This window comes from Hevea brasiliensis, chromosome 8, assembly GCF_030052815.1.
Source record: "Hevea brasiliensis isolate MT/VB/25A 57/8 chromosome 8, ASM3005281v1, whole genome shotgun sequence".
In the NCBI taxonomy this organism is placed as follows: domain Eukaryota; kingdom Viridiplantae; phylum Streptophyta; class Magnoliopsida; order Malpighiales; family Euphorbiaceae; genus Hevea; species Hevea brasiliensis.
In genome coordinates this window covers 42,426,128-42,570,306 of record NC_079500.1, presented here as the reverse complement: position 1 = coordinate 42,570,306, position 144,179 = coordinate 42,426,128, and the positions used below count along the sequence as shown (strand labels likewise).

The following is a 144,179-nucleotide window of genomic DNA, read 5'->3' as shown; positions in this document are numbered from 1 at the left end:
ACGTTTCTTTTTAAACCCATCCACCAGTAATGCTCCTTTAGCCCTCTATACATTTTTGTACCACCAAGGTGCATAGCAAAAGGAGACTCATATGCTTCCTTCAAAATGATTTGCCTCAAATCAACTTCATTAGGAACACATATTCTGCCCTGGTGTAGCAGTAAACCATCATCTCTGATTGAGAACTCTGGTTTCTTGCCCTGCCGAACTTCTTCCAACAGCTTCTGATACTTTTCATCATTCTGAGCAGCCATTCTAATCTGATCAATCAACACTGGCTGTACATGCCATGCAACTGCTATCTGCTCCTCATCATTAATATCTAAACTGGCATGTAATGATCTCAACTCATGTACTAAAGACAAAAGAGTAACCCGTAGACTTGCCATAGTCTTGCGACTTAGGGCGTCAACCACAACATTAACTTTCCCTAGCTGATAGTATATCAGACAATCATATTCTTTTATCAATTCTAACCATCTCCTCTGTCTCAAGTTCAACTCTTTCTGGGTGCCCAAATACTTCAAACTCTTATGATCTGTGTAGATGTAGCATTTCTCCCCATACAAATAATGTCTCCAGATCTTAAGAGCAAACACAATTGCTGCAAGCTCCAAATCATATGTTGGATAATTCCTCTCATGCGGTTTCAGCTGGCGTGATGCATAGGCAATGACATTTCGATCTTGCATCAACACACAACCTAACCCATTATGAGAAGCATCGCTGTAAACTGTATATTCTTTACCCGATGTAGGTAAAGTTAGGAATGGAGCCTCAGTCAAACATCTTTTCAATTCATCAAAACTTTGTTGGCATTTGTCCGTCCACTGAAATTTCACATCCTTTCTAAGCAACTTGGTCAATGGAGATGCCAACATGGAGAATCCCTTCACAAATCGACAGTAGTATCCGGCTAAACCCAGAAAACTGCGAATCTCTGTGACATTTCTGGGTGGCTTCCAATTAAGGACAGCTTCAATCTTGCTAGGATCTACCTTAATACCCTCTGCGGATACTATGTGCCCCAAAAAGGATATCTCCTTCAGCCAAAATTCACATTTTGACAATTTGGCGTATAGCTGTTTCTCCCTCAAAATCTGCAGTACAATCCGCAGATGTCTATCATGCTCTTCTACATTCCTCGAATAGACCAATATATCATCGATAAATACCACAACAAACTGGTCGAGGTATGGTCTGAAGATAGTGTTCATCAGATCCATAAAAGCAGCCGGAGCATTAGTTAACCCGAATGGCATGACCAAGAACTCATAATGGCCATAACGGGTTCTGAAGGCAGTTTTTGAAATACTCTACTCTTGTACTTTCAGCTAATAATAACCTGATCTCAGGTCAATTTTGGAGAATACAGCTGCACCCCTTAACTGATCAAACAAGTCATCAATGCGGGGTAATGGATATCTGTTCTTTATTGTCACCTTATTCAACTGTCGATAGTCAATACACAAACGGAGAGTGCCATCTTTCTTCTTTACAAACAACACTGGCACTCCCCAAGGTGACACACTAGGGCGGATAAAGCCCTTGTTAAGCAATTCTTGCAATTGCACTTTCAATTCTTTTAGTTCTGCTGGTGCCATTCTGTATGGTGTTATAGAGATTGGGTCCACACCAGGCATAACATCAATTTCAAACTGCACTTCTCTTTTTGGAGGTAATCCTGGCAATTCTTTAGGAAATACATCCGGAAAGTCACATACAGTAGGAATGTCCCTTAGTGCTGGACTCCCCACTTGGGTGTCTATCACATGTGCCAAGTACGCCTCACACCCTTTTCTAATCATTTTTCTGGCCAGTGCAGCTGAAATGATGTTTGAAGGCAATAACTGCCTCTCCCCATGTATTACTACATCACCATACTAAGGGAGACCAAAAGTGACATCTTGATCTGATCAATCGTAGCATGATGCCTGGCTAACCAATCCATGCCCAAGATAATGTCATAATCTCTGAAGGGCATTTCAATTAAATCAGACAAAAAAGTGTGTCCTTGGATCACCAAAGGACAGTCCCTATATAGCCTATTTACCCTGACCTCCTGGCCTAATGGACTAGTTACTAGCACATCATAATCCATTGGTACACACTGAATAGCAGTAGAACACATCACACTAGCCCTAACATATGAATGTGTGGAGCCAGGATCAAATAACACATACACATCTTGGTCAAGGATGGAGAAAATACCAGCTACAACATCTGATGTTTCAGCCTCTTCCCTTTGACACATGGTATACACTCTAACTGGTGCGCCACTGGATCTTTGGTGGTTAACGGTGCTCGACTTCGGGGTGTTACGGGACCCTACTCTGCCTCTACCTCTAGCAACTGATGGTGACCCTCTAGGTGCAGAGACTTGGGTTGATCCTTCAGATGTGGCAGAAGATCTAGACCGGCGCAGACTATTGCAATCCTTAGCTAAATGTCCGCTTCCTCCACAGTTTAAAACATGCACCAGTGGCCTTGAAACAAACCCCTCAATGAGTTTTACCACAAGTTTCGCACTGCCGTACTGATAGAGCTCCTCTGGATGCTGGTTGGGTCTGCTGACCAGACCGGAGTGGTCTTTGGCCAGAAAATCTGCCTCTGCCAGATTTACGGGAGCTAGATCCCCCAAACTGTTTCCTCTTGCCAGAACCACTTTCAGATGCTTGTCCAGTAGTCTTTTCAGCCTTCTCTTGAGGACCCTTCTTTACTGCCCCTTCGGATTCTATCCTTTCTAATTCCAAAGCTTGTGAGATCAATTCAGCAAAATTCTGATGTCTGAAACCCACAACTTGCATTCTCAGACTCTGCCTTAGCCCGGACTCAAACCTCTTGCATCTGTCTCTGGGGGTGGAGACTAAGCTTCCAGCATAGTGGCTTAACCTTGAGAAATCTCTCTCATATTCTGCTACAGTTCGGTTCCCTTGTTTCAAACTCAAGAATTCTTGTAACTTCATGTCCACATATGCATCAGAAACCCATTTCTGTCTGAATTCCCTCAGGAAGTCTGCCCATGTCAGCACAAGTGGCTCAACCAGGCTGTGGGGGATGGTCTTCCTGTAACACCCTCCCGGTAGCAACTCTGTACATTCTACTGTTCTGGTGACCAGTGTCGGTCCGGACAGCTAGAACGTTCGAAAAAATATTTAAACTAAAGTGAGGAACCATAATTAACTTAAATATTAATAAGAAAAATTTAGGAAAAATTTTAGAAATAAAATACAACCAAGTTAAATGAGCCGGTGCCCAAGCGATGGGTAACCCAGAGGGAAGTTGCGGTTCTCGCAACTAGGAGCCCTAGACCCGAGGAAAAATTCATAAAATAATTTTTGGGACTCCAGAGAAGGGTCATTGAGGTTCCTATGGCATTAGAATGCCAAGAAAATATTTAGGAAAATTTTTCAATCAGTACAGACAATTTTGACCCGTTAAGCCGAACGGAGGGCATTTTGGTCATTTCGCCTTCAGAGACGATTTTTGGCCGACTTGTCCAGTTGAGTAAATAATTATTATGACATAAAATGTGAATAAATATTGCTAAAAATTAAATTGAAAATAAGTAGAGAAGAAAAGAATAGAAAATGAGAAAAAAAGGCATTTATGACATCATTATGATGTCATTTGAAGTTCCCTCCAATCACAATTAAACAACCAACTAATTAACTAATAAAAAGAGGAAATTCATGCCCTAGACCCAACCTCCATTAAAACCTCAAGCAAGCTCCATTTCTCTCTTTTTTTCACCATAAATCTTCCTACTCTATTCACTAAAAACTTATCTATACCTCTTGGGAAGTGTTTGGCAGCCTAGAAAAGGAAAGAAAGTGAAGATTAAACTTGGAAAATTCTGCCCTACAAGAGGTTAGTGCCTATTTATATTTATACTTCTTTTATTCCATATTAAGGACTTAAAATAAGTAAGGAATTGTGAATTAAATGAATGAAATTTATGTTTATGTACTCCTTGAATTTTGGCAGCCCTAAGGAAGGGATAAGAGTGATTGTTTTGATGGACTTAGAGTAGACTAAAGATGATGTTTAAGGTATATATACACATGTATAATGAATTGGTGTGCTAACTAGGGTAATTGGTGTAAACCGTGAATTTGAGCTAGGGTTTGGGAGTGAAAATTGGACTTGGCTTATGAAATTGTTAAAGTACATTCTAATGGTCAATTAGTGACCATTTGGGGTAAGTTGACCATAATTTGGAGTGAGCTATAGCATGGCAAACTGAAATGGGTAGGCTGCCTAGTGACAACAGCAGGGAGGCTGTGAGTCCAGCCTGTTTGGACTGCCATATCTTTGGCTGTGTATGTTCAATTGGTGTTTAGCCAATTGGACATGAAACTAGACTTATAATTGCACAATTTTGCTGAAGAAATAATGCTCAAAAGACCAAAGCAAGTGGACCAAAAGTTGGCCCCAATCCGGATACCCTGCAAGCAAATTCTGCAGAATGACCAAATGAATAGTACTGTTCATTTGGCCATAACTCACTGTAGAATGGTCCATTTGACCTGAAATTTTTACAGCAACAAGATGAGATATAGAAAAACAACTTTCATGAAGAAACCTACCCCAAATTATGACCAAAACCTATTCAACAAGGCAGTGGCAGTCACTGTTCATTGTACTGTAGATTTGGTAGATTCTGCAGATTGGAAATCCGGCCAGCTGTGGTTTTTGGACCATATCTGGAGCTACAAAACTCCAAATGGAGTGATTCAAAAAAAGAAATTCAACTAGACAAAATAAGGAACAACTTTCATGTTTACCATTTCCTCAAATTTCCAATGTAACGGTCCCTAATGGAACAGTAAACTTATGGTACAAAAACTGAAAATTCTGCCCCTTAGTGCTAAGCTTGGAAATGGATTTGGTGATTAATTCCAACAAGTTTTAAATGCAAAATGTGGTACATTGGGAGTGTTAAAACCAATGCACCTATTTTCTATCCAAAAGTCAACATTTTTGTTGACTAATGAAGTGAATAGTGACACCAAAACTTGAAATTCACAAATTGAAGAATTTTAAAGTATCAAATGCCCTAGTATACCTAACAAGATTGGTTTGGATAGTTTGGCATGCCAATAGGGTTCAGTTAGCAGTACTGCACATGGCATTATGCCATTCTGTGATTTTATGGCTTTAGCCATTTTGATATTGTGTTGGGACTTAGCCTTGTGCCTATTGTTATTTACAGCTTGTTAGCTGTTCTGATGCACACCGTGAGATACATATGTGACCGATGGTGTGACGGCCCGAGGTACTTGATACCCAGTGCCAGTTTACCCGTTTATCCAGTCTAGTCGTCCAGTATAGGTTACTTGGGCAACTAAATGAATGAAAATGGACAAAGTTAAAGAAATAAATAAATATAACAAATGCAAAACAAATAAGACATATACATTCAATACATATTTATTTTCTGCTATTTTCTTTTATTTTATTATTGCACCACTAAGCATCATTGCTTAGCGCGTTGCTTTTGCCACGCGTAGGTTCCGGAGATACTGATCGTGAGCCCAGTAGACCGCAGACTGGGTGAGTCCATCCTGCAGCTCTGCATAGTGTCCGTGTCAGCTCACCTTCTACAGTGCATTGGTAGGACACTAGATTTCATTTTGGTATTTTGTAACTAACTTTTATTTTCTCATATGTAATTGAACTTATGTATTGTATTTTGATGTTTATGTAAATAATGAGAATTGTGTTTGTGAATGGAAAACATGATTATCACATGAGATGAATGATTGAGAAATGAAATTGAAAAATATTGAGATTGTGATATTGGAGTTTGAGATGATTGAATATGATTATTAGAAGTGTTTTTCACAGGTTCCGAAGAACTGTTTTCTCCATTTTTAGCCGGTACTTTGCCGGATTTTCTTTAAAAATTTTCGAAACCTCAAATAAATTATAATGTTAAATAAATGACTTAAATGAATTATATTTCACAAGTTATATTTAAAAATTATGATTAAAAATTAATTAAGGTAAAATAGAGTGTGCCGGTACATCGTGTGACATTGCTTACTCGGATATACTGTACACGGGTAAGGGGTGTCACACTTCCACCATCCATATGCATCCCCTTGGAGAAGAGATACTGCATACTCAAACTTCATCTCTTCCGTGCATTGCAGCTTTCTAAAAACCCGTTCCATTCTTTCCAACCACTGTTCTACTTCCAGTGGATCCACAGTGCCTTTAAACTCAGTGGCCCCAAATTTCATCAACTTTTCATCTTTGAGGCAGTGTGGTTGTGCTCTACAGTCTTGGCATCTGAGCTTGGGGTAGCACATTACCCACCATTTGCTGAAAGAAGGCAGCCATCTGCTGCATAAATTGAGCAGGAAACTGCGGTCTTTGGGCGAGAGCCGGAGTGGTGACCCACTCACGTTACGAGTCTTTGGGGCTTCCCCTTGAACCTCAGCCTCAACAGATTGTTCTTCGGAATGATCTCCTCCTTCCATTCCATTTTCTCAAATTTTCTACTTCCTGTGATCAAACACAAGGAGCTTGACCTCCGTTAGTGCATATTCATGATGTAAATATGTCATATGTATCAATTAAAGACACTTGAGCAGTTGTGCTTGTCAATAAAATATTCATAAACATAGTCAAAATTTATTGAAAAAAATATGCTCTGATACCACTAAAACATGTCACACCTTACCCCTCCGTAAGGCATAACATGATCCCGTAGAATACTTAATGAACTACCGAACTTCACCGACCGATAACTCATTAAGTACCCTACAAGAGATTTTAAAACGATTTTCTTACATTTTGGAAGTGGTGAGCATTTTAGTGAGAATTAAAAAGTCATTTATTCAAACTTAAATACTAGTAAAAATTTTGTCCATTTTAAATTTTGCTGCAATTTTTATAAAAATTTTAACAGAGTTCTGTTTGAAAACTAGAGTAAACAGTTCTTCAATTACCTAAAAAAAACACTTCCAAAAATATTTCACAACTCCCAACCTTCAATAACTCAACCAACTCAGTTCAACACACTTCAAAATAATTTCACAATACAAAACAAGATTTCTCATCTCAAAATATTTAATATCTCCATTCACAAGCATAAAATAAGAAATTCATAAGCACCAATATTAAATTTACAGAAGAAAATCCAAAAAATATTATTACAATTTATTTACAACTGCTCAACTACATTGATACATACAACATTTCCATATTTACATCAAAATTATCTACAAGGGTATAAAATAATACCCGTACAAAAGCTTGATGTGATCTTCAACTCAGTAGCAGCTCACTCTGCTGCTTTTTCCTTGCTCTTATCTGCGACAGCAAAATAAGCCATCGTTGAGTATAAAAATACTCAGTGGTGCACAATAAAAATTTAAAATGCCATAAATAAATCATTCATTGCCAAAAATACTTTAAATATTTCTCAATCACATTTCACAAATATCCAAGTTCATAATAACACCATTTTGTCAAATAATCTATTAAACACAGTTTAGTCAAACAATTTCATAAACACAGTGTTGCCAAAGTCATACACAACTTAAGCCATGACACAAACTTTCCAATCAATGCCGTGTTGTACACCACGACAAAGCAATCTCAACCCCATTAATCGAAACCAATGAGGGAGGTGGCTAGCTAGCTAATGAGTACTCATCCGATCTACAACCTCAACTGGCAAGCCAGAGAGGGAGGAAAATAAACGATCTCAACCCCATAAATGGAGGAGGAATAATAAGTAACTGTCATGCTAAGTGTGAATCAAAAATCCATTTCAAACATTTCATTCAAATATTGCATATAAAAATCAAATCAATTTCCAAAGTTACAATTTGATCACAAAGTGGCAACACAAAAGTTCATAAATTCATAATGCGTATTAAATCAATTTTTCAATGATAAAATGCTTAAATAGGGTTTATTGTGCACAAACCTCAAGCGAGTCGTCCCTTAGCCTCGACTCGGTTCCTCGGGTTCCTTCCCGATATTCTTTTCAACTGAACACACAATTTTATAATGTTTCAGTAGTAGAACTTAACATAAATCCAAAATAAATTTAGCTTCACAACTACCTAGCTCTAACGTGCTAAATTCGACGTTCTTTAAATTTTGTGTTTCGGATTACTATTCACTGCACTATTCAAGTCAAATTATTGACTTTTTAAGGCTTAATAGGTATGGGAACTCTAACTTCACCCACATACCACATTTTGGTCATTAAACTTGTTGGTTTTGGTCATTTTCTCAAAGCTTAGGTCATTTTGGCAAAATTGCCAATTTTCGATTTTGGTGCTCCGAAGTTGCACTGTTCCATTGGTCAATCTACTGTTGGAATTTGGCAAAACTTCCTTCATAGAAAATGTTCCTTATTGTCTTTAGTGTATTCTCATTTTTAGATCACCCCAATCGAAGTTTTTTAGCTCAAGTTATAGCCAAAATACAGTTACTGTTCACTTGCACTGTTCATACTGCAACTATGGTTCTGGCAGGTTTTTGATCCAATTTTGTTCAGTAATTTGATCAAGTTAAGTTCATAATTTGGGCTAACTTTCTTCATATGAAATTTTCTACTATGTCTTAGGTTTCCATCGGTTTAAGAATCACCTAAATCCGAGTTTTCTAGAGAAATTTATAGCCATTCAAACATTACTGCTCAAATGGCAATTCTGCAGAGTTGCAGGTTTAATAACTCAACTTTGTTCAATAATTTGACTAGGTTAATGGCATAATTTGGGGTGGTGTTCTTCATGAAAGTTTTAGGTCTATATCTCATCTAATCACTGGTAAAATTTCAGGTCAATTTGACCTGTCTAGCTCGAGTTATGACCAAATGAACAGTTACTGTTCATTTGGTCAGTTTGTGCTGTGGCAGCCTGCTCTCATTTCACTTTGGTCAATTGGTTCACTAAGTTTTGGTCAGTTTTTTGCCATGGTTCCTTAATGAAAATTGTGCTATTTTATGTCTATTTTCATCTCCAATTGGTGGCATATCAATTGGGCTTGTAAAATTCCCGTTTTGGTCCTTCAAAGTAGGTTTGGTCATGCTGCCAGCAGCATGACCAATTGACCTACGAATTTGTCTTCCATTCTAACACTTCCCATACATTTCCTTTGGTCATTATTGACCATTTTTCAGTTCACAATTGGTCAAAGATATCAATTATGCATTTCTCCAAAATTTAGTTCAGAAACCCTAACTCATTTAATCACAATTGGTGCATTTCCATCTTAACACCATACTAATGTAAGTTTATTAACATCTTTAATTCCCTTTAAACACATCAACCCATACCAATCATACTCCCATCAACCAGCCCAAAATTTTAGTTTAGTCCTTCTCCCATGATTTTATTTCATTTCATAATTTCTAAGCTCATTTCATTCATCACACATGCATTTAAATGGAAGAATAAGGAGTTTAACATACTAACCTCAATTTAAAGCTTCAAATCTCTCTCTTAGCCCTTCTTTCTTCTTGTAGTCTTCTTCCCAAGTTACATTATCAAGCTCTAATGAAGTTTTTATGAGGGTTATTAAGGTTGGGTAAGGAGAAATTAAGCTTAGTGTAAGCTTAAGGGAAGGATTTTCATGGAGGAAGTGTGGGAAGAAAGTGGGCGGCACCAAGGAAGAAGAAAATAAGGTTTTTCTTTTTTTTTTTTGTTTTCTTTTCTTTAATCTTATCCCTTTTAGAAGACCAAAAATTCCAAATTAATAAATAACTTAATTAATTTCTTAGTGACATCATTCATGATGTCATCACCTTTGACTTTTCCATCTTCTTCTTTTTCTTTTTTTTTTCTATTTTTCTATTAGTTTTTTAATTTAATTCTCGATTCTGAAATTTTCTTTTCTCCAATTTTATTTGACAGTTAGGTCAGGAGTCAGCTCTCGGGGTCAATTGACCAAATTGCCCCTCGCCGGTTCTTCCCGGTTTGCAAATAATTTCATATTTCTTTCGGCTCCTTGACCTAATTATTTGACTGGCTTAACAGTTCTTTTTCGTGATTTTCTCTTTTCCACTGTGTTCATAAGGGTCCTAAGGACCGCAGCGTCACATTTTACAGTTCGAAATTTGAGTTTAAAATGACTTCGCAGTCGTTCCCGAGGAGGTCACCCATCTCCATGACTCTCGGCTCGTTTAACTTCTTATGTTCTGTTTTTCTTATTTATACTTAACCAATTGGAAATCACTAATTATTAGTGTTTATGGTTTCTCTAGTTGTCTTAAGTATGGTTCTAATCCCCTTAATTGTCCGGACCGACACCGATCACCGAAACAGTGAAATATACCAGGCTATACAAATAGGGGTGTTACAGCAGGACTTTTTAAGGCTAAGCCACTATGTGGGAAGCTTAGTCTCCACTCCCAGAGACAGATGTAAGAGGTTTGAGGCTGGGTTAAGGCCTAGCTTAAGAATGCAAGTTGTGGGATTCAGATATCAGAATTTTTCTGAGTTGATTTCACAGGCCTTAGAACTAGAAAGGATAGAATTAGACGGGGCAGTGAAGAAGGGTGCACCAGAGAAAGAGAAGACTAAAAAGACTACTGGACAAGCACCTGAAAGTGGTTCAGGGAAGAGAAAATAGTCTGGACGATCTAGCTCTCGCAGATCTGGTAGAGGCAGATTCTCTGGCCAAAGACCACCCCGGTCTGGTCAGTAGACCCAGCAAGCACCCCGAGGAGCTCTATCAGTACGGCAGTGTGAAACTTGTGGTTGAACACACAGTGGGGTTTGTTTCAAGGCCACAGGTGCATGTTTTAACTATGGAGGGAGCAGACATTTCGCCAAGGATTGTACTAGTCCACGCCGATATGGACCTTCTGCTATATCTGAGGGATCAGTGCAAGTCTCTGCACCTAGAGGGTCACAACCAGCTGATAGAGGTAGAGGCAGAGGTAGGGGTCCTGGTAACACTCCTAGAAGTCAAAGTACTGTTAACCAACCAGTACCCAGTAGCGCACCAGTCAGAGTGTATACAATGCATCAGAGGGAGGAGGCTAAAATATCAGACGTAGTAGCTGGTATTTTCTCCATCCTTGACCAAGATGTACATGTGTTGTTTGATCATGGCTACACACATTCATATGTCAGTGCTAGTGTGATGTGTTCTACTGCTATTCAGTGTGTACCAATGGACTATGATGTGCTAGTAACTAATCCATTAGGCCAAGAGGTCAGGGTAAATAGACTATATAGGGATTGTCCTCTGGTGATCCAAGGACACACTTTTCTGTCTAATTTGATTGAAATGCCCTTCAGAGATTATGGCATTATCTTGGGCATGGATTGGTTAGCCAAGCATCATGCAATGATTGACTGTAGACTTAAGACAGTCACTTTTGGTCTCCCACAATATGGTGATGTAGTAATACATGGGAAGAGGCGGTTATTATCATCAAACATTATTTCAGCTGCACTGGACAGAAAAATGATTAGGAAGGGGTGTGAGGCGTACTTGGCACATGTGATAGACACCCAAATGGGTAGTCCAGCATTAAGGGACATCCCTACGATATGTGAATTAAGGGACATCCCTACGATATGTGACTTTCCAGATGTATTTCCTGATGAATTTTCAGGATTACCTCCAGAAAGAGAAGTGCAGTTTGAGATTGATGTTATGCCTGGTGTGGACCCAATCTCCATAACACCATACAGAATGGCATCCACAGAACTAAAAGAATTGAAAGTGTAGTTGCAAGAGCTGCTTGACAAGGGCTTTATCCACCCTAGTGTGTCACCTTGGGGAGCGCCAGTGTTATTTGTAAAGAAGAATGATAGCACTCTCCGGCTATGCATTGACTATCAGCAGTTGAATAAGGTGACAATAAAGAACAGATACCCATTGCTCCGCATTGATGACTTGTTTGATCAGTTGAGGGGTGCAGCTGTGTTCTCCAAAATTGACCTGAGATCAGGTTATTATCAGCTGAAAGTACAAGAGCAAAGTATTTCTAAAACTGCCTTTAGAACCCGCTATGGCCATTATGAGTTCTTGGTCATGCCATTCGGGTTAACTAATGCTCCGGCTGCTTTTATGGATCTGATGAACACTATCTTTAGACCATACCTCGACCAATTTATTGTGGTATTCATAGATGATATATTAGTTTACTCGAGGACTGCAGAAGAGCATGATAGACATCTGCAGATTGTACTGCACACTTTGAGGGAGAAATAACTATACGCCAAATTATTAAAGTGTGAATTTTGGCTGAAAGAAATATTCTTAGGGAATGTAGTATTGGCAGAGGGTATTAAGGTGGATCCTAGCAAGATAGAAGTTGTCCTTAATTGGAAGCCACCCAGAAATATCATAGAGATTCATAGTTTTCTGGGTTTAGCTGGATATTACCATAGATTTGTGAAGGGATTCTCCATGTTGGCATCTCCATTGACCAAGCTGCTTAGGAAAGATGTGAAATTTCAGTGGACGGATAAATGCCAGCAGAGTTTTGATGAATTGAAGAGGTGTTTGACTGAGGTTCCAGTCCTGACTTTACCTACACCGGGTAAAGAATATAAAGTTTACAGTGATACTTCTCACAATGGGTTAGGCTGTGTACTGATGCAAGATCGAAATGTCATTGCCTATGCATCACGCCAGCTAAAACCGCATGAGAGGAACTATCCGACACATGACTTAGAGCTTGCAGGTATTATGTTTGCTCTTAAGATCTGGAGACACTATTTGTATGGGAAAAAGTGTTACATCTATACAGATCATAAGAGTTTGAAGTATTTAGGCACTCAGAAGGAGTTGAAGTTGAGACAGAGGAGATGGTTAGAGTTGTTAAAAGACTATGATTGTCTGATAGACTATCAGCTAGGGAAAGCTAATGTTGTGGCTGACGCCTTAAGTCACAAAACTATGGCAAGTCTATGGGTTACTCCTTTGTCTATGGTACATGAGTTGAGATCATTACATGCCAGCTTAGAGATTAATGATGAGGGGCAGATAGTAGTTGCATGGCATGTATAGCCAGTGTTGATTGATTAGATCAAAAGGGCTGCTCAGAATGATCAGAAGTATCAGAGGCTATTGGAAGAAGTCCAATAGGGCAAGAAACCAGAATTCTCAATAAGAGATGATGGTTTATTGCTACACCAGGGCAGAATGTGTGTTCCTAATGATGTTGATTTGAGGCAGATCATTTTGAAGGAAGCACATGAGTCTCCTTTTGCCATGCACCCTGGTGGTACAAAAATATATAGAGGGCTAAAGGAGCATTACTGGTCGATGGGTATGAAAAGAGATGTGGCCAAATTTGTTTCCAAATGCCTAACTTGTTAGTAAGTAAAGGTAGAGTACCAAGTACCCGCTGGGTTGTTACATCCACTATTAGTACCAGAATGGAAATGGGAGAGAATAATAATAGATTTTGTGATGGAACTTCCAAGGACACAGAAGAGTCATGATACAGTATGGGTCATTATTGACAGACTGACCAAGTCTGCTCATTTTCTGCCAGTTCAGATGGACTACAGTTTATAAAGATTGGCCAAGTTATACATTGATGAGATTGTGAGACTACATGGAGTGCCAGTATCCATCGTATCAGACAGAGATCCTAAGTTTACTTCTAGATTCTGGGGTAGTCTTCAAAGAGCCCTAGGAACTAGATTGAACTTCAGTACGGCATTCCACCCACAATCAGAGAGGGTAATTCAGATCTTGGAGGACATGCTACGGGCTTGTGTGATTGAGTTTGAGGGCAGTTGGGACACGCACTTGCCTTTGATTGAGTTTGCTTATAACAACAGCTACCAATCAAGCATTGGGATGCCTCCATATGAAGCTTTGTATGGCAGAAAATGCAGAACTCCCCTGTGTTGGGATGAAATAGGTGAAAGAAAGATGATTGGGCCAGAAATTATTCAGCAAACTGAAGAGAAAATCAGATTAATCAGAGACCGACTCAAGGCCGCATCAAACCATCAGAAGTCCTATATTGATCTGAAGAGGCGAGATATTGAGTATGCAGTGGGTGAGAAAGTATTCCTCAAGGTTTTCCCTTGGAAGAAAATTATGAGATTCGGCAGAAAGGGGAAACTGAGTCCTTGCTTCATTGGGCCATATGAGATTCTGGAAAGAGTGGGTCCTTTGGCATATCGGTTGGCACTACCTCTAGAGTTGGAGAAGATACATAATGTCTTTCATGCATCCGTGTTGAGGAGGTATCGATCAGACCCATCTCATGTACTAACGGTAGAAGAAATTGAAGTGAATCCAGACCTTACATATGAATAAGAACCCATAGAGATTCTGGCTTATGAGGTGAAGCAGCTACGGAATAAGCAGATCCCGTTAGTGAAAGTATTGTGGAACCATCATTCGGGCCAAGAGGCTACTTGGGAACGAGCGGAAGACATGAGGAGACAGCACCCACAGCTGTTCAGAGATTGATACCAGGTAAAATTTCAAGACGAAATTTATTTTAAGGGGAGGAGAATTGTAACACCCCTACTTGCAGAGCCTGGTATATTTTACTATTCTGGTGACTGGTGTCAATCCGAATAATTTAGGGGATTAGAACCACACTTAAGACAACTAGATAAGCCCTAAACACAAATAATTAGAAATTGACAATTGGTTAAGTATAAATAAAAAAAAAACAAAACACAAGAAGTTAAATGAGCCGAGAGTCACAGCGATGGGTAACCTTCTCGGGAAGGACTGCGAAGTCGATTTAAACTCAAATTTCGAACCGTAAAATGTGACGCCGCAGTCCTTAGGACTATTGCAAACACAGTGGAAAAGAGAAAATCATGAAAAAGAACTGTTAAGCCAGTCAAATAATTAAGTCAGAGATTCGAAAGAAATATTGAATTATTTGCAAACCGGGTCGAACTGGCGAAGGGCAATTTGGTCAATTGACCCCGAGAGCTGACTCCTAACCTAACTGTCAAATAAAATCAAAGAAAAGAAAATTTCGAAATCGAGAATTAAATTAAAGAACTAATGGAAAAATAAATAAAAAAAAAGAGAAAGAAAAAGGTGAAAGGTGAATGACATCATGCATGACCTCATGCATGATGCAATAACTATTATAATTAATAAATTTATTCAAATTAAATTGTAGTCTTCCATAAGGATTAATTCATAAAAGAAAAGAAAAAAAAAAGACAAAAAGTGTTATCTTCCACAAGTTGCCGTCTCCCATCTCTCATCTCTCCCTCTCCATAAAACCACCATTGAAGCTCATTCTTGAGCTTGAAAACTTCAAGATCCCACCATAGAAAATAGCCTTGACAAAGTTAAAAAGTGTTTGGGGAAATAGAAAACAAGGTCCAAGAAGAAAGAAAGAAGAAAAGAAGAGGTTTGAAGAGGAAAAATTTTCTGCACTAAGGTTAGTAAATTAAACTTAACTTTCTAGTTGAATTAATGGTAATTATAGCATGAAGAACTTAGAAATATGATTAAAATGAAATAAAAACAAGTGTGGATGACTAGAAGTAAATTCGGTCAGCTAGATTTTGCTATGGATATGCTTGTGTTTTGATTGAATTCAATATGTTAGGAAGCTTAATTGAATGTGGAAGTGATGTTGGTATGCTTAGAATTGATTAAATGTAATAAATATGTGTATTAGGGTTTTGGCACCTAGGGTTTCGAAGACAAAAATGTGATAATTTGTTAAATGGTGTGGTTGACCTTGTTTGAGGTGAGAAATGGTCATTTGTGACCAATTGTTGTATGTTGGAAGTGTTAGAACCAATTGGAAATTCGGACTGGTTATGGGTAGTATGCAGGCAGCATGACCAAGGTCCCTTTCAGGGACCAAAATTGAAATTTTACCAACCCAATTGGTGTGAGGCCAACTGGGAATGAAACTAGACACAAAATGACACATTTTTCATTTAGGAATCATGCCCAAAAAGTGACCAAAACCTAGTGAACAAATTGACCAAATCCAAATTAGGCAATCTGACCTATACAAAAATGACCAAATGAACAGTATTTGTTCATTTGGCCATAACTTGGGCTAGGTAGGTTTAAATATCCTGACATTTTACCAGTGGAAAGCTAAGATATAGACCTAAAACTTTCATGAAGAATATAAATCCAAATTATGCCCTTAACCAAGTCATTTGGCTACCCAAAATTGGTGACCTAAAACTGCTAGAACTAGTTTGGTGCCCAGAGATCTGGGTTAAGTCCAATCCGTTAGCCATGATTCAAATGGCTATAACTTGAGCTATAAAACTCTAATTGGAGTGGTTCAAAAAGGAGAATAAAGGTAAGACAATAAGTAACAAATTCTATAAAGAAAACTTAGCCAAATTCTAACAGCAAAATGACCAATGGAACAATGCAACATAAGACACCAAAACTAAAAATTTGCAATTTCGCCTCAAAGACCTAAGTTTTAAGAAAACAACCAAAACCAACAAAATTGGTGACCAAAATGTGGTATGTGAGTATAATTGGAGTTCCCATACCTTTTAAGCATAAGAAAGTCAATATTTTGACTTGAATAGTATCATGAATAGTAACCTCAACATGAAAATTTGCAAGAATATAAGTTTAAACATATTGGAATTAGTTATTGGAATTGTTATGAAGTAAAGATACTAAGACATTATAAATTTTGTATTTCAGCTAAAAAAACTTGGAAGGTCTGAGAGACTGAGTCAAGGCTTAGAGGCGACTCACGTCAGGTTTGTGCACAATAAACCTTATTTGAGCATTTTGTAATTGAAAAATTGATTTGGTATGATTTATGAAAATTTGGTGTTAATCATGAATTGTGTTGCCACTTTGTGAATGAAACTATGACTTTGGAAATTTATCGGATTTCTCATTAATTATTTGAATAAAATGTTTGAAATAGATTTTTTATTCACACTTAGCATGGCAGTGCCTTTAATTCCTCCTCCATTTATGGGGTGAGATCGATTACTTTTCCTCCCTCTCTGGTTTACCAGTTGAGGTTATAGATCGGATGAGTACTCATTTGCTAGCTAACCACCTCCCTCATTAATTTCGATTAGTGGGGTTGCAGATTGCTTTGTTGTGGTGTACAACATGGCATTGATCAGAAATTTTGTGTCATGGCTTAAGTTGTGTATGAATTGGCAACACTATATTTATTAAATGGTTTGACCAAAATTCTGCTATAATGAGTTTTGATAATTTGTGAAATGTAATTGTGAAATATTTAAATTGTGATTTATCAATGAATGTTTTATGTACTGCATTTCAAATCTTTATTGTGCACCACTGAGTATTTTTATACTCAGCGATAGCTTATTTTGCTATCGCAGATAGGAGCAAGGAAAAAGCAGCAGAGTGAACTACTGAACTGAAAAAGTCTTTGTTGATTTTGTATGCGTATTATTTTATATCCAATGTAATTTAGTTTGATGTAAATAAATATTGTTCATATGTATTAATGTAAAGTTGAGCAATTGTATTTATAAATTGTAATAATATTATTTTTGGATTTTATGTCTGTAAATTAAACTTGTAAATGTAAATTAGCTTTATTGAATGCAATGTTGATGGAATTATTTTGAAATGGTTTGATTTGAGAATTTTGAGTTGAATTGAGACTATTAGGAGGTTGGGAGTTGTGGAAAATTTATTGAAAGTATTTTTTTTTTTAGGTATTTAAAGAACTATTTTCTCAAAATACAGACGACACTCTGCCGAAATTTTTAAAAAAATTGCAGAAAAATAAAATGGGACAAAAATTTTAAGTAGTTTTAAAACTTCGAATAAATGATTTTAATTCCTACCAAAGTGCTTACCACTTCCAAAATGTAAGAAAATAGTTTTAAAATCCCTTGTAGGATACTTAATGAGTTATCGGTAGGTGAAGTTTGGTAGTTCAATAGGTATTCTACGGGATCATATCATGCCTTACAAAGGGGTGAGGTGTGACACGTAGCTATAGCAATGGGTGACCTAACGGGAAGCGACTGTAAAGACAGTTGCTTACCCTAGACCCATGGAGAAATCCTGTGAAATAATTTTTGGGACTCCAGTGAATAGTTATTGAGCTTTAGATGACAAAAGAATGCCAAGAAAATGTTAAGAAAATTTTCTAAATCGGTACAGAGAATTTTACTCAACAAGTTAAACGAAGGGCATTTTGGTCATTTCACCTTCAGAGGTGATTTTTGACCAACTTGTCCATTTAAGTAAGTGAGATTTATGATGGAAAATATGAATAAATATTGATAAAAATTTAATTAAATATGAGTAGAGAAAAGAAGAGAATAAAATGAAATTTAATTGGATTTATTACATAAGCATGACATAAGATGATGGAATTAAAAACTTATTAGCCAATCACAATTAAACAAGCTTCACTATAAAAAGCCAAAAATGAGATTAATGAATTAAAAGTCCACCATCTTCTTCTTCTTCTTATGAAGGCTGAACCCCTCTCTCTCTACAATTCCTCCATAGCCGACTCTTCTAAGCTCCAATTTCCCTCGAAAACTCACCATATTTTCCTTAGTCATCTTCATTAAAACTTGCTATTTAACCTTGATTAAGAGCTTGGGAACAAAAAGGAAGGAGAAAACTTAAAGTTTTGGAAGTTGGGATTTGCTCACTAAGAAATTAGTGCCAATTTCCTTATCTCTCTCTTTATATTATATGTTAGAATCATGTATTAAATGATAAATTGTAGAAATTTAACAAAAATATGCATGTTAGGGTACCCCTTGATTTTTGGCAGCCATGGTAGAGAGAAGAGTTACGGTGTTTAATTCAATTTAAACTAAAATTCTAGTTTAATTATGAGAATAAATATGAAGTATGAAGTGAATTACATGTGTTATGTGCAATTGGGAAATTTTGGTTAGGTTTTTGAACCCAAAAATTGGGGTTTTGTGGAATTGATAATGAAATTATGTTCTAATGGTCAATTAGCAACTATTGATAAAGTTTGACAATAAAATGAAGTTTATTGTGGCATTGGATGGTGAATTAGTGTGCTGCCCCTTTTGTGCCAGAAATCCTAAACTTAAGTCTAGTGTGTTTGGGCAGCAATAACTTGACTTGTGTAGCTTCAATTAGTACAAGGCTAATTAGAGGTAAAACTTGGGATATAATGTCACATTTTTTATGGAGAGAACCTACCCAGAAAATCAACTTAAGTTGACCTAAAATTTGCTTAAATTCAGGTAACCAAAATTCTGGACTTGGAAAATGACTAAATAAATAGTGTTTGTTCAAATGGCCATAACTTTGTATAGAGAGGTCCAAATGACCGGATTTTTAAACCCATGGAAATCTTAGACAATGTAGAACAACTTTCATGAAGAACAGAAACCAAAATTCGGACCATAACCAATTCAAATTGCTAGCCAAATTTAGGACATCAAAATTGCCAGAACCAATTTTGCCCAGAAAATCTGGGAATATACCAATCCAGCCAGTTATGGTAAAAATGCCATAACTTGAGCTACAAAACTCCAAATGGAGTGAATCAAAAAGGAAATTAAAGAAGACACATTGAGGAACAACTTTAATGAAGAAAGTTTAGCTAAATTCTCACTGTAGATTGGTCCAATGGAACAGTAAACCTAAGTGACCAAATCTGAAACTTTGAAATAACTTCTAATGAGCTTTGAATTGAAACTGGCAACCAATGCCGACAAATGTAAAACCCAAAATGTGGTATTTTAGTGCAATTAGAATTTGCTTACCTATTAATTATGAAAAAGTCAATATTTTTACATGAATAGTAAGGTGAATAGTAACCACCAATCCTCAAATGCAAAGAATTAAACAATTAACTTTGTAATATGTCATAGTATGCCTAGTATGATTGGTTTGGATACGTTGGTATGCCAATAGGGTTTCGATAGCAGTACTGCATATGGTTTCATGCCATTTCATGATTTATGGCATATAGTGCCATTTTACAATATTATGGCTTTTGGCTATTTTGATACACTTGATATACTTGGCCTTGTGGCCGATGATAATTATAGCTTATTAGCTGTTCTGAAGCACACCTGGCAGATACTTTGTGACCGATGGTGTGATGGCCCAAGATACTTGGTACCCAGTGCCAGTTTAGCTGTTTATTCAGTCCAGTCACTAGTATAGGTTACTTGAGCAACCAAATAAGTCGTAATATCTTATAATCGAATAATGAACACAAAAAGTACTAAAATTAATAATATTATGAATAATTATAAAAAATTAGTTTGCATAAAATAATATCATAATTTTTGTATATTTAATTATTTTAGTTTATTTTTATTTTATATTGGCACCACTAAGCTGTATTGCTTAGCATGTCACTTTTTGCCACATGTAGGTACTGGAGACACAGAGCGAGAACCCAGCAGACCTCAGACTGGGTGAGGGTCAGATTTGCATTGTGTACAGTGTCACTACATCTGCAGTGCATTTTGGTAGGACGCACTGAACTTATTAGTAGTTTTTATATTTTGTAATTAGGTATTCATTTTGTATTGTAAATGATGAACTTTTGTAATTATTACAATTTATGTAAAAAAAATGTAAATGAATATTTTGTTTATATATGAGTAGTAGTTTATTTATTCATGATAAATGAAAATTTGTGAGATTGTGACTTTGATATGAAGTACTGGAATAAAATATGATGAATAATTTTCATTATTTGAGATTATATTGTTGAAAATTTTAACAGGTGGAAATTGATAAATTACTAATAAATTAGGAGAAACTCCGTCGGTTTCTCCGATAAATAAATTAGACTTAATTTGATAAAAATTAAATGCAATTATTAGGAAATGTTATAAGATAAATTAAGGCGCTCCGGTACCGGGTGTGGCATGCCTCGCTTGACTACACTATAAACGGGTAAGGAGTGTCACATTTGGAATGTGAGATTTTATAAGAATTTAATTCATTTGATTTCCTTTTTATTAATTCTCATATTTGAAATGAAAGAATTTAATTCCTTTTAACACAAAAAAATTTTCATTTTAAACCCCCATTTGGAAATTGTAAGCATAATCTATGGCATCGTCTTAAGGTGCATAATTACATGATTTGTTAGCTTGATTTATGGCTTCATATTAGGCTCATAATGGTAATATTATATGTCTGATTATGGTAGAATATTATTGTACATATTTTCCTATCTTTTCTTCATCTCATTGTATAAATAGTCGATCTAATTGTATAGATTTAACAAGTGAAAATATAGCAACTCTTTTCTACTAATGTGGTATCAGAGCACATTGTCAATATCTACTCTATCTGAATTTTGCCCCTATTTTTTCCTTTCTTCTGCTTTTTTTTTTCTATGCTACTTGAAATCAATATTTCTAAATCAAACCTACTCCATTAAACCCGTCTTCCCAACACGTGTAAATTTTGACATCTTTTTTTTTTTTTTTTTTTTACCAAAGTTTTTTCTACAATGGACAAATATGATATTGCAAAGCCAATTACAACTATTTTGACTAGCCCCAATCATAATCTCTGAGTTCAAGGAATGAAAAATTTTCTTATTGGTCGTAAACTCTTGCAAATTGTTACTGGTGATATCACAAAACCTAGTAAGGAACTAGATGAAACTGATTCCAAATTTGCTAATCATCTTGAAGATTGGGATAGTGAAAATCACTAGATCACTTGGATTTGTAATACCTTTGTTCCATCCATTCATATTCAGTTTGTTGATTATGAAACTGCTAAGGAGGTAAGAGATTTCTTAGCTAACTGGTACCGCACTATCAGACTTGCTCACTATTATTAATTATGGACTATTCTTCATCATCTCAAGCAAGAATTCGAACAATCTATGACTGATTTTCTTGCTTAAGTTCATCTGATTTGGAATCAACTATTACAGGCCCAAATCAGTGAAGATCATCTCCTTCTCATTCAAATTCTTATGGCTCTTCACCTTGAATATGAAGCTGTTCGAGCATTCTTACTCTATCGAGCTCCCTTTCCTACAATGGATAATGTTGTTCAGGAAATTATCGTTAAAGAAACCCGTCTTAACCTTAACAAAACTTCACACTTTGAAGCTACTTTTCTACAACTCATTTCTGAAAAACCTAGAAGTCAACTTTATAAGAATTGTAATCAAACTGGTCATGCCTTTTTTAATTACTCTACTATGAAATGCAGATATTGTCATGGTATAGGTCATATTCTTAAAAATTGTCCTACTTGACCTCCATGACCACAGGGTGATTCTTCTAAATCTAAGTTTGTCTAAAAAACTGGACATTTCTCTATTATTGTCGCTAATACTAAGGGTTCTATTTCCATCACAATAAGTGATATGGAGGCTCTTCTCAAACAGATTATCTCTTCCAATTCATCTTGCTCCCCTGTCATGCACTACAAAAAAACAATCAGTTTTGCAACTGATTTTTGTAACCGACTAAAATCGATTGCTATAAGTAACCAATTTTATAACTAATTGTGATTTTAGCTTTTTTTTTTCGTAAAATAGTTAATTTTTAAAAATTTTGCAAACGATTCAAGAATCGTTTGCTAATTCATATTAGAAAAAATCTTAAATATATGATTAGTAACTATTTTTAAAATCGATTGTTATTAATAATCCATTAAGAAATCGGTTGCTAAAATCTATTACAAAATCAGTTGCCAACAACAACCGATTTAAGGAATCAGTTGTTAAATTAAAGAATTATTTTAATTGACTCTAAAGTTAGCAACCGATTTACAATTAGTTGTAAAAGTCGATTGCTATTAGCAATCAATTGCAACTAATTCCTTATTGGTTGTTAATAACAATTGATTTTTGCAACCAATCGTATATTAGTTTCCAAATTTTCTCCTCCAAAAATTCTCGCTCAATTTTTTATTTTTTTTATATGCAATTAATTTGCGAATCGGTTGTTAAAAGCAATCAATTTTTTGCCTAAAAAATTTTCTCTCAAATTTTTGTTTTGTTTTTTTGATTTTCAACCGATTTGCAAATCGATTGCTATTAGCAACCTATTTTTGTAACTGATTAAAATTTGATTTTTTTCCCCCAAAAAATTCTGGCTCATTTTTTTTTTAATTTTGATTTGCAACTAATTTGCGAATCAGTTGCTAATAGTAATATATTTTTGTAACCGATTGCAAATTGATTATAAAATTTTCTTCCTAAAAATTTTTACCTTATTTTTAAAAGAAATTAGCAACCATTACTCATTTTCTTTCTCTCTTTCTTTTTTTTTTTTTTATTTTCTTTGTCATCATTTTCATTCTCATCTATTTTATTCATCATTTTTTTATTCTAATCTATTTTCTTTCTTATCTATTTTCTTTACTATTTTTTGTCATTATTTTTTTCTTCATGTTTTGTATTAGTTTTTAGTAATTTTTTTTATAATATATATACGTGTATATATATATGGTAATTTGTTTTAGTAATTTATCTTATAAATATCTTGTTACATTTAATTTTATTAATTTTTTAGTAATAGTTATTATTAGTAATTTTTTTATAATATTTTTTTATTAATTTTTTAGTACTAATCTTTCTTTAGTAATTTATTATTTTAGTAATTTTTTGAAAATTTTATTTATTTGATTTTTTTATTTGTTATTTGGAATTTTATTTTTTTAATAATTTTTTTAAATTAACAATCAACTTTTTGGTTTCTAAATTAGTTGTAAATAGCAAACGATTTACATAATGGTTGTAAAATTATAAAATTAAAGACACTAAATTTTTTGCAACTGTTTATATTTCAGTTACTATTTAACAATTGATTTCGATTGCTATTAGCAAAAAAAAATTATTTTTTTAAATTTAATTAATTTAACAACTGATTTGGTTATCGGTTGCTATTTGTAACCAGTCTCATTGCAACTAACTGAATCAATTGCTAATCGAAGCAACCCAAATTTAATGGATTAGTAGAGTTAGGTCGGTTGCTAATCCAATTTATTTTGTTATGTCTGTCACCTTAGTTAACTCTTCTTGGCTTTTTAATTCTTCATGTTGTAACCATATGACTACTTATTCTAAAATTTTATCCCTTAAAACTACTGTCACCTCCTTGCCACCTATTGATACTGCTAATGGTACTAAAATGAACATTATCCACATTGGTTATCACACCTTACCCTTCTGTAAGGCATAACATGATCCCGTAAAATACCTAATGAACTATCGAACTTCACCTACCGATAACTCATTAAGTACCCTACAAAGGGATTTTAAAACATTTTTCTTACTTTTTGGAAGTGGTGAGCATTTTCTTACATTTAATAAAAGTTTAAAAACTAGTTCAAATTTTTGTCCATTTTATTTTTACTCAAATTTTGGAAAAATTTCGGCAGAGTGTCGTTTGTATTTTAAGAAAACAGTTCTTCAAAAAAACCTGTAAAAATACTTCCAATAATTCTTTTTCATCAAACTCACTACTACTTCAACACAACTCAACATCATTTCTCAAACTCCAAAATTCAAATCAATAATTCACAACTCAATTGTCATCAAAATAGTACTCAATATTTCTATTCATTTTTCATTAAAGTAAAAATAAATTACATTTATCAACCACTTTACATTAGCAAATCCAAAATAATATTATTACAAATTTTATACAATTGCTCATGACCAATTTATACGTGTACAAACATTTATATACATCAAAATAAATATTACAATTAGGGTATAAAATATATCCGAAAGAACTTCAGGGGTGTAGCTCCAATATCCTCAGCAGCTCACTCTGCTGGTCCTCTAGTCTTTATATCTACGACAGCAATAACAGTCATCGCTGAATACTATGACTCAGTGGTGTACAATATACTAAAATAATATTTATGCATAATTCGAATCACATTTATTCAAATACAGTACTGAAATGAAAGACAGATGCAAAACATAATTTATAAACTTTTCGTCCAAACAATTTCATTTAGAAAGTCTCAAAATAATTTCATAAAAACACACAGTTATATCATGCCATTCGAAACATATTCATTTTAATAGCTGGAGGCTTATGACAAATTACAAGGCTAGCTAGCTCAAATATATGGGTACCCATTCAAATTTCTTCTTCTACTGGCACACACCTCAACACTTTAGCCAGAGAAGGAATCAAAATTCAAAACTAATTTGTCCCACTAGTCATACAAGTGAGACATTCAAATATATGGTCATGACACTGTGGTTTCAAAACTATCTTATCAATTTATCAAACATTTACTACCATTTCAAACATATACAAGTAAACTTTAAACAATTTAAGTCAAAAGCATAATAAACATTTCAATACAATTAAGTCACAATTTAATATCACAATTCATTCAAAACAAGTTGCAGAAGAAAATTTACAGAAATTTCTATGTTGTGCACAAACCTTATGCGAGTCGCCTCTTGGCCTTGACTTGATGCCTCGGGTTCTTTCTTAGTATTCTTTTCAACTGAAACACATCATTTTATAGTGTTTCAGTATCACAATTTATCATAAATCCAAGAATAAATCCAAATCTATTTATATCTAACTTTAATATGCTAAACTTGATGTTCATTAAAATTTACACTTTGGGGTTATTATTCATGACACTATTTAAGTCAATTTGTTGACTTTCTAATGCTTAATAGGTATGAGAATTCTAATTTCACCCACATACCACATTTTAGTTATCTAATTTGTTTGTTATGGTTGTTTCCTCAAATCTTAAGTCTGTTAGGCACAAATTTCAAAATTTCAGTTTTGGTGTCCTATTTTTCACTGTTCTATTGGTCATGTTGCTGCGGTAATTTGGCTAAGTTTTCTTCATAGCAGTTGTTTCTTATTGTCTTAACTTTATTTCCCTTTTTGAATCACTCCATTTGGAGTTTTGTAGCCCTAGTTATGGCCATTTGAACATGGCTGGCCGGATTTAATGTTACCCAAAATTCTGGGCAAATTCTAGATTTTGGCAATTTTTGTGAGTTGACTGCAGATGGATTTTCAAACAGGTTATGGTCAAAATTTGAGTTTATTTTCTTCATGAAAGTTGTAGGGCTATGTCTCAGCTTTCTATCGATATAAAATTCAGGTCATTTGGACCTTCCTAGACCAAGTTATGGTCATTTACGTAACTACTGTTCATTTGGTCATTTTTGTACAGGTCAATTTGCCAATTCTGGATTTGGCCTAATTGTTCACTAAGTTATGGTCACTTTCTGGGCATGATTCCTAAATGAAAAATGTGTCATTTTGTGTCTAGTTTCATTCTCAATTGGACTCACACTAATTGGGTTAGTAAATTTTCAATTTTGGTCCCTGAAAGGGACCTAGGTCAAGCTGCCTACAGGCAGCTTGACCTTCACCATTCTGAATTTAAACTTGTTTTCAATAATTCATACACACCACAAATGATCACAATTGACCATTTCTCAACTCAAATAAGGTCAATAACATCATTTGGCTAATTTTCAAATTTTTCTTCAAATTTTCACATGTTCAAAACCCTAGCTACACACAAAGTTTTATCTAATGCATTTCAAAGTGTACATTCATGATCTACACACCTAATTCACCTCAAATAACCATTCAAAACCATCAAATCATTCATATTAAACCCTAACCCTAGCTAGAAGAATTTCATGTTTGGTCCTTCAACAATTGTTTTTGTTTGATTTTACACAATTTCTAAGTTAATTAAACTAGAATATAATCATTTAACTACAAATTTTCGAGTTTAGATTACTAACCTTGTGTGAAGCTTTTCTATCCTTTTAATTCTTAAAATTTTCTTCCCTTTCTTATGCCCAATCTCTTGTCTAAGCTTGATTATCAAAGTTTTGTTGAGAGAGCTATGAATTTTAGAGTGAGAATTTAAGGTTTGTAAGAGCTTTTAGGTTCATCAATGGTGGAAAGAAAATAAATAAAAGGGAGAGAGGAAAGTGACGAGAAACAATGGAGAAGATAAACTTTTAAATTTTATTTTTATCCTTTGTTTGGCTTAGTCAAAGAAATAAATTAAATGGTAATTTATTCATGAGGTCATGCTCATGTCATGGGGTGATGTCATTAATCTTATTTTCTTTTCTTTTCTTTTTTCTTTCTTTTTCCTCACTTTTTTAATTTAATTTTATATTTCAAAATATTTTTTTTCTCCGATTTTATTGGACAGTTAGGTCAGAAGTCAGCTCTAGAGGTGAATTGACTAAATTGACCGTTGCTGATTCAATCCGATTTGCAAGTTATTCAATATTTCTTCCGGATCCTTGACTTTATTATTTAAACTGCTTAACAACTCTTTTTCATGATTTTCTCTTTTTTACTATGTTCGCAGTAGTCTTAAGGACTGCGGCATCACATTTTACGGTTCGAAATTTGAGTTTAGATTGACCTCGCATTCATTCCCGAGAAGGTCACTCATCGCTGTGACTCCCAGCTCATTTAACTTCTTGTGTTCTGTTTTGCTTCTTTATACTTAACTATTTGGCAATTACTAATTATTTGCTTTCAGGGCTTATCTAGGTGTTTTAGATGTTGTTCTACTTTTCTTACTTGTTCGGACCGACATCGATCACTGAAACAGTGAAATATGCCAGACTATGCAAATAGGTATTACAATTCTTCCCCTTTTAAAATAAATTTTGTCTCGAAATTTTACCTGGTATCAATCTCTGAACAGCTGTGAGTGCTGTCTCCTCATGTCCTCCTCTTGTTCCCAAGTAGTCTCCTGGCCCGAATGATAGTTCCACATCACTTTCACTAATGGTATTTGCTTGTTCCGTAGCTGCTTCACCTCATAAGCCAGAATCTCTATGGGTTCTTTCTCATATGTGAGGTCTGGATTCACTTCAATTTCTTCCACTGGTAGTACATGAGATGGGTCAGATCTATACCTCCTCAATATCGATACATGGAAGACGTTATGTATCTTCTCCAACTTTGGAGGTAGTGCCAAATGATATGCCAAAGGACTCACTCTCTCCAGAACCTCATATGGCCCAATGAAACGAGGACTTAGTTTTCCCTTTCTGCCGAATCTCATAATTCTCTTCCAAGGGGAAACCTTGAGGAATACTTTGTCACCTACTGCATATTCAATATCCCTTCTCTTCATATCAATATAGGACTTTTGATGGTCTGATACAGTCTTAAGTCGATCTCTAATCAATATGATTTTCTCTTCAGTTTGCTGAATAATTTCTGGCCCAATCACCTTTCTTTCGCCTATTTCATCCCAACACAATGGGGTTCTACATTTTCTACCATACAAAGCTTCATATGGAGGCATCCCAATGCTTGATTGGTAGCTGTTGTTATAAGCAAACTCAATCAAAGGCAAGTGTGTGTCCCAACTGTCCTCAAACTCAATCACACAAGCCCGTAGCATGTCCTCACTCTCTCGGACTGGCCATCTATCTGTGGGTAGAATGTCGTGCTAAAGTTCAATCTAGTTCCTAGGGCTTCCTGAAGACTACCCCAGAATCTAGAAGTGAACCTAGGATCTCTGTCAGATACGATGGATACTGGCACTTCATGCAGTCTTACTATCTCATCAATGTACAACTTGGCCAATCTTTCTAAACTGTAGTCCATCTGGACTGGCAGAAAATGAGCAGACTTGGTCAGTCTGTCAACTATAACCCATACTGCATCATGACTCTTCTGTGTCCTCGGAAGTCCCATCACAAAATCCATAGTTATTCTCTCCCATTTCCATTCTGGTACTAGTAGTGGATGTAACAAACCGGCTGGTACTTATGCTCTGCCTTTACTTACTGACAAGTTAGGCATTTGGAAACAAATTCTGCTACATTTCTTTTCACACCCATCCACCAGTAGTGCTCTTTCAGCCCTCTATACATTTTTATGCCACAAGGGTGCATAGCAAAAGGAGACTCATGTGCTTCCTTTAAAATGATTTGCCTCAAATCAACATCATTAGGAACGCACATTCTGCCCCGGTGAAGTAGTAGGCCGTCATCTCTCACTGAGAATTCAGATTTCTTGCCTTGTCTGACTTCTTCTAACAGCTTCTGATACTTCTGATCATTCTGTGTAGCCATCCTGATCTGATCAATCAACACTGGCTGTACATGCCATGCAACTGCTGTATGCCCCTCATCATTAATTTCTAAGCTGGCACGTAATACTCTCAACTCATGTACCATAGATAAAGGAGTAACCCGTAGACTTGCCATAGTCTTATGACTTAAGGCGTCAGCCACCACATTAGCTTTCCTTGGCTGATAGTCTATCAGACAATCATAGTCTTTTATCAACTCTAGCCATATCCTCTGTCTCAAATTTATCTCCTTCTGAGTGCCCAGATACTTCAAACTCTTATGATCTGTGTAGATGTAACATTTCTCCCCATACAAATAGTGTTTTCAGATCTTAAGAGCAAATACAATAGCTGCAAGCTCCAAGTCATGTGTCGAATAGTTCCTCTCATGCGGTTTTAACTGGCATGATACATAGGCAATGACATTCCGTTCTTGCATCAGTACACAGCTTAACCCATTGTGAGAAGCATCACTGTAAACAATATACTCTTTACCCGGGGTAGGTAAAGTAAGGATTGGAGCCTCAGTCAAACATCTTTTCAACTCATCAAAACTCTATTGGCATTTTATTTGTCCACTGAAATTTTACATCCTTTCGAAGTAGCTTAGTCAATGGAGATGCCAACATGGAGAATCCCTTCACAAATCGATGGTAGTATCCAGCTAAACCTAGAAAACTGTGAATCTCCGTGATATTTCTGGGTGGCCTCCAATTAAGGACAACTTCTATCTTACTTGGATCTACCTTGATGCCCTCTACCGATACTACATGCCCTAAGAAGGATATTTCCTTAAGCCAAAATTCACACTTCGACAATTTGGTGTATAGTTGTTTCTCCCTCAAAGTCTGCAATACAATCCGCAGATTTTTATCATGCTCTTCTGCACTCCTCGAGTAGACCAATATATCATCTATGAATACCATAATAAACTGGTTGAGGTATGGTCTGAAGATAGTGTTCATCAGATCCATAAAAGCAACTAGAGCATTAGTTAACCCAAATGGCATGACTAAGAACTCATAATGGCCATAGCGGGTTCTAAAGGCAGTTTTAAAAATATTCTGCTCTTATACTTTCAGCTGATAATAATCAGACCTCAAGTCAATTTTAGAGAACATAGCTACACCCCTCAACTGATCAAAAAAGTCATCAATGCGGAGCAAAGGGTATCTGTTCTTTATTATCACCTTATTCAACTACCGATAGTCAATACATAAATGGAGAGTGCCATCCTTCTTCTTAATAAACAACACTGGCACTCCCCAAGGTGACACATTAGGGAGGATAAAGCCCTTATCAAGCAGCTCTTGCAACTGCACTTTCAACTCTTTCAATTCTTCTGGTGCCATTCTGTATGGTGTTATGGAGATTGGGTCCACACCAGGCATAACATCAATCTCAAACTGCACTTCTATTTCTGGAGGTATTCATGGCAATTCATCAGGAAACACATCCGGAAAGTCACATACTGTAGGGATGTCCGTTAGTCCTGGACTCCCCACTTAGGTGCTTATCACATGTGCCAAGTATGCTTTACACCCCTTTCTGATCATCCTTCTGACTAGTGCAGCCGAAATAATGTTTGATGGCAGTAACTGCCTCTCCCCATGTATTACCACGTCACCGTACAGAGGGAAACCAAAAGTGACTGTGTTTACTCTACAGTCAATCATGGCGTGATACTTGGCTAACCAATCCATGTCCAAGATAATATCATAATCTCTGAAGGGCATTTCAATCAAATCTGATAGAAAAGTGTGTCCTTGGATCACCAAAGGACAATCTCTATAGACTCTGTTGACCCGGACCTCTTGTCCTAACGGACTAGTTACTAGCACTTCAAAATCCATTTTGGCACACGGAACTGCAAGGAAACTAACTATGCTAGCACTAACATATGAGTGGGTTGAACTCGGATTAAACAGTACAAATACATCTTGATCAGAGATAGAGAATATACTGACTACAACATCGAAAGTCTCAGCCTCTTCCCGCTGTCTCATAGTATAAACCGTGGCTGGAGTAATCCCTTGTGCAGACTGGCTAACGGTACCGTAACTGCCAGAAGCATTACCTCTACCTCTGCCTCTTCCTCTACTAACCGATTGTGAACCTCTAATAGCAGGACTCTGAACAGATCCTTCTGCAGTAGTAGGAGCTGGACTAAATCTAGGGGCACTGGTGTAGTCCTTAGCAATATGGCCTTTGGCTCCACAGTTTAAGCAAGCTCCTGTTGCCCAATAACATTCTTCCTCATGAATCTTGTCATATGTCTCACAGGGGTGGGGAGGATATGAACCCCTGGTCGACTGCTAACCAGATCTAAGGGGTCTCTGTCCAGAAAATTTGCCCCTTCCAAACCTTTCACCTCTACATCTGCTTGGTCCCTCAAATTTCTTTTTCTTTCCAGATGTACCACTGGGACTTTGCTCTACTGACTTTTTCCCTTTATCTTTCTCTGATTTTTCAGTCTTTTCAGCTTTCTCTTTCACTGGTGTCGCTTCTAATTCAATTCTTTCTAACTCAAGTGTCTGAGAGATGAGCTCAGAGAAGTTGCTATGTCTGAATCCCACTACTTGCATCCTCAAACTAGGCTTCAAACCAGTCTCAAATCTCTTGCACCCTTCTTTACTGGTAGACATGAGACTCTCAGCATAGTGGCTTAAGCGGGAGAACTCCCTCTCATACTCTGCCACTGATCTGTTGCTTTATTTCAAGCTCAGAAATTCTTGCAGTTTTTGATCCACATATGCATCTGGGACATATTTCTATCTGAACTCTCTGATGAAGTCATCCCAGGTTAATATTGGAGGTTCTGCCAAGCTGTGGGGGATGGTCTTTCACCACTCATACGCATCCCCTTGCAACAGAGACACTGAATAATCGAATTTTAGTTCGTCTGGGCAGTGCAGTTTCTTGAATACTTGATCCATCCTCTCTAACCACTACTCTGCCTCTAAAGGGTCCACTGTATCCTGAAACTCTGTCACCCCATATTTCAACAGTTTGTCATATTGTCTGATTGGAGCTTAAGGTTGCACCACAGAAGTCTGGGGTGCAGCTTGAGTAGGCATACCCTCAGCCATCTGTTGGAACATTGCAGCCATCTGCTGGGCGAATTGTACAGGAAACTGCGGCATTTGTGGGGCTGGTGCTACTAACCCGCTGACATTTCACAAAGCTGGGCTTCCCTTTGGGCCTTAGCCTTTATCGACTGCTCAACTGAGCGATCCCTTTCTTCCATTTCAACTTGGAGTTAAGATATCTCCTGAACAAATAACACAAGGAGATTCCCTCCGTTAGTTCATATTTATGATGTAATGCACTGTATGTAACAAATAAGGACATTGAGTAGTTGTACTTATAAAAAAAAAAGACACAAATTTGCAAGTTAAAACATACTTCAAAAAAAGTTACTCTGATACCACTAAAACATATCACACCTTACCCCTCTGTAAGACATAACATGATCCCGTAGAATAGCTAATAAACTATCGAACTTCACCTACCGATAACTTATTAAATACCCTACAAGGGATTTTAAAACATTTTTCTTACTTTTTGGAAGTGGTGAGCATTTTCTTACATTCAATAAAAGTTTAAAAACTAGTTCAAATTTTTGTCCATTTTATTTTTACGCAAATTTGAAAAAATTTCGGTAGAGTGCTGTCTGTATTTTAAGAAAACAGTTCTTCAAAAACCTATAAAAATACTTCCAATAATTCTTTTTTTATCAAATCACTACTACTTCAACATAACTCAACATCATTTCTCAAACTCCAAAATTCAAATCAATAATTCACAACTCAATTGTCATCAAAATAGTACTCAATATTTCCATTCATTTTTCATTAAAGTAAAAACAAATTACATTTATCAACCATTTTACATTAGCAAATCAAAAATAATATTATTACAAACTTTATACAACTGTTCATGATCAGTTTATACATGTACATACATTTACATACATCAAAATAAATATCACAATCAGGGTATAAAATATACCCGAAAGAACTTCAGGGGTGTAGCTCCAATATCCTTAGTAGCTCACTCTACTGGTCCTCTAGTCTTTATATCTGTGACAACAATAACAGACATCGCTGAGTACTATGACTCAGTGGTGCACAACATACTAAAATAATATTTATGTATAATTCAAATCACATTTATTCAAATACAGTAATGAAAATGAAAGACAGATGCAAAACATGATTTATAAACTTTTCGTCCAAACAATTTCATTTAGAAAGTCTCAAAACAATTTCATAAAAACACACAATTATATCATATTATTCAAAACATATTCATCTTAATAGCCAGAGGCTTATGAGAAATTACAAGACTAGTTAGCTCAAATATATGGGTACCCATTCAAATTTCTTCTTCTACTGGCACACACCTCAACACTTCAGCCAGAGAATGAATCAAAATTCAAAACTAATTTGTCCCACTAGTCATGCTAGTGAGACATTTAAATATATGATCATGACACTGTGGTTTCAAAACTATCTTATCAATTTATCAAACATTTACTACCATTTCAAACATATACAAGTAAACTTTCAACAATTTAAATCAAAAGCATAATAAACATTTCAATATAATTAAGTCACAATTTAATATCACAATTCATTCAAAACAATTTGTAGAAGAAAATTTATAGAAATTTCTATGTTGTGCACAAACCTTATGCGAGTCGCCTCTTGGCCTTGACTCGATGCCTCGGGTTCTTTCCCGATATTCTTTTCAACTGAAACACACCATTTTACAGTGTTTCAGTATCAAAATTTATCATAAATCCAAATCTATTTATATCTAACTTTAATATACTAAACTTGAAGTTCATTAAAATTTACACTTCGGGGTTACTATTCATGATACTATTCAAGTCAATTTGTTGACTTTCTAATACTTAATAGGTATGGAAATTCTAATTTCACCCACATACCACATTTTAGTTACCTAATTTGATGGTTTTGGTTGTTTCCTCAAATCTTAAGTCTTTTAGGCACAAATTTCAAAATTTCAATTTTGATGTCCTGTATTGTACTGTTCCATTGGTTATGTTTCTTTGGTAATTTAGCTAAGTTTTCTTCATAGAAGTTGTTTCTTATTGTCTTAAATTTATTTCCCTTTTTGAATCACTCCATTTGGAGTTTTGTAGCCCTAGTTATGGCCATTTGAATATGGCTGGCCAGATTTAGTGTTACCCAGAATTTTGGGCAAATTCTGGATTTTGACAATTTTTGTGGGTTGATTGCAGGTGGATTTTCAAATAGGTTATAGTCAAAATTTGGGTTTATTTTCTTTATGAAAGTTGTAGGGCTATTTCTTAGCTTTCTATCGATATAAAATTTAGGTCATTTGGACCTTCCTAGACCAAGTTATGGTCATTTACGTAACTATTGTTCATTTGGTCATTTTTGTACAGGTCAGTTTGCCAATTCTGGATTTGGCCTAATTGTTCACTAAGTTATGGTAACTTTCTGGGCATGATTCCTAAATTAAAAATGTGCCATTTTGTGTCTAGTTTCTTTCCCAATTAGCTTCACACTAATTGGGTTAGTAAATTTTGAGTTTTGGTCCCTGAAAAGGACCTAGGTCAAGCTGCCTACAGATTGACCTTCGCCAATCCGAATTTAAACTTGTTTCCAACAATTCATAAGCACCACAAATGGTCACAATTGACCATTTCTCAACTCAAATAAGGTCAATAACATCATTTGGCTAGTTCTCAAATTTTTCTTCAATTTTTCACATATTCAAAACCCTAGCTACACACAAAGTTCAATCTAATGCATTTCAAAGTGTACATTCATGATCTATACACCTAATTCACCTCAAATAATCATTCAAAACCATCAAACTCATTCTTATCAAACCCTAACCCTAGATGGATGAATTTCATGTTTGGTCCCTCAACAATTGTTTTTGTTTGATTTTACACAATTTCTATGTTAATTAAACTAGAACATAATCATTTAACTACAAATTTTCAAGTTTAGATTACTAACCTTGTGTGAAGCTTTTCTATCCTTTTAATTCTTTAAATTTTCTTCTCTTATTTGTGCCCAATCTCTTGTCCAAGCTTGATTATCAAAGTTTTGTTGAGAGAGCTATGAATTTTAGGGTGAGAATTTAAGGTTTGTAAGAGCTTTTAGGTTCATCAATGGTGGAAAGAAAATAAAAAAAAGGGAGAGAGGAAAGTGACGGGAAACAATGGAGAAGATAAACTTTTAAATTTTGTTTTTATCCTTTGTTTGACTTATTCAAATAAATAAATTAAATAATAATTTATTTATGAGGTTATGCTCATGTCATGGGGTGATGTCATTAATCTTATTTTCTTTTCTTTTCTTTTTCCTTTCTTTTTCCTCACTTCTTTAATTATTTTTATATTTCAAAATTTTTTTCTCTGATTTTATTGGACAGTTAGGTCAGGAGTCAGCTCTAGGGGTGAATTGACCAAATTGCCCATCGCTAGTTCAATCCAGTTTGCAAGTTATTCGATATTTCTTTCGGATCCTTGACCTAATTATTTAACCTGCTTAACAACTCTTTTTCGTGATTTTCTCTTTTTCACTGTGTTCGCAATAGTCCTAAGGACCACAGCGTTACATTTTAAAATTCGAAATTTGAGTTTAGATCGACTCGCATGATCATTCCTAGAAGGTCACCCATCATTGTGACTCTACTCATTTAACTTATTGTGTTCTATTTTTCTTCTTTATACTTAACTATTTGGCAATTACTAATTATTTGCGTTCAGGGCTTATCTAGGTGTCTCAGATGTGATTCTACTTCTCTTACTTGTACAGACGGATACGGGTCACCGGAACAGTGAAATATACCAGGCTATGCAAATAGAGGTGTTACATTGGTCATATATCTACCTCATATCTTAGCCTTCTTAATACCTACTATATCTCTAATTTGATTTTAAACCTTATATCTATCAGACAACTATGTGATAGTGGGCTAAATGTTGTTTTTTTTTTTTTTTTTCTCCCTTTAATTGACAGGTGTAGGATTTGCAGACGGGGGCAGATCCTTAGGAAGGGGCACAGAATGGGGAGATTATTTGAGCTCTCCTCTCTCCATGTTCTTAAAAAATTTGTGTCTAAAACTACAACCACTACTTCTTCTACTTATCAGTGACATCTTTGTCTTGGTCATGCTTCCACTAGTAAACTTCATTATCTAGTTTCTCGTGGTTTGTTAGGAAACACTACATTTCAGCTTTTGGTTGTTTGCATTATCAACTTGGAAAATAACTAGCTTTGTCATTTAATAATAGTGATTCCATATCAAACACTCCTTTTGGGCTTATTCACTTTGATGTTTGGGTCTTTCCCCTATTCCTTTTGTTAATAGTTACAAATATTTTGTTTTTATTTATTGATGAATATTCTCGTTTCATTTGGATTTATTTTTAAAAAATCGTTTTGAGTTACCATAAATTTATATTAAGTTTGCTACCATGATAAAAATTCAATTCTCTCACACCATCAAAATCTTTCAAATTGATAATGCTATGGAATATCAAGATTCTTCTTTACTTTAATTTCTTGGTCAACAGGGTACTATCATTCAAAGTTCTTGTCCCCACACTTCTCAGTAAAATGAACGAGCAGAGCGTAAGCATTGTCACATCCTTGACTTTATTCATGCTCTCCTTCTTTCTACCACTTATCTTGAAAAATTCTAGGGGTGAAGAAGCTCTCATTGCTATCTATGCAATTAATTTTCTTCCTATGTTAGTGCTTCATATATCTCCTTTTGAATAGTTATTTGTTAAGACACCAAATTATTCAGTTTTAAGCCCTTTGGATGTGCTTGCTTTGTTCTTTTACAATCTTAAGAACATACCAAATTGGAATCTCATGCTTGGTTATGTTGATTTTTGGGTTATGAGATAGAACATAAAGGGTATCGATGTTGGAATCCTATCTCTAAAAGATTGCGTATTTCTCGTCGTGTTATTTTTGGGAAAACACCATGTTTTCTTGCATATCTAAATTTCACCATTTAGTTAGTACTTCATCTCCGTTCTTTATTGATCTTACTATTGAATTATTTCCTAGTTTTGATCTAGGTACTTCCAATGATCTCAATGATAATTCTTCCACCTCTGCTTCCACTTCTACTGAAACTACATTAATCACTGCTCATGCACTTGCACCTACATCTGACACCACCACCATCCGTCGTTCCATTCAGGTAAGAGAAACTCCCTATCACCTTGCTGATTGCCATTGTTATTTTGCTATTTTAACCCAACATGAGCCTCACTTTTATTGTGAGGCAAGTACTAACCCTCTTTGGCAGTAAACTATGGCTGAAGAACTTCAGGCATTAGATAAAACTCACACATGGGATTTAGTTGATCTTCCTTCTGGTGAGACTCTTATCAGATGCAAATGGGTCTATAAAATTAAAACTCGTTCTGATGATTGTATTGAGTGCTACAAAGTTGGTTTGGTCTCTAAAGGTTACAATAAAGAGTATGGTTATTAACTGGCATGGGTGTCACTCATTCAAGACCCACAATCCTTCACTGTGACAACAAAAGTGCTATATAGATTACCATAATGATGTATTCCATAAGCGCACAAACACATTGAGAATGATTGTCATTTTATTTGTCATCATGTTACTCATGGCACCTTCGATTGCTTTTAGTTACTTTTGCATATCAAATCACAGATATCTTTACTAAGTCTAGGGGGAGGTGTGGTGATGTTAGCATAATTTGTGGCATCTTGTTAGGGTCATTATTGCAAGATTTGTTGGCCTGATTTATTGCATCATATTAGGGTCATAATAGTAAGATTATGAGCCTAATTATGGTAGAATATTATTGTATATATTTTCCTTTCTTGTCTCTATTTCATTGTATAAATAGCTGATCTAATTGTACGGATTTAACAAGTAAAAATACAACTCTTTTTTGCTAATAGCAATTATGATTTTGTAATAATTCAATTCAATAGATTTTTTTTAATAAACTCATATTTGTAGTGAAAGAATTTTATTCTTTCAAATAATTTATTCTAAAGAAACATTGAAAGAATAGAGATTAAGTATGATTTTGTAAGAATTCAATTAAATTAATTTTTTTTTGGCAAATGATTTTTTCCAAAAGAAGTTATATTCTAATCCAGTGGCAGAGTGAAAGAGGATAAAGTGAGTTTTGACCCTCCAGATACAAAAATTTTAAACAAATATAATAAATTTTAAATTTAAATAATATGAATTTTAGGATTGAAATTTGAAAATTGATAGTTAAATAATTTAAAAGGATCGGGAGAAAAGAGAAAAACAAAATAGAGAGAAAATAAAAAAGACGCTGTAACCATGACAAATAAAAAAAAAGGATTTAAAATTGATTTGGTCATATTCAAAAATGACATTTTTTTAAACAATAAATTGTAATTAAATAATTCGATTTTCTTTTTCATTTTGTGCGATTTATATATGATCGTGTCAAGAAAAAAAATAATTTTTTTATGTGTCACATTTATATTTTAAATGATAAAAATGATATTAGAATATTTATCAATTAAATACTACCAGTGTATTAAAGCATGATGCTAAATATCACCAAAAATATTTCACGCCCGTTATAACAAATATACAAAATTATAAGGTACTTTTATGTATTTTTCCTAAAAAAACTATGGCTTTAAATTGGCTTTTATGTATTTTTCTTAAAAAAATTATGGCTTTAAATTTGCTTAGTAGATAAAAAAAAATTCAAACTTTTAGGGTATTTAATATTGTAGTTAAAGTTTTAAACTGTGTGTATTATAATATAATCTTAATTAGCTATTTAAATTGTAATAAAAGGGGTTAAATTGAATTTAAGAAAGCTAATGGTAAATTATAATATAGTCTTTAAAATTTTATTTTATTAACAAAATAGTTCACTAATTTAAAATTTATATTTAAATATTTTTTATTTATTTCACAAAATATAAAATATATTTTATATTTATTATCAAATGAAATTTTATAATAAAAATTATTTTTCTTGATTAAAATATATTTTAATATAATAAACAATTTAAAAATTACATAATAATAAAATAATCATAAAATAGTTACATTATACATTTTTTTAATTGCAATTACGTAAAGTAATCATATTATAATAACTTAATTATTAATGCATATTGAGTATGGTCCATACAATTAATAATCAAAATTGTCTACAATTTTGTAAATAAAAATAGCAATTAATTTTTATAAAATCATATTAATTTTCCATTAATTTAAAGATTAATCTACTTGACAATAACGATGATTGGAGAAAAATTTGTGTAATTACTTTGCATAATTAATAATTGAAAAAAAATATAATTTAAATTAATGAACTTTATTATTATATAAAAAATTGTTGTTTCATTACAATGTAATTACTTTACACAATTGCAATTGAAAAAGCTTTTACAGTGTGAATATTTTATTATTATGTAATTTTTAAATTATCTATTATATTAAAATATATTTTGATCAATAAAAATAATTGTTAGTATAAAATTTCAATTAAAAATAAATACAAAAATTATTTTCTATTATACATATATTTTATATAATAAATAAAAAATTTTAAATATAAAACTTAAATCAATGAACCGTTTTACTAATTAAATAAAACTTTAAAGATTATATTACAATTTATTGTTAGCTAGCTCAAATTTAACTTAATTCCTCTATGCTATGTTTGAATCGGAAGAAAATAAGAAAAAAAGGAAAATTATAAAGGAAAACAAAAATATTTTCTTTTTTCTTTTGTTTGGGAACGAAGAAAAATTAGGAGGAATGAAAAATAAGGGTAGAAAATAATAAATGAGTGTTACTGCTTATTTTTTTTTTCATTTTAGAGAAAAAGTGGATGGAATATAAATAAAATTATTTTTTTATCTCTATAATTATTTATTTCAATTTCAAATAAAAAGGACAAAATAGGTATTTTATTATTTAAAAAATTATTTTTCTTATTTTCCTTTTTAATATCCAAACAAAAAGATAAATTAACTTTTACATTATTTTTATTTTTCTTCCTTATTTTTACTTTTTTATTTTCTTTCCTTCCTACTAAACTTCTCAAACATAGCCTTAAGTATAATCGTGACAACTAACTATGATTTCATTATAATATGCATAATTAAAAATTTAGTTATAATCGTGACTATTTTAAAAGTTAAAATTTTTTTTTCTAATAAGCCTTTTAAATTCAATTGAAAATTGATATGCTTAATATATGGCCTTGATGGAGAGAACACGGATATTTCAGTGAGGACGCCAGTAATATAAAATACCTCTATTGTATGGACCCCAAATTCAATAATACTAAGAAGTGGCAATCAAACCTCCGATAATATAAAAACACCAACTAGAAATAACGCTCTGCGTCACTTCACACGCTGCTCTCCCTCTCTATCTTTCTCTCTCCAACCTCTGATTTGATCAGTCGGTTTTCTTTTTCGATTTTCATCGAAATGCATTCCAATCATTTGCTTCTCGAGGAGCCTATAAGGATGGCTTCAATTCTGGAGCCATCAAAACCAGTAAGTATGTACTATAAGTTGTAGATACCAGAAAGGGTTTTGCTTACTGTGTTAATTTGATTTTCTCCGCATTTTTTTAAAGTTGAGTTGATTTTGTGTTTGGTTGCTGAGAAATTGCGGGAAAGTATAAGATATCTGGAGAGAAAATCTGAATTTTTAAGTATCTATTGTGCCAGTGTTTGTTGGAGTAAAGTTGACTTTTTCATATCTCTTGCAGAATCGAAGTTTCATTTTCTTGATGGTCTTTCTTTCATACTTTCCCCTTTTGCTTAGTGATTTGTTTGCTTCCCGAGAAAATGTTAGGATTATGCATTTTCGACATTTTGGATTCTGAAAGGTTGACTACTTGTCAGCAGAGCTTACTATAACTAATTGGCTTACTTGATTATTTCTTTTCGTTCATTAAAAAAAAAAAAAAGATTTGCATCTTGTCAGAGTTCTTAGATTTTGAAATAGGGGTTCTATAATAGCGCAATATGTAAGTGATGGATTTTTCTTGCGGGTCTGGACATGCAAGACAAGAAAGAGAAGCGGATGGAGCCAACCTCTCCGATGCTTCTTCTGTAATTATGCTCATAGTCAAGATAATCCCCTTGTTTGGAATGAATTGATTTCTTTTTAGTTAATTTTCATGTTTGAGTGAAATTCAACTCTTTTTAACTTGAAAAATTTTTATTTTAAAATAAATAGAAAGTAAGAATGATTTTGTGAGAATTCAATTGATTTTTTTTTTGGTACATTTATGCCAAAGGATGCCAATAATGAGTTTATATGTTCTGATTTTTGGTTGACTGTATTTTGTAGACTTTTTTTCCTGCGATGACAAAGATTGTTGGGACACTTGGTCCAAAATCACGGACTGTTGAGATCATTTCTAGTTGTCTAAGCTCCGGGATGTCTGGTATTTTCCACATCATATTTCAGTTTGAAATATCTTTTCTCCAAAATGGAAAAAAAATTCTTCTCTCTTTCTTTTTGTTTTTTTTTTTTTTTTTTTTTTTGTCTTTTCTTTATTTTTGAAATTTTTAGTGAGATATGAAAATTGAATCCCTCATTCTACTAGACAATTTGTCGGTGGAGAAAATGCAAATTTTGGATCACACAAATGAACAAATTTAAATAGTTCAAACATTCTTCTAGTTTATCTTTGGTCATGATATCAGGTAGATATCATGCGCCTATTTTCAGAAAATATAAAAAATAAATGAAGTCCAGAATACATTTTTGGACGTATATACATCTGAAATGCTTTTAGGTTTATTCTTCATTTTTCTTGTCTAGTGGCACGGTTTGACTTTTCATGGGGTGATGCTGAATATCATCAAGAGACATTGGAAAATCTGAAAGCTGCAATCAAGAGCACCAAGAAGCTCTGTGCGGTGAGCTTGTCCCTATTCCATTTGCTATATATCACATGTTGAAATTGTTCCTGCTTTTTGACACGAGGTATAAATATAAAGACACTAATATGGTTAATTAGGATATGATAATATCTGTGCAATGTTCTTTAAGTATGATTGATAATAATTTATCAACTGCACTATCCCAAATTTTATGTTTTAGTTTGAATGTAAGTCATGGTGGTGATTATATTCCTTTTACATGCTATAAATGCTCTATGACTGTGCTTGGCACATCCACGAGTACTAAAGAAGCGTGAAATGCATCTTTATGATTTAATAATTTTTTTAAATAATAATTTGTATCTATCTTGGAAAATATTCAAAAGGTTATGGAATTTGACAAAAATTAGTTCCCTTGGCCGTCACTGTATAGCTCTATTGTATTATTGTTTGCAATTTACTTTAGCAGGATATGAGCTTTTCATCCTTTCCCTAGCTAGGCTTGCGTTTCTACTTAATTATCTTATACATTCTCCTGTTTTTATTTTTATTTATTTATTTATTTACCAGGTCATGCTAGATACAGTGGGTCCAGAGTTGCAAGTTGTCAATACAACAGAGCATCCAATTTCCCTTCAGGCTGATACCTCTGTTGTCCTAACACCTGATCAAGGCAAAGAAGCCACTTCAAATCTGCTACCAATAAATTTTACTGGCCTGTCAAAGGTATTGTATTTATACATGCCGTGTAGATTCATTTTGTTTCATTGATTATGTTTGTCTTCGTTTTCAAAAGATTTCAGCATTTTATATGTGCCTTTTAATGTGGTTTTGTGGCAGGGGTTGTTGATAAACAAACAACTCCATAGTTCTGGGTGAGTTACTGTTTATATGAATTGCTGCATCAATAGATGACTTCACATATTTTCAAAGAAATTATCTTTTACCAAAATCATGAAGAATTTTATTTGTGCTGTTGGACTTGGGATTGCATTGATTTATGAGCTACGTGACTAGTTTCCTAGACTGGATTAAAACCATTGTAATGTTTTTCTCACCTTTTATTTTGTATCTTCTTTATTATGGACTTGAATTACTTGGATATTATTGGATTTGATGAGAACTGGTGATTGGTTCAATGCTTTAAGAAGTATTTTTCACATAAATTAGGAAAATAAAAAAGAAAATTATAAGCCTCTTTAACATATTTAAACCTTTAAAGTATTTATTTTTTATGTTTTTTATATTTTTATGGGGCTCTTTTATTTTGACTTTTTTGCTTTTGTGTCTTTCTTATTAGATTTTTATATCAATTTAGATGTTCTTACCAATATTTAGTTAGCAGACCAATTTCTAACTCTTTTTTTTTCTTCATATAGTTTATTTCCCCTGTTCTATTTTCTATTCCTTGCTGTCTTCACTTCTAGCTCTAAGTTATATTATACAAATTGTAAATTAAATATATATGTTTATTTTTGATAGTTAATGTGATGGTTGTAAGCTATGACTTCTTTTTATCCTCCATTGCCATAACTGGAGTTCAATATGGTTTTTGCAGGCAGTGAAGCAGGGAGATACTATTTTTATTGGTCAATACCTGTTTACAGGAAGTGAAACTACTTCTGTGTGGCTAGAGGTAGGGCAATAAATTTGTTTGCTTGAGTTCATCTCCTAATCAAATGCTCAAGTTAAGGCATGTCAAGTCATCTACATAGATGAATGTGTCACTTCTTCAGAACAAGAAAATAGTTATTTGACTTTCTAGTTGCCTGACCATTTCAAGTAAATTTGTTCTTTCATAAGCAAGCCAACAAATCCATGCTTGAAAAATAAACATTTTCTAATTTTCAATTCATATGCATTTTTGACAATATGATGTATGCTTAAATGTATTTCATGAAATTTCAATTTGATGTTGTAGGTCATTGAAGTAAATGGTGAGGACGTGGTTTGTTTGATAAAGAATTCTGCTACCTTGGGTGGGCCATTGTACACTTTACATGTTTCTCAAATTCGTATTGAGCTTCCTACCCTCACTGATAAAGATAAGGAGGTAAGTGTTTCTGCTTAGTTAGATTTTATCTTATTTTATTTTTTGTGGTTGGTATTATCAGTAGTCTGTCTTTGTTTGTATTTCCTATCAATCACTGCTTTCCCCTTTTTTATGTTTTACTTCTGGGCTGGGGAAGAGACAGAAATTTCTCAAATATTACCAAGGGCTTGTTTTATGGTCGTTATAAAGTAATTCTCAAATTTCTCAATGTAGAAAGGGATGATTCTCCTTAATTTCAATTAATTTGTATATGGGTATATATATACAATTGATTCCTATAATTGTGTTCTACTAATTAAGAAGAAGTCATAAATAAGAAATTCTAAATAGGAATACAGAATACAGAATATACAGAGAAATAATATAGTGATTGACTTTCTATAACACTCTCCCTCAAGTTGGAGCATAGATGTTAATCATGCCCAACTTGTTACAAATGTAGTCAATCCTAGCTCCATTCAGAGCTTTTGTGAAAATATCTCCTAATTGCTCTTCAGTTTTGATGTGTCCTATTGAGATGATCTGTTGTTAAATCTTTTCACGAACAAAGTGACAATCAATCTCAATATGTTTGGTCTGCTCATGAAACACTAGATTAGAAGCAACATGTAGAGCAACTTGATTATCACACCACAATTTCGCAGGTAGGGAGGTCTTAAAACCTATCTCATATAGTAATTGAAGTATCCACATTACCTCACATACTGATTGTGCCATGACTCTGTATTCTGATTCAGCACTAGATCGATAAACTACACTCTGCTTCTTGCTTCTCCAAGACACCAAATTTCCTTCAAAAAAAACGCAATATCCAGTAGTTGACCTCCTATCAACCTTAGATCCAGCTCAGTCGGCATCTGAAAAACATTTAAAATTCAAATGCCCATGATTACCATATAACAAACCTCTTCCTGGAGCGCCCTTCAGATAACACAAGATTTATCCCAAGGCTTCCTAATGAGCAGCAGTTGGGGGAGACATAAACTGACTTACCACACTAATGGCATAAGCAATGTCAGGACGAGTGACTGTAAGGTAGTTCAAATTTCCTACCAATCTCCTGTATCTCTCTTGATCTTCAAATAACTCACTATCCCCTGCTAACAGTTGTAAATTTGGAGTCATTGGTGCACTGCAAGGCTTAGCACCTAATTTTTTTGTCTCTGTCAATAGATCGAGGACATATTTTTTTTGAGACAAGAAAATACCCTTCTTACCTCTCATAACTTCAATACCCAAGAAATACTTTAACAATCTCAAGTCTTTGGTCTGAAACTGGGTTTGGAGGAAGGTTTTAAGAGATGAAATACTTGCAGAGTCACTCCCAGTGATGACAAAGTCATCCACATAGACTACCGGGAGAATTAGACCAGCCTCAGATTGCCTATAAAATACTGAGTGATCACACTTACTCTTTTGCATACTAAATTCCTGTACTGCTTCACTAAATCTCCCAAACCAGGCCCTAAGACTTTGTTTCAAGCCATAAAGAGACTTCCAAAGCCTACAAATTTTACCCAACTCCCCCTGAGCAACAAATCTAGGTGGTTGCTCCATATACACCTCCTCCTGAAGATCACCATGAAGGAAAGCATTCTTGATATCCAATTGGTGTAGGGGCCAATCATATGTAGCTGCTAAAGAGATAAACAAGCGAACAGAAGTAAGTTTTAGCTACAGGAGAAAAAGTGTCAGAGTAATCAACCCCATATGTCTGAGCATATCCTTTTGCCACAAGACGTGCTTTTAACCTAGCCACAGAATCATCAGGATTTATCTTTACTGTAAATACTCATTTGCAACCAATAGCTTTCTTACTAGTGGATAAAGGCAACAGTTCCCATGTACCATAAGCATCTAAAGCCTCCATTTTCTCTTTCATAGCAGCACACCAGCCAGGATGAGACAGTGTCTCACCAACAGTATTAGGGATAGGAATAGAGTCTAAAGAAGTAATAAAATACCGAAAACAAGAAGACAATTGATTGTAAGAAACAAAAGAAGAGATAGGGTAAGTGCATGAACGCTTACTTTTACGAAGAGCAATGGGTAAGTCTAGGTCAAAATCATGATCAGTATGAGGTACAGGATCTCCCAACGAAGTAGCTGGTGGAGGATCTGGGTCAGGAATCTCCAATCTCCTGGAATAACATGAACAACGGGAGGTCGAGTAGGTCTAGAGACAGAAGGAACAGGCTGTGGGAAATGACTAGACATTGGTTGGACAGTATATATTAAGAGATTATCCTCCTGCCCCTGACTCGCATACACAAATGATTGAGGAAAGAATGAAGTGGACTCAAAAAATGTGACATCTGCAGAAACAAGATAACGATTAAGAGTAGGAGAGAAACAGCGGTACCATTTTTGGAGTCGGGAGTACCCAAGGAAGACACATTTGAGAGACTTCGGATTCAATTTAGTAACCTGTGGACGAAGGTACAACAAAAAATACGGGGTTCAACAGGGAACAAAGATTTTGTAGGAAGCAAAGCAGTATAAGGAAATCCCCATTAAGGACAGAAGACAGCATACGATTGATAAAAAAACATGCCATAGAAACTGTATCCGTCCAAAAGTGTTTAGGAACTTTCATATGAAAAAGAAGAGTACGCGTTACCTCAATAAGATGCCGATTTTTTCTTTCGGCCACGCCATTTTGGGATGGGGTATCAACACAGAAAGACTGATGAAGAGTGCCATTTTATGTCATATAAGACTGAAATTGTGCTGAAAAATATTTTTTGGTATTGTCACTTCTTAAAATGCGCCCAGAAATATTAAATTGAGTTTTGATTTCATTACAAAAGCCACAAAAGATAGAAAATAACTCGGAACGATTTTTCATTAAATATAACCATGTAACACGAGAGTGATAATCAACAAAAGTAACAAAATAACGAAATTCAGTTTTAGAAGTAACAGAACAATGACCCCAAACATTAGAATGAGCTAACTCAAAAGGGGATGAAGCCCGTTTATTGACTCTTGACATAAAAGGCAGACGATGATGTTTCGTAAACTGGTACGACTCACATTCCAGTACTGATAAAGATTGAAACTGAGGACATAGCTTCTTCACGGTTGTAGAAAGAGATGATTCTCCTTAATATCAATTAATCTGTACATGGGTATATATATACAATTGATTCCTATAATTGTGTTCTACTAATTAGGAAGAAATCCTAAATAAGAATTCCTAAATAGGAATACAGAATACAAAATATACAGAGAAATAATATAATGATTGACTTTCCATAACACTCCCCCTCAAGTTGGAGCATAGATGTTAATTATGCCCAACTTGTTACAAATGTAGTCAACCCTAGCTCCATTCAGAGCTTTTGTGAAAATATCTCCTAATTGCTCTCCAGTTTTGATATATCCTGTTGAGATGATCTGTTGTTGAATCTTTTCACGAATAAAGTGACAATCAATCTCAATATGTTTGGTCCGCTCATGAAATACCAGATTAGAAGCAATATGGAGAGCAGCTTGATTATCACACCATAATTTCGCAGGCAGGGGGTCTTAAAACCTGTCTCATCTAGTAATTGAAGTATCCACATTACCTCACATACTGATTGTGCCATGGCTCTATATTCAGATTCAGCACTAGATCGAGAAACTATACTCTGCTTCTTGCTTCTCCAAGACACCAAATTTCCTCCAACAAAAACGCAATATCCAGTAGTTGATCTCCTGTCAACCTTAGATCCAGCCCAGTCGGTATCTGAAAAACATTCAACATTCAAATGCCCATGATTACCATATAACAAATATAACAAACCTCTTCCTGGAGCTCCCTTTAGATAACACAAGATTTGTCCTAAGGCTTCCCAATGAGCAATAGTTGGGGAAGACATAAACTGACTTACCACACTAATGGCATAAGCAATGTCAGGACGAGTGACTGTAAGGTAGTTCAAATTTCCTACCAATCTCCTGTATCTCTCTGGATCTTCAAACAACTCACTATCCTCGCAATGCTTGTAAATTTGGAGTCATTGGTGCACTACAAGGCTTAGCACCTAATTTTCCTGTTTCTGTCAATAGATCGAGGACATATTTTCTTTGAGATAAGAAAATACCCTTCTTACTTTTCATAACTTCAATACCCAAGAAATACTTTAATAATCCCAAGTCTTTGGTCTGAAACTGGGTTTGGAGGAAGGTTTTAAGAGATGAAATACCTACAGAGTCACTCCCAGTGATGATAATGTCATCCACATAGACTACCAGGAGAATTAAACCAGCCTCAGATTGTCTATAAAATACTGAGTGATCACACTTACTCTTTTGCATACCAAATTCCTGTACTGCCTCACTGAATCTCCCAAACCAGGCCCTAGGACTTTGTTTCAAGCCATAAAGAGACTTCCGAAACCTACAAACTTTATCCAACTCCCCCTGAGCAACAAACCCAGGTGGTTGCTCCATATACACCTCCTCATGAAGATCACCATGAAGGAAAGCATTCTTGATATCCAATTGGTGCAGGGGCCAATCATATGTAGCTGCTAAAGAGATAAACAAGCGAATAGAAGTAAGTTTAGCTACAGGAGAAAAAGTGTCAGAATAATCAATCCCATATGTCTGAGCATATCCTTTTGCTACAAGACGTGCTTTTAACCGAGCCACAGAACTATCAGGATTTACCTTTACTGTAAATACCCATTTGCAACCAATAGCTTTCTTACCAGTAGGCAAAGGCAACAGTTCCCATGTACCATTAGCATCTAAAGCCTCCATTTCCTCTTTCATAGCAACACACCGGCCCGGGATGAGACAAAGGCCTCACTAACGATGTTAGGAATAGGAACAGAGTCTAAAGAAGTAACAAAACACCGAGAACAAGAAGACAATTGATTATAAGAAACAAAAGAAGAGATAGGGTAAGTACATGAACGTTTACCTTTACGAAGAGCAATGGGTAAGTCTAGATCAGAATCATGATCAGTATGAGGTACAGGATCTCCCAACGAAGTAGCTGGTGGAGGATCTGAGTCAGGAATCTCCAATCTCCTGGAATAAACATGAACAACAGGAGGTCGAGTAGGTCTAGAGACAGAAGAAACAGGCTGTGAGAGAGGACTAGACATTGGTTGGACAGTATATATTAAGAGATCATCCTCCTCCCCCTGACTCTCATACACAGATGATTGAGGAAAAAATGGAGTGGACTCAAAAAATGTGACATCTGCAGAAACAAGATAACGATTAAGAGTAGGAGAGAAACAACGGTACCCTTTTTGGATCCGGGAGTACCCAAGGAAGACACATTTGAGAGACTTTGGATCCAATTTAGTAACTTGCGGACGAACATCACGCACAAAACAGATACAACAAAAAATACGGGGTTCAACAGGGAACAAAGATTTTGTAGGGAACAAAGCAGTATAAGGAATATCCCCATTAAGGACAGAAGACGGCATACGATTGATCAAAAAACATGCCGTAGAAACAGCATCCGCTCAAAAATATTTAGAAACTTTCATCTGAAAAAGAAGAGCACGAGTTACCTCAAGAAGATGTCAATTTTTTTTTTGGCTACGCCATTTTGGGATGGGGTATCCACACAGGAAGACTGATGAAGAATGCCATTTTGTGTCATATAAGACTGAAATTGTGCTGAAAAGTATTCTTTGGCATTGTCACTTCTTAATATGTGCACAGAAGTATTAAATTGAGTTTTGATTTCATTACAAAAGGCACAAAAGATAGAAAATAACTCAGAACGATTCTTCATTAAATATAATCAGGTAACACGAGAGTAATCATCAACAAAAGTAACAAAATAACGAAATCCAGTTTTAGATGTAACAGAACAAGGACCCCAAACATCAGAATGAACTAACTCAAAAGGAGATGAAGCCCGTTTATTGACTCTAGACAAAGAAGGCAAACGATGATGTTTTGCAAACTGACACGACTCACATTCTAGTACTGATAAAGACTGAAACTGAGGACACAACTTCTTCATGGTAGACAAAGAAGGATGACCCAATCTACAATGAGCTTCAATAGGTGTTAAGGTACTGGAGCAAACAAGCGACCGCGGTACATGATTTTCCAGAATGTAGAGACCACCTGACTCACGTCCTCTACCAATAATCTGCTTCGTCGTAAGATCCTGAAATAAACAGTCGGGAAAAAGGAAAGCAGAACAATTTAAGGTACGAGTAAGTTTACTAACAGAAAGTAGATTAAAAAGAGAAATTTGGTAGACACAAAACAGATGACAAAGAAATTGACGAAGTCGGATTCGCAGTTTCAGAACCCATGACACAAGAAGTAGAACCATCACTAAAGTAATGAGAGGAAGTGAGATTAGACAAAAGCGGATAGAAGACTAGAATTACTGTCATGTGATGCATGCACCAAAATCAATAACCCATTTGGATGAGGAAGACACAAGGCATGTAGTGGATTTACTCGACTCGTGATCGCGATGTGAGGCTGGTAGGCTTTAGAGATGCCTGGGAAAACTGTGCTAAATCCTCTGCAGAGACCGACACAGTTTTCTCAAAGGACGATACTGGTGAATCATCTGCTGTCATATTTGCCATCTGTGATCGCTGATTTTTTCTTTGAAGTTGAGGACAATTATATTTTGGATGGCCTGGCTCATGGCAATAATAACAAATGACTCCTCTTGAGTCCTGATTAGAACTAGCCTCTCCATTACGCTGATTATACATTTGCTGTAATTCCTCCTCTACTTCCTCTTCTATTACCTGTTGTCCATTTGGATTACGGCTAATAAGAGCACTCTTGGCGTGTGACAATTGGGTACTCTGCATGCGAAGGACCCGTGTGAACGTTTCATGCAAAGAGGAAATCTCGTAATCGAGAGAACACGAGATTTAGCGATCTCATACTCAAGGAAGGCACGCAAGAAAACTCATAACGACTAGTTGCTCCGTTGGGCTCTTGAACTTTCACATCGTAACTAAAAGGCAACAATACAATAAGTTCCTTATATACCGTTTAAAATCCATAAAATAAGCCGTGAGAGACTTATTCTCTTTCTCGTACGGTAGAATGCCTTACAAACATCATAAATACGGAGATATTCCCTTTACGAATCTGAAAATCTAAGTAATCCATCAATTCCTTAACAAATTCACGGTGATTAATTAAACTAATTACCTCACCGTGAATCGAAGTTCAAGTCAAAAACAACCGAGCATCCTCCCTTAGCCAAGTTTGTTGTGTATCATCAGTAGGTGGATCTTTAGTAAGGTGATCATCCTTATCAATGCTACGCAAATAGACCCTAACAGTCTTACTCCACTCCAAGTAATTCGAACCATTAAGTTTGTGTTCCGTGATCTTAGTAATCACCGGAATCACATCAGAAATAACATTCTTGTCTGCTATTTGTTGAGATAGAAAACTAACCGAAACGATAATCCAAAGTGCTTACAGTAGCAAAATAACCCAAAATCACAAACCAAGCAAATACCAAAATAGGATCTGAGAGCCAAACCTCAGAAGTCCTTTAATGGTGTACTGGATCAGGCAACAGCACACAATGGTGGAATAAGGGGATTGAGGCAACGCTGGCGATGTTGATCGGAGTCGAAAAGGCCAGTCGGCGGCCAAGGTCTCTCCTGAGCTGGGTGGTGAGAACAAATAGTCACCCTAGATAGATGACCTGCTCTGATATCATGTAGAAAGAGATGATTCTCTTTAATATCAATTAATCTGTACATGGGTATATATATACAATTGATTCCTATAATTGTGTTCTACTAATTAGGAAGAAATCCTAAATAAGAAATCTTAAATAGGAATACAGAATACAAAATATACAGAGAAATAATATAATGATTGATTTTCTATAACAACAGTAGACAAAGAAAGATGGCCCAAGCTACAATGAGCTTCAAGAGGTGTTAAGGTATTGGAGCAAACAAGCGACTGCGGTATATGATTTTCCAGAATGTAGTGACCATCTGACTCACGTCCTCTACCAATAATCTGCTTTGTCGTAAGATCCTGAAACAAACACTGGTAAGGAAAAAAGGAAATAGAACAATTTAAGGTATGAGTAAGTTTACTAACAAAAAGTAGTTAAAAGAGAATTTTGATAGACACAAAACAGATGACAAAGGAATTGACGAAGTCGGGTTCGCAGTTCCAGAACCCATGACACAAGAAGTAGAACCATAAGCTAAAGTAACAGCAGAGAAAGTGAGATTAGACTGAAAAGCAGATAGAAGACTAGAATTACCTGTCATGTGATCTGTCGCACCAGAATCAATAACCCATTTGGATGAGGAAGACACAAGGCATGTAGTGGATTTACCTGACTTAGCGATTGCAGTGACAGGGGAACTGGTAGGCTTTAGAGATGCTTGATACTGGGAAAAATGTGCAAAATCCTTTGCAGATACCAAAACAGTTTTCTCAGAGGGAGATATTGTAGAATCCTCTGTTGCCATATTTGCCATCTGTGATCGCTGATTTTTCCTTTGAAGTTGCGGACAATTATATTTTGTATGGCTAAACTCATGGCAATAATAACAAATGACTCCTCTTGAGTCATGATTTGAAGTAGCCTCCCTATTATGCTGATTACTTCTGTTGCCTGTAATTCCTCCTTTACTTCCTCTTCTATTACTCTGTTGTCCTTTTGGATTACGGCTAATAAGAGCACTACTGGCAGGCTGTGAAGATTGAGTACTCTCTGTACGAAAGACCTGTCTGAACGTTTCATGCAAAAAGAAAATCTCAGAACTAGAGAGAATATGAGATTTAGCAGTCTCATACTCTGAAGGAAGGCTTGCAAGAAAAATCATAACAGCCAGTTACTCCTGTTGGGCCTGCTGAACTTTCACATCAGGACTAAAAGGCAACAATACATAAAGTTTCTCATATACCCGTTTAAAATCCATAAAATAAGCCTTGAGAGACTTATCCTCTTTCTCAACACGGTAGAATGCCTTACAAACATCATAAATACAGGAGATATTCCCTTTACCAGAATACAGAAAATCTAAGTAATTCATCAATTCCTTAACAAATTCACAGTGATTAATTAAACTAATTACCTCACTGTAAATCGAGTTTCGAAGCTGCAAAAATAACCGAGCATCCTCCCTTAGCCAAGTTTTCCATGTATCATCAGTAGGTGGGTCTTTAGTAAGGTGATCATCCTTATCAATGCTACGCAAATAGACCCTAACAGTCTTACTCCACTCTAGGTAATTCAAACCATTAAGTTTGCTTTCCGTGATCTTAGTCATCACCGGAATTATATCAGAAATAACATTCTTATTGTCTGCCATTTGTTGATACAAAGAAAACTAACCAAAACGCTAATCCAAAGTGCTTACACCTCAAAATAACCCAAAATCACAAATCAAGCAAATACCGAAATAGGATTTGAGAGCCAAACCTCAGAAGTCCTTTAATGGTGTACTGGATCAGGCAACAACACATAGTGGTGGAATGAGGGGGTTGAGGTGACATCGACGATGCTGATCGAAGTCGAAACGGCCGGTGGACGCGCCTCCACGCGTCGGCAAGTGAAGAAACGGCGAGAACCTAAGTTGGGAGCGTGAGCCTCACGCGCTTGGATTCCGGTGACCGGATCAGAGGGGAAGGCCGGTCGGCGGCTAAGGTCTCTCTTGAGCTAGGTGGTGAGAACAAATAGTCACCCTAGATAGATGACCTAGGGTAACAGTGGGTTTCAGTCCAGAAACAGACGGAAAAGAAATTCCAGATTTAGATTCCTTAATGAACCTACTCTAATACTGTAGAAAGAGATGTTTCTCATTGATTTCAATTAATCTGTACATGGGTATTTATATACAATTGATTCCTATAATTGTGTTATACTAATTAGGAAGAAATCCTAAATAAGAAATCCTAAATAGGAATACAGAATACAGAATATACACAGAAATAATATAATTATTGACTTTCCATAACACTCCCCCTCAAGTTGGAGCATAGATGTTAATCATGCCCAACTTGTTACAAATGTAGTCAATCCTAGCTCCATTCAGAGCTTTTGTGAAAATATCTCCTAACTGCTCTCCAGTTTTGATATGTCCTGTTGAGATGATTTGTTGTTGAATCTTTTCACGAACAAAGTGACAATCAATCTCAATATGTTTGGTCCGCTCATGAAATACCGGATTAGAAGCAATATGGAGAGCAGCTTGATTATCACACCACAATTTCGCAGGTTGGGGGGTCTTAAAACTGTCTCATCTAGTAATTGAAATATCCACATTACCTCACATCGATTGTGCCATGGCTCTGTATTCGGATTCAGCACTAGATCGAGAAACTACACTTTGCTTCTTGCTTTTCCAAGACACCAAATTTCCTCCAACAAAAACGCAATATCCAGTAGTTGACCTCCTATCAACCTTAGATCCAGCCAGATCGGCATCGAAAAACATTCAACATTCAAATGCCCATGATTACCATATAACAAACCTCTTCCCGAGCTCCCTTCAGATAGCACAAGATTTGTCCCAAGGCTTCCCAATGAGCAACGGTTGGGAAGACATAAACCGACTTACCACACTAACGGCATAAGCAATGTCGGGCAGTGTGATGAAGGTAGTTCAATTTTCCTACCAATCTCTGTATCTCTGGATCTTCAAACAACTCACTATCCCGCTATGATTTGTAAATTTGGAGTCATTGGTGCACTACAAGGCTTAGCACCTAATTTTCTGTCTCTGTCAATAGATCTATTACATAATTTCTTAGAGACAAGTAAATACCTTTCTTAACTCTTATAACTTCAATACCCTAAATATACTTTAATAATCCCAAGTCTTTGGTCCAAACTGGTTTGGAGGAAGGTTTTAAGAGATGAAATACTGCAGAGTCACTCCCGGTGATGATAATGTCATCCACATAGACTACTGTGAGAATTAGACCACCTCAGTTGCTTATAAAATACCGAGTGATCACACTTACTCTTTTGCATACCAAATTCTGTCTTGTTTCACCGAATCTCCCAAACCAGGCCCTAGGACTTTGTTTCAAGCCATAAAGAGACTTCAAGCCTACAAACTTTACCCAACTCCCCGAGCAACAAACCGGTGGTTGCTCCATATACACCTCCTCCCGAAGATCACCATGAAGGAAAGCATTCTTGATATCCAATTGGTGCAGGGCCAATCATATGTAGTGCTAAAGAGATAAACAAGCGATGTAGTAAGTTTAGCTACAGGAGAAAAAGTGTCGAGTAATCAACCCCATATGTCCGAGCATATCCTTTTGCTACAAGGCGTGCTTTTAACCTAGCCACAGAACCATCGAGATTTACCTTTCAGAATACCCATTTGCAACCAATAGCTTTCTTACCGGTGGGCAAAGGCAGCTCCCATGTACCATTAGCATCTAAAGCCTCCATTTCTTCTTTCATAGCAAGACACCAGCCCGGGATGAGACAAAGGCCTCACCAACGATATTAGGGATAGGAACAGTCTAAAGAAGTAACAAAACACCCAGAACAAGAAGACAATTGATTATAAGAAACAAAAGAAGAGAGAGGGTAAGTACAAGAACGTTTACCTTTCGAAGAGCAATGGGTAAATCTAGATCGTAATCATGATCGGTATGAGGTACAGGATCTCCCAACGAAGTAGGCGGTGGAGGATCTGAGTCGGTAATCTCAATCTCTGGAATAAACATGAACAACGGGAGGCCGAGTAGGTCTAGAGACGTAAGAAGCAGTGTGAGAGAGGACTAGACATTGATTGGGCAAGATATATTAAGAGATCGTCCTCCTCCCTCCGACTCTCATACACAGATAATTGAGGAAAAAATGGAGTGGACTAAAAAAATGTGACATCTGCAAAAACAAGATAACGATTTAGAGTAGGAGAGAAACAGCGGTACCCTTTTTGCAGTCAGGAGTATCTAAGGAAGACACATTTGAGAGACTTTGGATCCAATTTAGTAACATATAGACGAGCATCACGCACAAAACAAGTACAACAAAAAATACGGGGTTCAACAGAAACAAAGATTTTGTAGGAACAAAGCGGTATAAGGAATATCCCCATTAAGGATGTAAGACGGCATACGATTGATCAAAAACATGCGTAGAAAGCGCATCCGCCCAAAAGTGTTTAGGAACTTTCATCCGAAAAGAAGAGCACGAGTTACCTCAAGAAGATGCCGATTTTTCTTTCGCCACGCCATTTTGGGATGGGGTATCCACACAGAAGACTGATGAAGAATGCCATTTTGTGTCATGTAAGATGAAATTGTCTTTGAAAAATATTCTTTAGCATTGTCACTTCTTAATATGCGCATGAAATATTAAATTGAGTTTTGATTTCATTACAAAAGGCACAAAAGATAGAAAACAACTCGTAACGATTTTTCATTAAATATAACCAAGTAACACGAGTAATCATCAACAAAAGTAACAAAATAACGAAATCCAGTTTTAGAAGTATGAACAAGGACCCCAAACATCGAATGAACTAACTCAAAAGGGGATGAAGCCGTTTATTGACTCTAGACACGTAAGGCAAACGATGATATTTTGCAAACCGACACGACTCACATTCTAGTACTTGATAAAGATCAAATCGAGGACACAACTTCTTCATGGTAGACAAAGAAGGATGACCCAATCTACAATGAGCTTCAAGAGGTGTTACGATGCTGGAGCAAACAAGCGACCGCGTACATGATTTTCGAATGTAGAGACCACGACTCACGTCCTCTACCAATAATCTGCCGTCGTAAGATCCTCAAACAAACACCGATCGGAAAAAAGGAAATAGAACAATTTAAGGTACGAGTAAGTTTACTAACGAAAGTAGATTAAAAGAGAAATTTGGTAGACACAAAGCAGATGACAAAGAAATTGACGGTCGGATTCGCAGATTCAGAACCCATGACACAAGAAGTAGAACCATCACTAAAGTAATGAGGAAGTGGGATTAGACTGAAAGCGGATAGAAGACTAGAATTACTCGTCATGTGATCTCATTGCACTAATCAATAACCCATTTGGATGAGGAAGACACAAGGCATGTAGTGGATTTACTCGACTCGTGATCGCGATGATAGGGAACTGGTAGGCTTTAGAGATGCTCGATCTTTGGGAAAGCGTGTAAAATCTTCTGCAGATACCAAAAGCAGTTTTCTCGGAGGAAGATACCGTAGAATCCTCTGCTGCCATATTTGCCATCTGTGATCGCGATTTTTCCTCTGAAGTTGCGGACAATTATATTTTGTATGGCTGTGCTCATGACAATAATAACAAATGACTCCTCTTGAGTCTGATTAGAACTAGCCTCTCCATTACGCTGATTACTACATTGCTGTAATTCCTCCTCTACTTCCTCTTCTATTACCTTGTTGTCCATTTGGATTACGGCTAATAAGAGCACTCTTGGCAGTGTGAAGATTGGGTACTCTGCAGAAGGACCCGTGTGAATGTTTCATGCAAAGAGGAAATCTCGAATCGAAAGAATCGAGATTTAGCGATCTCATACTCAAGGAAGGCACAAGAAAACTCATAACGACCAGTTGCTCCGTTGGGCTCATTGAACTTTCACATCAGAACTAAAAGGCAACAATACATTAAGTTACTCATATAAACTTTTAAAATCCATAAAATAAGACTTGAGAGACTTATTCTCTTTCTAATCAAGGTAGAATGCCTTACAAACATCATAAATACGGGAGATATTCCCTTTACCAGAATACAGAAAATCTAAGTAATCCATCAATTCTTTAACAAATTCACAGTGATTAATTAAACTAATTACCTCACTGTGAATCGAGTTCCGAAGCTGCAAAAACAACCGAGCGTCCTCCCTTAGCCAAGTTTGTTGTGTATCATCGATGAGTGGATCTTTAGTAAGGTGATCATCCTTATCAATGCTACGCAAATAGACCCTACGATCTTACTCCACTCCAGGTAATTTGAACCATTAAGTTTGTGTTCCGTGATCTTAGTCATCATCGGAATCACATCAGAAATAACATTCTTATTGTCTGCCATTTGTTGAGACAAAGAAACTAACCAAAACGCTAATCCAAAGTGCTGACAGCAACAAAATAATCCAAAATCACAAATCAAGTAAATACCGAAATAGGATCTGAGAGCCAAACCTCAGAAGTCCTTTAATGGTGTACTGGATCAGGCAACAGCACACAGTGGTGGAATGAGGGGATTGAGGCGACGCTGGCAATGTTGATCGGAATCGAAACGGCCGGTCGGCGGCCAAGGTCTCTCCTGAGCTGGGTGGTGAGAACAAATAGTCACCCTAGATGGCCTGCTCTGATACCATGTAGAAAGAGATGTTTCTCATTGATTTCAATTAATCTGTACATGGGTATTTATATACAATTGATTCCTATAATTGTGTTATACTAATTAGGAAGAAATCCTAAATAAGAAATCCTAAATAGGAATACAGAATACAGAATATACACAGAAATAATATAATGATTGACTTTCCATAACAAATACCATGTAGAAAAGGATGATTGTCCTTAATTCCAATTAATCTGTACATAGGTATATATATACAATTGATTCCTATAATTGTGTTCTACTAATTAGGAAAAAATCCTAAATAAGAAATCCTAAATAGAAATACAGAATACAGAATATACAGAAAAATAATATAGTGATTGACTTTCCATAAAACTCAACATGCAGAAATATAAGGATGGACAGGATAAGGAATGCATGCATTCATAGAAAGGAGGAAGAGACATCTATTGAGGAATTGAGAGATCAAATACCAGCAAATGCACCAGTACAGAAGTTTGAGCACATTGAAGTTACATGAGAAAGATAAAGTGAGGAGTAGGAAGATGTGTGGTTAAGTAGAAAGAAACGATTTAGTGGCTATAGATCTTTTTGAAGATGTAGCCCTAAACTGAGTGGAATGGGGGGAAATAGATCCATATGGCTGACCCTAAATAGTTTGGGATTAAGGCTTTATTTAATAATATATAAGTGTTTTTTATGGGTTATTTAATGTCAGGTTGCTTTTGATAGATTGATAATCAACTTGAAAAATTCAGTTATGATTTTTCTTTCTCTATATTTTTATTACTTTTATTGTGGTTCTGCATTTTATTCTCCTTGACTTAATGTTATCAATCATGAGATTAAAGCCTATTGTTAGGTAGAAAAAATGTGTCAATTTTAAGAATCAATATTTTCCTTTGTAGTTACTGAGGAACATAATCATTTTCCTGGCTTCTTTGTCAGTTTTGGCTTGGGGCTTTAAAAGAGCTTCTCCACTTTTATTCATGATATTTTCTTCTTCAGTTTTATTTTATTATGTTTTTCAGGTTTTCTTCTTGTATTAATGGCAAATGGAATATCAATAGTTTAATTAATTGATTTCTCTTCAGTAAAAATTTATTCTTTTGTCTGAAAAAATTGTGGCATTATTTAGTAATAATTAATTTGAAATATTCTTCTGATTTAATCAATAGTTTGTGAACCAGGTTCATTCTTTAGAACTTGGTAATATATTTTGACTCCAAAATTGTTTGTTGGCAACTATAATTTTGGCAGGATATCCCCTTCCTGAGAACTATGTGCTTACTGTTGTCTTAAAGTGTTTTCATGATATTTCATCTGTCACTTTCAGGTCATAAGTACATGGGGAGTTCGGAACAATATAGACTTCCTCTCATTGTCTTATACTCGGCATGCAGAAGATATTCGCCATGTAAGGATTTTCCCGTGGGCAGGGTTATATATTTTTTTTAGATACTCCTTTTCTTTTAATTTTTTTTTTTTGTCTTTTCTCTTTCATATCAGTTTCTAGCTTTAATAAGTATTTTCTTCTTAATTTCCTTCATAAATTCAATAATGGTAGCTCTTTCTACTGCACAGGCCCGAGAGTTTCTTTCTAAACTTGGGGATCTCCATCAAACTCAAATTTTTGCAAAAATTGAAAATATAGAGGTGAATCATAAATTTGAGCTTTGCCATGCTGTTCTAATTTCATTCTGAATTCCTGTTTTCCATTTTGTATTATTTTGTATGGTTGTAGGGATTAACTCATTTTGATGAAATCCTACAAGAAGCAGATGGTATCATCCTTTCTCGTGGAAATTTGGGCATAGATCTCCCACCAGAGAAGGTGAAATTTTTAAGTTCATTACATATTCAAGTTATTATACTCATCAGCACTGAGATAGAAAGATTACATACCAACAGAACAGAGATTATGTGGGGCATAATGTGTTAGGAAACATTAATTCTCAAAAAAATGAGCAGAAATTTAAACCCAAATCAACTTTAATTAATGTTATGGAATGGTGGAATTTTAAAATTTTTATTGTTTAGCAAATTACCTCTAATTAATTTGGAGAATTTGCTAACCATCAGGCTGGGTTGTAGCAAACTACCGGCCGTCCAGGTGTCCGGCCTCTGATAATATCGACATGGACTGGTTGTGAGGAAATTCTTCAAGATACTCTTAGAGAATTTGAGAATATGAGTGCTAGCTCTTAAAAGGAATCTCTTCTCTTAAATGAGAATGGAAGACAAGCTTCCTTTTATAGGGAGCAACTTTCCATAATTATAAATTTAACATTTAAATTTATTAATTATAAATTGACCCCTATAGGAATTAAAATTCAAATAATTAATTCTTATAATTTTTGAAATTTTAAATTAAGTCCACACTTAATTATTAGGACATTAAGCATGCTAAATAAAATTTATGCTTTAGTCCATAAATCTCTAAAATTATTTTATTTTATTTTATTTTTATCTAGTCTAACTTGATAATCCAATTTAATTCCTCACTTACAGTCTTTATGTGTGTGACCCATTAGGCTCTTAATATGTTGGTAATAAATATAATTAGATAAAATTAACACTTTAATTTTATCATTAATTCATAATTGATTAATTATATTTGTAGATCATTATTGACATCTAGCAATGTGTGATGACCACCCAAATACTAGAACTTGTTAAAGTGGTTTGACTAACCTTTCTGTGATCAATCTGTCAGTGTAATTAATATCCCTTCATCATAATATTTCAGTTTATACATTGATGCATGGAATGTGTCTGTTATGTATAAATCATTTTTGTACTCTCGGTATGATTGATTAATTAAACAAAATTTCAATTTTATTTTACCTTGCTCAAGTTGGTCCATGGATATCACACATGCCCAACTTGCAAACTAAAGTGTGAAAAACTTTGCTGATGAGACCCTTGATGAACACATCAGCTAGTTGCTCTTTTGAAGCTATATACTTAATAGTTAACAAGCCATCTACTACCTTTTCTTTTATGAAGTGTCGATTAATTTCTATGTGTTTGGTTCTATCATGCTGAGCAGGATTGTGGACGATATTAATAGCAGCCTTATTATCACAAAACATGGAGTTATTTGTTTTTGACAACTTTAATTCTTTCATCAACTTTTGTAACCATAGTAGTTCACAAACTCGCTGTGCCATGGCTCTATACTCAGCTTCTGCACTTGATCTAGCAGTTACACTCTGTTTCTTGCTTCTCCAAGTAACAAGATTTCCTCCAACAAATGTTCAATATCTAGAGGTTGACCTTCTGTCATCAAGAGAACTAGCCCAATCTGCATCTGTAAAAACTTCTATATGTAAATGACCATGCATAGAGAAAAGCATACCTTTCCTAAGCGTAGACTTCAGATATTTGTTAATATGCAACACAGCTTCCCAATGAGATATCCGAGGGTCGTGCATATACTAGCTTACTACATAGGCTATATCTGGCCTAGTATGTGAAAGATAAATTAACCTCTCAACCATCCTTTGATATCTCCCCATGTCAACTAACTCACCAACACCAGCTTGTAACTTATGGTTGGTTTCAATAGGAGTATTTACTGGTTTACACCCTAACATGCCAGTTTCTTTTAATAAATCCAGGATGTATTTTCTTTGGGAGATAAAAATCCCTTTATCAGATCTAGCAACTTCAATTCAAGGCTTTCTTAAACCTGTAAACCTTCCCTTTACTCTTAACATCATCAAAACCTGGAGGAATTTTCATATACATTTCTTCTTCTAGACCTCCATGTAAAAAGGCATTGTTAACATCAAACTATTGAAGATCCCACTCAAGATTGGCTGCACAGGATAACAACACTCTGATGGTATTCATCTTTGCAACAGGTGCAAATGTCTCTTCATAATCAACTCCATAGGTCTGTGTATAGCCCTTTGTTAGTAGTCTGGCCTTGTATCTTTCAATTGATCCATCTGCCCTGTGTTTTATTATGAACACCCGTTTATATCCCACTGGTTTCTTTTCTAATGAAGAGTCAACAAGATCCCATGTTCCGTTTTTTTCCAAAGCCTTCATCTCTTTAACCATAGCTGCCTTTCACTTTGGATCAAGGTATGCTTCCTTTCAATCCTTTGGTATAGATACAGAAGAAACAGACAATACAAAGGCTCTATAGGAGGGAGAAAGAGTCGTAGGACACAAATTTAGAAATATGATATTTAGTACAAGATCTAACTCTTTTTCTGATAACAATGAGAATATCAAGATTATTAATAGAATAATTAGAGCCAGAGTCTAAATTATTAAGAATCAAAGAAAACTCACCTTCTTCTGAATGTTCAGGAATTGAATTTAGGACATCAGGTTGATCAGTGGTATCATGCTCAACCCTATCATGCTCAACCCCTGTATCAACATCAACACTCATATCTACCTTCTTTCGTCGAGTATACCTTAGCAAATCCTCTCTATCCAATCTCCATGAGGTTTTTGGTTTGGGTGGTTGTGGTTGGTCTTGGTTAGGAACATCAGTAATAGGTCAAGAAAAAGGTAGGGAAATATCATAAGATACCTCTTCCTTCCTATGCTCCCCCTGAAGAGGTAACTGTGTGGAAAAATAAGATTTAGACTCCCTAAAAGTAACATCTATGCTTACAAAATATTTTCTTGATGGTGGATGATAACACTTATATCCCTTTTTGGTTCCAGAATAACCAACAAACACACATCTAAGAGCTTTAGGCTCTAATTTGCCCACATTATTCTTATGAACAAAACAAACACACCTAAAGATTTTTTGAGGGACAGTATAGGAATTTGTACCCTGTAGAACCTCTAAAGGACTCTTAAAGTTCAATGTCTTCAGGGGCATTCTATTGATTAGATATGTTGCTGACAAGACAGTATCACCCTAATAAGGTTTAGGAACATTCATAGTGAACATAAGAGACCTAGCCACCTCAAGCAAATGTCTATTCTTTCTTTCAGATACCCCATTTTGTTCACTAGTGTTAATACAACTAGTTTGATGTAATATACCAAAAGACTCCATATAGGCACTAAAAGTACTATTAACATATTCTGTCCCATTATCTGTTCTGAAAATTTTAACCTTTGCATCAAATTGAGTACAAATCATTTTATGAAATTGTTGAAAACAAGTAAACACCTCACCTTTTGCTTTCATCAAATATACTCTAGTTAATCTGGTGCAACAATCAATAAATGTAACAAACCATCAACAACTAGATAAAGAAAGAGTTTGGGTAGGTCTCCACACACAAGAATGAATAGTCTCAAAAGAAACTAAGCTTTTATTATTAATTGAAGGATAAGAATGTCTTGTGTGTTTAGCAAGTTCACAAGTATCACAAAAAAGTAATTCAGATTTGCACTTTTTAAACAAAACAGGATATAACCGTTCTAAAACCTGAAAAGAAGGATGTCCTAAACGTCTATGCCATTGAATAATCTCATCATTAGTAGTCATAGAGTGTCCTAGCAAAGCTTGGTTTGGAAACCCACATTTGTCATCTAAAAAATACAGGCTATCTTGCATTCTACTACTGCTAATCGTCCGTCCTGTTTTCAATTCCTGAAAAACACAGTGTGTAGGAAAAAAATTCAATTTTGCAATTAAGGGCTTGAGTAAGAGCACTGACAGACAACAAATTTATAGGAAAACTAGGAAAATGAAGAACTGAAGTAAGGTTAAATGTAGGAGTGCAAGCAACAGAACCTATAGTGGAAATAGTGGTTAAAGATCCGTCCGCTATACGGACTTTTTCTTTTCTTGAGCATGGAAAGTAAGTGTAGAAAGAGATGATTCTCATTGATTTCAATTAATCTGTACATGGGTATATATATACAATTGATTCCTATAATTGTGTTCTACTAATTAGGAAGAAATCCTAAATAAGAAATCCTAAATAGGAATACAGAATACAAAATATACAGAGAAATAATATAGTGATTGACTTTCCATAACATAGTGATTGACTTTCCATAACACTTCCCCTCAAGTTGGAGCATAGATATTAATCATGCCCAACTTGTTACAAATGTAGTCAATCCTAGCTCCATTCAGAGCTTTTGTGAAAATATTTCCTAACTGCTCTCCAGTTTTGATGTGTCCTGTTGAGATGATCTGTTGTTGAATCTTTTCACGAATAAAGTGACAATCAATCTCAATATGTTCGGTCCGCTCATGAAACACCGGATTAGAAGCAATATGAAGAGCAGCTTGATTATCACACCACAATTTCGCAGGCAGGGAGGTCTTAAAACCTGTCTCATCTAGTAATTGAAGTATCCACATTATCTCACATACTGATTGTGCCATGGCTCTGTATTCGGATTTAGCACTAGATCGAGAAACTACACTCTGCTTCTTGCTTCTCCAAGACACCAATTTTTCTCCAATAAAAACGCAATATCCAGTAGTTGACCTCCTGTCAACCTTAGATCCAGCCCAGTCGGCATCTGAAAAACATTCAACATTCAAATGCCCAGCCCAGTCGGCATCTGAAAAACATTCAACATTCAAATGCCCATGATTACCATATAGCAAACCTCTTCCTGGAGCGCCCTTCAGATAACACAAGATTTGTTCCAAGGCTTCCCAATGAGCAACAGTTGGGGAAGACATAAACTGACTTACCACACTAACGGCATAAGCAATGTCAGGACGAGTGACTGTAAGGTAGTTCAATTTTCCTACCAATCTCCCGTATCTCTCTAGATCTTCAAACAACTCACTATCCCCTGCTAATAATTGTAAAGTTGGAGTCATTGGTGCACTACAAGGCTTAGCACCTAATTTTCCTGTCTCTGTCAATAGATCGAGGACATATTTTCTTTGAGACTAGAAAATACCCTTCTTGCTTCTCATAACTTCGATACCCAAGAAATACTTTAACAATCCCAAGTCTTTGGTCTGAAACTGAGTTTGGAGGAAGGTTTTAAGAAATGAAATATCTGCAGAGTCACTCCCAGTGATGACAATGTCATTCACATAGACTACCAAGAGAATTAGACCAGCCTCAGATTGCCTATAAAATACTGAGTGATCACTCTTACTCTTTTGCATACCAAATTCCTGTACTGCTTCACTGAATCTCTCAATCCATGCCCTAGGACTTTGTTTCAAGCCATAAAGAGACTTCCGAAGTCTACAAACTTTACCCAACTCCCCCTGAGCAACAAACCCAGGTGGTTGCTCCATATACACCTCCTCCTGAAGATCACCATGAAGGAAAGCATTCTTGATATCCAATTGATGCAGGGGCCAATCATATTTAGCTGCTAAAGAGATAAACAAGCGAAGAGAAGTAAGTTTAGCTACAGGAGAAAAAGTATCAGAGTAATCAACCCCATATGTCTGAGCATATCCTTTTGCTACAAGGCGTGCTTTTAACCTAGCCACAGAATCATTAGGATTTACCTTAACTGTATATACCCATTTGCAACCAATAGCTTTCTTACCAGTGGGCAAAGGTAATAATTCCCATGTACCATTAGCATCTAAAGCCTCAATTTCCTCTTTCATAGCATCACACCAGCCAGGATGAGATAGTGTCTCATCAACAGTATTAGGGATAGGAACAGAGTCTAAAGAAGTGACAAAACACCGAGAACAAGAAGACAATTGATTATAAGAAACAAAAGAAGAGATAGGGTAAGTACATGAACGTTTACCTTTACGAAGAGCAATGGGTAAGTCTAAATCAGAATCATGATCAGTATGAGGTACAGGATCTCCCAACGAAGTAGCTGGTGGAGGATCTGAGTCAGGAATCTCCAATCTCCTCGAATAAACATGAACAACGGAGGTCGAGTAGGTCTAGAGACAGAAGGAACAGGCTGTGGGAGAGGACTAGACATTGGTTGGACAGTATATATTAAGAGATCATCCTCCTCCCCTTGACTCTCATACACAGATAATGGAGGAAAAAATGGAGTGGACTCAAAAAATGTGACATCTGCAGAAACAAGATAACGATTAAGAGTAGGAGAGAAACAACGGTACCCTTTTTGGAGCAGGGAGTACCCAAGGAAGACACATTTGAGAGATTTTGGACCCAATTTAGTAACCTGTGGACGAATATCACGCACAAAACAGGTACAACAAAAAATATGGGTTTCAATAGGGAACAAAGATTTTGTAGGAAACAAAGTTGTATAAGGAATATCTCTATTAAGGACAGAAGACGGCATACGATTGATCAAAAAACATGCCGTAGAAACTGCATCCGCCCAAAAGTGTTTAGGTACTTTCATCTGAAAAAGAAGAGCACGAGTTACCTCATGAAGATGACGATTTTTCCTTTCGGCTACGCCATTTTGGGATGGGGTATCCACACAGGAAGACTGATGAAGAATGCCATTTTGTGTCATATAAGACTGAAATTGTGCTGAAAAGTATTTTTTGGCATTGTCACTTCTTAATATGCGCACAGAAATATTAAATTGAGTTTTGATTTCTTACAAAGACACAAAAGATAGAAAACAACTCAGAACGATTCTTCATTAAATATAACCAGGTAACACGAGAGTAATCATCAATAAAAGTAACAAAATAATGAAATCCAGTTTTAGATGTAACAGAACAAGGACCCCAAACATCAGAATGAACTAACTCAAAAGGAGATGAAGCCCGTTTATTGACTCTAGACACAGAAGGCAAATGATGATGTTTTGCAAACTGACATGATTCACATTCTAGTACTGATAAAGACTGAAATTGAGGACACAGCTTCTTCATGGTAGACAAAGAAGGATGACCCAATCTACAATGAGCTTCAAGAGGTGTTAAGGTACTGGAGCAAATAAGCGACCGCGGTACATGATTTTCCAGAATGTAGAGACCACCTGACTGGCGTCCTCTACCAATAATCTGCTTCGTCGTAAGATCCTGAAACAAGCACTGGTCAGGAAAAAAGGAAACAGAACAATTTAAGGTACGAGTAAGTTTACTAATAGAAAGTAGATTAAAAGATAATTTGGTAGACACAAAACAGAAGACAAAGAAATTGACGAAGTCGGGTTCGCAGTTCCAGAACCCATGACACAAGAAGTAGAACCATCAGCTAAAGTAACAGTAGAGGAAGTGAGATTAGACTGAAAAGCAGATAGAAGGCTAGAATTACCTGTCATGTGATTGGTCGCACCAGAATCAATAACCCATTTGGATGAAGAAGACACAAGGCATGTAGTGGATTTACCTGACTCAGCGATCGCAGTGACAGGGGAATTGGTAGGCTTTAGAGATGCCTGATACTGGGAAAATTGTGCAAAATCCTCTGCAGATACCAAAATAGTTTTCTTAGAGGAAGATACTGTAGAATTCTCTACTGCCATATTTGACATCTGTGATCGCTGATTTTTTCTCTGAAGTTGTGGACAATTATATTTTGTATGGCCAGGCTCATGGCAATAATAACAAATGACTCATCTTGAGTCTTGATTAGAACTAGCCTCTCCATTACGCTGATTACTTCTGTTGCCTGTAATTCCTCCTCTACTTCCTCTTCTATTACCCTGTTGTCCATTTGGATTACGACTAATAAGAGCACTACTAGCAGGCTGTGAAGATTGAGTACTCTCTGTACGAAGGACCCGTGTGAACGTTTCATGCAAAGAGGAAATCTCAAAACTGGAGAGGATATGAGATTTAGCAGTCTCATATTCTGAAGGAAGGCCTGCAAGAAAACTCATAACAGCCAGTTGCTCCCGTTGGGCCTGCTGAACTTTCACATCAGGACTAAAAGGCAACAATACATTACAAACATCATAAATACGGGAGATATTCCCTTTACCAGAATACAGAAAATCTAAGTAATCCATCAATTCATTAACAAATTCACAGTGATTAATTAAACTAATTACCTCTATGAATTGAGTTCCGAAGCTGCAAAAACAACCGAGCACCTTCCCTTAGCCAAGTTTGTCGTGTATCATCAGTGGGTGGATCTTTAGTAAGGTGATCATCTTTATCAATACTACGCAAATAGACCCTAACAGTCTTACTCCACTCCAGGTAATTCGAACCATTGAGTTTGTGTTTCGTGATTTTAGTCATCACCGGAATCACATCAGAAATAACATTCTTATTGTCTGCCATTTGTTGAGACAAAGAAAACTAACCGAAACGCTAATTCAAAGTGCTTATAGCAGCAAAATAACCCAAAATCACAAATCAAGCAAATACCAAAATAGGATCTGAGAGCCAAACCTCAGAAGTCCTTTAATGGTTATACTGGATCAGGCAACAGCACACAGTGGTGGAATGAGGGGGTTGAGACGACGCCGGCGATGTTGATCAGGGTTGAAACGGCCGGTCCGTGGCCAAGGTCTCTCCTGAGCTGGGTAGTGAGAATAAATAGTCACCCTAGATTGATGACAGGCTCTGATACCATGTAGAAAGAGATGATTCTCATTGATTTCAATTAATCTGTACATGGGTATATATATACAATTGATTCCTATAATTGTGTTATTCTAATTAGGAAGAAATCCTAAATAAGAAATCCTAAATAGGAATACAGAATACAAAATATACAGAGAAATAATATAGTGATTGACTTTCCATAACATAGTGATTGACTTTCCATAACAGTAAGTAAAAAAATTGTTTGAAGAGCATGTCATATGTTTGTTTGCTCCTAAATCTATGACCCAAAAAGATTTTTCAAGATTGGCAAGAAGGGATATACCTGACTTGACAAAGTTAGAGGAAGCAGCAGTGTTTGATTTAGACTCCAGTTGTGACAACAAACGTATCAGGGTCTGAATTTCTGAACTTGAGAAACTCCTATTATCAGAAACGTCTTCAGATGATTCCACTATCTCAGAAACATGTGCTTGAGGTTTGGAAGAACCCATTCTTTTTCCTCCACGCCCTTTAGTTGGACTACCATGTAATTTCCAGCAATGTTCCTTCGTATGTCTCAACTTGCCACAATAATCATAGTGTAAATGATCCTTATCGGATGCTTGTGATTGTTCTTTTGAGGAAGCGGCTGTCAGTCCGGCCTTGTCAACTGGTAAAGAGTAAACCATAGCATTTCTTCGACTTTCCTCTTGCTGTACATAGGAGTAAGTTTGCCTTAAGGAAGGCATGGGCTCCTTACCAAGAACCTGAATCCGTATTTGATCATACTCCATATTTAGTCCAACAAGAAAATCATAAATCCATTATTTCTCAATCAGTTTTTGAAATTTAACATCTGCAGGACATGTAGCTTGAAAATCCTGATAGTAATCTAATTCCTGTCACAAATCAGTCAATTCAGCATAATACTGAGCAATATACATCTCACCTTGTTTCATACCATGTACCTTCTTTCTTAGCTCATAAACTTGTGCATCATTCCTAACTTGAGAATAGGTCTGGGAAACAACATTCCAAATGGTAGCTGCACTATCTAACAGCAGATACTCACGAGCTATATGTGGTTGCAAAGAATTGATGAGCCATGAAATAATAAGAGAATTTTCTGACTCCCACTGACTGTAGGTAGAAGTCGAAGTATCTGGTTTTTTCTTATCTCCGGTAAGATACCCTTGTAGTCCTCTAGCCTGAATGAACAAAAGATAAGACCTTGACCAAGCAAGATAGTTGGTTCCATTCAGCTTCACAGGACTAATTTGCAGTAAGGAATTGTCACTTGCAAAATTAATTTTTGAATCTACTGTTTTTCCATTAGCCATATTTAACAAAGAACAAAGGAAAATACACTGGCAGTGATAAAAAAATTACCCTAACAGTTTAATTCTCACAGAAATAGTACCAAATACAAAATTGACTTAATGATCAAACACAAACTAGCAAGGAGGGATCGGTTGAACAGAGTCGCAGTATAGGGGCGACGTTGTCGGAAGGAGGTTCGGTCAGAAAAAGTCGCCGGAAAGGGGTCCACGTGCCGGCGCGTGTGGGAGAGCTGAAGACAAATAAGGCGCGTGTATTCACGCGCATTGTCGGACGGCGGCAATTCCTCCAAGAAGGTGCCGATTGGCAAGTGGGCTGCTGCTTGAGGGGGGTGGTGACGTCCAACACCCGTCGTAGGCAGTGCTTCAAGTACTGACCTTTATAAAACCCTAGACTCGGTACTGTTCAGAGAAATTTATGCTAAAAAATTGGCTCTTGCTCTGATACCATGTTGAGAACAGTAAGTTTAGAGGAAAAATAATTTTTCTTCTTATATTTTGATCATGTACATGGTTCCCTATTTATATAGGGTGAGTTACAGACACAAAAGGAAACTAAATAAAGACTTAGCTAATTTCAGGGATACTTGGCCACTTACAGGGATTCTAATTACATAAGTTTCCTATAATTACTAATACACCTAATAATTACAAGGATCCTAACAATTCCTATATAAGATGACTTAATATTTCAAGTCAAAGAATCACTTATATGACTGTTACTTGAGTCTTTCCAAGGACAGATAAGGTCAGTTCAGTGAACTTGTCACCACAAGCACCTGCACGTTGGTTCTGGATATCTCATATACCTCAACTTAATGAGAATTGCTGTATCCTTTCATAAAGGAAAGAATGCAACGTGTACTGGTCTCAACAGTTATATCAATGTCCAGTATTGATATAACATTGACCAGAAATATTTTTGGAACAATGCTACAATGCAATCAGAATCTTATAATTAGAACAATATTATAATTTCCACTACTATGTATATAAGTCCCATGAACTTTATCTTTATTAATTAGTATTCATTAAAATTAAATTGAACATTAAAGATAAAGCAACCTTTATTAATAACAAAATATATATACATGTATTAAGTGATCACACTTGCAGCTAACACATAGGCTACAGTGCACATACACTAACATAATGGGCCTTAATGGTGTCGCACACTTTAAGCTGTCACAACACTTCAAACCACAACCACCCCCTCTGCTCTTGGCGTGGAAAACCCCTAAATCTTGGATAATTTTGACTTTTGAATCTAGGTGTTGGTATACATATTAGTTGGATGTGAAGTAATTTTTTGAGGAAAATTTGTATGGATATTCATAATATCAAGAAAGAGAATTAGCATGTCAATTTCATTTTACGTTGATTCTCTCAAAGGATGTTCATGTCCATTTATTTCTAAATGAATATTTTTGCACTTTAAGAAAGTGTTGTTAAAAAAGGGATGATCAACTTCTCAAACGCAACTAGTGTATCTTCATCTGAATCTTACAGGTGTTTCTATTTCAAAAAGCTGCTATTTACAAGTGCAACATGGCAGGAAAGCCTGCTGTGGTAACTCGTGTTGTCGACAGTATGACGGACAATTTGAGACCTACTCGTGCTGAAGCAACTGACGTTGCCAATGCAGTTTTGGATGGTAAATTTCAGTGGTCTCACATTGTAATTCCTTATATAAAGTTTAGTGGATTTCCATTATGTTATGTTATTGTTGACCATGTTATACTATCTTCTGTCATAAGAGAAGATATAGTTGCATACGACCATCTTAATTTTGCATTTCTTTAGTGTCACCCAATAAGTTGCTACTAGTATTGTATATTGTCATGCTTGTACTAATATGACTAGTTATAATTCCTTGGTTTTTTTTCTGTTGCTTCAGGCAGTGATGCAATTCTTCTAGGTGCAGAGACCCTGCGGGGATTGTACCCTGTTGAGACCATTTCTATTGTTGGAAGAATTTGTGCTGAGGTAAGTTTCCTGTTGATTTACTTAGTTATATTTCTTCATTTCCTTCTGTTTTCTCTTGACATGGCAATGTTATCCATGATTGTCTCTATCTCATACATGCACGTACAAAGCTTCGTTCTGAATGTTTTTGGATTTCATATCTTTTTTCACAAATTTATATTTATTTTTTTTAAACTATTGTAAGGCCCATAGTTGTGAAAGGCATGCCTGAGGCATGCTTTAGGTGAGAGGCGTATTGGTGAGGAAGAGATTGCCTTAAACCTGCAAAGGCGGGCGACCTCACCGAGGCCAACTGTCAGTAGAAACCAATTCAGGGGTTACTACCTCTCGAAAGAAGAAGAAAGAATTAGAGAAAGAGAGAAGAGATAGAACAGAGAGAGAGAATCTAGAGAGAAGAAGGGATCAATTTCTCATTAGATACAAAATGAGAATCTACAGATTATAAGTCAGCTTATAACAGATCTATAACTGACTCTCTTAACAGCTCTTACAAACTACAGCAGGTCTAATAAACTACAATAGCTTTGTTATGGAAAGTCAATCACTATGTTATGGAAAGTCAATCACTATATTATTTTTCTGTATATTTTGTATTCTGTATTCCTATTTAGGATTTCTTATTTAGGATTTCTTCCTAATTAGTAGAACACAATTATAGGAATTAATTGTCTATATATACCCATGTACAGATTAATTGAAATCAATAAGAATCATCTCTTTCTACATGGTATCAGAGCAGGTCATCAATCTAGGGTGACTATTTGTTCTCACTACCCAGCTCAGGAGAGACCTTGGTCGCCGACCGGCCGTTTCAACCCCTATCAACATTGCCGGCGTCGTCTCAAGCCCCTCATTCCACCACCGTGTGCTGTTGCCTGATCCAGTATAACCATTAAAGGACTTCTGAGGTTTGGCTCTCAGATCCTATTTCGGTATTTGCTTGATTTGTGATTTTGGGTTATTTTGCTGCTATAAGCACTTTGGATTAGCGTTTCGGTTAGTTTTCTTTGTCTTAACAAATGGCAGACAATAAGAATATTATTTCTGATGTGATTCCGGTGATGACTAAGATCACGGAACACAAACTTAATGGTTCGAATTACCTGGAGTGGAGTAAGACTGTTAGGGTCTATTTGCGTAGCATTGATAAGGATGATCACCTTACTAAAGATCCACCCACTGATGATACACGACAAACTTGGCTAAGGGAGGATGCTCGATTGTTTTTGCAGCTTCGGAACTCGATTCATAGTGAGGTAATTAGTTTAATTAATCACTGTGAATTTGTTAAGGAATTGATGGATTACTTAGATTTTCTGTATTCTGGTAAAGGAAATATCTCCCGTATTTATGATGTTTGTAAGGCATTCTACCGAGAAAGAGGATAAGTCTTTCACGGCTTATTTTATGGATTTTAAACGAGTATACGAGGAACTTAATGTATTGTTGCCTTTTAGTCCCGATGTGAAAGTTCAAAGAGCCCAACGGGAGTAATTGGTCATTATGAGTTTTCTTGGTGCCTTCCTTCGTAGTATGAGATCGCTAAATCTCGATTCTCTCGATCGAGATTTCCTCTTTGCATGAAACGTTCACACGGGTCCTTCAGCAGAGAGTACTCAATCTTCACAACTCACAAGAGTGCTCTTATTAGCCGTAATCCAAATGGACAACAGGTAATAGAAGAGGAAGTAGAGGAGGAATTACAGCAATGTATAATCAGCGTAATGGAGAGGCTAGTTCTAATCAGGACTCAAGAGAAGTCATTTGTTATTATTGCCATGAGCCTGGCCATACAAAATATAATTGTCCGCAACTTCAGAAAAAAAAATCAGCGATCACAAATGACAAATATGGCAGCAGAGAATTCTACAGTATCTTCCTCTGAGAAAACTATTTTGGTATCTGCAGAGGATTTTGCACAATTTTCCCAAAGATCGTGCATCTCTAAAGCTTACCGCCTCACATCGCGATCGCTAAGTCAGGTAAATCTACTACATGCCTTGTGTCTTCTTCATCCAAATGGGTTATTGATTCTCGTGCGATGCATCACATGACGTAATTCTAGTCTTCTATCCGCTTAAGTCTAATCTCACTTCCTCATCATACTTTAGCCGATGGTTCTACTTCTTGTGTCATGGGTTCGAATCGCGAACCCGACTTCACAATTTCTTTGTCTTCTGCTTTGTGTCTACCAAAATTCTCTTTTAATCTACTTTCTGTTAGTAAACTTGCTCGCACCTTAAATTGTTCTGTTTCCTTTTTCCGACCGGTGTTTGTTTCGTGATCTTACGACGGCGCATTATTGGTAGAGGACGCGAGTCAGGTGGTCTCTACATTATGGAAAATCATGTACCGCGGTCGCTTGTTGGCTCCAGTACCTTAACACCTCTTGAAGCTCATTGTAGATTGGGTCATCCTTCTTTGTCTACCATGAAGAAGTCAGGTCCTCAATTTCATCTTTATCGACTAGAATGTGAGTCATGTCGGTTTGCAAAACATCATCGCTTGCCTTCGTGTCTAGAGTCAATAAACGGGCTTCATCTCCTTTTGAGGTAGTTCATTCCGATGTTTGAGGTCCTTGTTCTGCTACATCTAAAACCTGGATTTCGTTATTTTGTTACTTTTGTTGATGATTACTCGTGTTACCGTTATATTTAATGAAAAATCGTTCGAGTTGTTTTCTATCTTTTGTGCCTTTTGTAATGAAATCAAAACTCAATTTAATATTTCATGCGCATATTAAGAAGTGACAATGCCAAAGAATACTTTTCAAAGACAATTTCAGCCTTATATGACACAAAATGGCATTCTTCATCTCTTCCTGTGGATACCCCATCCCAAAATGGCGTGGCGAAAGAAAAATCGTCATCTTGTTGAGGTAACTCGTGCTCTTCTTTTCGATGAAAGTACCTAAACACTTTTGGGCGGATGCGTTTCCATCGCATGTTTTTATCAATCGTATACCGCCTTCTCGCCCTTAATGGGGATATTCCTTATACTACTTTGTTTCCTACAAAATATTTGTTCCCTATTGAACCTCGTATTTTTGTTGTACCTGTTTTATTCATGATGTTCGTCAACAATTTACTAAATTGGATCCAAAATCTCTCTAATGTGTCTTCCTTGGGTACTCCCTTCTCATAAAAGTGTACCGTTGTTTCTCTCATACTCTTAATCGTTATCTTGTTTCGCAGATGTCACATTTTTGAGTCCACTCCATTTTTTCCTCCATCATCCGTGTATGAGAGTCGTGGGAGGAGGATGATCTCTTAATATATCTTGGCCCAACCAATGTCTAGTACTCTCCCACACTGCTCCTTCGTCTTTAGACCTACTCGACCTCCCGTTGTTCATGTTTATTCCAGAGATTGGAGATTCCCGACTCGATCCTCCACCACTACTTTGTTGGGAGATCCTCAGACCTCATCGATCATGATTCTGATCTAGACTTACCCATTGCTCTTCGTAAAGGTAAACGTTCATGTACTTACCCTATCTCTTCTTTTGTTTCTTATAATCAATTGTCTTCTTGTTCTTGGTGTTTTGTTACTTCTTTAGACTCTGTTACTATCCCTAATACTGTTAATGAGGCACTGTCTCATCCTGGCTGGTGTGATGCTATGAAAGAGGAAATGGAGGCTTTAGATGCTAATGGTACATGGGAACTATTGCCTTTACCCACTGGTAAGAAAGCTATTGGTTGTAAATGGGTATATACAGTAAAGGTAAATCCTGATGGTTCTGTAGCTAGGTTAAAAGCACGCCTTGTAGCAAAAGGATATGCTCAGACATATGGGGTTGATTACTCGGATACTTTTTCTCTTGTAGCTAAACTTACTTCTATTCGCTTGTTTATCTCTTTAGCAGCTACATATGATTGGCCCCTGCATCAATTGGATATCAAGAATGCTTTCCTTCATGGTGATCTTCAGGAGGAGGTGTATATGGAGCAACCACCTGGGTTTGTTGCTCAGGGGGAGTTGGGTAAAGTTTGTAGGCTTCGAAAGTCTCTTTATGGCTTGAAACAAAGTCCTAGGGCATGGTTTGGGAGATTCAGTGAAGCAGTACAGGAATTTGGTATGCAAAAGAGTAAGTGTGATCACTCAGTATTTTATAGGCAATCTGAGGCTGGTCTAATTCTCTTGGTAGTCTATGTGGATGACATTGTCATCACTGGGAGTGACTCTGCAGGTATTTCATCTCTTAAAACCTTCCTCCAAACTCGCCTGACCAAAGACTTGGGATTGTTAAAATATTTCTTGGGTATCTTAGTTATGTGAAGTAAGAAGTGTTTTTTCTTTTCTCAAAGAAAATATGTCCTCGATCTATTGACAGACAGAAAATTAGGTGCTAAGCCTTGTAGCGCACCAATGACTCCAACTTTACAAATCATAGCGAGGATAGTGAGTTGTTTGAAGATCCGAGAGATACAGAGATTGGTAGAAAAATTGAACTACCTTACGATCACTGGCCCCGACATTGCTTATGCCGTTAGTGTGGTAAATCGCTTTATGTCTTCCCCAACCGTTGCTCATTGGGAAGCCTTGGAACAAATCTTGTGTTATCCAAGGGCGCCCAGAAGAGGTTTGCTATATGGTAATCATGGGCATTTGAATGTTGAATGTTTTTCAGATGCCGACTGGGCTGGATCTAAGGTTGACAGGAGGTCAACTACTGGATATTGCGTTTTTATTGGAGGAAATTTGGTGTCTCGGAGAAGCAAGAAGCAGAGTGTAGTTTCTCGATCTAGTGCTGAATCCGAATACAGAGCCATGGCACAATCAGTATGTGAGGTAATGTGGATACTTCAATTACTAGATGAGACAGGTTTTAAGATCTCCCTGCCTGTGAAATTGTGGTGTGATAATCAAGCTGCTCTTCATATTGCTTCTAATCCGGTGTTTCATGAGCGAACCAAACATATTGAGATTGATTGTCACTTTATTCGTGAAAAGATTCAACAAAAGATCATCTCAACAGGACACATCAAAACTGGAGAGCAGTTAGGAGATATTTTCACAAAAGCTCTGAATGGAGCTAGGATTGACTACATTTGTAACAAGTTGGGCATGATTAACATCTATGCTCCAACTTGAGGGGGAGTGTTATGGAAAGTCAATCACTATGTTATGGAAAGTCAATCACTATATTATTTTTCTGTATATTTTGTATTCTGTATTCCTATTTAGGATTTCTTATTTAGGATTTCTTCCTAATTAGTAGAACACAATTATAGGAATCAATTGTATATATATACCCATGTACAGATTAATTGAAATCAATAAGAATCATCTCTTTCTACAAGCTTCAATAACTCCCTAACTGCTTCTCTCCAAAGTATTCACTCTTCTTATGTCCAAATCTCTTCCTCCTATATGTCACACCGACCTAAGCATCGCCATGTTCACCAAGGTGCTAGGCGTGCCCCAGTGAGGTCTGCTCCACACCTCCGCCGTGCTGAAAGTGATTGTTAAAAGAGATGTACATGGCTTCTTTCTCTACTAATGCGACTATATACTAAGTTAGAGTAATGGGCTGATTTTAAATATGCTATTGGTTTTTAATGGGCTGATCGTTATCAGTGTTTTTTTTTTTTTATTTTTTTTTTTTTGTTTTCCTGCATGTATTTTTAATTCTATTTTTCATAAATTAAATGTTACATGTAAATGATTTTTTACATTGATTCATATTGAGTTTATAGAATTCAATTTAAATAAGTTTATGTTTAATAAGGTATAGTAAAAATTAAAATTATCATTTCAATATTATATTTGATTAAAAAAGTTAATATAATGCATTTTAATTATAATTTTCACTTTTGTACGTAATATAATTGACATGATGATGGTGCAATAAAATAAAAATAAGTAATAAAATAAATAATATTGTTGGAATTGTTGAGATTCCATTTTAAGGGAAGTGTTATGGAAACTCAATATTTATATTTAGTTATATTCTTAATTAGTAGATTTATTTATTCCTATTTAGGTAGGATTTATATTTCTATTTAATGTAGGACATGGATTCTTGAATAGGTAGGAGTTTTATTCCTAATTAAATAGAGTAATTATAGGAGATTTGTGTATATACATATGTGTGTTTATGTGTGCTGTGTATCACGCAAACATGAATATGGGGAAATGCGGAAATGAATAAATGGCATTTTAAAAAATATAGGAAACAAAAACATGGGGATGCATAAATATAAAAAATGTAGGAATATATTTATAAATAAGTAAATATATATAGGCAGTCCCAACTCTTCATTTGCTTCAACCTACCACATAGAAGGGATTGAACAACTGTACCTTAGTGCTTAGGAATGCAACCTACCCCACAAATCTAGAAAATGGTGTCATTTTGCCTTACTGGGTCCATTCATCATAAAATAAATCCCTTCCCACAATCTACGCCTTGATCTTCCTCAAATTTCGTGCCTTATAAAATTCAAAAAATCTAACGGCTCTTCTTTTGACCAAAACCTTTCACACCGAAACTCCTATATATACCTTAACTCATCACAATTTCTTCTCATACTCGGGCCTTTCCTCTTCCTCCCTCTCTCTTCCCTGTGTGTATGTATTTGCTTCACTGTAGAAGAAAAGGAATTGCAATAGCTCGTTCAAGCTTAGTTCTTGATGCTAATGGCATTGCTAGTTGGGTCCTGAGTGGCACATTTGAAGACATCCTTCCCTGTAAAGTACTTTTGTTTGTGACGCGAGTTCTTCTTTTGTCTTCTTCTTCTTATTTTTATTTAAGAAATGCATTTCCTGTTAGGAAACGTGTTTCCACCTTTCACAATTTTCGGATATGGCCCCAACATGTTTTTTTGTCGTATCTCGCCGTCTCTGTGTCGGAAACGTTTCCAGAACGGAGAAACTTTAGACAATGCCGTTTCCATGCTTCATAGTGTGTGTACCTTTTATTTTATAGAATCAATGAGAATTAAAGTTGTAGCCTTTTCAGTTCTCTCTTTTCTTCCTTTTCTTTCATATTCTTATTCTTAAATCTTAACATGGTATCAAAGCTAAGTTAAAATTTTGGATTTTTTTTTTCTTCAAATCTTGTCCTTGTTCAAGTACCCTTGCTGCCACTTCAAGTCTACCCATCTAGGGTTGTGTCTTTGCCTCATTGCCCCCAAAGGAGTTTGCTTGGCTGCCGACCAGCCTCCAAAGTCCGGTGACCAGCGACTGTGATAGTGGTCCACATGCGCCATATCTGTTTCATGCGTTAGCGAGTGACGGCGCATCTGTCAGATTTTGGACCTTCAGTCACCTCCCACAGCGTCGCCCCTACATCCTCCCATTCTCGTGTGCTATTGGTTGGTTCGGGTTGGTCTCAAGTGCTCCAAGTCTTGGTATCTTCGGTTCTACTCTTCTGCTTTGGGTTTTGCTTTCCTGTTTTGGCAACCCAAGTTTGTTTCAAGGACTTTTGGCATCTATAATTTTTTTTGCTTTTTGGCATTATTTTGCTGAGGATTGGGCAATTCAATTGAGTGATTTTTTGCTTTTTAGGTTGTTGAATGTACTGCTCTCTGCAATTCTCGAGTCAGTGCTTTTGAAGTATTTTTTTTTTTTCTTTTGGTTATTTGTCTGGGTTCTTAGTGCTCTGAGCTATTTTTGGATTTTTTTGGCTCTCTAATTTGGGTGCGTTTGTCAATTTTTTGGCTTTCGAGACTCACGTAAGAGCTGTTTCTTCAATTTTTGGCACTTGGTCATTAATTCCCTTGGTTAATTTGTGTTTATTTCAATATTGTATGATATATTTGTGGGTGTTGGGCCTAGTGACCTGTACTGCAACCCTTTGATTAAGGTTATTGCTGGATTTCTTTCTTCGATTCAGGGAAGTCATTTTGTTTTAAAAAATTGTTGGGTGTATTGCTGATTTTGAATTTGAAGAGGGGACTCAAGCCCCTTTGAGTTACTCCTCATTTTGAAAAACTCCCTTGATGGTTTGTTGAAGTTTGGATAGCTACTGTATTCTAGCCATATGCGCTATTTGGTTAAAGATTTGCCCACTTTTTTGGTGTTTACTCGTTGGTATCGCCTTTAGAGAGGGAAGTGCATTTTTTATTTTTGGCATTCAAGCCTTTGTGTAGGTGTTTATGAATCTGCCTTGTGAGCTGTTTTGAAGAGTTATTGGCTTCAATGAGAATTTCATTAAAGAGAAGTGTTGGAATTGATGAGATTCCATTTTAAGTGGAATTATTATGGAAAGTCCAGTGTTATCAAGGCGAAAGGCGACACTAAGGCAACAAGGGACCTTATGGCCTTCGTCGAGAGGCGAGAGGCGAGGCGAGGCATTTTCAAGGCGAGTCTAAATTATCTAAATTATAGTAAAAATGTGTACTTGTAATATAAAAATTCATACTTTTAACTAGTTTGATATGTACAAAAATGCATATTGAAAAGGAAAAAAAACATTTTTTGCATTATGTTTATATGTAAAATAAAAGAAATTGAAAATTGTGTGTACCTGTATTTCCAGCTTAAGTAAAAGATAAAAGCGAGACTGCAAAATTAAAACTAATAGCATAAGCAATAATATAAATAATAGTAAGAGATGTTAATATAAAAGGAAAAGAAATTGTGCATACCTGCATTTCCTAATAATAATAATAATAAAAGTTGTTAAATCATTAAATAGAACATGCAAATTCTAGAAGTTCAAACATTAATAAATAGAAATAAGTCATAAGTTATAACAATCCAAATACAACAAGTACTCATCATCAAGATTTTCAAAATCTTCATTTTCAATAGCTTCCATCACAAATTCTTGCTCCTCTTCATCATCACCAACAACCTGTGAAGATGATGCAACCCTCATTGAACGAGACCCTCGAAATGATGGAGTTTCAACTGGTGTTGATCTTACAGCTGATCTCGATTCATATTGAGATTCAAAAACTCTAGCTGCTTTACCAACATCACCCTAGGTCAACACATCATCCATGAAAATAAGGGTATCATCATCATCATCATCCCCATCTCTCTTTTCTAGTTCACTAAGCAACCACTCATTACTTTCATCAATATTTGCCAAATCAATTGGCGTAGTGATATCCCCAAGGGTGTATCGGCGTAGTAACACTCTATTGTACTTTACATAAACAAATTTATCCAAGCGTTCTTGAAATAGCCGATTTCTTTTTGTAGAAAGAGATGATTCTCATTCATATCAATTAATCTGTACATGGGTATATATATACAATTGATTCCTATAATTGTGTTCTACTAATTAGGAAAAAATCATAAATAAGAAATCCTAAATAGGAATATAGAATACAGAATACAGAATATACAGAGAAATAATATAGTGATTGACTTTCCATAACATAGTGATTGACTTTCCATAACACTCCCCCTCAAGTTGGAGCATAGATGTTAATCATGCCCAACTTGTTACAAATGTAGTCAATCCTAGCTCTATTCAGAGCTTTTGTGAAAATATCTCCTAACTGCTCTCCAGTTTTGATGTGTCCTGTTGAGATGATCTGTTGTTGAATCTTTTCACGAATAAAGTGACAATCAATCTCAATATGTTTGGTCCGCTCATGAAACACCGGATTAGAAGCAATATGAAGAGCAGCTTGATTATCACACCACAATTTCGCAGGCAGAGAGGTCTTAAAACCGGTCTCATCTAGTAATTGAAGTATCCACATTACCTCACATACTGATTGTGCCATGGCTCTGTATTCGGATTCAGCACTAGATCGAGAAACTACACTCTGCTTTTTGCTTCTCCAAGACACCAAATTTCCTCCAATAAAAACGCAATATCCAGTAGTTGACCTCCTGTCAACCTTAGATCCAGCCCAGTCGGCATCTGAAAAACATTCAACATTCAAATGCCCATGATTGCCATATAGCAAACCTCTTCCTGGAGCACCCTTCAGATAACACAAGATTTGTTCCAAGGCTTCCCAATGAGCAAACGGTTGGGAAGACATAAACTGACTTACCACACTAACGGCATAAGCAATGTCAGGACGAGTGACTGTAAGGTAGTTCAATTTTCCTACCAATCTCCTGTATCTCTCTGGATCTTCAAACAACTCACTATCCCCTGCTAACAGTTGTAAAGTTGGAGTCATTGGTGCGCTACAAGGCTTAGCACCTAATTTTCCTGTCTCTGTCAATAGATCGAGGACATATTTTCTTTGAGACAAGAAAATACCCTTCTTACTTCTTATAACTTCGATACCCAAGAAATACTTTAACAATCCCAAGTCTTTGGTCTGAAACTGAGTTTGGAGGAAGGTTTTAAGAGATGAAATACCTGCAGAATCACTCCCAGTGATGACAATGTCATCCACATAGACTACCAAGAGAATTATGCCACCTCGATTGCCTATAAAATACCGAGTGATCACACTTACTCTTTGCATACCAAATTCTCAGATCGCTTCATGAATCTCCCAAACTATGCCCTAGGACTTTGTTTCAAGCCATAAAGAGACTTCCGAAGCCTACAAACTTTACCCAACTCCCCCTGAGCAACAAACCCAGGTGGTTGCTCCATATACACCTCCTCCTGAAGATCACCATGAAGGAAAGCATTCTTGATATCCAATTGATGCAGGGCCAATCATATGTAGCTAAAGAGATAAACAAGCGAATAGAAGTAAGTTTAGCTACAGGAGAAAAAGTATCAGAGTAATCAACCCCATATGTCTGAGCATATCCTTTTGCTACAAGGCGTGCTTTTAACCTAGCCACAGAACCATTAGGATTTACTTTTATCAGAATACCCATTTGCATCCAATAGCTTTCTTACCAAAGCAAAGGCAATAGTTCCCATGTACCATTAGCATCTAAAGCCTCCATTTCCTCTTTCATAGCATCACACCACCAGATGAGACAAAGGCCTCATTAATGATTAGGGATAGGAACAGAGTCTAAAGAAGTAATAAAACACCGAGAACAAGAAGACAATTGATTATAAGAAACAAAAGAAGAGTAGGGTAAGTACATGAACGTTTACCTTTACGAAGAGCAATGGGTAAGTCTAGATCAGAATTATGATCGTGATGAGGCTGGATCTCCCAACGAAGTAGCTGGTGGAGGATCTGAGTCAGGAATCTCCAATCTCCTGGAATAAACATGAATAACGGGAGGTCGAGTAGGTCTAGAGACAGAAGGAACAGGCTGTGGGAGAGGACTAGACATTGGTTGGACAGTATATATTAAGAGATCATCCTCCTCCCCCTGACTCTCATACACAGATGATGGAGGAAAAAATGGAGTGGACTCAAAAAATGTGATATCTGCAGAAACAAGATAACGATTAAGAGTAGGAGAGAAACAACGATACCCTTTTTGGAGCCGGGAGTACCCAAGGAAGACACATTTGAGAGATTTTGGATCCAATTTAGTAACCTGTGGACGAACATCACGCACAAAACAGGTACAACCAAAAATACGGGGTTCAATAGAGAATAAAGATTTTGTAGGAAACAAAGTAGTATAAGGAATATCCCCATTAAGGACAGAAGACGGCATACGATTGATCAAAAAACATGCCGTAGAAACTGCATCAGCCCAAAAGTGTTTAGGTACTTTCATCTGAAAAAGAAGAGCACGAGTTACCTCAAGAAGATGACGATTTTTTCTTTCGGCCACGCCATTTTGGGATGGGGTATCAGCACAGAAGATCGATGAAGAATGCCATTTTGTGTCATATAAGACTGAAATTGTGCTGAAAAATATTCTTTGGCATTATCACTTCTTAATATGCGCACAGAAATATTAAATTGAGTTTTGATTTCATTACAAAAGGCACAAAAGATAGAAAACAACTCAGAACGATTCTTCATTAAATATAACCAGGTAACACGAGAGTAATCATCAACAAAAGTAACAAAATAACGAAATCCAGTTTTAGATGTAACAGAACAAGGACCCCAAACATCAGAATGAACTAACTCAAAAGGAGATGAAGCCCGTTTATTGACTCTAGACACAGAAGGCAAACGATGATGTTTTGCAAACTGACATGACTCACATTCTAGTCTCGATAAAGATCAAATTGAGGACACAATTTTCTTCATGGTAGACAAAGAAGGATGACCCAATCTACAATGAGCTTCAAGAGGTGTTAAGGTACTGGAGCAAACAAGCGACCGCGGTACATGATTTTCCAGAATGTAGAGACCACCTGACTCGCGTCCTCTACCAATAATCTGCTTCGTCGTAAGATCCTGAAATAAACACTGGTCAGGAAAAAAGGAAACAGAACAATTTAAGGTACGAGTAAGTTTACTAACAGAAAGTAGATTAAAAGAGAATTTTGGTAGATACAAAACAGAAGACAAAGAAATTGACGAAGTCGGGTTGCGATTCAGAACCCATGACACAAGAAGTAGAACCATCACCAAAGTAACAGAGAGGAAGTGAGATTAGATCAAAACAGATAGAAGACTAGAATTACTGTCATGTGATCCATCGCACTGTAATCAATAAACCTTTTGGATGAATTAGACAAAAGGCATGTTGTGGATTTACCTTACTAAGCGATCGCAGTGAAAGGGTAACTTGTATGCTTTAGAGTTTCCTGATACTGGGAAAATTGTGAAAAATCCTCTGCAGATACTAAAATAGTTTTCTCAGAGGAAGATATCAGAGAATTCTCTCACGCCATATTTGCCATCCGTGATCGCTGATTTTTCCTCTGGTTGCGGACAATTATATTTTGTATGGCTGTGCTCATGGCAATAATAACAAATGACTCCTCTTGAGTCCCGATTAGAACTAGCCTCTCCATTACGCTGATTACTTCATTGCTGTAATTCCTCCTCTACTTCCTCTTCTATTACCCCCGTTGTCCATTTGGATTACGGCTAATAAGAGCACTACTGGCAGGCTGTGAAGATTGAGTACTCTCTGTACGAAGGACCCGTGTGAACGTTTCATGCAAAGAGGAAATCTCAGAACTGGAGAGAATCTGAGATTTAGCAGTCTCATACTCTGAAGGAAGACCTGCAAGAAAACTCATAACAGCTAGTTGCTCCCGTTGGGCCTGCTGAACTTTTACATCAGGACTAAAAGGCAACAATACATTAAGTTCCTCATATACCCGTTTAAAATCCATAAAATAAGCCGTGAGAGACTTATCCTCTTTCTCAGCACGGTAGAATGCCTTACAAACATCATAAATACGGTAGATATTCCCTTTACCAGAATACAGAAAATCTAAGTAATCCATCAATTCCTTAACAAATTCACAGTGATTAATTAAACTAATTACCTCACTATGAATCGAGTTCCGAAGCTGTAAAAACAACCGAGCATCCTCCCTTAGCCAAGTTTGTTGTGTATCATCAGTGGGTGGATCTTTAGTAAGGTGATCATCCTTATCAATGCTACGCAAATAGACCCTAACAGTCTTACTCCACTCCAGGTAATTCGAACCATTAAGTTTGTGTTCCGTGATCTTAGTCATCACCGGAATCACATCAGAAATAACATTCTTATTGTCTGCCATTTGTTGAGACAAAGAAAACTAACCGAAACGCTAATCCAAAGTGCTTATAGCAGCAAAATAACCCAAAATAACAAATCAAGCAAATACCGAAATAGGATCTGAGAGCCAAACCTCAGAAGTCCTTTAATGATATACTGGATCAGGTAACAGCACACATTGGTGGAATGATGGGGTTGAAACGGCCGGTCGGCGGCTAAGGTCTCTCCTGAGCTGGGTAGTGAGAGCAAATAGTCACCCTAGATTGATGACCTGCTCTGATACCATGTAGAAAGAGATGATTCTCATTCATATCAATTAATCTGTACATGGGTATATATATACAATTGATTCCTATAATTGTGTTCTACTAATTAGGAAAAAATCATAAATAAGAAATCCTAAATAGGAATACAGAATACAGAATATACAGAGAAATAATATAGTGATTGACTTTCCATAACATAGTGATTGACTTTCCATAACACTTTTCTTACTATGAAGCTGTTATTAATTTTATAATAACAAATAAGTTAAACTTCAAATTGAAAAGATTCAAAATAAAATAACAAAGAATATTAAATATAATAATTATTTTTTTACTTACATACTCAAATACACTCCAATTTCTCTCACAACCACTTGCACTACATGTGAGACTCAGGAACTTTATAGCAAAATATTGTAGGTTTGGAATTGATGAACCATATGTTTTCCACTGTAGAAAGAGATGATTCTCACATATATTTCAATTAATCTGTACATGGGTTTTTATATACAATTGATTCCTATAATTGTGTTATACTAATTAGAAAGAAATCCTAAATAAGAAATCCTAAATAGGAATACAGAATACAGAATATACACAGAAATAATATAATGATTGACTTTCCATAACACTCCCCCTCAAGTTGGAGCATAGATGTTAATCATGCCCAACTTGTTACAAATGTAGTCAATCCTAGCTCCATTCAGAGCTTTTGTGAAAATATCTCCTAACTGCTCTCCAGTTTTGATATGTCCTGTTAAGATGATCTTTTGTTGAATCTTTTCACGAACAAAGTGACAATCAATCTCAATATGTTTGGTCCGCTCATGAAATACCGGATTAGAAGCAATATGGAGAGCAGCTTGATTATCACACCACAATTTCGCAGGCAGGGGGGTCTTAAAACCTGTCTCATCTAGTAATTGAAATATCCACATTACCTCACATACTGATTGTGCCATGGCTCTGTATTCGGATTCAGCACTAGATCGAGAAACTACACTCTGCTTCTTGCTTTTCCAAGACACCAAATTTCCTCCAACAAAACGCAATATCCGAGAGTTGACCTCCTATCAACCTTAGATCCAGCCCAGTCGGCATCTGAAAAACATTCAACATTTAAATGCCCATGATTACCATATAACAAACCTCTTCCTGGAGCTCCCTTCAAATAGCACAAGATTTGTCCCAAGGCTTCCCAATGAGCAACAGTTGGGGAAGACATAAACTGACTTACCACACTAACGGCATAAGCAATGTCAGGACGAGTGACAGTAAGGTAGTTCAATTTTCCTACCAATCTCCTGTATCTCTCTGGATCTTCAAACAACTCACTATCCCCTGCTAACAGTTGTAAATTTGGAGTCATTGGTGCACTACAAGGCTTAGCACCTAATTTTCCTGTCTCTGTCAATAGATCAAGGACATATTTTCTTTGAGACAAGAAAATACCCTTCTTACTTCTCATAACTTCAATACCCAAAAAATACTTTAATAATCCCAAGTCTTTGGTCCAAACTGGGTTTGGAGGAAGGTTTTAAGAGATGAAATACTGCAGAGTCACTCCCGGTGATGATAATGTCATCCACATAGACTACCAGAGAATTAGACCAGCCTCAGTTGCTTATAAAATCGAGTGATCACACTTACTCTTTTGCATACCAAATTCTGCATCGCTTCACTGAATCTCCCAAACCAGGCCCTAGGACTTTGTTTCAAGCCATAAAGAGACTTCCGAAGCCTACAAACTTTACCCAACTCCCCCTGAGCAACAAACCCAGGTGGTTGCTCCATATACACCTCCTCCTGAAGATCACCATGAAGGAAGGCATTCTTGATATCCAATTGGTGCAGGGGCCAATCATATGTAGCTGCTAAAGAGATAAACAAGCGAACAGAAGTAAGTTTAGCTACAGGAGAAAAAGTGTCAGAGTAATCAACCCCATATGTCTGAGCATATCCTTTTGCTACAAGGCGTGCTTTTAATCTAGCCACAGAACCATCATGATTTACCTCATCAGAATACCCATTTGCAACCAATAGCTTTCTTACCAAGTGGCAAAGGCAACAGCTCCCATTTACCATTAGCATCTAAAGCCTCAATTTCCTCTTTCATAGCAAAGACACTAGCCGTGATGAGACAAAGGCCTCACCAACAGTATTAGGGATGGGAATAGAGTCTAAAGAAGTAACAAAACACCGAGAACAAGAAGACAATTGATTATAAGAAACAAAAGAAGAGATAGGGTAAGTACATGAACGTTTACCTTTACGAAGAGCAATGGGTAAGTCTAGATCAGAATCATGATCGCATGAGGTGCGTGATCTCCCAACGAAGTAGCTGGTGGAGGATCCGAGTCGGAATCTCCAATCTCCTGGAATAAACATGAACAACGGGAGGCCGAGTAGGTCTAGAGACGGAAGAAATAGGCTGTGAGAGAGGACTAGACATTGGTTGGACAGTATATATTAAGATATCATCTTCCTCCCCCTGACTCTCATACACAGATGATTGAGAAAAAAATGGAGTGGACTCAAAAAATGTGACATTTGCAGAAACAAGATAACGATTAAGAGTAGGAGAGAAACAACGGTACCCTTTTTGGATCCGGGAGTACCCAAGGAAGACACATTTGAGAGACTTTGGATCCAATTTAGTAACCTGCGGACGAACATCACGTACAAAACAAGTACAACCAAAAAGTAGATTAAAAGAGAAATTTGGTAGACACAAAACAGATGACAAAGAAATTGACGAAGTCGGATTCACAGTTCCAGAACCCATGACACAAGAAGTAGAACCATCAGCTAAAGTAACAGTAGAGGAAGTGGGATTAGACTGAAAAGTAGATAGAAGACTAGAATTACCTGTCATGTGATCTGTTGCACCAGAATCAATAACCCATTTGGATGAGGAAGACACAAGGCATGTAGTGGATTTACCTGACTCAGCGATCGCAGTGATAGGGGAACTGGTAGGCTTTAGAGATGCCTGATACTGGGAAAACTGTGCAAAATCCTCTGCGGATACCAAAACAGTTTTCTCAGAGGAAGATCCTGTAGAATCCTCTGCTGCCATATTTGCCATATGTGATCGCTGATTTTTCCTCTGAAGTTGCGGACAATTATATTTTGTATGGCCAGGCTCATGACAATAATAACAAATGACTCCTCTTGAGTCCTGATTAGAACTAGCCTCTCCATTACGCTGATTACTTCTGTTGCCTGTAATTCCTCCTATACTTCCTCTTCTATTACCCTGTTGTCCATTTGGATTACGGCTAATAAGAGCACTACTGGCAGGCTGTGAAGATTGGGTACTCTCTGTACGAAGGACCCGTGTGAATGTTTCATGCAAAGAGGAAATCTCGAATCGAAAGAATTCGAGATTTAGCGATCTCATACTGAAGGAAGGTCTGCAAGAAAACTCATAACAGCCAGTTGCTCCCGTTGGGCCTGCTGAACTTTCACATCATAACTAAAAGGCAACAATACATTAAGTTCCTCATATACCCGTTTAAAATCCATAAAATAAGCCGTGAGAGACTTATTCTCTTCTCAGACAGTAGAATGCCTTACAAACATCATAAATACGAGATATTCCTTTACGTAATACGTAAAATCTAAGTAATCCATCAATTCCTTAACAAATTCACGTGATTAATTAAACTAATTACCTCACCGTGAATCGAGTTCAAGCCGCAAAACAACCGAGCATCCTCCCTTAGCCAAGTTTGTTGTGTATCATCAATAGGTGGATCTTTAGTAAGGTGATCATCCTTATCAATGCTACGCAAATAGACCCTAACAGTCTTACTCCACTCCAGATAATTCGAACCATTAAGTTTGTGTTCCGTGATCTTAGTCATCATCGGAATCACATCAGAAATAACATTCTTATTGTCTGCCATTTGTTGAGACAAAGAAAACTAACCGAAACGCTTAATCCAAAGTGCCGATAAAGCAACAAAATAATCCAAAATCACAAATCAAGCAAATACCAAATAGGATCCGAGAGCCAAACCTCGTAAGTCCTTTAATGGTGTAATGGATCGTGCAACAAAGACACGGTGGTGGAATGAGGGGATTGAGGCGACTGGCAATGTTGATCGGAGACAAACGCCGGCCATGCCAAGGTCTCTCCCGAAATGGGGTGGTGAGAACAAATAATCACTCTAGATAGATGACCTGCTCTGATACCATGTAGAAAGAGATGATTCTCACATATATTTCAATTAATCTGTACATGGGTATTTATATACAATTGATTCCTATAATTGTGTTATACTAATTAGGAAGAAATCCTAAATAAGAAATCCTAAATAGGAATACAGAATATACACAGAAATAATATAATGATTGACTTTCCATAACATCCACTAAGTAGCTATTAAAATATAGAATCAATGATTGTCAAACTCAAATTCATAATATAATTTAATAAATGAGTTAGATGAAAAATTAATAAGAATATAAATTAATAACCTGGAGATTTTGTTGATCTTCCTCTTAATAGCAGAAGGATAACTAAACGTCCTTGTAGCTGCCTTATATTTCTCAATTTCATTAATAATCATGTCAACTTTTGCTGAATCACATTCCATTTTATGAATGCACGAAAGCAAGCCTGAATTCACTTCTTCATCACGCTCAATTCTCATCTTGTTTGGATAAAAAAATTCAGGATTCAAGAAATATCCGGTAGCATGCAGAGGACGATGCAATTAAACTGACCATCTTGCATCAATAATCTCAAAAATATTCTTGTATTTCTCTTCATTACCATTGAATGAGTTGGCAATAGTTTCTTTAGCTCTATCCATAGCTTCATAAATATATCTCATGGCGGGTTTTTTTTTTCATTATCAACCAATCGAAGCACACGAACAAGAGGACTAGAAACCTTAAGATCACATACAACATGATTCCTGAAGGCAGGACTCAAAACAGTTCTTTTACACTTTTTGCCTTTCAACTCTTTAGCCCATTTACTAGTTGTCCAGTTATCTGAAGTAAACATTTTTTTAATGTTAGCCTTTTGCAGATGAATCCTTTCCAATGTAATGAAAGCAGTAGCAAATCTAGTTTGCCTTGGCCTTAACAATTCTACTCCTTTAGTAAAACTCCGCAACATATTCAAAACTCCTGAAGAGCCGTATATGAAATCAGTAAGCTTAACAGCTTTGCGGAATGTTTCTTTGAAAACCCTTAATCTTAAAAATATCTTCCAACATCAAATGTATACAATGGGCTGCACATGGAGTCCAGTATAGATGAGGAAAATTTGCTTCCAATATTCTTCCTGCCATAAACAAATAGATAATTCATTTCATTAATAATAAAAACAAATAAACAAATAGATTTTTCTTTTAATAGATAATATTAAATAAATACTTTACCTGCTGCAACATTATTTGATGCATTATCTGTAACAACTTGAACCACTTTTTTAGGACCAATTTCCATCAGTTTTTTCTCAATCAAACTAGTCGGTGTTATTTCCATCAGTTCTTTCTCAATCAAACTAGTCAGCAACGCTGCTGTCTTTGATTCATCACTAGCATCCACTGATTTAATAAACACGCTTCCTTTCGAGCTATTAACTAAGAAATTAATCAAGGTTCTCCTTTTTCTATCTGTCCATCCATCACACAACAATGAACATCCATAATTTACCTATTCTTCTTTATGAGACTGAAGAAGTTCATTTGTGGACTGTGCTTCCTTATTAAGTGACCTAACTCTAACCTCATGGTAGCTTGGAGGTTTCATTTCCCTTATGTTATGGAAAGTCAATCACTATGTTATGGAAAGTCAATCACTATATTATTTTTCCGTATATTTTGTATTCTGTATTCCTATTTAGGATTTCTTATTTAGGATTTCTTCCTAATTAGTAGAACACAATTATAGGAATCAATTGTATATATATACCCATGTACAGATTAATTGAAATCAATAAGAATCATCTCTTTCTACATGGTATCAGAGCAGGTCATTAATCTAGGGTGACTATTTGTTCTCACTACCACCAGAGAGACCTTGGTCGCCGATCACCGCTTTCAACCCCGATCAACATTGCCGCGCTGCCTTAACCCCTCATTCCACCACCGCAGTGCTTTGTTCGATCCAAAGATAACCATTAAAGGACTTCTGAGGTTTGGCTCTCATATCCTATTTCGGTATTTGCTTGATTTGTGATTTTGGGTTATTTTGCTGCTATAAGCACTTTGGATTAGCGTTTCGGTTAGTTTTCTTTGTCTCAACAAATGGCAGACAATAAGAATATTATTTCTGATGTGATTCCGGTGATGACTAAGATCACGGAACACAAACTTAATGGTTCGAATTACCTGGAGTGGAGTAAGACTGTTAGGGTCTATTTGCGTAGCATTGATAAGGATGATCACCTTACTAAAGATCCACTCACTGAATCTCCCAAACCATGCCCTAGGACTTTGTTTCAAGCCATAAAGAGACTTTCGAAGCCTACAAACTTTACCCAACTCCCCCTGAGCAACAAACCCAGGTGGTTGCTCCATATACACCTCCTCCTGAAGATCACCATGAAGGAAAGCATTCTTGATATCCAATTGATGCAGGGGCCAATCATATGTAGCTGCTAAAGAGATAAACAAGCGAATAGAAGTAAGTTTAGCTACAGGAGAAAAACTATCAGAGTAATCAACCCCATATGTCTGAGCATATCCTTTTGCTACAAGGCGTGCTTTTAACCTAGCCACAGAACCATCAGGATTTACCTTTACTGTATATACCCATTTACAAACGATAGCTTTCTTACCAGTGGGTAAAGGCAATAGTTCCCATGTACCATTAGCATCTAAAGCCTCCATTTCCTCTTTCATTGCATCACACCAGATGAGACAAAGGCCTCATTAATGTGATTAGGGATAGTAACAGAGTCTAAAGAAGTAACAAAACACCGAGAACAAGAAGACAATTGATTATAAGAAACAAAAGAAGAGATAGGGTAAGTACATGAACGTTTACCTTTACGAAGAGCAATGGGTAAGTCTAAATCAGAATCATGATCAGTATGAGGTACAGGATCTCCCAACGAAGTAGCTGGTGGAGGATCTGAGTCAGGAATCTCCAATCTCCTGGAATAAACATGAACAACGGGAGGTCGAGTAGGTCTAGAGACAGAAGGAACAGGCTGTGGGAGAGTACTAGACATTGGTTAGACAGTATATATTAAGAGATCATTCTCCTCTCCCTGACTCTCATACACAGATGATGGAGGAAAAAATGGAGTGGACTCAAAAAATGTGACATCTGCAGAAACAAGATAACGATTAAGAGTAGGAGAGAAACAACGGTACTCTTTTTGGAGCCGGGAGTACCGCGGTCGCTTGTTTGCTCCAGTACCTTAACACCTCTTGAAGCTCATTGTAGATTGGGTCATCCTTCTTTGTCTACCATGAAGAAGCTGTGTCCTCAATTTCAGTATTTATCAGTACTAGAATGTGAGTCGTGTCAGTTTGCAAAACATCATCGTTTGCCTTCTGTGTCTAGAGTCAATAAACGGGCTTCATCTCCTTTCGAGGTAGTTCATTCTGATGTTTGGGGTCCTTGTTGTGTTACATCTAAAACTGGATTTCGTTATTTTGTTACTTTTGTTGATGATTACTCTCGTGTTACCTGGTTATATTTAATGAAAAATCGTTCTGAGTTATTTTCTATTTTTTGTGCCTTTTGTAATGAAATCAAAACTCAATTTAATAGTTCTGTGCGCATATTAAGAAGTGACAATGCCAAAGAATACTTTTCAGCACAATTTCAGCCTTATATGACACAAAATGGCATTCTTCATCAGTCTTCCTGTGTGGATACCCCATCCCAAAATGGCGTGGCCGAAAGAAAAAATCGTCATCTTCTTGAGGTAACTCGTGCTCTTCTTTTTCAGATGAAAGTACCTAAACACTTTTCGAAAGTCTCTTTATGGCTTGAAACAAAGTCCTAGGGCATGGTTTGGGAGATTCAGTGAAGCAGTACAGGAATTTGGTATGCAAAAGAGTAAGTGTGATCACTCAGTATTTTATAGGCAATCTGAGGCTGGTCTAATTCTCTTGGTAGTCTATGTGGATGACATTGTCATCACTAGGAGTGACTCTGCAGGTATTTCATCTCTTAAAACCTTCCTCCAAACTCAGTTTCAGACCAAAGACTTGGGATTGTTAAAGTATTTCTTGGGTATCGAAGTTATGAGAAGTAAGAAGGGTATTTTCTTGTCTCAAAGAAAATATGTCCTCGATCTATTGACAGAGACAGGAAAATTAGGTGCTAAGCCTTGTAGCGCACCAATGACTCCAACTTTACAAATCAAGTAGCGTGGGATAGTGAGTTGTTTGAAGATCCAGAGAGATACAGGAGATTGGTAGGAAAATTGAACTACCTTACAGTCACTCGTCCTGACATTGCTTATGCCGTTAGTGTGGTAAGTCAGTTTATGTCTTTCCCAACTATTGCTCATTGGGAAGCCTTGGAACAAATCTTGTGTTATCTGAAGGGCGCTCCAGGAAGAGGTTTGCTATATGGTAATCATGGGCATTTGAATGTTGAATGTTTTTCAGATGCCGACTGGGCTGGATCTAAGGTTGACAGGAGGTCAACTACTGGATATTGCGTTTTTATTGGAGGAAATTTGGTGTCTTGGAGAAGCAAGAAGCAGAGTGTAGTTTCTCGATCTAGTGCTGAATCCGAATACAGAGCCATGGCACAATCAGTATGTGAGGTAATGTGGATACTTCAATTACTAGATGAGACAGGTTTTAAGACCTCCCTGCCTGTGAAATTGTGGTGTGATAATCAAGCTGCTCTTCATATTGCTTCTAATCCGGTGTTTCATGAGCGAACCAAACATATTGAGATTGATTGTCACTTTATTCGTGAAAAGATTCAACAAGAGATCATCTCAACAGGACACATCAAAACTGGAGAGCAGTTAGGAGATATTTTTACAAAAGCTCTGAATGGAGCTAGGATTGACTACATTTGTAACAAGTTGGGCATGATTAACATCTATGCTCCAACTTGAGGGGGAGTGTTATGGAAAGTCAATCACTATGTTATGGAAAGTCAATCACTATATTATTTTTCTGTATATTTTGTATTCTGTATTCCTATTTAGGATTTCTTCCTAATTAGTAGAACACAATTATAGGAATCAATTGTATATATATACCCATGTACAGATTAATTGAAATCAATAAGAATCATCTCTTTCTACACCTTCCATAATTTCCTATTGCTCGAATCATTTCTCCAAAGCTATTATAATTCACAACATTAAAAGCTATTCCTACATCATACATCCATCGTTCTATGGCAACACACGCACGCTCCCTTAACTCCTTCTTCGCTGGGCTATTTTCATCAACAGTGGTTTGCCTCACATTTTTTCTCATAGCAGCCGGTTTTGGAGAAAAATAAGCATCAATAGGCCCTCTATTGCTTTGTGGTGGTAGAATTTTTACTCTTTTTGAAGCACTAGTAACACTACTATGAATTATTCCCCTTTGTTTTTCACTACCAATTTCTTGCACTACATCATCCTCTTCCTCATTTTCATCAATTCCTAATGTTTCAACATTCTCAAATTCAGGCGGTCTTTCCATATTCATGACTGATTTTTGCTCCTTTTTTTTTTTTTTTACTAATAATGTCTTGCATTTGACTTTTCACATATTCTGGACATTTTGGACATAGAATCACATTTTTATAACCTCCAGCAAGTTGTTTCTTGATTCTATTAACTCCCCTTTTACAAACTTTCATACAGTAAATGCACTGAAAATCATTCGTATTATTTTCATTAAGTTGAATCACATGAGCCCATCCTGGATATGTTCTTTTACTGCCAGTAGAAGATCCAGTTGTATTATACTTATCACTCATCTATGATCTGAAAAACAAAAAAAGTAACATAATTAAAAAGCACAAAAAAACACTATAAAGGTTGTGTTATCTCAATTCAATAGTAGCAACAAAAGCAACAAATATAAGAAAATAAGAAATTAAAGCAACAACTATCAATTCAAGCAAACAAGAAATTAAAATATTAAGCATTTGATTTTTTTCAATAATTTGCATAATTGTACATCATGCTATATTGGTATATTTAAAAAGTATTTATAATACTAATAATAATGCAACATATTGAAGAAAATTACAAATTAATTAATTAAAGCAATAATTCATCATACTTTCCCAAATTCCCAATCCAAGCAAATAAGAAATTAAAATATTAAACATTTAATTTTTTTAATAATTTGTATAATTATACATCATTGACCTAGAAACATTACAAATTTATGAGGATTTAACCCAAAATCGTTTAGAGTGGAGAAAGCGAATCCATATAGCCGACCCCAAATTTTTGGGATAAAGGCTTAGTTGAGTTGAGTATAATTATACATCATGCTGTATTAGTATATTTAAAAAGCATTTATAATACTAACAATAATGCAACATAGAGAAGAAAATTATAAATTAATTAATTAAAACAATAATTCTCAACACTTTCTCAAAATCCATTTTAAGCAAATAAGAAATTAAAATATTAAACATATGATTTTTTTCAATAACTTGTATAATTATACATCATGCTATATTTCACAATATTGTAACATTGAATTAGCATATTACATGATCACATAATCACATAATTACAAACTCACAATACCCATTTAATTAGCATATTACATAATCACAATTACAAATTCACATAATCACAATTACAATTACATAAATTTAATTAGCACATTTAATTACCTATTTAATAAAAATATATCACATTTAATTACCTATTTAATAAAAAAATAATCACAATCACAATTATAAAAATTTAATTAGCACATTTAATTACCTATTTAATAACATAATCACATTTAATTACCTATTTAATAAAAATATATCACACAATCACAATTACAAATTCACACTACCCATTTAATTAGCATATTATTATTACATAATACCTATCAAGAAATAAAATGACATCACATTAAAAGTTTAGCAAATTTTTTAAAAAAATTGCTATTGTCAAAAAAAAAAATTGTTGGAACTTGAAATAAATCCAGTAGCATGCTGGCATGAAATGGGAGTAGTGCAGAAAAAAGAAGAAGAAAAAAAAACAAATCGCAGCAGTGAGAGGAGAATAGAGCAGATGAGAGTGAGAGGATAAAACATCGTGAAGATGAGAGAGAGAGAGAGAGAGAGAGAGAGAGAGAGAGAGAGATGTCGACATACTTGGTTTTTTTGTTTTGGCTTGATTTGTTGCTGGTGGCTCTCTATTATTGCTTCTTCAAACTGCTGAGTAGGTGAAGGACTGAAGGTAAGTTGATTAGGGCTCCTTTTATTTTTTTTGCTATTAAGAAAAAAAAAATAAATTTTACGTTTCTTTCACAAAGTGGCGCCTTGGGGCCTTGTTGCCTGTTGCCTTTCAGGTCCGAGGCGTCCGCCTTGTCTCAGTCGCCTCGCCTGGGCCTGGGGAGTCGCTGGAGCGTCGCCTCGCCTCGCCCAGCCCAGCGCCTCTTCTCGCCTTTTACAACACTGGGATAGTCAATATTCATATTTAGTTATATTCTTAATTAGTAGATTCTTAATGTGCGTTCTAGTTAACACTAGCAAGTGCACTAGTCATTTCCAAGTAATATAATGATGAGAAAGAGTATCATCCCACAAGGATCAAAATTGTTAATCGTAATTAAGCTAATACTACCCTAATGTTATTTGAGAAATTGATAATTGAATTTAACTAAACTAAACTAATAATAACAATAAAAAATAAAAGCAAGCAAGTAAATCAATAAAAGAAACTTATTATGACAAAAGTGCTAGGGTCAGATTTCACCTTCACCTATATATGACAACCAATCCAATGGAAGTTTTACATCATGAGATGATAGAATTCAATATGTTCAATTGTCCTTTTCAGGTAGAATGGTCTCTATTCAGATGCGAAGAATCTAGATGCATAGAGAATAGGAATATCTTACAGTTAATTTATCCTGTTCGGTTAGGAATTAAATAGACCACACATTATTTCTTAGGTCCTTCTTCAGGTAGCCTAGTACTAATGTGATATGCAATACTCTTTCTAGAAATCATTTATGCATTCAAAAGAGAATTAATTATAGCTTCTCTATTCGAACCTCATTAGAACAATCAATCAATTGAATAAATACAAAGCATTAAGATCAAATATTGCATAATTTCATGAAAATAAAATTAATGCATTGAATTAAAAAGAAATCATAGAGATAGTAGAACTTGTGAAAAGACAAAAATACATCATGAAAGCTTAAAGAACAATAATAAAGATCAAGCTCTAATTGTAGGTGCATCTTCAAGTTTCAATCTGTATAAATCTTCTCTCTCTTGCTCTCAATTGTGTGGCTGTGGATCTCTCTTTAGACTCCCCCTAAAGTGATTCTCGTTTTTCCTCTTCCCCCCCCTTAAAATAGGAAATATTTGCCCTATTTATACTTCTTTTGGTTTTAGGATACTCTCCTCCAAATAGGAAATAAAAACCTAATAAGATCAACAATTAAAATTTGTACAGCTCATCGCATACGACCATGCCTGTGTCTTGCCTATGGTTGAGCTACTGAACAGATTTTGATCCATGAAATTATGCCTCAAAATCCAGTAGAGTTGCAATCTCTTTCCAGCCCAAATAGGAGTCTTTTCTACAAAAAATATATACCAAAAATTAAAAGTCCTAAAATAATTAAAAGACAAACACTAAAAAGTAAAAGTTAAACAAAATAACAAAAACTAATTAAAAACTAAATAAAATTTACCAAAACTACTTAAAATAAACGAATAAAAACACATAAAACTATATATTAAAATACGATATATCAAGTAGATTTATGTATTCCTATTTAGGTAGGATTTATATTCCTATTTAATGTAGGATTTAGATTCCTAAATATGTTTGAGTATTATTCCTAATTAAATAGAGTAATTATAGGAGATTTGTATATATATTTGTGTGTGTGTGTGTGTGTCTATAACCTTCTATTTTATAGAATTAATGAGAATTAAAGATGTAACCCTTTGATTTCTCTCTCCTCTTTCCTTTCTTATTCTTATTCTTAAATCTTAACAATATATTTTATATCTAATTAATATTAAAATAACTAAGCCTTAATCCCAAATTAGTTGGGGTTGGCTACTTATTATAAATTTATATAAATTAATTGATATTATATTAATTAAATTTATAGTGCTTATATAATTTATTTTTATGAATTTTCTTTGTTTTTGCACCTTGCATCGCTCAGAAGCGCACCTTTAGCCTTTAATAATTATACCTAAGACATGGGCTAGACTGCTTGCTCGACCTGATCTAATTTGCTACTGTTTGCATGGCTTTGACATATATTTTGGTGCCTCAAAGCATTGTCCATTGTATTTCTTCTTTGGCTAAGTTGATGGGCTCATTAGAGGAAGTGCATGAGCTTTTCTTCCTTTTCTAGTACTACAATAACTTGAGTGTGGCTAGAAACAATTAATAGTATCAATTTGTAATTTTTGATAAGAAAATGTTGAAAACATGCATATAAAGACTCAAGTCCTTGATACCATGGGAGAACTAAGAACCTACCAACCACTTAGACTGATATATTGTCTTTGCATTTGTTTCTTACTATTCTTAATTGATACTAGGGTAAAAAAAGGGGCCCAATTTGGCAACCTCAAGCTAAGTTGGTTCTTGGAAACTGGTCATGACATTTGTGCATAGTTTTTGTGCTAGAAATTGTCTTGGCGTGTTTAATCATGAGTTGAGTTCATGGATTTAAATCAAGATTGTCATCACGGGTAACGAAAACAGGTCTGTAATGGTCGTAACGTAACTATAAAAGCCTATCACTATGCAAATGTTTTGAAAAGTTTGCAAAGTTTAGGAAATGAATAGATATTTAAAGATATAAGTATTATTAAAATGCACAACTAAATAACAAGCATAAATATATCAAATAAAGACATTAAATCCATCATTCATAGGCATCATTAGTATTAATCAGTTTAAAACTAAAATAACTATGTAGATATAAATAACTAACCTTATACTTAACAACCATTAAAGAAGCTTAAAACTTTATTTGATGTTATATTAACTAATGTATTTTACTAAAATAAACCTGAAAATAGTTCAAAATTAGAATAAAAAAATAATGATAATCTATAGATTGGGCAAACTAATCCTTCGTACTATAAATTTAACAAAAAACCTAGCATTAAGCATAATTATCTTAAACAAATAAGCCCAAAAAAAAAATAAAAACAAAAATAAATAACTCACTCTTTCCAAGATATGGATGCGGAGAATTGACATAGTGTGAAGCTCAAATAGAACATTGTCCACACATAATACACAAGTATTAAGAGAAAAAAAAATTTGTACAATTTTATTAACTAAATCTCTAAAAACAGAAAATGCATAGGATATATGAGTATTTATAGAGATTTAATCTCCTAATCCTAATAGGAAAATATAAATCTTAACTAAAATAGGAAATTTAGTTATATCCAAAATTGGAATCCTAAATAAAATAGGAAGGCATAATCTAAATCCTAATTAAAATAGGAAGAAACAAATCCTAATTGAATAGGAAAGTACATTAAAATCTTAAATATATTAGCATTGAAAATGATGAGATTTCATGATCCAACTTGAGCGAGAGTATTATGAAAAGTTAATTTGTATTATGTGTGTGTGTGTGTGTGTGTGTGTGTGTTTAATTAGTAAAGCATAATTTCAAGGATTAGTTAGAATGATTGTAGGGTTGTTTGTATGTACTCCCTCTGTGCATTTTCATCTGTCGCATTTGGGTTTTACATGGTGATTAAGGAAATGATTGTATAGCCTCATTTTTATAAAAACATACTAATAATTGACTAAATTACCCTTTATCTCTACTAAATACAACAAATATTTATAATTTTCTAAAACTAATAAACTAATAAATTAGAGTAATTATGTGACATAAAAGGTAAAATTAAAAAAAAAAAGTTGTTAATACTCTTGGTATTCTAAATGCAACATATAATTTTAGACAAAAGAAAAACTCAAGTACGACAGATACAAATAGATGGAAGGAGTATATGTGATTTATATTCTATCAGAATACAAGTGAAGAGAATAAAGATGTAGTCTATGTGGTTCTCTTGCCTAACTTTTTTTTTTTTTCCCTTCTTTCTTTCTTATTCTTTTAATTTTTAAATTCTTAACATGTTATAAGAGCTCTTGATTTATTTGGGTTTTGGTACTATTCATGGTTGGCACTGTCCATCGACACTGTTTATTGATATTGTTCATCGGCACTATTTACAGGGTAGTATTCACTGTTCCTAGACCTAGAATATTTTTTTCTTCTGGTTGCGCAGCTCTTTGTTTTTAGCCTCTCCTCCACGCGCCAGTGCATGGGGAGCGTGCTTCACTTTTTGTCTCCAATCTTCTCATCCGATGTCACCTTGATGGGGGGAGTCCATGCATGTTAGCTGCAAGACGTTTGGTGACCTATTTTAGACCCTTTGGATATTATGACTTTCAGTGTTATGCTTTGTTTTGGGTGACCCTTTGGGTGTTTTGCCGTTTAGTGCTTTGTTTAGGGTTGGATGTGTTTCTTGTAAGCTTGGTGTTTTGACCTTTTATTTGGTATTGTTATGTGGGTATTGGGTTTTGGACAACTATCTTATCATAGCCTTGTTTTGATGTTGTTTAAAGATTCACCTATTGTTTCATCTTTTTCCTTATTGGTGTCGCTTTTGAAGGGAGAAGTGTAACCTTATGAGCTGCATTGTGTTGGTGTTTCCTCCCCAACATTGCCTTTGGAGAGAAAGTGCAACCCTGTGAGTTGCTTTGCGTGTTGCCTTTGTGTAGATGTTTCCGAATCTAGTTCTGTTTTGTATTTTTGTTGGTTGTGCTAGTTGTGCTATTTGTGAACTATTGTGAGGGAGTTATTGGCTTCAATAAGAATCTCATTAAGGGGGAGTGTTGGAATTGATGAGATTCCATGCTTCAACTTGAGTGGGAGTATTATGGAAAGTCAATATGTATTATAAATATTCCTATTTAGTGTAGTATTTGTATTCTTAAATAGGTAGAGATTTGTATTCTTAATTAGTAGCGTATAATTATAGAGCATAATTTTAGGAATTAGTTTGAATGATTTTAGGGATGTTTGTGTATAAATACGTAATATTCTATTCTATCAAAAATAGAAAAAAAAATATAATAAAGATGTAGGATTTGTGGTTCTTTTCCCTTCCCTCCCTTTATTTCTTTCTTTCTTTCTTTCTTATTCTTCTAATTCTTAAATAGAGAGAAAAATAGGAAACTATCTAAGTCCTAGATGGAATAGGAAACTAAAATAAAAAACCTAATTAGAATAGGAAACATTAAAATTGCATAGGAAAAAAAATATAGCTTCCACATGAACATGCTCTGCATAAAGAACTAGAAAGATAGTTGATGATGTTAGCTCAGGAGACAAGAAGTAAAAGATTTGTAGAAAGCAAATTTTAGATGGAAAGGTGTGTGAGAGAAAATGAGACACAATAGGTTGAAACTCTCAAACCACAAACAAAGCATGAGGAAGGGCTGTTGCCTCCTTCTGGACAAAAAAGAAAGAAAGAAAGAAAGAAAGAAAGAAAGAAACAGATGTTGGACCATTACCATTACATAATGGTGAATAATGGTCGTTACTGTTATGTAAAGGCCGTTACAGTCTTTACAGTGCAAACATTTTTTTTGCCTTAAAATAATGAGTGTCATGCCAATAAGAGACTATAAACTTGTAAATAATGGCCGTTACATAATGTAACTATTGTTATTTAAACCTATAGTTGAGTTGGCTTGGGCTGATCGTCATAATTGATCATGGTAGAAAGAACATATTTGCAATTTTCTTTTGTTAGTTCGAAATCTATCACGAATTTTGTTCTTTGATTTTTGTTTTCTTTTCTAATGTGATATCCTAATTGAAATAAATTTTCATCTACAGGCAGAGAAGGTTTTCAATCAAGATTTGTATTTCAAGAAGACTGTAAAATATGTTGGAGAACCAATGACTCATTTAGAATCTATTGCTTCCTCAGCGGTATTCTCATAATGTTATGTTTTACTTCTTGTGTGTGTTTTGTAACTTTGTATGCTTAAAGTTTTGAATTTTTTTTCCCTTTATTGTACTATATTTATATTTTCATCACCTTTTTGGTAATTTAGGTACGTGCTGCTATCAAGGTGAAGGCTTCCGTCATTATATGCTTCACTTCAACAGGAAGAGCTGCAAGGTCTTCTATTCTTTCTATTACTTTTATTATCTTTATCTAAAAACGAATGAATTTTAGTTTAATTGTATTGAAGTTGTCTCTAAGGTTGTAAGGTCTCGATTTTGAGTTTTAGTCCTAGTCAGAGACAAATGAACAAAAAGAAATAGTTTATATCTAAAATGCAAGTGCTCTTGGAATTTGATTTTGAGTTTCTTTTTGAAATCCCTTTTTGAAATCCCTTTGAGATGATACAAAAATTTCATTTCTTCAAAATGAAGAAAAAAGAAAATATTGATCTAAAGCTTATTGGAATTTCAGATTTTATTTAACAACGCAGGTTGATCTCAAAGTATAGGCCAACAATGCCTGTGATATCTGTTGTTATCCCTAGGCTTAAGACAAATCAACTACGTTGGATCTTCTCTGGTGCTTTTGAGGTATGCTATTGCATTTGATTAGATATATTTAATTTTTGCTACAGCTAGTTGTATTGCCTTTTTTTTTAAATAAAAAATAAAAAATACTGAATACTTTATCCAACTTGACTTTGTTAGAGATATAAATTATTCTTGTGTCCTCACCTACAAAAGGTTGAGTGGTTTAATCATGGTATTTTCTTCCTCTAACTAGACGGCCTAGAGTTTGAATCTTGGGCTCCTCCTCTTATTAATTAAAATTACAAGATCTCTTATTAACACTTGGGCTTTGCATGAAGGGCAGTGTTAGAGATATAAACAATTTTTGGACACTCACCAACTAGTTTAAGCTTTTAGGGTGATTAAATTTACAAGATTTCTTGTCCACACTCCAAGTCCAAGGGCCTCTGTGTTGTGTGTGTGTGTGTTTGTTGTGGTGGGGGTGGGGAGGAGGTGGGTAGGTGGGTGGGGGTGTGGTTTATGTTAGAGATATAACCTATTCTTGAGTTCTCACTTACAAGTTTTAGATTTTAGATTAAATGGTTTCTTGTCATACTCAAAGCTGCAGTCCAAAATAGTTGGAGTTGGCCACATGGACTCTTTTTTTTTCATTCATCTTTGATTGGTGCAAAACGTTGTTTTAGTTGTGATACTAAACCAATTTTCACAATTTTGGCTCATGTTGTTTTCTTAGTTAATGTTTGAACAAGGGACCCTAATTATTATTATTATTATTATTATTATTAGCTGTGTTAACTACTTAGATTATGGACAAAGCCAATGGAATTTCTCCTTGACTACACACATCTTGTTGAAACTGCTTAACTGATTTTGATCGTTCATACTCCTTTTTTGGAACAGCCTCTTTTCAAAGTAGGGGTGAGGCTACGTACGTCAACCCTTCTTAGAGCCCACAAGTGTGCGATGCTTCCTACATTGGGTCACCCTTGTACTTCTTTTTGAAACATTTTGTCATAAATAAAGTGAATCAATTTTCCCACTGGGGAGATGGGAAGCCAGTCATGAAACTTGTAACTGTACATGAAGCAAAGCAATTTGTTGAAAGGGGAGATGGGAAGCCTTTTGCACTTGCTACCTATGGTTCATTTAACTTGAATGATCAATATGTGCTGAGATGGGAAGCCATTGCCTATTTTCCCAACTTTTACTCATTTTCCCACTAATTTGATGAACTTTCATTCCTATGCCTAAGTATCCTTATTCAACACGGTAAATTAGGGTAAACTAAAGGGTTGAAATGTTCATTGCATTGGAAAGCAATTGACTGCATATATGTCAATATAACAAAGCATACATGCTTCCTAGTCTGGCATGTAATTGTCATGAAATCGTTTCATTTAATGTTTAATTATAAGGACCCATCTCCCCAAGGTGTTTCATGTAATAAACATGCAAGTTTCCCCTGTTTCAAAAATATGCAGTTTAGGTCATGATTGTGTAATTGGTTTGCATATTCATCATAGACAAAATGTCAAAAATACCCATATTTGTGGTTAACATCGAATTTGCAAACTGTTTTTCTCAGTTTCTAATACCTATATTTGTTGTCACCAAATCCTAACTGCCACCTGGCCTATTTTCTCTAGGATTGTTGTACTCTTCCTTAGCCCTATTCTCTTTGTCATTTCTTCCGTTTCATTACACCTTGCTGTACAAAATAAGAACCCCTGAAAACAAAAGCTGTCTTGCAACTTGGTTTACTGGATTAAGCATATTATCATGCATGCCTGCAGCAGTTTTGTGATTAAATGCCAAGGGTTTTCCTCTCTTGCTAATGATGTTGACATAAGTTGTTTGAAGAGCATTTAGTGTATCGCTTGACTTGTGGAGTGCTTTTGAAACATGTAAAATACAAGCACATGTGCTGTTGCAAATCATACATGCACATGTGTTTGCTACAAATAAAGTTATGGGAATTTGTTTCTTTTCGTGAGAAGAGAAACATCCAACAATTTGCTTATATAAAAGATATATTTTATGTGATCGCAATATTCCCAATAAGTTAAAAGAAAAATTTTACTGTACAGTCATACGACTGGCTATGTTATATGGTAGTGAGTGTTGGGCAATAAAGGAGCGGTATGTATCTAAAATGATATTTGCGGAGATAAGAATATTAAGGTGAATGAGTGGCTATACTAGACTAAATAAAGTGCGTAATGAGAGTATTAGAGAAAAGTTAGGAGTGGTGCCAATTGATGATAAGTTGAGAGAAAGGGAGATTGAAGTGGTTTGGTCATGTGAAGCGTAGAGGCTCCAGTTAGACAAGTAGAGCACATTGGATTAGAGTATAGAAAGAAAAGAAGGGGTAGATTTAAACTGACTTGGAGGAGAGTAGTACAACATGACCTAGAAGCATTACACATTTTCGAGGATTTAACTTAAAATTGTTTAGAGTGGAGAAAGAGAATCTATATAGTCGACCCAATAAATTTTTGGGATAAAGATTTAGTTGAGTTGAGTTCATCTCTGTCATATATAAATTTTGTTGAGAACTAAAACAATTTTAGATCCTTTATTTATTTATTTTTTTGGGTCATTTTAGATTGGGTTTGACGCTTATTATTCCTCTTTGTTCCCCCTTAATTATTTTGTGGCAGGCAAGGCAGTCGCTAATTGTCCTTGCAGATCCTCGGCATCCAGTAAGTATTGTTTTATGTGGAAAATTTCCCACTTCTCTTCATGTGTATGTGTGTGTGTGTGTGTGTGTCTGTATAGAGATAGAGAGAGAGAGAAGGCATGACACCCTTGCTTAATCTACCTATTTTCTTTGAATCTAAATTGCGTTTAGATATGACTTTGATGCTTGATATCCTAGTTAAATTTCATTGCATATTCAAAATGCTAAAATTGTATCATTATTTACTTAGATATTTGAGTCTTCTCCATAGATTCATTGGACCTACATGTTGAGGGATTGCTCTCTCATCCCCTTGAAACCACACTCTTACATTGATCAGATTTGAACCTTAATATTTCCAGTTTTGTAATTCTCTGTCCACTGGGGTATTTCCATGGTGATCCTAAGAATTAATTTTTTAGTCCAGTCCTCTTGACAATTGACATTCAACCAGAAGTATCATTTCATGGGACAAAAGAGATGGTGATGAATATTGCTCTAGTTTGTAGAGAAATTAATCATTGTCCTCATAAATGATGATAATCAGTGAACATTCATTTTAATAATTTTTTAATGAGGAATTTTCATACATCTATATAGTGTAACAGCATTGCTATCTTTGTATATTGATGCGCAGTTGGTTCGAACGTAGTTGAATGGCGAAAAATGATCCATATAACTAATTCAAACTAGTTCATGATTAAAGTTTAGTTGTTATTGTTGTATATAGTGTAATAGCAATAGTATTATATAAAATGTCATGGGCGCATCTGTGGCTGTGAATTGTTCTTTACCATTGAACTTTGGTGATTTTGTGCCTAGTTGAATTTCTTACCTGCCATTTTATGGATGCATGTACTTCAATTGCTTAGCATAGTGGCATATTCAACAAGTGATATTCTACTTCGATATTAGTTTATTTAATTTCTCATTTCATAGAATGATGAAATTATTTGATAAAATGGATATGACTGGTTTTACAGGCTGAATCTACAAATGCGACAAATGAGTCTGTTCTGAAGGTTGCTTTAGATCATGGAAAGGCAACTGGTGTTATTAAACCACATGATCGTGTTGTTGTTTGCCAGAAGCTTGGTGATGCATCTGTGGTGAAAATCCTTGAGCTTGAAGATTAAAGCAAATGCAAGTGAATTAATTGACAAGCAAGTATTTCTCTCTGTTTTGTGCATTAAATGGTTGAATTGAGGATCATATCCTTCATGTTAATTGCATATTTAGCCAAAGAAAGAACATGTACTAGTACCAACAATGGTCCAAGGAATTTACATGTACATGAACTTGGAACCATTTTTTTTGAGGTTTTGGATAAAAGAATTGGGGCTTGGGGCTTGGGGCTTGTGGCTCGATGTCGAGCTTGCTAGATATGTATTGTAATATGATTGAACATTGATATAGCAGGGACATTTCTGCCCCAACTCTCAGATCAATTCTATCAACTCTATATAATGGTTGGCTCAGAACTTGGAACCATTTTTCTTGAGGTTTTGGATAAAAGAATTGGGGCTTGGGGCTTGTGGCTCGATGTCGAGCTTGCTAGATATGTATTGTAATATGATTGAACATTGCAGATCAATTCTATCGACTCTATATAATGGTTGCCTCAGATTCTATCAAATGGAAATCTATAATTGCTTGCTCTTTTATTGTTAGCTTGCAAAAGTTTTTTTTTTTTTTTTTTAAATTGCAAATATCATTTTTGTTATCAGCTATAACTAGAGAACTGTATTCTCATAGTATGTAGTGTATGGAGATTTTTTTAAGGTAAGGTGATGAAAGATAAGGTATCAAATATTTTCAACCCATTAAGGATTGAAAATGTGGAGGTTTTGAAACATTTAAAAACTTTACTCGAATAATTTTTATAGCCTGTTTTTGATTTTTACTTTGTTTTTCACTTTCGTCCTTTTAACTTCAATTTGTTATTAAAAAAAGCTTTGAATTTTAATTTTGTTTGGTAAGCAGATTTTCAGGTTAAAAAAAAATAATGAAATTATATTTTTACTTCTTTTTCTTTCGCACTCAAAAAGACGATGACTGTTTCAACCACTCTCTAGATTTAGCACAAAAATAAAAATGCTATTGTAGAGCGTGAAGTGAAATATATTCACTATAATTATATAAAATGTACTAGGTAATGCCTAGGAAAAATAGAAAAGTAACAATAGTCTCACTTAAGTACTATCTCCTTAGACAGCATTTTTTAGACATTGTAAATCCTTATTTTGTGATGAGTATGTGCATTGAGGCCATGGGAAATTCGATGATGAAAAATTATGACTGTAAGATGTAATTAGAGACATGGAGCTGAATTATTAATTCCGTGGCATGATTTTAAAAAAATAAAAATAATAATAAAGTTTTGGAGAAATTAATTTAATTAAATTTAAATAAAATTTTATTTTGTTTAAATTTAACATGGGTAGTTCTTAAATGGATCTAATTAAGTTTAATTGGGCTCTATAGGTCTAAGAAAGCCTAGTTAGGAATTTTAAATGGTATCAATTTAATTATTTTCTAAAAATTAAAATAACAAAATATCTCTCTCCTCTTTGGCCCCACTCTCTTCCTCACTCCCTATTGGTGTCACCCCTTTTCCTCTCTTTCTATTGGTTGGAACACCCCACCCATATTCTAGTCTCATCCAAATTCATCAATCCTAGTCATTTAAGTTATATGAACTTTATCACACTAGGACTCCAAACCCGACCACACCTCTTCCTCACTCCCTATTGGTGCCTTCCATTTTTTCCTGTCTTCCTATTGGTTGAAATACCTCACCCATATCCCAGTCTTATTCAAAACCCTATCATACTTCTTTCCCAAAACCCTATAAATACCTTACTAGAGAAGGGAATAAGGGGGGATGGGAGGAAAGAGGAAGAAAAAATTCAGAGCTATAAGAAATTTAGAGATATTAAAGACTCTTCGAGTTCTTCCTTATTTTTTCTTTTCTTCAAGAAGATTTTCATACAAGATTTCTAGAAGGTTAGTTTTTATTGTTTTCTTTTCAAGATCTATGCCACACAATATTTTAATTCTATGCTCTTTGCCTTCAATTTATTTTATATGTTCATATAAATCATGTAATCATGTTTAATTTGAGGGGATACACAACCTGCACATGTTTAGTTTCTGTGTCTCGTATTTTTATTACTTTTCTTTATTTTCTGAATCTGTAAAAAATTTGTAAAAATTATATTCATATTCTACACGAAATTCCATTAATTTTAGGCATAAGAATCACTAAAAAAGCTTTAATATTTTGTAAGTTATGGCTGTTTGAAATTAGAGTTCCTATAAAATCTGATTTGCAGGATATTCGAATAGTGGAGCCCATATCTCCCTTGTACCTTAATATTTTTGTGTAAATCTAGTGTCTAAAATTAACTTCAGAATCTTATGAATCTTTTCCAATTGGTTTTGCATTCATATCTGTTGTGGTTAATGAGTTATGAATCTTACAAAAAAGTAGTACGATTCTATCACTTAGAAAAGTTACGATTTATGTAGACTATTCAGCTAGGGTTTCGTTTGATTTTTAAATTTTATGATCTTGTATGATATGTAGGCTATCTTCTGTAATTTTTTTTATGATTTTTAGGCATGTATAACTATTTTTAAAAAATCGGATTTCTTGCTACCGTTAATCTTCCAGAATTTAGAAATTGTATATTTATGCATGTTCTTGTATTTTCTTGGGTTTTAATTGATATTTGATCTATTTTCTGTGTTCTTTTAATTCAAAAAGTGTTATGAAGTATTTGGATCATGTTAGAAAATTTAGACCATTAGGTAGTTGTAACTAATTAGGAATCTTAACCCTTTATGAGACTAGAGTTAGAATCCAATGTAAATTGTTATTAATATTTTTTTTTATTTCTTTTATTTTCTTTAGTTTCTTTATTTTTTATTACAAACAAAATTGGTAAGTAGCCCTAAGGTAAGTACCCAAGAGGGCATTTGCGTGGAGCTTATATGGAGCTAAACGGGAGTAAGCCAGGGATATCATTGCCATACTAGAAGAGAAGACCCTTTTTTAAGGGTAGCTTGCCCCAATGGCAACTGCATTTACCAAAAGGTAAGTAGCTCTAAACTTCTCGAATAACCACTGGCATGAAATTGTAGTAATAATAAAACTTTTATTTGGTAAATTAAAATTAACTTTATTTTTAATTTAACTGACTTTTGCATGTAATTAATTTAAATAAATACTTTGTAAATTAAAATTAATTTTGTTTGTAAATTAAACTAACATTGGCATGTAAATAAATTTAATTTAATACTTGATAATTGTAAAATAAATTTACATGTTAGAAATCTTTATTAGGTTGTGATTGTTTGGGCCTTATGTGATATTAGAATAAATTACACATGTACATAATTAACTTAGTTCAATTATCCTTAGGGTAACTTGGTGAAAATTAATTAATTAGGTTAAATAGAAACGTAGGGTTATTTGAAATTGAATTTGTTTGTAAATTAAATTCTCAATAATAAATTAATTTTAGTCATCTGGTAAATATTATTTAAATAATTAGCAACCCCATAGATAGGAATTACTTGTGCTTGAAAATTGTGTATAAACAACAACCCTTTTGTGAATTACTTGCGTGTGTAGGATTAAAATTGCATTTTTTAGGATGAAGTTTAATAAAGGAATAATAAACAAGACTTTTAGAAGTATTAGTAGAGGACTGGTACTCGAATTAACGAGGTTAGACCAGGCGTAAGGGGTGCCTAACACCTTCCCCTCAGTGGTAGTTGAGATGAACCTAGGCCTATGCATAGGCCCAATGTGTGTATAGGCCCAAGTCCATTTCAAAACCCATGTTGAGCAAGGGATGCTTACTTATGGTTAAACTTTAAGGATATAAATCATTTGTTTGTGAGGGGAAGATCGTCCTGGACCAACCCCTGTTAGTGTGTCCAGTGTACCGTAGCCTAGGATAGAATTTTTTTCTTACCCTGCACGTGAGAGTTGAAGGTATAAGGAGGCGAAGATTCAGTTCTTGAGATTTTTTTTTTTTGTGTTTTTAATTCAATCTTTGGTCCGATTTTAGTTCAGTTTATATGGTCTGGTTTTGGTTTAGTTTTCGTTCTATTGGTATGGTTCAGTTTTGGTTTTGTAAAAGTAAAGCCCAAAAAAAAAAGAAAAAAAAGAAAAAAAATGGTCCATTCATGCATTGCATTCATGTACATAGCATGCTTAGGTTAACCCTTAAATCCTATTTTTTTGAGCAAACATAGCCTCAAAACACACCAAAGATACTTCCAATCAGGTCACTTGGGTTAGGGAAGGGAAGAGACTAGTAAGGATTTCACCTGCACTACTTAAGATGGAAGAAACTATGGCCATGCTTGATGAAATATTAAACGCCAAGATGTTTGAGCTAGAAGAGAAAATTGTGGTCAACTTTAGAAAGAGGCCCCGAGGTAGACCAATTAAGTGGCATTAAAGTTATTGAGGTTCAAATTGTGTTTCACACTCCAAGGAGATTTTTCCAATTTAGCCAACCCTTATTCGAAGTTTTAGAGCGTCTCAAAGCTCAAGACCTCCTACAACTCTTAGCACCCAGACCACTACCAAATTCACTCCCACCTAGCTATGATATCAACCAATGTTGCCGGTTCTACCAAGCCCACAGTCATGACACCGACTGATGCTTTCAACTTAAGCATGATATCTAAGACCTAATGGATGCTAAAAGGATAATTGACCCAGAAAATCAACCAAAAAGCCCCATGCCTAACCAAAATTTTCACCTACACCAGGTCTCTATATGATCTCCATCACCTCAAATAACCCTAACAGAACTATTGACTTTATCCAACCCATCCAAAAGCCCAATGAACTTGAGTCTATAATGGTTGTTGATATTTGTGATAATTCAAGCTATGATGAGGGTCCTTTGGATATCTGGACTAATTCTGATGAGGAGATAGTTGCATTATAACTAGATGGTTCAGTTCCACTAATGTCTAATTTTTAAGTTGTTGGGATCTATGAAAACTAGATGGATCTAAAAGTGGCTACTATGAAGAAAGGAATGAAGTTTTTTCTTTGCATAGGCCTAGGAGAAAGTATAGATGGTCTGGTGACTTTCTTGAGATGAAGGGGCAGATCATGAGTCATGGTTTGGGCTATGAGCCAATAGAAGAGGAAGAAGAGCCAAAGCCTCCTAAGTTCTTGAAAGAGGGGGCAATTACCTTGACATATGATTAGGGGTTACCACATGTGAAAGAGCTAAAGCAGAAAATCAGCACCATTGATCTAAGGATTGCATGGAAAGCCAAACACCTAAAGCTACACCCCTAAGCTTGAGTCTGTCTTTTGTAATGCTCACAATAGTGATACTGATGTTTCGAATTCTGATGTACTTGATAAAGATTTTGAGGCAAAGATCAATAACATGACCAGTCCTTTTGCTTACTTTTTTGATGTTTATTCTAGTAGGCATATGCATGGCATTCATAATCATTTAGAATTTATTTCTATTAATGCATCAAAATCAATCTCTATTAATTTGGGTATACCAAATAATCCTAAAGACATTAAGTTAGCTGAAGATTTAACCCAAGAAGAAAGAGATAAATTTATAGCCTTGTTAACAAAGTACCAAGAAGCACATGCCTCAAGCTTAAAATTAGATGGTCGATTCCCAAGCCAAGCTAGTGTTCCCATAGGAAAAGAATGATCAAAAGTTGACTTAGCTAGTTATCCTAATGAATAGTAAAATTTTATACTATGAAGGATTAATAGTAGCACATGTGGACTTAGAGGGAGAAGGAAAATGATATGAAGACATAAGGAGGTCTCTGAAAGTGAGAGAATACTCGCAATAAGCCTGCAAAAGAGATAGAGCAATAATTCATAAATTAGCCACTCAATTTACTGTAGCTAGGGGGCAATTCTACAAACTCTTATTTGTGATAGAAAAATAGGTTGAGCAAATAATAAAAAAAGTACATGTAGGAATGTGTGGTCCCCATATGAATGGAAAGGTTCTAGTTGGGAAAAAAAATATTCAAAACATATAAGGATAGGCCTGAAAAACTCCCTTATGTTCTTTAAGGTTATCGTAGTACTGCAAGGACATCCTCGGGGGCAACCCCATTCTCTTTAGTGTATGGGACTAAAGCAATGCTATCCATTAAACGAGAGCTCAGATCCTTGAGAGTGATGCTAGAAGCTAAGATCTTAAAAAAATGAGTGGGCTTAGAAGAGATATGAAGAATTAGCTTTGATTGATGAAAAGATGATGTGAGCCTTGTATCATATGCAGGCTTATCAGAGGAAGATAGCTAGAGCCTTTAATAAGAAGGTGAAGCCAAGAAAGATCAAAGAGGGAGACATGATTTTGAAACAAGCTTGGCCCGTCCCTTTTGATTTAAGAGGAAAGTTTAACTCCTGCTAGGATGGTCCATACATAGTCAAAAAGATCTTGCTACTATAAGAATATCAGACCTGGATGGGAATGAATTTCAAGAATCAGTCAATTTAGACAGGCTTAAATAGTACTTTGTGTGAGACAGGCCCGCTAGGCTGAAAACCTGCAAAAGGTGGTCTAGGCAAAAGTAAAGGTCAAAAAAAAAAAAATGCTAGATTGAAAACCTGCAAAAAGTGGTCTAGGCAAAAGGAGAGATGAGAGAAGATCTGGATGGAAAACTTGAAAAGGCCATTCAGCAGGTTATAAAGCTTATTTCTAACTTTGGAAGGTTAGAAATTTGGCAAAATTAAATGGAAGAGGGAGTAATGGTGTACCTGAATAAATAAAGAAGTTTTTATTGCATTAACTAGGAATGGATTTTATTTAATTATGATCGCGAATGTTTGTGTCGTGAGGGATACATTAAATGAATAAGTAATTGAACTACATTGTTTTGATTTAATCTATGTCTTATGAGTATGACAAGATAGGTGCTTGATATGAATGCCCTGACAATTGTCTAATTTCAAAAAAAGAAAAAAAAAAAGAGAGCTCGTTAAGTGGAAAACCTGTAAGAGCTCCTTAGGCAAAAGTTAGAGCAAGCCCGCTGAGATGAAAACTCAAGAAGACATTTCAGGCAAAAGTTAAGGCACAAAAAATAGAGTTCATGGAAGAGAAATGAGTCGAGACAGAACAAGATTTTGAAGTAGCTTTAGAATAATGAAGCATGGGGGAAGAGAGGAAAAAGAAATATCAGAGAGAAATTGTATTGTTACCTTATGGAAGTGTTTTTTTGGTGAACAATTCTTCTAAAAAACTTTGAGGCTATAAGAAAGTTTTTGCAAAAAAAGGTCCCCCAAGGATTAAGTTTTTTTAGAATCTCTAGTAAAATCAACATGCCCATGATAGGAAGTAGCAAACAGGAAGCATAAAAATCAGAGAGAATTTTGAGACCTAGTCATCCTAATTTTTTTTCAAATCATGAATTAGATGTTTTTTGGTAAATCCTTAGACGTTGTTTAAGGCGCATGACATAGTTGTGTAAGGCATAGGAGAACATGCATCAACATGTCACCTGTAGGTGTGTAAGGCATAGAATAACATGCATCACCATAGTTTTAATTGTCGAACTACGAGGGGGTCTGATTCTTCCTCAGGATAGCGAGGGGGATGCGTAGGTAGTTTAGGACCGCGGTCCTAAATACGAACCCACAACATTTCATGACAGATATTTTTTAGTAAGTCCTTAGACGTTGTTTAGGGCATATGGCATAGTTGTGTAAGGCGTAGAAGAACACGCATCAACATGACACCTGTAGGTGTGTAAGGCGTAGAAGAACATGCATCACCATAGTTTCTAGTGTCGAACTACGAGTGGGTCTAATTCTTCCTCGGGATAATGAGGGGGATACGTAGGTAGTTTAGTTTTGCGGTCCTAAATACGAATCCACAACATTTCAAATCACACAGTTGCCAATGTCATGAGACCGTAGCTAGTCTCATGACACAGAGTGTATCGACAGAGCAAGATGCACTCAATTTTCACATGACACAGTTATCACTGTTATGAGACCATAGCTAGTCTCATGATGCAGACTGTATCGATAGAGCAAGATACACTCTTTTTTCACATGACACAGTTATTACTGTTATGAGACCATAGCTAGTCTCATAAAATAGAGTATGTCGACCGAGCAAGATATACTTGATCCTCATAGCCAATATTTCATAGTTATTAGAAATTTGAGTTTCACTTTGACGAAACTTGAGCAATGCTTTCGCATTAATTTCAACTTTCGCCAAAGCGGGGGGCAAACTGTAGACCCTTATTTTGTGATGAGTATGTGCATTGAGGCCCTAGAAAACCCGATGATGAAAAATTATATGACTGTAAGATGTAATTGGAGGCATGGAGCTAAGATGTAATTGGAGGCATGGAGCTGAATTATTAATTTCGTGGCATGATCTTAAAAAAATAAAAATAATAATAAAGTTTTGGAGAAATTAATTTAATTAAATTTAAATAAAATTTTATTTTGTTTAAATTTAACATGGGTAGTTCTTAAATGGATCTAATTAAGTTTAATTGGGCTCTATGGGCCTAAGAAAGCCTAGTTAGGAATTTTAAATGGGACCCATTTAATTATTTTCTAAAAATTAAAATAACAAAATATCTCTCTCCTCCTTGGCCCCACTCTCTTCCTCACTCCCTATTGGTGTCACCCCCTTTCCCTCTCTTTCTATTGGTTGGAACACCTCACCCATATTCCAGTCTCATCCAAATTCATCAATCATTTAAGTTATCAAACTTTATCATACTAGGACTCCAAACCCTACCACACCTCTTCCTCACTCCCTATTGGTGCCTTCCATTTTTTCCTGTCTTCCTATTAGTTGAAACACCTCACCCATATCCCAGTCTTATTCGAATTCTGCAATCGTAGTTGTTTAAGTCATCTAAACTTTATCACCCTAAGACTCCAAACCCTATCACACCTCTCTCCCAAAACCCTATAAATACCCTACTAGAGAAGGGAAGAAGGGGGGATGGAAGGAAAGAGGAAGAGAAAATTCATAGCTATAAGAAATTTAGAGATATTCAAGACTCTTTGAGTTCTTCCTCATTTTTTCTTTTCTTCAAGAAGATTTTCGTACAAGATTTCTAAAAGTCAGTTTTTATTATTTTCTTTTCAAGATCTATGCCACACAATATTTTAATTCTATGCTCTTTGTCTTCAATTTATTTTATATGTTCATATAGATCATATAATCATGTTTAATTTGAGGGGATACACAACTCTGCACATGTTTAGTTTCTGTCACTCATATTTTTATTATTTTTCTTTATTTTATGAATCTATAAAAAATTTTTAAAAATTATATTCATATTCTACATTTTGTAATATGAAGCTTTAATATTTTGATATATTTTTATGTGTAAGTTATGGCTGTTTGAAGTTAGGGTTCCTATAAAATCTGATTTGCAGGATATCCGACTTGTAGAGCCCATATCTCCCTTGTACCTTAATATTTTTGTGTAAATCTAGTGTTTAAAATTAACTTCAGAATCTTATGAATATTTTCCAATTGGTTTTGCATTCATATCTGTTGTGGTTAATGAGTTATGAATTTTACAAAAAAAATAGTATGATTCTGTCACTTAGAAAAGTTACGATTTATGTAGACCATTAGGCTAGGGTTTTGTTTGATTTATAAATTTTATGATCTTGTATGATATGTAGGCTATCTTCTGTAATTTTTTTTATGATTTTTAGGCATGTATAACTATTTTTAAAAAATCGAATTTCTTGCTACCGTTAGTCTGCCAAAATTTAGAAATTGTATATTTATGCATGTTCTTATATTTTCTTGGGTTTTAATTGATATTTGATCTATTTTTCTGTGTTCTTTTAATTCAAGAAGTGTTATGAAGTGTTTGGATCATGTTAGAAGACTTAGACCATTAGGTAGTTATAACTAATTAGGAATCTTAACCCTTTAGGAGATTAGAGTTAGAATCCAATGTAAATTATTATTAATATTTTCTTTATTTCTTTTATTTTCTTTAGTTTCTTTATTTTTTATTACAAACAAAATTGGTAAATAGCCCTAAGGTAAGTACCAAAGAGAGTATTTACGTGGAGCTTATATGGAGCTAAACGGGAGTAAGCCAGGGATATCATTGCCATACTAGAAGAGAAGACCCTTTTTTAAGGGTAGCTTACCCCAATGGCAACTGCATTTACCAAAAGGTAAGTAGCTCTAAACTTCTCGAATAACCATTGGCATGAAATTATAGTAATAATAGAACTTTTATTTGGTAAATTAAAATTAACTTTGTTTTTAATTTAACTGACTTTTGCATGTAATTAATTTAAATAAATACTTTGTAAATTAAAATTAATCTTGTTTGTAATTTAAACTAACATTGGCATGTAAATAAATTTAATTTAATACTTGGTAATTGTAAAATAAATTTACATGTTAGAAATCTTTATTAGGTTGTGATTGTTTGGGCCTTATGTGATATTAGAATAAATTACACATGTACATAATTAACTTAGTTCAATTATCCTTAGGGTAACTTGGTGAAAATTAATTAATTAGGTTAAATAGAAATGTTGGGTTATTTGAAATTGAATTTATTTGTAAATTAAATTCTCAATAATAAATTAATTTTAGTCATCTAGTAAATATCATTTAAACAATTAGTAACCCCATAGATAGGAATTACTTGTACATGAAAATTGTGTATAAACAACCCTTTTGTGAATTACTTGCATGTGTAGGATTAGAATTGCATTTTTTAGGATGAAGTTTAATAAAGGAATAATAAATAAGACTTTTAGAAACATTAGTAGAGGACTGGCACTCGAATTAATGAGGTTAGACCAGGCGTAAGGGGTGCCTAACACCTTCCCCTTACGTACCCACTATCCCGAACCTAGACATTGAGCTATGGTAATGACGGTTGTGCAAACTCTGCAAGGAGTAAGTTGTCATCCATGACCCTTGAAAGAAACACTAAATATGTCCCGATTATTATCTGGGTGGCGACTCTTGTCTATCTATGCCTTCGTGGCATAAATCCTTAGTACCGTGGTTGTGTTATGGGAAGACGATACTTACCAGTGGTTTGATTCTATTAGGATTATATGAAGTGCATGTCTAGGAAATGGTGGTACTTAAGTGAGACCATTGTGACTCCACCATTTTTCCTGGGTATTACCTGGTGTATTTTATATAATTCTAATTGATAATATTTCGCCTCATGCCCCCCTCCCCCCCTACAGACATGCACTTTGTACAATCCTAATAAAATTAAATCATTGGTAAGTACCGTCTTCCCATAACACTATCAAGGTACAAAAAATTTATGCCACGAAGGTATAGATAGATAAAAGTCACCACTCGAGTAATGATCAGGACATATTCAGTGTTTCTTCCAAGGGTTATGGATGGCAACTTACTCATTGCAGGGTTTCCACAACCGTCATTACCATAGCCCAATGTCTAGGTTCGGGATAGTGGATACATAAGGGGAAGGTGTTAGGCACCCCTTACGCCTGATCGAACCTCGTTAATTTGAGTGTCAGTCCTCTACTAATGTTTCTAGAAATCTTATTTATTATTCTTCTATTAAACTTTTTCCTAAAAATGCAATTTTAATCATACACACGCAAGTAATTCACAAAAGGGTTATTGTTTACAAACAATTTTCATGCACAAGTAATTCCTATCTATATGGTTGCTAATTATTTAAATGATATTTACTAGATGACTAAAATTAATTTATTATTGAGAATTTAATTTACAAACAAATTCAATTTTACGTAACCCTAAGTTTATATTTAACCTAATTAATTAATTTTTCACCAAGTTACATTAAGGATAAGTAAACTAAATTAATTATGTACATGTGTAATTTATTCTAATATCACATAAAGCCCAAACAATCACAACCCAGTAAAGATTTCTAACATGCAAATTTATTTTACAATTACCAAGTATTAAATTATATTTATTTTACATGCCAATATTAATTTAATTTACAAACAAGATTAATTTTAATTTACTAAGTATTTATTAAATTAATTACATGCAAAAGTCAGTTAAATTAAAAACAAAGTTAATTTTAATTTACCAAATAAGAATCTTATTATTGCTACATTTTCATGCCAATAATTATTTTAGAAATTTAAGATTATTTACTTGTTAGTAATTGCAGTTACCATTGGAGCAAACTACCCTTAAAAAAGGGCATTCTCTTCTAGTATGATAATGATATCCCTGGCTTACTTCCGTTTAACTCCATGTAAGCTCCATGCAAATGTCCTCTTTGGTACTCACCTTAAGGCTGTTTACTAATTTTGTTTGTAATAAAAAATAAAGAAACTAAAGAAAATAAAGGAAATAAAGAAAATAAGAAAATACTAATAATATTTTACATTGGATTTTAACTCTAGTATTCTAAAGGGTTAAGATTCCTAATTAGTTACAACTACCTAAGGGTCCAGGTCTTCTAACATATTTCAAATACTTTATAACAATTCTTCAATTAAAAGAACACAGAAAAATAGATCAAATATCAATTAGAACCCAAGAACATGCATAAACATTCAATTTTCAGATTTTGGCAGATTGACGGTAGTAAGAAATTCATTTTTTGAAAAATAGTTAAGACATGCCTAAAGATCATTAAAAAATTACATAAGACAGCCAAAATATCATACAAGATCATAAAATTTATAAACCAAACAAAACCCTAGCCGAATGGTCTACACAAATCGTAACTTTTTTAGTAACAGAATCGCACTACTTTTTTGTAAAATTCATAACTCATCAACCACAACAGATATGAGTGCAAAACCAATTGAAAAATATTCACAAGATTTTGAACTTAATTTTAGACACTAGATTCATGCAAAAATATTAACAAATAAGGGAGATATTGGCTTCACAAATCGTGTATTATGCAAATCAGGTTTTGCAAGAACCCTAAACTCAAACAGCTATAACTTACAAAATACAAAAGCTTTTTCAATGATTCTTCATCCTAAAATTAATAAAATTTTGTGCAGAATATGAATATAATTTTTCTAAAATTTTTACAGATTCAGAAGATAAGAAAAAATAATAAAATATGAGAGATAGAAAACTGAGTATGTGCAAAGTTGTGTATCCCCTCAAATTAAACATGATTACATAATGTGCATAAACATGCAAGATAAATTAGAAAACAAGGAGCATAGAATTAAATATTACGGAGCATAGATCTTGAAAATAAAATGACAAAAACCAACCTTCAAGAAAAATGTTGCAGGAAAATCTTCTTGAAGAAACGAAAAGAACCTAAAGAGTTTTGAATATCTCTCTAAATCTCCTATAGCTCTAAAATATCTCTAAATAGTTCTGAATTTTCTGAATCTTTCTCCCCCCTTCCCCAGTAGGGTATTTATAGGGTTTTGAAAGAGAGGTGTGATAGGGTTTAGAGTCTTAGGGTGATAAGATTCAGATAACTGAAACAACTGGGGTTGCAGAATTTGGGTGAGACTGAGATATGGGTGTTGTGTTTAAACCAATAGGAAGAGAGGGAAAGGGGGCGCACCAATAGGGAGTGAGGAAGAAGTGTGGTAGGGTTTGGAGTGTCACACCGTACCCCTCTGTAAGGCATAACATAATCCCATAGTATACCTAATAAATTACCAACTCCGTCTACTGATAACCCATTAAATACACTACAAGAGATTTTAAAAACTTTTATTACTTCTTTTATAGTGGTGAGCACTATTTACAGGTGTTAAAAACCTTTTTGAACTGAAGCGATAAAACTAACACATTTGAATTATTTGGAATTTCTGTAAAAATTTTGGTAGAGGGCCATCTGTATTTTGGACAAAACAGTTCTTCAGAAAACCTGTAAAAAGCACTTCAATATATTTCCAAATCTCAACTCTAACATATTTCTCAACACAACATATTTCTCAACACAACATATTTCTCAACTCAAATCCACAGTGATTTTTCAAAGACTGAGATACAAGAAATATACTATAATTTTTACAAGCCAAAATAACTCATAATTATTTTACAACTTCAATGTACAATTTGAATTTACAACTGCTCAAAACCAAGAACACTATATACATACAGTGGTCATACATTATAGTACAAAATGCAAAATGTGGTATACTCATTATACCTGATAATGTCTCACTGGATGTACTAGCAGCCTAGTTCATCGCCTCGTCTGTCTTTCACTCGCGACAAAGAATGAAAAGCTATCGCTGAGACAATGTCTCAGTGGTGCACAACAATAACCAAATACAACTTTAAATCACAATTCATAAGTTAAATAAATAGTGGATACTTAAAACCATAGTTAAATTCAAGACAATAATGTCATAAGGAATTTAACACAATATCACATTAAATCTCAGTAATCAAAACATAGTTAAATTCAAAAGACAGTGAATGTTAATAAGCATTTAAACTCCATTTCACAATTTCACAATACATATCAATAAACCACACACAGCTTAATCATGTTCCAAAGTTCAATTCGTCCCAAAAGCCGATGGCTAATGAGGTATTCAATTCGTCCCAAAAGTCAATGACTAATGAGGAATAACATAGCTAGCTAGCAAGAATATGAGTACTCATCCAATTCGTCCTCAACAGGCACACACCTCAACACTTCAGCCAGAGAGGGAATTCAATTCGTCCCGCTAGACAAGCTAGCGAGGAATACAATCAATATACATGATAGCTGTGGTTTCAAACCATTTCCAATGCTTTTCAATCAATAAGTATCCATCAATATCATTCAAACAATTTCTCACAATTTCAAACCATTTACAGTGTTTTTCAAGCGATAAATATCCATTCAAACATATTTCCACAATTTAAAACAATAATGTACAAATATTCATAATTCATTTCAATTGAAAAATTCAAAAGAAATAGTTGTTGTGCACAAACCTCTGATAACTGTCTCCTGGTCTGGACTCAGTGTTTCCTTCCCTTTTCTTGAGTCTTTGCTAACTGAGAAATACAATTTGAAGTGTTTCAGTATTCACTTAAACTGTCTCTAACGATAATGCTTGATAAGTAATTCACTGAATGCTATTATTTGCTTAATCAAACTTAATATATTGACCCTCGATGCGTTTTAGGTAAATTAGGTTTTAATGTTATTAATATGTCACATTCGATAGTATTTTAGGGTTGGTACATGTTACCAAATTCATTTCTATGTATTTTGCGTTTTCTTGCAATTTGCTGGATTCCAGGATACTAGTTTGACCTAGCCGGACGACCTAGTTCCCTCAGTTTTCGAGTTTCGGTCAAAACACAAACTTGTATATCTATGTCTTATGGAACGCGGGGCAAAATTTCAGGTCATTCTGAGTTATGTAGACTAAGTTATGGTCATTTTACTATTGCTGATCAACTTGCACTAAAATTGGTCACTTTAGGTCATTTTAGGTTCGGCCAGTTTTTGGACCCGAACTTGTGCAAGTTGTTTGACTTGCTTATGGTCATTTCTGGGCTTGGTGTCTTCATAAGACTTGTAGATATGGGTCTTAACTATTCATTGTTAAAATTTCAGGTCAATTGGACCTGTTTTGAGTGAGTTATGGCCTAAAAACTAACTGCTGCCCAAATGTCAATTTTCAGGCCTTATTTGCATTTAATCCGGATTTGGTCATTTTTCAAGCTACCTTGCAAGCAGAATTTTGGCATGCTTCCTTCATGAAAGTTGGCACATTTTGTGCCTAGTTTCACCTCCAATTGGTCTCATACCAATTGGAGCCACACACTTAAAGTTATAGGCTTAAAACTCAAACTGCCTTATTGAAATTCTTGTATACACATCAAGCATCACTTTTAACACTCACCAAACTTAACATTCAAGCCAATTCTGGTTGTACCATGACCTAAACATAATTCACAACACATTATAGGTTATTTTGGCAGCTTACAATTACATTGAATGTGCACCAACAAGTGCAGAATTTGCCCAACTCAATTTACAAGAATTCAATCACCAATTCATGCTCATTTACATGTCCAACTTCACACCATCATACATGCACTCAAACTGCCATAACCCATATCACAAATTAACATCATTATTCCATAAACCAAGCATGAATTCCAGCATTCATCAAGAGTTAACAAACTGCCACAATGGTACCTTTACATTCCATTCATTTCCAAGCTTCAAATTTCAATTCACATTTACATACACTAAGTATACATCACCCAAACAATTTCCTACACAATATACATTTAATCAATCATTTAATTCACCATTAACAAGCAAAAATAAACTGCCTTCAAGGTGTTTCCATGGCTACCAAAAGTACACATTCCCCATTCAACATCAACCTCAAAAATTTCTCCATAAATCAAACACCCATAACATTCTTACAAACTTTAACAAAGCAACAATAAAAAATACAAACTTACCACTTTGGAAATTTTTCAAAACTCCACAAAAACTTTCATTTCTTGCTGCCTATCTACTGCCCATGATGTATAGAACACTTTTAATGAAGACAAGTAAAGAAAATATAGCTTGAAAATGGGTGTAAAGGGCCATGCATTTGGGTGGCCATGAGAGGATTGAAAGCTTTTGGATTTTCGGCAATGGTGAGTGAATTGAGGAAGATGAAGATGTTGAGTGGAGTAATCTGCCCACTAATTACATATTATAATCCTTAGTGGTCCACTTACACAAAATCAATTATATTTTATGTTTAAATGTCATAATTAGTCAATTTACCCTCCATTTTTACTATTTACATTAGGTACCCCTAAATTAATTTTTCATTATATTTTTCAAGTGTAATATTATTTATTTTTAATGGACATTTAGGTCAAAAGACAACTCGGGATGTCAAATGACCACAATGCCCCTGTTCGGGTTGTATTCTCGATTTTTCGGATTTTGTCCGTTTTTCGATTTCTCACTTTTTTTTGTACTAATTATTTAATTTTCATTTAATATTTATAATGATATTTATACTTCAATGGGGGTCTACTTAAGTCCTAAAAATATTTTTCAGGGTTCCCCGCAATCCAGGGCTAGTCAATGGTCCACGCCGTGACTTCCCGGTGCGGTCACCCATCGCAAGGATTCTCGGCTCGCTTAACTTGGTTGCATTTCTTTACTATTATTTTTCCTTTGTTTTTCTTGTGTTTTCTTTTCTTGTATTTCATTATTTTATGTCTCCTCACTCATATCGAAGTGTTGTTCTAGGCATTCTAGCTGTCCGGACAACACTGGTCATTGGAACAGTAGAACGCACTACCGAACATAGGGGTGTTATAATTCTCCCCCCCTTAAAATAAATTTCGTCTCGAAATTTTACCTGGCATTAGTCTCTGAACAGCTGTGGGTGCTGTCTCCTCATATCCTCTTCACGTTCCCAAGTAGCTTCCTGGCCTGAATGATGGTTCCACAGCACTTTAACCAGGTGTATATGTTTATTCCTCAGCTGCTTCACCTCATATGCCAGAATTTTTTATGGGTTCTTCCTCATATGAGAGGTCTGGATTTACCTCAATCTCTTCAACCGATAGTACATGAGATGGGTCAGATCTGTACCTCCTTAACATGGACACATGGAAGACACTGTGTATCCTTGCTAGCTCTGGAGGTAATGCCAACCGATATGCCAAAGGACCCACTCTTTCCAGAACCTCATATGGTCCGATGAAACGAGGACTCAGTTTCCCCTTTCTGCCAAATCTCATAATCCTCTTCCAAGGAGAAACTTTGAGGAATACTTTATCACCCACTGCATACTCAATATCTCTTCTCTTCAGATCAACATAGGACTTCTGACGGTCTGATGCAGCCTTGAGTCTATCTCTGATCAATCTAATCTTTTCCTCTGTCTGCTGAACAATTTCTGGTCCAATCATCTTCCTTTCACCTACTTCATCCCAACATAAGGGAGTTCTGCACTTTCTGCCATACAAAGCTTCATATGGAGGCATCCCAATGCTTGATTGGTAGCTGTTGTTATAAGCAAACTCAATCAAAGGCAAGTGTGTATCCCAACTACCTTCAAACTCAATCATACAAGCCCGTAGCATATCCTCAAATATCTGAATAACCCTCTCAGACTGGCCATCTGTCTGTGGGTGGAATGCTGTGCTGAAGTTCAATCTAGTTCCTAGGGCTCTTTGAAGACTACCCCAGAATCTAGAAGTGAACCTAGGATCTCTGTCAGACACAATTGATACTGGCACTCCATGCAATTTTACAATCTCATATATGTACAATCTGGCCAATCTTTCCAGGCTATAGTCCATCCGAACTGGCAAAAAGTGAGCAGACTTGGTCAATTTGTCAACTATAACCCATACTGCATCATGACTACTCTGTGTCCTTGGAAGTCCTGTAACTATTTGAACATTATAGTTTTAAATTGTGTCTGTGCACAATACTTTTTATATTCACTACTTTTACCAAAAAATTTATTTGGAGAAATGAGTTATGAATAATTTTTTATTGTTTTGGCTTTGAGAATCTTATTTGAAAATTATTGTGTTGCCTACTTTGCAAATGAAAATTTTGAGATAAAATGTGATTTGGGAATTGTATGAAATATTGTGATTTAAAATTATTTTGATTCACAATTGGCATGACACTATTACTATGTTCCTCCTCCATTTATGGGTTGAGTGTGATTATGTTCCTCCCTCTTTGACTTGCCAGTCTGAGGTGAGTGTGGATGAGTACTCATTATATAGCTAGCTTCCTCCCTCATTGATTTCGATTAGTGGGGTTGTAGATTGCTTTGTCGTGGTGTACAACACGGTATTGATCGGAAATTTTGTATCATGGCTTAAGTTGTGTATAAATTGGCAACACTGTATTTATTAAATTATTTGAATCAAAATTTTCTATAATGAGCTTTGATAATTTGTGAAATGTAATTGTGCAGCATTTAAATTGTGTTATTGATTTGCAAAACGGTATTATTCAGTTATTTGATCAAATTGTATTATTGATTGGCAAAACTGTATTATTCAGTTATTTGATCAAATTGTGTTATTGATTGGCAAAACTGTGTTACTCAGTTATTTGATCAAATTTGTGTTATATGAACTTTGTAAATTGTGAAATGGATATGTGAATTATTTGATTTGTGAATTGTCAATAAAAGATTTATATATCGCATTTCAAATTTTTATTGTGCACCACTGAGTAAATTTTACTCAGTGATAGCTTTTCATTGCTGTCGCAGGTAGATAGACTGACAGGGCAGTAGACTAAGCTGCTAGTGCTTCAATGAGAGATAATCGGGTATATTGAGTATACCATATTTTTCATTTTGTATTGTAATGTATGTTCACTGTATGTATATAGTGTTCTTAGTTTTGAGCAGTTGTAAATTAAAATTGTACATTGAAGTTGTAAAATAAATTGTAAATTATTTTGGGCTTGTAAAATTTATACTATATTTCTTTTATCTCAGCCTTTGGAAATATTGAAAAATTATTGTGGTTTTGAGTTGAGAAACATATTGTGTTGATTAAATGTTGGAGTTTGAGATTGAGAAATATATTTGAAGTGCTTTTTACAGGTTTTTGAAGAACTGTTTTATTCAAAATACAGATGGCACTCTGCCAAAATTTTTACAAAAATTATTATTTCTTCAAATGTGTTAGCTGTTTCACTTCAGTTTAAAAAAAAATTTTTTTCAACACCTGTAAATAGTGCTCACCACTGTAAAAAAAAGTAAGAAATGTTTTAAAATCCCTTGTAGTGTATTTAATGGGTTATCAGTAGACGAAGTTAGTAATTCATTAGGTATACTAAGGGATCATGTCATGCCTTACAGAGGGGTAGGGTGTGACATCTTTTAGTGGTATCAGAGCTAGTTTTTAAATTCTATTTTCACCTATAATTTGAATATTCTTTCTTCATAGTACAACTGCTCAATGTCATTGTTTGATGCATACAGTACATTACATTATAAATATGCACTAACGGGAGGAAATCTCCTTGTGTTAATTGTTCAGGAGGTCTAAGATCCTCGAATTGACTATGGAAGAGGGTGATCATTCAGTCGATCAATCGATAAAGGCTAAGGTATAAGTTGAGGCCCCAGCTCCACAAAGTGTCGAAGGCCCGACTGTACCAGTTTTACCGGTACAAATTACTGCACAAATAGCCCAAAAAATGGCCAATTTCTTTCAACAAATGGCTGATAATCTGTCAGCCCAAGCGCAAGTACAAACCCAACCCCCATAAGTGCAACATGAAATAGAGAAGAGGGAGAAACCTATGGGTCAGAGCTCAAGCAGTAATTTGAGGAAGAGAAAAGAATTTGAGGAGCCCCGAGCTCAAGGATATAACAGAGGTAGATCATCAAGGCAGAGACCACCAAGGTCCAGTCGTCGAACAACTAGAAGTTCCTACCCTCCTTGCCAATGTGAAACTTGTGGTAGAAATCATGATGGGGTATGCTACAAGACCATACGAGCCTGTTATAACTGTGGAGGCATAGGACACTTTGCCAAGGACTGCACCAGTACTTGCAAAGTTGGACCACCTCCTACTACTGCTGAAGGGTTAGTTCAGAGCCCTGTCACCAGAGGTTCACAACCACCCAGCAGAGGTAGAGGCGGGGGTAGAGGTAACCCAGCAGGCAGCCAAGGCACAGTAAAACAATCAGAGCAAGACAATGCTCCAGTCAGAGTCTACGCAATGAGACAGAGAGAAGAAGCCGAGACATCTGATGTTGTGGCTGGTACCTTCTCAACTTTTAATCAAGATGTGTTTGTGTTATTTGATCCAGGTTCTATCCATTCTTATGTGAGTGCTAGCATCATTGATTGCATTACTGTTCCATGTACAAAAATGGACTTTGAGGTGCTAGTAACAAGTCCGTTAGGACAAGAGGTCAGGGTTAATAGAATGTATAGGGATTGTCCTTTGGTGATATAAGGACACACTTTTCTATCTGATCTCATTGAAATGCCCTTCAGAGATTATGATATCATCTTGGGCATGGATTGGTTAGCCAGGCATCACGCCATTATTGACTGTAGACTGAAGACAGTCACTTTTGGTCTCCCTCAGTACAGTGATGTGGTAATACATGGGGAGAGGCAGCTATTGCTATCAAACGTTATTTCGGCTGCACTAGCTAGAAAAATGATTAGAAAGGGGTGTGAAGCATACTTGGCACATGTGGTAGACATCCAAGTGAGGAGTCCAGCATTGAGGGACATCCCTACGGTATATGACTTTCTAGATGTGTTTCCTGATAAATTGCCAGGATTACCTTCGGAAAGAGAGGTGTAGTTTGAAATTAATGTTATGCCTGGTGTGGATCCAATCTCCATAACACCATATAGAATGGCACCAGCAGAGTTGAAGGAGTTGAAGATACAGTTGTAAGAACTACTTGAAAAGGACTTCATCTGCCCTAGTGTGTCACTATGGGGAGCGCCAGTATTGTTTGTTAAGAAGAAGGATGTCACTCTTCGTTTATGTATTGTTTGACCTGTAATCTGCATACTTTTATGTTAGTGTTAGAACTATATGTTCTGTTATTATTCCTTTACAGGGGAATAAATTTTGATGCATTAGTGATTAGTCCTTTGAGATAAGGATTGTTGTAATAAGTGAAATTAGTTTTGGAAGAGTTTATCGGCGAAAAGTATTTTCTAACACACCATAAATTATAGAGCTAAACGACAAGCCTATTTAATGTAAGGCAAGAGGAAGTAAAAGTAAGTTGTGGTAATAGACTTGCTCTAAATGAGGGCAAAGATGTTACAGTTAGTAATTGTCAATGGATATTGTAATCAGAATAAGTTTCGGATATTAGTGAATTCGAAAAGGATAAAATATATAAAAAATTGATCTATTGGGATGTATCGTAGTAACTATGCAATGTTCTTGATGTTTATACTGTAAGCTGCAGATTACAGTACTAACTTGAGATTATTTTGTAGAGCTACGTACTACTCGATAGTACACCTAGATGAGAATAGTTGCCAACGGCATCTGTTTTGGTATAGTTATGCCAGAACATAATTTAATTTTTAAAAATAAGTTTGAAAATCCTACTTAGGGATTTAAAGCTCAAAAGTTAGAAAATCGAAAGGTTATAGTTTAGTACAAAAGGAAGTAAGTTATAGAATATTAAAAAATAAAAAGATTTGTGGAAGTAGAAATTTGAACAGTTGATTCAGATATAATAAAGAAATGTTACGAATGTTAGGAAGACTATTGACTGGAATGGTCAGAGGACTAATGACTAGATAAATCATTCTAACATGACCTCAAGGCTCATTCAAGAAGGAACATGAATCGAAATATTAGACAACACAATAGTAAGAGAAGATTGGTGTTATACAAACAAATTAAATATTGTATTAGATTGTTAAAAGTCTTATACAAATGCAAGGGAAAGAAGATTATACGATCATATAGAAAGGAGAAAATAAACGTATGACTATTGTAAGATGGCTATTGGATAAAATTTCGCAGACGAAATTTATTTTAAGGGGGGGAGAATTGTAACACCCCTATATTCGGTAGTGCGTTCTACTGTTCCTGTGACCATTATTGTCCGGACAGCTAGGATGCCTAGAACTACACTTAGATATGAGTGAGGAGACATAAAATAATGAAATACAAGAAAAGAAAATAAAAGAAAAACAAAGGAAAAATAATAGCAATGAAATGTAACCAAGTTAAACGAGCCGAGAACCCTAGCGATGGGTAACCGCACCGAGAAGTCGCGGCGTGGACTATTGACTAGCCCTGGACCGCGGAAAACCCTGGAAAATATTTTTAGGACTTAAATAAATGTCTATTGAAGTATAAATACCATTAGAAATATCAAAGAAAAATTAATTAATTAGTACAAAGAAAAGTGAGAAATCGAAAAATGGACAAAACTCGGTGCTACCGAAAAATCGGGAATGTAACTCGAACAGGAGCATTGTGGTCATTTGACATCCCAAGTTGTCTTTTGACCTAAATGTCCATTAAAAATAAATGATATTATACTTGAAAAATGTCATGAAAAATTAAATTAGTGGTACATAGTTTAAATAGCAAAAATTGAGAGTTAAATGTGGGAAAATGAAACCTTAAGAATAAACAAAGATTTAATTTTAACTTAGTGGTCCACTAACACCTAAACTGGACCATTAATCTGATTTTTGGATAGCAGAAAGTCACTTTCTTCTACCTCTCAAAATCCAGCCTAGACCAAGGAGGAAGAAAACCTCCATGGCCGTTTGTTACAAGCTTCATGCAAGCTTCATCCCTTCATCTCCAAGCCAATTTTCTTACCTTTCCTTCACTAAAATTGTTCTACACCACTTGGGCAGTAGATAGGCAACAAGAAGACCAAGTTTTGGAGAGGTTTTGAAGAGTTTCCAAATTGGTAAGTTTGTGTTTTTTATTATTGCTTCATTAAAGTTAGTAAGGATGTTATGGGTACTTGAATTGTGGAGAGATTTTTGTGGTTTAATGTTTAAAGGGAGATGTGTACTTTTGGCAGCCATGGAAACTCCCTAAGGACAATTTATTCTTGCTTGTAAATGGTAGATTAAAGGGTTGATTAAGTGTTTATGTGTGTAGGAATTAATTTGGGTGATATATACTAAGTATATGTAAATGTGTCCTTGAATTTGAAAGCTTAGAAATTAGTGGAGAGAGGTGTATGAATCGACAGCTTGAATGGTGAACCATAAAAATGTTATTTCATGTTTGGTTTATGGAATATTAATGTTGAATTGTGGTACTTGTTATGGCAGCTTGTGTATATGTATGAAGGTGCGAGGTTGGACATGTAAATGAGCTAGGTTAAGTGATTGAATTGTTTGTAATTTGAGCTTGAAAAATTCTATACTATATGGTGCATATTGAGTGTGATTATAAGCTGCCAAAATGACCAACAATGTGTTGTGAAATGTTTTTGTGTTATGGTACAAAACAGAAATGGCATGAATGTGTAACTTGGTAAGTGTTAAAAGTGTATTTGGTATGTAATGAAGAGTGTTGTTATAGGGTAGTGTGCATTTTGACCTAGAACCTTAAGTGTGTGGCTCCAATTGGTATGAGACCAATTGGAGGTGAAACTAGACACAAAATGTGCCAACTTTCATGAAGGAAGCTTACCAAAATTCTGCTTGGAAGATAACTTGAAAAGTGACCAAATTCGGATTAGTGCAATTAAGGCCTGAAAATTGACCATTTGGGCAGCAGTTAGTATTTTGGCCATAACTCACTCAAAACAGGTCCAATTGACCTGAAATTTTTACCATGAATAGTTGAGACATATATCTACAAGTCTTATGAAGACATCAAAGCCCATAAATGACCATAAGCAAGTCAAATAGCTTGCACAATTTTGGGTCCAAAAACTGGCCGAACCTAAAATGACCTAAAGTGACCAATTTTGATGCACTTTGACCAGCAATAGTAAAATGACCATAACTTGGTCTAGTAAACTCAGAATGACCTGAAATTTTTCCCCGTGTGCAATAAGACATAGATCTACAAGTTTGTAGTTTTGACCGAAACCTGAAAACCGAGGGAACTAGGTCATCCGGCTAGGTCAAATTAGTATACCGAAATCTGACAAATTGCCATAAAATGCAACAAACATGGAAATGAATTGGGTAACATGTACCAGCACTAAAAGGCTATCAAATGTGACATATTGGTAACATTAAGACCTAATTCACCTAGACTACATCGAGGGTCGACATCTTAGGTTGACTAAGGAAATAATAGAATTCGATAAATTAATTATTGAACCTTATTCTTTGAGACAGTTTAAATGAGTACTGAAACACTTCAAATTGTGTGTTTCAGTTGGCAAAGACTCAGGGAAGGGAAGGAAATACTGAGTCAGAGCCAAGAGGCGGTTATCAGAGGTTTGTGCCCAATAGTTATTTCTTTTGAATTTTTCAATTGAAATAAATTATGATTGTTTGTATATTATTGTTTTAAATTGTGTTTGTGCACAATAGTTATTTTTTTTAAATTTTTTAATTGAAATAAATTATGATTATTTGTATGTTATTATTTTAAATTGTGTTTGTGCACAATAATTATTTCTCTTGAATTTTTCAATTGAAATAAATTATGATTAATTGTATGTTATTGTTTTAAATTGTATTTGTGCACAATAATTTTGATTTCTTATTTTCTACTTAACAATGTATTTGAACATTATAGTTTTAAATTGTGTCTGTGCACAATACTTTTTATATTCACTGCTTTTACCAAAAAATTTATTTGGAGAAATGAGTTATGAATAATTTTTTGTTGTTTTGGCTTTGAGAATCTTATTTGGAAATTATTGTGTTGCCTACTTTGCAAATGGAAATTTTGAGATAAAATGTGATTTGGGAATTATATGAAATATTATGATTTGGAATTGTTTTGATTCACAATTGGCATGACACTGTTACTATGTTCCTCCTCCATTTATGGGTTGAGTGTGATTATGTTCCTCCCTCTTTGACTTGCCAGTCTGAGGTGAGTGTGGATGAGTACTCATTATATAGCTAGCTTCCTCCCTCATTGATTTCGATTAGTGGGGTTGTAGATTGCTTTGTCGTGGCGTACAATACAGCATTGATCAGAAATTTTGTGTCATAGCTTAAGTTGTGTATGAATTGGCAACACTGTGTTTATTAAATTATTTGAACCAAAATTTTCTATAATGAGCTTTGATAATTTGTGAAATGTAATTGTGCAGCATTTAAATTGTGTTATTGATTTGCAAAACGGTATTATTCAGTTATTTGATCAAATAGTGTTATTGATTGGCAAAACTGTATTGTTCAGTTATTTGATCAAATTGTGTTATTGATTGGCAAAACTGTGTTACTCAGTTATTTGATCAAATTTGTGTTATATGGACTTTGTAAATTGTGAAATGGAATTGTGAATCATTTGATTTGTGAATTGTCAATAAAAGATTTATATATCACATTTCAAATTGTTATTTTGCACCACTAAGTAAATTTGACTCAGCGATAGCTTTTCATTGCTGTCGCAGGTAGACAGACTGACAAGGCAGTAGACTAGGCTGCTAGTGCTTCAATGAGAGATCATCGGGCATATTGAGTATACCATATTTTGTATTTTGTATTGTAATGTATGTTCACTGTATGTATACAGTGTTCTTGGTTTTGAGCAGTTGTAAATTAAAATTGTACATTGAAGTTGTAAAATAAATTGTAAATTATTTTGGGCTTGTAAAATTTATACTATATTTCTTTTATCTCAGCCTTTAGAAATATTGAAAAATTATTGTGGTTTTGAGTTGAGAAACATATTGTGTTGATTAAATGTTGGAGTTTGAGATTGAGAAATATATTTGAAGTGCTTTTTACAGATTTTTGAAGAACTATTTTATTCAAAATACAGATGGCACTCCGCCAAAATTTTTACAGAAATTATTATTTCTTCAAATGTGTTAGCTGTTTCACTTCAGTTCAAAAAAAGTTTTTTTTAACACCTGTAAATAGTGCTCACCACTATAAAAAGAAGTAAGAAAAGTTTTAAAATCCCTTGTAGTATATTTAATGGGTTATCAGTAGACGAAGTTGGTAATTCATTAGGTATACTACGGGATCATGTCATGCCTTACAGAGGGGTAGGGTGTGACAGGCCGAACCAGTGACGCATATAACAAACACATGGAGTTTACTCTTGTCAATGCATTGTCATATATCATATCAGTGCATATAATCTTTAGACCTGAGATAACACAGTTATCTTATATATAGGTAGTTTGAGTTTGATACTGCTTTCATACTTATACTGTGTATGGGTATATGGGCATGTGTTAGCTCCTACTAGTTATATATAGAGATAGGTGTTAATCAAGGTGGAATCCGTTACCCTAAGTAAATAGGGATAAAATCCTATGTTTATTTAATTGTTCTTGATATTTCAAGTTCCTGGCCAGGACAGACAGATTTAGTCAGAAAAGAGTTTCTGATAAGAAAATTTAATTAAACAAGAATTGGAATTAAAAGAGAATATAATGTTCATAGCAAATGGGGTTTGACATTAACCATGACTCCAACTCGAATTGGGATTTTGTAATGGAGAGATTCTAGTGCATGGTAACATATGATTAAAAGGTTCATTTAAGGTATTCCTTATTACTAATTGGGTGGCCATGGCATACTATGCTAGGTGTCAACCATGGTCTATGAGATGCCTAAAATGATTTAGAGAAATCATTTACGGTAAAAAGAGTTCTAATGATATTAAGAGTTAATATCATTTCTCATTGCTAATAAGTAATGAGCCTAGTAAGTCACACATCTATACAAGCCAATCACCATTTAAAATGTGATTTAATTTATTAATTAAAGAGTTTGATTAATTAATTAAAAAGGTTTAGTTTGCAATAAGATTAGAAAGTCCCTAGCATGACTTGAAACCAAATCTAGGTTATTGGATGTATAGTATAAATTAAATTTGTACTTAATTTGATTAAATATGAATTTAATTATGGGAAATTAATTAATGGAGATTAATTAATTAATTAATTTATATTTGATATAAATTGATTTAAAGAGGAGAAATTATAATTTTGGGTTGAGAACTCAAATTAAAAAGTAAGGGCAAATTGGTCTTTTTCACATGGTGACATGTAGCACCATGAGATGGTGACACATGGCACCATATGATCTTGCCATTTGTCTTCCTATGATGGAAGACCACATATCATGATTTAAATGGAGCTTAACACTTAGCTTCATAGGATTAAATCAAATAATAACAAGATGGGATCTTGTGATAACATGTGGCAAGAGAGTTAGGGTTTGACCTAAGTATATAAAGAAAAGTTATAAAGAAAAATCAGCCTCCTCTCTCTTTTCTCTTATGTTGGACGGCAATATGCTCTCTTCCTCTCCTCTTCAATTTCTCAATTGATTCAAGGGAAAACTATAATTTCCTTTTGAATTAAAATTATTAGAAAGTGTTTCTAACACCCAATACATTCACACAACCTTCACAAAGCATAAACCCTATCTCAAAATTGGTTAACAAGGCTTGAGAATGCAATCTAGGGGCTGCCATTGCATCTTTGGTGTGTGCTTGTGGTGGACAAACTAGAGGGACAACATTTGGGGTCCTAAGAACATCCTAAGAGGCTTCAATTGTGCATCAAGAGGTTAGTATCTAAAAATCTCTCTTTTAGTTAGAGTTAAATTGAATTAAATATTAATTCACAATCTTTAATAGCAAATGAAATTTTAATGCATGATAAAATGTGTTTTGGCATGCAATTGGGCATTGAAAATTGATTAGGATCATAAGATACTTGGTATGGTGCATGTAATCTTAGAAATAATTTTTGAAATTCAATATTCTAATGCCCTTTATTCACGCTTCCACTCCTTCAGGAACTTCCATCATGGTTGAACTGCCTTTTAATACAATTGATTTCTAGCATTGCTAGTGGATCATATTGCAAATGTTTCATAAACTTGTGGGTGTTTTGAAAAAAAAAGGGATAGTAAAGTAAAAGATAAACAACAAATAAAAAAATTATTATGAGACTAACTGGGCTTATATTCATTGAATGTAAAATGCAATATATATGCAAGTCATAAATCAAAAAAATGTTAAAGATAAGTTAAAGATATTCTGCACATTAGCATGATATCAAAATGAGCTCCTGAAGTCCCATTTTTAAGCAACTTCTTTATTCAAAAAAATTCAAAAACTTAAGACTTTTTCAAAATACTGCAACAACTGAATCTAGCAAATTACTTCATATCAATATATTGATCAACAACTAAGACATCTTTTCAATGCTCCTCTTTGGATCAGATGGTGCATATTACCAACTTTATTTTATAAAAATTTGTAATCTGGCTTTACACATCACTTTGGGCTTTGATAATAATATATGCAACTTCCATATTTTGTAGGCATTATTATAGTATCATGGCAATGGTTATAACATCAAGGCATATTTTTACATTATTAGAATATAACATATTTTATTGTCACAAGTATTTATAGTGTGCTTCAAAAAAGCTCTTCCTCCTCTTGTGTTTGATTCACTACAGCTTTGGCTTCTCAATCTTGTTGTTGAGTTTTGCATACCCTCTCTTTGTAACACATTTAGCCACATTTGTTGCAATTAACATCTGGTTTCCACCAACACTTGTACTGGGGATGATTTGTTTTCTTATAATGAGGACGAGGTGGATGATTTAACATATTTTTCTTTTTGTTAGAGACTTTGCTAAAAGGACACCTTCTTCTGAGCCCTCTTCCCTCATAAGCTTCCCTTGTTCAAATGCCCGCAATGTGTTTACAAGTTCTGCCAAGGTGATACTCGACAAATTATTAGAATTCTCTAAATAGAATATTGTAATTTCATACCATTCAGGCAATTTAATAATAATTTTCTCAACTATTATTTTACTAAAAAGTTTTTTACCTAGTAATCTCATCTTATCCATTATACTGAGCAACTTGTCGACATACTCCTTTATAGTTTCTGACTATTTCATTTTCTGCATTTCAAATTCTCGCGACAAATTTATCACTCACATGTGCTTTGACCTCTCCCTGCTTTGGTACTCATTTCTAACATACTCCCAAATTTTTTGCAGCAAACTCCAATTGCATGATCCTAGTGAGGATTGAGGATGAAACACCAAAAAATATGCATACTTTAGCTCTAGCTTTCCATCCCTTTTTCTCCTTATGAGTTTTAATTTAAGCCATTGTTGGATTTGCTCCAGGTGGAGGAATCTTGTAATCTTCTTCTGCAACCTCTTAGAGGTCCAGTGCCTCCAAATGAACTGTCATTTAAAACAATCCAAGCTTGATAATTTGCTCCACCAAATTTTGGTGGAACCATTAGTGTGAAATTTTATTATCTTTCCAACTCTGAGGTTTTTTTTTCTTGTGTGTGCGCCTGTGTTTTATGGGCTATGGGCTCCGAAACCAATTATATGTATTTTGAAAAGAAGAGAGACACAACAAGGGGAAAGATAAATAGCAAATAAAAAATATATATATTATGAGATTAATTAAACTTATATTCTTTGAACATAAAATGCAATGTATATACAAGTCATAAAGCAAAAAATACTAAAAATAAACTAAAGATATTTTGCTTATTGACGTGATATCAAAATGAGCCATTAAAGTCCTATTTTTAACCAACTACTTGATTCATAAAAAAATCTCTATATCAATAGATAAATAAGCAACTGAAACATCTTTTCAATAAACCTCATCAAATTGCATCAAAGTTATTAAACTCGCAGGCACTATAAATATAAATCACTTGCATTGCAACTTTACCAGAACATCTCTTCCCTTTAATATAAAAATAATTAAAAAAAAAGGTTGTATCTTATCTACGTTACAAGTACATCAATGTCATCAGTAACATTTTAAATATGAACACCGATTTACAAACAACACAAGCTGCAAACAGAATTGAGGGGAAACACAAGCACGATAAATCTTTACAATCACCCCAATGAAGCGTTCGTGCATTCTAAGCATTTATTCACCATTTCAACCATCGAGCATAGCTGAAGTACAAACATTCTCCTCCTATTAAACATGGCAGCTCAATATTAAATCAATGGAAATGCCAATATCATACATCTTCTTTAACACATCAGCTAGCACCCATAATTTCATGACAGTCGAATATTTCTCTCAGTGCATCAGAAATCTTGGTGCTTCATCACCACTAGCCTTTAAAGCATTAGCTTCTCATGAATTAACTATTCCTTCCTGCTTGATCGATCAAGGTGCCAACTTGATTTCCACATAATGCTCTTGAAATATTCCCAGGCTCGAGCAAATTAAAGACTACAACTACAGGGAGGGAACATTACATCAGTACAGTACAAAAAGGGCGGGGTAGGAAAGAGGTAAATGGTGCAATTAAAAAAGTGTTCAGTATAGGTATGACAAACCAGGAATTCCATTTTCTTCACAGTATGTAATTGCCATCATGTCCATGAAGGTAACACCCCTAGAAACCACTTCCCTGAAAGACATGTGATCCAGTATTATGCTCGTATTAGCAGAGTGACAATCATAGATGCCGGCAACGTTTGTACCTTTAAGGAGTGCATCTGCATTAACTGACACAAATATATGGATATCAGAAATTCATTCTGAAAAATGTAAAGTAAATTATAAGGAAGAGCAGAACACAGCAATACTCTCAGAAGCCCTCAAAGCTGCTGCTGTATCAGTAGTAAATAGTGGATTTCCAGCACCAGCACCCACGCCACCAAATATGACAACTCTTCCTTTCTCAAGATGTCGTATAGCTCGCTGCCTATTGTAAGGTTCAACTAACTCTGGCAATGTGAATGCACTTTGCACACGGGACTGAATACCCAGCTTCTCTAAAGCTGACTGAAGCAATATAGAATTCATCACTGTTGCCATCATACTGACATGACAAAGTAAGTTACCACAGTCAAAAAATTAGCAAGTGGCAAACTTAAGGTTAAGCACAGGACAAGGAAATTTGCAGTGTAAATTAGAAATGGTTACTGAACTTTGAATTAACTTTCATTATGGTCCCTAAACTTTAATTAGACTCAATCTCATCTTTGAATTTCTCAATTCATTTCAATCTAATCACTATAATTGGAAGCAGACCGAAAAGCCTATAGAAATTTGAAAGGAAATCTATGCTAGATTATTTCAGTCTTAATGAACTAAACAAACTTAAGTCCTCTCAGGCAGCCCACCCCCTTTTCTCTCCTCTCACATTCATAAACTAGAAAAAAATAACAATATTTGTCACATTCTCTCTCTACAAGCTCTAAACTTAACAGTGCTAATTCAAGGAAAACTTCTTAGGCTGATTTAAAGCCAAAGAGAAGACCAATTTTGATGGGCCCATTGAGATCATAATAAATATGACATGAATTGCACTCAAAAATTTGTGAACTTATGTGGTCTAACTCCAGTTATTCAACTGGATAAAATGAATTAGGAAGTTCAATACCATTGAATCCAAATTTAAGACTAATATAACATGCTGATATTTTGTTTCTCTCTTCTTCTTTCTTCCTTTTCCCTTTTTTTTTTTTTTTTTTGGAGGGGGGGGGGAGTGGGGTGCTACAGCCCAACAACGTTTTCATCATTGGTACAAAAACAAGCTTTCCAAAAAGCTCCTTCAAATCGGTTGACATATTTGAAAGTAATTCCAGGTTAGGGGAGGGGGTGGGGTTTCAATGCTCCTAGAGAAGTTATCTACAATTTCCTATTTTCAGGCACTTCAATATAACTTAGAGAAAACCTGTATAACAAGAATAGTAATATGCATGCTACCTCAATTTAGTACACGAAATTTAAAAATACAATTGAACATAGAAAACCGGACAATATCGAAACTACAAGAAGAATACTTGAAAAGAAATTATGACGAAAGTTTTAATGATAAGGAAATTACCCAATCTGATATGCTGTAGGTCTCTCCAATCCAGTAGCAGATATCCATGAGTCTCCACAAAAGAAGTTACAACCCCCAACAACAATTGCTACCTGTAGAAGCACATAAAAAATTGCATAATGTAATGTAATTTGAATCAGAAAGAGAAGAAACCAGCTAGAAGGGAGAGTTTAGGCAACACCTCCAGCCCAACACGACAAGCTGCTGCTACTTCCCTCGCAATCTGCATTGCCACCTGATAATAGAGAAAAACAGTTTATTTCAGCTTGCATTTCCCAGACACACTCCCACCAAATAACTTCCTTATTTGATGGTTCCTTTATTCATAGTAAAGCCAACCACATATCAATTATATGATAGATGAAACTTGCACCTTGGGATCAATGTTCTGGCAGTTTCCAGCCAATGCAGAACCACTAATTTTAAACACTACTCTTTGCCATTTTAAATTAGGCACTGACTTAGCTTTCATGTTGTTTGCAAAGGCAGCATTGGTTGGCGTAAATCTGCATAAGAGATGTAAGGCATTCAGTTAAACAATCATAACAAGGTCCTATTACACCACCATAGCATTTTTTTCACAACCACAACTTACAAAAAAAAAAAAAAAAAAAAAATTCCTCTGTTTAACCCACCATTGGACATGCAAATTTTGAATTTGTTACACAATTAAAATACTGCACAAGTCAGTGCCTTAATCCCTCTCATTCAGACAAGACAGTTAACTATAAGCCTTGTTCTCAAATCTCAATATCATCAGTGTGCGATACTCAAAGTGCCACATGCACAATAATTTGTAACTCTGGATTCTACCACACAAGTACAAACAAGCAAACCAGGCAACCAAACAAAAACAATTCAGTGTAATTGGAGTAATATACTCTTTCATTCTCCCAGAGACACTTTATGACACATTTCTTCTGACAGTTTTTCAGTCATGTACAATTCTTGCCTATGCACAAAAACAAACTAAGAGCTGGGATGAACCAAACTAATCTCAAATATCGTACCAAATTCTCACAAAAAGAATGATATTGAAAATAGAAGCAATCAGACACTTCTGCATAATGACGCTACACATTGCAATGAAAACAAAAAGAGAATTTGGCATACCTAACCATCTTGAACGTGAACCAGCAAACACTATCAAGCATGCTCATTTACCGTAATTCAATTAGAAAATAAAAGAACTCCAATAAATAATTAATTAGCACCAAATGCAAAAGTCACCCAAATAAGAACTAGTAAGCGGAAAACCAAAGCTAAACCTTAGATTGCTCAACCACAAAACACACACAGCACTCATCACAGACACCCAACTAATTACCTAATTCACAGTTAACCAAATGACACTCTGTTTTGTTGATTAGACTCCAATTGGGGTTTGAGCTCATAATTTCATAACCTAAATGAGACCAAATTAAACTAGAAAAACGTTGTAATGTGATAATAACAATACCTCTTCACTGCTCTAGCCATCAAGTTACCATTTCCACCACTTCCTGCATCACATTCACTATCTACACTCGCACCAGCCTTAGCATTTGTAGAATTGCCCATAATTGCCTCAATCTGCTTGAACCAATGCCAACTACTAGTACCACTACTTCCAAATCCTCCACTACTATTATTGATCCTTTGTAACTCCACTTTATATCTTTTCTTTAAATTATCAATCTTGTTCTTACACTGCTCTACGCTCTTCTTGTTATTGCTCCCTCCTCTATCGCTCACCGCCTCCGCCACTTCCTCCCAGTCTCTCCCCCTCAAATTCCCCCTGTTCAGCTGGTTGTACTTCTCCGTGTACGACTCCAGCAAGCAAGATATTGCTGTGTCGCTCCATTCTTCACGGTCCTTCCGATAATCAGAGCGGCACTCGCCAGAGTTAGCATTGATGTTTGATTCCGATTCTACGTTAATGCCGTTTGGTTTATGCCTTTTGCTGCTGCTGTTGTTGTAATAGTAGGGGTGGTGCTGGTTCTGATTCTGGTGGTTTCGATTCGAGGATGGTGTCGCTGGGGCTCCGGGTCCGGATTTATCCGGTTCGGAGTCTGCGTAGGAAGAGAAGTAGTCTCCGCCGTTGACGGATTCAGCATCAGGGTGGCGCGTTGGCGCGTGAGGAGGAGGCGCGTGGGAGTCGTTGATGAGAGGGAAGTCGTCGGTGGCCATGCGAGAGAGGGAAAGGAAGATTAGGTGAGGTTTAGGGATTGGAATTAGAGTGAGAGAGAAAGACGACGTTACGGTTAAAGTGACGGCCAGTGAAGAGATGGGTGAGAGAACCGGTGACGGAGTGAGCCAGGTTGAAGTTGTTAGGCAGAAACCTAGACACGGGTTTGTAACGGATCCGTTTAAACAGAGAAGAAACGGGTGTTTCTGGTTAGATTTTTGGAGAAATTATTTGGCACAATCCCTATCCTTATTCACAATAATATAAATTTTATTTTTATGAGTGAAAAATAAATTTTTTTTATGAATGAGAGTATAAATACATCGCGCGTATATTATAATTTATATAAAATTATTATTTAATTTTTATATTTTAATAAAATTAATTATTTAATTTGTTTAATTTAAAAAATTTATTATTTAATTTTATATTTTTAGTTGATTAAATTATTTAATTTTTAATTATTTTTTATTAATTAATAAATTTTAATTTAATTAAATTATTATTTAATTTTTTATTTTAATAAAATTATTTAATTAATTTTTTATTTTAAAAAAATTATTATTTAGTATTTTTATTTTAATAAAATTAATTAAATATTTTCTATATTTTTAAAAAATATATTTTTAAATAAAAATAAAATTTTTATTGTATGAAGACTAAATTTAAATTTATATTTTTTTAATTATTCAAATATTTTTATTTAATTTTTTAAGTATTATTTTTGTATTTTTTATATTGAGAAACAATCCTTCATCAAGTGTTGCTTGATCTATATTTTTAAAAAACTAAGGTGATAGTTAAACATAGAAAATACAGAAATGATATTTAGAAAATTAAATGAAATTATACTTAACAGCTTGAAAAAAAAAAAATGTAAATCAAGATACAATATCCATACAACAAAATTTATATTTTTCATCTAAAAATATATTATTCAAAATATAAAAACTAATTAATTCATTATATTAAAATAAATAAATTAAATAATAATATTTTTAAAATATAAAAATCAACTAGTTTAACTAAAATAAAAAAAATTAAATAATAATTTAATTGGTATTGACTAATAGAAAATTTGAGCGCTAAATATTACATACAGTCTCTCAATTTTATGAGTGTTTTCATAAAAATTATTAAATTTTAATTTTTTTTTTCATAAAACTCACTGAATCTTAGTTTGATTTCATAAAAGTTATTGTGATTAAAAATTAAAGATTAATAGGTTAATCTACTGACTAATTAATTATTTTATAAATAAAATTATCTTATTTTATTAATTTTTTTAAAAAATAAAATGCATCTAACTACTTACTTGTCAAACCCCTCTCCTTCTTCCATTTCTTCTCCAGAAACAATCACTAGTTAAGTAATTTTATTTGTAAAATAGTTAATGGATCAGTAGGTTAATCAAAAAATTTTTAATTTCTGATTACAGTAACTTTTATAAAATTAAATTAAAATTCAGTGAGTTTTATAAAAAAAATTAAAATTCACTAATTTTTATAAAAACACATACAAAATTAAATAACTGAGTGTAATAATTATTCAAACTTTGAAAAAAAGAAACTAAATAATTTGATAAAAGTAAAATATAATAATTAAATAATATATTTTTTCATATATAAATATTAAATATTTAATTTATTAAAATAAAGGGACTAAATAGCCTTTAATAAAATTTCCTTCAACATCATTTCACTTTAAATTTTGCATATATTATTGTAAAATTAAAGGATAAAACGCATAAAATATTTTTTTAGATAAAATCATGTTGTTTATTGCCATACATGAAAAGTTTCAAATCTGATGGTTTTCATACAGAAATGCCCAAACTTGAAACCACATACTCTTCCTTATTTGGATACTATTTGTATAAAGATGCTCTATTTTTCTTCTTTAAATGTATAAAGATGCTATATTGAACCCATTGTGATGTAACGAATTTGTTTTTTCAAAGAAAGAAAACTTTCTCTACAAAGAATTAAACTTTGCACCTTGTACTCATTAAGTATATTCAATTTAGCCTATTTGCTACTTTTAAGCTCAATTTGCATTAGAATCTCCGTTTAAACTCATCACTACAAAAATCTACCGATTTAAAATTCATTGATAAATTGAGATATAAAAAAAAATTAAGTGTTTAAATTACCAATGGATTTAAAATTCATTGGTAATTTATGAGATGTAAGAAAATTAAATGCTTAAATTACCATTAAATTTTTACTAATGAATTTTAAATCCGTTGATAAATTATCAATAGATTTTTAAATTCATTGATAATTTATAAAATATAAAAATAAAAAATAAGTGTTTTAATTACTAACAAATTTCCAAATCAATTGGTAATTTATCAATACATTTAAAATTCATTACTAATTTATGAGATATAAAAAAAAATGTTCAAATTTATAGATACATTTGAGATGAAAAACTCACTTTTCTTTTTTATAAGCTCATATTTTTTTCAATTACCAACAGATTTTGAAATCTGTTAAGAATTCTTGGAGGAAAAAAGCTTTTTCTTTTTTTTTTTTTTTAAATTTAGTAATAATTTGTAATTGGTTGATAAATTG

The 144,179-nt window shown here is 35.0% G+C and overlaps 2 protein-coding genes and 1 long non-coding RNA gene across 8 annotated transcripts; 1 reads left to right on the top strand and 2 right to left on the bottom strand.

Moving 5' to 3' along the window:
* Positions 1–7,149: 7,149 nt before the first annotated feature.
* LOC131182518 (uncharacterized) lies at positions 7,150–8,010 on the bottom strand. The gene is made up of 2 exons (XR_009150798.1): positions 7,946–8,010; positions 7,150–7,323 (listed from the first exon to the last, which is right to left on the bottom strand). It is a non-coding gene; the product is annotated as an uncharacterized LOC131182518 (long non-coding RNA).
* Positions 8,011–40,364: 32,354 nt separating this feature from the next.
* On the top strand, positions 40,365–107,639 carry LOC110657156 (pyruvate kinase 1, cytosolic). Of its 6 annotated transcripts, none has more exons than XM_021814261.2 (16): positions 40,365–40,553; positions 41,358–41,454; positions 41,835–41,932; positions 42,467–42,622; positions 43,455–43,532; positions 43,818–43,949; positions 59,567–59,647; positions 59,815–59,886; positions 59,975–60,064; positions 71,431–71,575; positions 71,819–71,907; positions 102,679–102,774; positions 102,900–102,967; positions 103,284–103,383; positions 105,984–106,025; positions 106,987–107,639. In XM_021814261.2, the coding sequence occupies exons 1-16, from the start codon at positions 40,485–40,487 to the stop codon at positions 107,137–107,139; spliced, it is 1,566 nt and encodes a 521-aa protein (XP_021669953.2). In that variant the 5' UTR covers positions 40,365–40,484; the 3' UTR covers positions 107,140–107,639. The 6 variants fall into 6 exon arrangements, with proteins under 6 accessions (XP_021669953.2, XP_058007529.1, XP_021669983.2 ...); XM_021814291.2 differs by having other exon boundaries at positions 40,426–40,557; XM_021814284.2 differs by lacking the exon at positions 40,365–40,553 and adding an exon at positions 40,572–40,890.
* A 29,664-nt stretch (positions 107,640–137,303) lies between these two features.
* Positions 137,304–141,863, bottom strand: LOC110657192 (uridylate kinase PUMPKIN, chloroplastic). The gene is made up of 7 exons (XM_021814306.2): positions 140,896–141,863; positions 139,810–139,942; positions 139,618–139,671; positions 139,437–139,528; positions 138,190–138,425; positions 137,938–138,108; positions 137,304–137,836 (listed from the first exon to the last, which is right to left on the bottom strand). The coding sequence occupies exons 1-7, from the start codon at positions 141,603–141,605 to the stop codon at positions 137,739–137,741; spliced, it is 1,494 nt and encodes a 497-aa protein (XP_021669998.2). The 5' UTR covers positions 141,606–141,863; the 3' UTR covers positions 137,304–137,738.
* Positions 141,864–144,179: the final 2,316 nt, after the last annotated feature.

Bases quoted from the DNA above. Each gene is read 5' to 3' on its own strand.
- LOC110657156 (XM_021814255.2), top strand. From the start codon at position 41,039: ATGGATTTTTCTTGCGGGTCTGGACATGCAAGACAAGAAAGAGAAGCG. The intron at 42,623-43,454 runs GTATTGTATTTA...TGGTTTTTGCAG, and splicing joins ATTTTACTGGCCTGTCAAAG to GCAGTGAAGCAGGGAGATAC. The intron at 59,648-59,814 runs GTAAGGATTTTC...TCTACTGCACAG, and splicing joins ATGCAGAAGATATTCGCCAT to GCCCGAGAGTTTCTTTCTAA.
- LOC110657192 (XM_021814306.2), bottom strand. From the start codon at position 141,605: ATGGCCACCGACGACTTCCCTCTCATCAACGACTCCCACGCGCCTCCT. The intron at 139,943-140,895 runs GTATTGTTATTA...TCTCTTATGCAG, and splicing joins ATGGCTAGAGCAGTGAAGAG to ATTTACGCCAACCAATGCTG. The intron at 139,529-139,617 runs GTGTTGCCTAAA...GTGCTTCTACAG, and splicing joins CTTGTCGTGTTGGGCTGGAG to GTAGCAATTGTTGTTGGGGG.